This window comes from Clupea harengus, chromosome 6, assembly GCF_900700415.2.
Source record: "Clupea harengus chromosome 6, Ch_v2.0.2, whole genome shotgun sequence".
NCBI lineage: Eukaryota > Metazoa > Chordata > Actinopteri > Clupeiformes > Clupeidae > Clupea > Clupea harengus.
The window spans coordinates 28143220-28284298 of NC_045157.1; the positions used below are offsets into that span (position 1 = coordinate 28143220).

General features: G+C 41.9%; 10 protein-coding genes across 16 annotated transcripts in view; 4 read left to right on the plus strand and 6 right to left on the minus strand.

The window, feature by feature from the left end:
* LOC105889004 (transmembrane 6 superfamily member 1) overlaps positions 1–1124 on the minus strand; it is a 6394-nt gene extending 5270 nt beyond the window's left edge. The window contains exons 1-3 of one of the 3 annotated variants that reach the window (XM_012814762.3): positions 739–1124; positions 293–396; positions 30–127 (exon numbers count right to left, since the gene is read on the minus strand). In XM_012814762.3, coding sequence (XP_012670216.2) covers positions 30–127; positions 293–396; positions 739–749 — 213 coding nt within the window. In that variant the 5' untranslated portion in view covers positions 750–1124. Of the gene's footprint in view, positions 1–29; positions 128–292; positions 397–574 lie in introns of all 3 variants that reach the window. The other 2 variants (XM_031569639.2, XM_031569637.2) reach the window with 2 other exon arrangements.
* A 206-nt stretch (positions 1125–1330) lies between these two features.
* Positions 1331–6283, plus strand: LOC105889080 (BTB/POZ domain-containing protein 1). Of its 2 annotated transcripts, none has more exons than XM_012814838.3 (8): positions 1331–1931; positions 2468–2624; positions 2946–3051; positions 3227–3424; positions 4254–4446; positions 4728–4815; positions 4958–5104; positions 5273–6283. In XM_012814838.3, exons 1-8 carry the CDS (start codon positions 1522–1524, stop codon positions 5429–5431), a joined length of 1458 nt encoding a protein of 485 aa, XP_012670292.1. In that variant the 5' UTR covers positions 1331–1521; the 3' UTR covers positions 5432–6283. The 2 variants fall into 2 exon arrangements, with proteins under 2 accessions (XP_012670292.1, XP_012670293.1); XM_012814839.3 differs by having other exon boundaries at positions 1332–1931; positions 4317–4446.
* A 5961-nt stretch (positions 6284–12244) lies between these two features.
* ramac (RNA guanine-7 methyltransferase activating subunit) lies at positions 12245–15350 on the minus strand. Of its 3 annotated transcripts, none has more exons than XM_031569646.2 (3): positions 15284–15350; positions 13361–13534; positions 12245–13031 (listed from the first exon to the last, which is right to left on the minus strand). In XM_031569646.2, the coding sequence occupies exons 2-3, from the start codon at positions 13531–13533 to the stop codon at positions 12854–12856; spliced, it is 351 nt and encodes a 116-aa protein (XP_031425506.1). In that variant the 5' UTR covers position 13534; positions 15284–15350; the 3' UTR covers positions 12245–12853. The 3 variants fall into 3 exon arrangements, with proteins under 3 accessions (XP_031425506.1, XP_031425505.1, XP_031425504.1); XM_031569645.2 differs by lacking the exon at positions 15284–15350 and adding an exon at positions 13833–14195; XM_031569644.2 differs by lacking the exon at positions 15284–15350 and adding an exon at positions 13838–14189.
* homer2 (homer scaffold protein 2) lies at positions 14347–41842 on the plus strand. 2 transcript variants are annotated; one of them, XM_031569642.2, is made up of 9 exons: positions 14347–14608; positions 24007–24163; positions 33019–33150; positions 33327–33419; positions 34854–34993; positions 35391–35547; positions 35773–35883; positions 37833–37913; positions 39552–41842. In XM_031569642.2, exons 1-9 carry the CDS (start codon positions 14571–14573, stop codon positions 39738–39740), a joined length of 1098 nt encoding a protein of 365 aa, XP_031425502.1. In that variant the 5' UTR covers positions 14347–14570; the 3' UTR covers positions 39741–41842. The 2 variants fall into 2 exon arrangements, with proteins under 2 accessions (XP_031425502.1, XP_031425503.1); XM_031569643.2 differs by lacking the exon at positions 14347–14608 and adding an exon at positions 14659–15346.
* Positions 41843–43685: 1843 nt separating this feature from the next.
* Positions 43686–56857, minus strand: LOC105889079 (WASP homolog associated with actin, golgi membranes and microtubules). Its single transcript, XM_012814837.3, has 10 exons — positions 56199–56857; positions 53390–53563; positions 52135–52285; positions 51461–51630; positions 48636–48801; positions 47569–47753; positions 47183–47269; positions 46872–46967; positions 46074–46518; positions 43686–45371 (listed from the first exon to the last, which is right to left on the minus strand). Exons 1-10 carry the CDS (start codon positions 56760–56762, stop codon positions 45058–45060), a joined length of 2352 nt encoding a protein of 783 aa, XP_012670291.2. The 5' UTR covers positions 56763–56857; the 3' UTR covers positions 43686–45057.
* A 34-nt stretch (positions 56858–56891) lies between these two features.
* LOC105889119 (fibronectin type III and SPRY domain-containing protein 2) lies at positions 56892–63521 on the plus strand. The gene is made up of 13 exons (XM_031569640.2): positions 56892–57216; positions 57413–57901; positions 57981–58076; positions 58170–58403; positions 58498–58520; positions 59076–59197; positions 59776–59934; positions 60256–60390; positions 60494–60647; positions 61029–61162; positions 61748–61880; positions 62275–62451; positions 63039–63521. Exons 2-13 carry the CDS (start codon positions 57440–57442, stop codon positions 63289–63291), a joined length of 2082 nt encoding a protein of 693 aa, XP_031425500.1. The 5' UTR covers positions 56892–57216; positions 57413–57439; the 3' UTR covers positions 63292–63521.
* Positions 63519–69381, minus strand: LOC105889120 (KH homology domain-containing protein 4-like). The gene is made up of 14 exons (XM_031569641.2): positions 69236–69381; positions 67708–67942; positions 67491–67610; positions 67299–67375; positions 67161–67213; positions 66840–67066; positions 66256–66464; positions 66085–66145; positions 65770–65830; positions 65363–65598; positions 64982–65095; positions 64804–64892; positions 64457–64548; positions 63519–64006 (listed from the first exon to the last, which is right to left on the minus strand). Exons 1-14 carry the CDS (start codon positions 69250–69252, stop codon positions 63876–63878), a joined length of 1722 nt encoding a protein of 573 aa, XP_031425501.1. The 5' UTR covers positions 69253–69381; the 3' UTR covers positions 63519–63875.
* A 1179-nt stretch (positions 69382–70560) lies between these two features.
* pde8a (phosphodiesterase 8A) lies at positions 70561–108148 on the minus strand. Its single transcript, XM_012814946.3, has 22 exons — positions 106844–108148; positions 91493–91549; positions 87391–87581; positions 86074–86130; positions 85751–85805; positions 84844–84932; positions 84131–84209; positions 83211–83351; positions 82283–82371; positions 82103–82154; positions 81948–81990; positions 81573–81650; positions 81282–81352; positions 80997–81161; positions 79026–79074; positions 78667–78802; positions 77960–78158; positions 77281–77498; positions 76617–76749; positions 75590–75754; positions 75192–75321; positions 70561–74830 (listed from the first exon to the last, which is right to left on the minus strand). The coding sequence occupies exons 1-22, from the start codon at positions 107000–107002 to the stop codon at positions 74724–74726; spliced, it is 2463 nt and encodes an 820-aa protein (XP_012670400.1). The 5' UTR covers positions 107003–108148; the 3' UTR covers positions 70561–74723.
* Positions 108149–111437: 3289 nt separating this feature from the next.
* gatm (glycine amidinotransferase (L-arginine:glycine amidinotransferase)) lies at positions 111438–115710 on the minus strand. The gene is made up of 9 exons (XM_012814917.3): positions 115437–115710; positions 114627–114851; positions 114315–114510; positions 114024–114214; positions 113614–113751; positions 113340–113504; positions 112949–113012; positions 112586–112702; positions 111438–112473 (listed from the first exon to the last, which is right to left on the minus strand). Exons 1-9 carry the CDS (start codon positions 115503–115505, stop codon positions 112361–112363), a joined length of 1278 nt encoding a protein of 425 aa, XP_012670371.1. The 5' UTR covers positions 115506–115710; the 3' UTR covers positions 111438–112360.
* A 1399-nt stretch (positions 115711–117109) lies between these two features.
* On the plus strand, positions 117110–130845 carry LOC105889131 (very long-chain acyl-CoA synthetase-like). The gene is made up of 10 exons (XM_012814916.3): positions 117110–117921; positions 118388–118597; positions 118827–118985; positions 122248–122372; positions 124533–124727; positions 128486–128576; positions 128659–128857; positions 129344–129441; positions 129522–129652; positions 129805–130845. The coding sequence occupies exons 1-10, from the start codon at positions 117447–117449 to the stop codon at positions 129979–129981; spliced, it is 1860 nt and encodes a 619-aa protein (XP_012670370.2). The 5' UTR covers positions 117110–117446; the 3' UTR covers positions 129982–130845.
* Positions 130846–141079: the final 10234 nt, after the last annotated feature.

Here is a 141079-nt window from a genome sequence, read left to right on the forward strand (position 1 = left end):
AACTGTTGAAATAGCAGTGGTATATTTACCTCTTTCAAGTAAAAGGTCACGAATCCATCTATGATGCCATCCTGCTCAAGACCTATGATGAGGTTCACAACACTCAAAAATGCGTAGGTTGCAAAAACTGAAAGAGATTAAAAAGAAAATTTCTAATTTTTTTTCATGGTATTTGACAAACTTCCAAAAGCACTACTGAACATAGTGAGGACTACATCAGTTAAAGGCTGCTTGGGATGTGTATCCTTTTTTGTGCTGCTTTCCGAAAACAAACAAGAAACCGTTAACATACCGTAGAAGAGTGGATCCCGGGGTGCTTTCTTCTTTAGTACAAGGCGAACTGATATTGCTGTGATTACTAGGGTTGATGCTCCAGCAAAAAGTATGGCTTCAATACTTGAGAGTGGAAAGGGATCAAGAGAGTTTCGTTATAATTTGCAAGAGATTCCGTCTACTCACAGCATGAAGTAGCGCAATCTACACACACCATGTTAATCATAAAGGTTACTTTGTTTTGTACTGCAAAACTAATTTGCTAAATAAATAATTATTTAATAATAATTACTTGGCTCACCTGTTCGAATATAAAAGAAAATTAAATAAATATGAGATGGGTATTGACATCAAGGACAAGACGAACACTCCCGTTCCAGCCGACGCATTCATTGTGAAAAAAACAAAACAAATACTAAGTGCAATCACGGCCACTACACACAATTTTAAACTGTATGATCATACCTGCTACACATAATGGTTATCTTATCCCGTTTGTATCAGTATTCCTTCTGCATATGTGGACTGGGACATTCGGACATACTACAAATAGAAATGGGTGCAGTTCCTACCCTCTGTTGTTCCGTGGTTCTGTCAGGACTGTCAAGCCATAACCTTACTGGAATTTTAGGCTTGCATAGCTTGCAAGGCGGGTGCAATCTATGACACAACGCACCAAACGCCAATCAAATAATAGCAAGAACACTAATCACAGATTCCAGCCTATAATTATATTTTACATTTCACAACAGGAACTTTTAATAAAAAGAAACACAATCAAGCCATCAGATAACGTTTTAGTGCCGTTATCACATGGGTAATTTAGGTATAAAACCGTCATCGTCACCTACTGACTGATAACTAGTAGCCTGTATAATGTTATGAGGTGGCTAATTAACAAGCAGGCTTGAGACAAGTAGATGAGTCTTGACATGGGGCGCTTTGCAGTCTGGACCACCTGGACCATGCCTGATAGACACTGTACCCATGATTTGTCCAGTAGTCTGGTACTGCCCTCTTGCGGTCATAGGTTCATACTTCAGAACATTCAGAACATGACCGGAAAGGGGTGGCGTGCCTTGCCGTGACGCAATCGTCGTCGGATTCGTCGCTATGATGAGCTCGATAGCAAGCAAGTTGTAAACAGCGATGTCAAGCCATGTCTGAGGACACGGAAAGCCACTCGAAAATGTTTCGTTGATACTTCTGTCGCTCGGTGGATAAGCTGACGTAATCCGTAAACATAACATGGCTACGGGGGGCGGCCAAGCGGCACCCAGAGCCGAAGGACAAGCGTTCAATTTCAACCAGTCTGGCGCTAGAAGGAACGCAGCTGTCTCCAATGTTGCGGTCGCCGTAATCCCAGCGCCGTCTCCCCCGCCGTCAGTGGGCATGCACAGAGAGCCTGTCTACAACTGGCAAGCTACAAAGAGCTCTGTCAAAGAACGATTTGCATTCCTCTTCAATAACGAGTTGCTTAGTGATGTAAGGTTTGTTGTGGGTAAGGGCAGACATGCTCAAAGAATACCATCTCACAAATTCGTGTTGGCTGCTGGAAGTGCCGTTTTTGACGCCATGTTCAATGGTGGCATGGCCACAACATCCACTGAAATTGAGCTCCCCGATGTTGAGCCAGCTGCTTTTCTCGCTTTATTAAGGTAAATGGCTTTGCCGTGATTTCGCGTCATGATTATTGCAAGTTCCATGTTGTAAATCATCTTGGCTGTGATGTATTTTACATAAGTATTAGTGTAGTGTTTACAATGTTTTACATACAATCCAAACTTAGCCTTCTGCTTTGTTTTATTTGTGTTTGGGTTTGGAGTCTCGGAAAAGACACGAAAGCATAGAGAGTTTAGGAAAATAAAGAACTTTGCTAGCTAGAGGCGACTGCAATCATAATGACTCAGACATCCAATCGTTCTTGGAACTTCCGGAGCCTACCGGAAGTAAAGCTCTGAAGTTCAAATCAACTGGTGTGGACGGTATTAGTAAACTTCAATCGTTTGTGTTAAAGACTTTCCCCCTGGGCTGCACCCTGATCTGGTACCGACCCACCACATATGTGCCAGATCAAGGCAAATTCCAGCCCACTTCCCCCTACTATTTTGCTTTTCGTGTTCTCTGATGTGTCAGAACTTGTCTCTGCATTCCACATTTGCTAACTTCCAATGATGTAATTTGTGCCTTTAAGGTTTCTGTACTCTGACGAGGTCCACATTGGTCCAGAGACTGTCATGACTACGCTATATACAGCCAAAAAATATGCTGTGCGTGCTTTAGAGACACATTGTGTCGAGTTTCTTACCAAGCACCTCAGGGCTGACAATGCCTTTATGCTTCTCACTCAGGTAAGCATGATGTATCCCCATCAGGTATAGTGTTCAAAAATGATGTTTATTGTCAGTCTCGTGCTATGATCAAAATGCCTTAGGAGAAGCTGACAAGTTTGTCTGCAAATATTGTGGTAGTCCCAGTTACTGTAACATCATATGCATATTTTTTTTATAGTGCATTCATTATGGAGGGAATGTAAAAAGATAGAAATCAATAATTAAAACAAAAAGAACATCAAATCAAATCAAACTTTATTGATGTTCATGCTAAGGTCATGATGACCAACTCCTTGTCTTTCAGGGAAAGCACTCCTGTAACATTTGTTGTCATTCCAGGCCAGATTATTTGACGAGCCTCAACTTGCTAGTATTTGCCTGGATACGATAGATAAAAGCACTGCTGATGCCGTAAACGCAGAGGGGTTCACTGACATCGATTTAGGTGAGTCACCTTTACTTCCTGTGTCACCTTCCACTCAGGTCGCTGTGTGCGTGTTGCTCCATTAATCCAGTTCAGTACAGTGAATGGCTAGTCGCTGCTAGTGGACTGAATAATTGCACTGGGTTCTGTGTGTGTCCCTGCTTTTCATGTGGGCTTATCCCTGCTTGTTGTGCAGACACATTGTGTGCGGTACTGGAGAGAGACACGCTGGGAATCCGGGAGAGCCGGCTGTTTGGTGCCGTGGTCCGCTGGGCCGACGCCGAGTGCCACAGGCAGCAGCTGCCGCTCACCTCGGAGAACAAACAGAAGGTTCTGGGCAAAGCGCTCACCCTCATCCGCTTCCCCCTCATGACTGTGGAGGAGTTTGCGGCCGGTAAGCTCGAGCACTCCGGGTTGTTAGGGGGAAAATCGGGTGTAGATTCTGTTCAAAAGGGAGAGAATTTTCTTCCAGTGCACTGACCTGACTCTGCACTGTCCTTCACTGTCTATATGACACCTGTGTGATGGCAACAGGATGTGTTTTTATTTGTTGCTCTCAAATGATCACCTTCTCATTGACACTGCATAGCTGGTGTAAGTCATGTCCAAAATATTTCTGTGTTGTGAAAACCCTTGTCATACATTTTAGAATAGAAACAATCCTTCCATTTGGCTGAATGTAACTGATAGTAGCAAGTGCTTTTCTGCGTTTCTCTTTTAAGCAAAATCACAAAGGGAATCTTGTGCAGCTCTATTTAAATATTATGAGGGTGTTCATTCATACCCAGATTGAATCCACATATGAAACCCTAGTAATCTTTCCCACCCTCAAACATGTTTATGTCTGTGTGAATTCTGCACCATCTGCTGCTTCATGAAGACCAAACAGAGCCATATGCAGCCTTCAACTCTCTTACAAAGGCTAGGTCATCAGCTCCAGTACATTTGCCTCTAGATCTCATTCAAATTAAAGCTCACGCTGCAGATGGTTGACGATGCTAAATAGCCATAAACATGTTTATCATTGCTGTATCTTCCTCTACTTGATGGATTTTAATCGACCAATTTGGCTTTGCAACAGCATAGTCGGTGAAACCATCATTACTACCATGTACCTAGTAATTCAGCATTGTGATCTCATTATTTCTGCTGTGCCTGTGTGATGTGTTTCCTGAGACAACCAACCATAGAAACCCAGTTTGATATTTTCTCTTGTGCAACAGGGCCTGCCCAGTCTGGGATAATGTGCGATCGGGAGGTGGTAAATGTCTTTTTACACTTTACAGTAAACCCCAAACCCCGCGTCGACTACATCGACAGGCCAAGGTGCTGTCTCAGGGGCAAGGAGTGCAGCATTAATAGGTTCCAGCAGGTTGAGAGTCGATGGGGATACAGTGGAACCAGTGACCGCATCAGGTGGGTTTGATACATGCCTTATGGATTCAATGCAGCTGAGGGTTCTACTCGCTGAGTGTTCTGTCCTTTAGAACTGGATCTTTTACAATTGTGTTGGCTAAGAGTTGGGAGGTAGAGAGGGGCATATGCTTTAATATTTGGTAGGTTACACAGTGGTTCTATGGAATTGTGTATGAATTTGAACACAGGTACATCTAGTGAGAATGAGATGAGTATATTGATCTGACTGTGAGTTTCCTCATGGCGTTCTTAACTTTGGGCTCTGTCTCTTCTCACCACAGGTTTAATGTCAATAGGCGAATATCAGTAGTGGGGTTTGGTTTGTACGGATCAATACATGGATCAACAGATTACCAAGTCAGCATACAGGTGAGAATGGGACGTTTGAGCTGCTATTCTGTCTGTCTGCTTAGATTGCATCTATACATCTTAAATCTTTATTTCAGAAAGATGAGTCATATACAAATGGTACATGTTCACTCACAGTTCTGAATCACTTCCCTCTTAATAGATCATGGAGAGTGACCGGAATCACATGCTTGGACAGAATGACACAGGATTTAGCTGTGATGGATCAGATAGCACATTCAGGGTCATGTTCAAGGAGCCCATTGAAATCTTACCCAATGTTAGCTACACAGCATGTGCTACTCTAAAGGTGAGACATGCAGGTTTGATAATTTTTTTGTGTTTTGTTTTTGCAAAACATAAAGTCTGTTTTGTAGTCTCTGAGCAATTAAGTTGTGATCTCTTACATCAAATGGTATATTTGTATTTACCTTGCTATTACATAATGCTGTATGTTTTTTTTATCTGTGATATCTAGGGGCCTGATTCACATTATGGAACCAAAGGACTTAAGAAAGTGTCACATGATTCAGGAACAGGGACCAAGACGACATTTTTCTTCTGCAGTTCCCCCGGCAATAACAATGGCACCTCCATAGAGGACGGCCAGATCCCTGAAATCATCTTCTACACCTAAACCACCCAACACTAAACATTACCCAACAGTGACGACTGTGTGATCCGAGGCGTCATAAACTGACACGGAGACTCTCCAGGGATTGGGCCTGCGGGTTGGGGCAGATTACGCTGCGCTGGCTTCTTGTGCTACCTGCATCATCACACGTGGAAACATCTCACAAAGCTGACGTATGCTCGTCCCACATGGTCACATCTCGTCTTTAATGACTCGCGCGTCAACGTCTCCCAGGAGGGATGCCAAAGTCCCTTTTCATCTAACACCAGCCGCGATCCTTATTTGCGTTCGTGATTACTAAAGCAATACGAGCTGAGTGTATATCTATACATTGTTATACTGGAGATATGTACAGATTCTAATGTTTGCCAACTTGAGGTGCTGAGATTGTTATTTTCTATAGGTCGCTGGACGTGTCATCTTTAGAGCTGAGAAACAGAAAGAAAACACTGCTTGTTATGTACCTTACAGGGAAGAGGGTATGATTTTAGACATGTCATTAAATAAAATTGATTGCAGTCAGTGATTTTGCACCATTAATGACAGGGAATTTTTTTTACATGGAGTCATGTACTGTTTCAGTGAATACTATTGCATATCGTGCAGTTATGTTAAATCACATCTCAGAATGCTCAAATTGTTTTGTAATATGCACTTCTCTGAAAAACTATAAGAAGAGCAGTAACATGATGTATGTCTGATGTGTTGTGGTTTCACTTGACAGTGTATTGCACTCATATATGTATTGGTCTAAATCATTCACATTGAACATATCTATAGGTCCAAGGGTTTAATCTGTCATGTATTCAATCACATGTAGAATAATAATATATTTGATGTATCACCAAACCAAAATATTGAATGTATTATAGCATGTCTTCAAAAACAACACTGACACAAATGCATCCACAATTTAACATCATTATTTTACACTCGATCGTGGAAATACTTCATCACATGGTCCACGATAGCAAAGGGTCATAAGTGAATCATTCTGAATTCAATAGATCCTTAAAGTCCACCACAGCACTGAAATGTGGCGTTACATGGTCACAGAAAAAGAACAAACAAAACCACTTTAAAACTTTAAACTACTGTACAAAACAGACATCTGCAGAAAATATCAATTTCCTGACAGTGAAGAATTGTATAAAACAATACTCTGGCTCTTCATTGAGGTTGCTTTTTATTCCCTTATATATTGCAGCCCTGGTTTAGGGTTAAGGGCAGTATTATCTTGTCTAGTGGATTTATATGAACACCTAAAAGCAATACATTTCCCCACATAATTATGGGTTCAAGACATACAGCACAGTATCAAAAGAGTTTGGAGTTCCCCCTCCACTACTGCCAAGTTCACCCTCAGCTTGAGCCTAACCTCCACCCACTGCATCATTTGGAGAGAGGCTAAGAAGTAGGCAAGGGGTTGGGATGGGCTGAGGGTTTACTACACTGAGAAACTATGAATATCATGAAAAGTCCCAAATGGTTGACTCTACGTCAGCTTTGACCTCTCAAGGTTCAGTATTATTTTGAACAGTAGATGGCGTATTGAGCCGTTTTCAATCCATGAAATGCAGATTTTAATATTTTTTTTTATTTTATCAATATTAACAGCCGCATTGATGTTCAGTCATAGTTCAGTCATATGATTTAGTTTACAGCAACAAAAAAAAACACATTTAAAGGTGCACTTACACTTTAATTTATACCTGCATTTCCTCGATCCTTGGCTAGGGGGCAGTAGTGGGACACGGACTCCACTGGGCCACTGCCATGTGAACAAGCACCTCCATTATCTGTCTCATTGGTTTCAGGTCCTCATTGATAGGAGTTGACTTCCCCTCCCTGTGTGTTTGCCCATTTCTAAAACTTTAATATTCATCGGTTCATTTCAGGCTGAAGAGACACGGACACAAAATGTGAAATTGTGCAGAAATTGAGCACTGAATGGGGAGTCATCTCATTTTATCTACCAGACGAGTTATTCACTTGTTACAGTGAATTGAAAACTAAATCATTCTTGCCATAAAATAATGTGAGCTCCAACTATCCCTTCCCTATGTAAACAAAAAGTGATAAAGAGATCTTAACCAGTATATTTAGTCAAAATATGTCAGGACAAATGTGTCAATCTAATATTCTCTAAATCCATGCCAGCAACAATGTGTAATTACAAGTCTAGTGCTTGCTTATGAAGTCTCTTTGATATTAGGGACTACACATTGGCATAGCACAATACTGCCGCTTTGTCAATAACATCAGCCAGCAACAAACGAATCTGATGAAAATGACTCAGAAAAATTAATTAAAACACCCCTGTTTCCATGGCAAGATTTTTGGCCATGAAACGATTTTGAAGCTTTTGAATGGAACATTTAATTTGAGCTGGATGTCTAGCCAAAATGAAACAAATCGATGAACAGAGAATTCTCTGATTAAACGAGACACACATTACACATGAGAGATAGCTGTTGAATTCTTGAAACCTTTCAGTGTTCACCTCAAAACAAGTACTTTGTCTCTTATTTTCTGAGTAGGCCTACACTTTAGTTCCCTATGTATTCTGTAGAGATTCTCTCTGGGATATTTAATGTGTTGTTTAAGGGCCAAGTTCATGTGAAGAACACATGACTCACTCAAATGTATAGTTTATGCAGTCGGCCTCAACAGGCCTAAACACTGAAAGATGACTAACCTCATAAGTGTCTGACCTTGTGTCATTATGTAGGGGATTTCAAATTAGCACGCTGCCAATTAAGAGGCACTAGATGATGTCACCATGGACAAAACAGAGAGACAGAGAATCTTACCAAACAGATGTTCAATCAGAGAAGTAGTTGTGGCATTTTGTGGAGTAGACTATTGACTCCTACTCTGTGAACCTGCTTTTCAGGAGCTACTGTGCATGGCTTTGTGCTCAGCTTGCCTTGTCATGTTGATGATGTGAACAGACAGTCTTGTGTTTGCATGGGTAGCCAGAATCATTTTGTCCTTGTTTCCCAGAACAATACAGCACCATCAACATCATTTCCTTAAGAATTATTCATGAATAAGCATTTGGATTTAAGCATGATGGATCCAGCTGATTGAATAGAACTGAATGACACGAACAGTCGTTGATTTAAGAGAATAAAAGATAATATAAATGAACTTAGTGGAGGAACATAGATGCGTTTGCTGAGAAACAGCTTTTTAGTCAGCCTTAATTTCAGATTTTTTTTCCTGAGAAAATAAAAACAAAAAAAATAGCAAAACCCCTTTGCTAATTGTGCAATCAAAAGTGGGCCAGATTCCTGACCAGTGGCTGCCCTGATGAGGCATTGTGTACTGTATCTCCCTGCGCGAGGAGCCGAGCCGAACAAACACAGCCCTGCAGTGGAACTCCAGCCGCGTGTGTTAAGACAACATATGAAAGCCCCTGCCTGCCCACAGATGACTGGCTCAGAGTGGGAAGGCAGGGTTTGTGAGGCTTGTCTCTTCTTCATCTGCCTCCCCGCCCACGTTGGCAGAGAGATGCGCAGCACTCGCTGGCATTGACTCTTTCTTCCAGCTCTGCAGCGACTGCGTGTTACAGCAAACGCCAAGCGTCGAGTGTGCGCGAGTGTGGTTCAAGTCTTATATGAATTCTTATATAAACGAAGTGGCACAGCAGTAAGATTTAATTTGTACTAATTGGCATCACGTGGAAACACTTTTTGCGTAGTAAAGCTAGTAAAGGCAAAATTGTCAGATGTTTTCCTTAACTGTGCCTATGTTTACCGCCTTATGTAATCCCATTTACTTTAGAGTCCCTCATCACGTCTGAAAGTGCTGCCGCTGTCTTACTTACTCATGTGTGTAACAGCCTTCTGCACACACATTTCACCAAGCAGAAACCTCAAGCATTCATGGATGATGGAGTAACACTTTGCACTGGTCTCTCCCTGCTCATCCCCCTCTCTCCATCACCGGCACATACACATACCTGGAACGAAGGACTGCGACTGGGACCACTCTTTTCTTTCCTTCGTTTTTTGCTTTGACCAGCTGGATATGGTTGCATAACCACTGTTTGCATGGTGATGATGCCAGGCTCATGGACGTGCTGGTACTTAGAATGTGAAGATGAACCTCCATGTTGTGCTTTGAATGAAGCAATTTGACCAAGTATACAATGAGTGGGACATATGTCACTCAATCCATATCATTTTTAGTTTGTAGCCCGTAGGACATATAGGCAATTATTCACCCATGAGGAAATAGGCATGAAGTAAGGTTAAGATCAACATCCAAGTACATGGATTGAATATGCACATCAGATTTACAGAATAGTAGGTAATAGTACATAGACTGCTAACACTTGTAACATCAAAAAGAATTGGTAGAAGGCGGTGTAGTATTTGGTTTGGTCCATATTACTTACCTTCAAGCACAGATTCACTACCAATGTCTTCTGAATACTCCTTAACAGTGGAATTTAATATTTATAAATACAAATATAAGCTACATTATGAATGCACATCTTTTCATGAAGTTTCCATTCCTTAATCGCATATTCACAAGCATCCATTTTTTCATGACAAGAGTCATTCTTGCATTTTGTCAGGAATATACTTGACATGCAAACCCTTTGCCTGAGGGAGAAAGTGTTGCTTTGGAGGTTAAAAATAGAATACGATGGAATAAAAGGCAGACACAAACATCACCTTCTCCTCAAAATGACATTGGCACAAAAAAAAAACTGGATGCTCGCTTTGCAGAGATAAAGCAAACTTAAATGAACGCAGCTGTACCTGTCACTGTCTTTGCCCCAGACATAATCAGCGAAATTAGGAAGTTTGCAGATGTGGCACTGAGCATTTACGTAACAGCCACCGTTCACGCGAGGACAGCTACGCTCTCAGGGAGTGACCAAGACGGAGTCAAGGCCATTTCGTGTTTTTTCTTTGATTTGCACGTGGATGTCTCAGGTGAGGATTTGGCCCTGTGGCTTTATGTGGACAGAGCCACGTGTTTTTGAATAAAGGCTTCATTCAGTGGGTTGCTGCCGTCGAGTTGGGCCTGGTCACATGTGTAGCCATCTAATGTGCAGGGCAACATTTTCATGCTCAGCTGCCCCCCAGAAGAGCGCAGCAACCCACCCTCAATCTCTACGCCCACTAACACCAGATGTAGGTCGCTGTGTGCTGCAGGGAACTCTGTGTGTGTGTGTGTGTGTGTGTGCATGTGTGAGTGCACTCATGCTTGTGTGTGTGCCCTTGTGCAGTGGCTGAATGTGGGAGACAGGGCCGCCAGCACGAGTTTCCAGTCCTGTCACATTGCATCCTAACAAACACACAAGCCGAGGCCTGACACATGAATGGCTCTCTCACAGGCACGCGCTCTCCCCGAACTCCCGACCACCACAATCACAGCTCTACCACTCTCTAAAAACTACAAAAAAAAAAATACAGCAAGCACACCTATCACATTTGAAAACTGTTGAGGGAAACATATTAATACATATAAATAAAAAAATCTCATTAAGTGCTTCTTCCTGCTCTCTCAAATGTCCCTGTACTTCAGGCATCAGAGACATATAGAAGTTCAATGAACAGCAAGACCACACCGCTTTAGACCAAATTTCAGCATCTGCATCAGTGAGTTAGTGCTCTCTTTCTGGCTCATGCCTAGTGAGCGACACAAAGGGTTGTGTGTGTGTGTGTGTGTGTGTGTGTGTAGGTCTGTTGGGGGACGCTGATGTCTTGGGCAAAGTTAGCTTAATGTGAACTGATTATTATGATGACAGCAGCATGCCTGCTGTGAGCGCGCCTCACTCCGCCTGGCCTTCCTGCCAGCACAGCTGATTACGTTGCACAAACGCCTGAGCTGGGGGAGCGCTTAACACATTCACCTCCAGGAGGGCCTCTTTACATCCAACCACCGTGCGCAGCCCAGGACAGTCATGTCTGACTCTTTACACAGAAGTTTGAGTTTGGTTTGTGACGCCGACTTACTAAGGTTTTTTTTTTATACATTGGACATTGTGCAGTTCTGGAAGGAAATAATAGAGCTTTAACTACCTTAAACTGTGAGAGTAACGTCAAAACACATTTAGATTTGAGCAAGTTGCCCTGAATGACCTTAATCTGGACAGCATTTGGTTCTGTGAAACTATTCCACAACAGCGCTTATAGTGACACGTGATTAATTAAATTAACGGCTGTGGAAAACAGATGTTGGGCCATGATCCAACTGAGCTGAATGCTTCATTAAAAGGCACTTTCATTTAAGTGGAATACCCATTTTACAGCAACACACCTTCCTTTACCAATGGCTAGCCCCTTTTACTTCAGTAATAATTTTCTGTCTAGATGAAGTATTTTAAAACAGTAAAGTACTGCACTATCTTAGTGATCCTTATAAGAGCTGAAATGACCAGGGTTGCTAACTCTTGAGGTTGATTTTCTTTTGTCATGCAAGTCATACCTCTACAAACAACTTCAGGGTGTTTATGTAATCCTGAGTTTTTCTCTCTTTCTGGCAACACATCTCCCACCAATATATCAAATGATGCGCTCTCTTTCAGACCAAGATAGGCATGAATGATGGCAATCCTGAATGACCTCAGTAACTGTTTCCACAACACAACACAAAAGTGTTTCAAGTCAAAACAGAACCCTCCCCACCAGCAACGCCTTTGAAAACATTCTGTTCGAAAAGAACCATCCAGTCCCTCTTACAGAACAAGGCTAGATTGGGACAAGTTTTTTTCATCTTCAAACAGCCTCAGATTTGTCTTTACTTTCAATTTACTCCCATTTTATACAAAACAGACGTCATGTAATATTGCGATACGGTCAGTATACATGTTTATTCATATCCAAAAAGAATAGGCTCTCTAATAAGCAACAGCTATTTTTCTCTCTGGCAACCACATACCTCTCACAACTCTGCCCTTTTGTATTAACCTTTATTCTCTGTGCTTGGGTAGATATCCAGGCCAGCTGAATGCAGTCGATAACAATTTCTGATTTAACGTGACGATGAGCTCAAATAAATCCCAACTGCATGGGTAAAACTGACATTAGGTCCATTGAAGTCCATGTAACCAACAGTAGATGGGAGAGAAAGAAAGGAAACACAAATGTTTTACAGTAGTATACAGCAAGTCCTCCCAGTGTTGGTTGAAAACATTGTATATTTGTCACAAAACAAGTCCAAAAACAATATATTGTAGTATTTTCAACAGTAGGTTGTCAATGCATACCACACAGTCTATTTGGCCAATTTAACTCAGTTTCAGAGAAAAAGAAACTCCTGTTTAGTTTTTCAGACAATAAAGATGACTAATGGAAACAAAATGCATCTGTTCATGAGATGAAGTTAATACTGCCTTTCAAAGAAACTACGTGATGAAAAATGCATCACCGCAACCTATGCAGAATTTGACACCATCTGATATCAGTAACGCTCATAGCGTCTCTGACTGCTTGAGTTGTAGCCCTGGTTATAGGAGTTATGTTGGCCTTGATACTGTCCACCTGAACCCCAGCGCCGCTCCTGCGGTGGACCCCGCTGATCAGACCCTCCCCAGCCGCGATCTCTGTCCCGGCCCCTGTATGGTCTCTGGTCTTGATAACTGCAAAAGTCAAGTACAAATGTTCACATAATCTATCCATGTGTTCATCATGTATGACAGGCAACATACAGTACAATATGAATGTAGTCTACTAATGCCAAACTGAATTCTTTAAAAGTATGATGTGTAATATTTCCAACCCATTCAGCTAGACTAATTTGTTGGCTATTGATGGCATTATCTAAATACTTCCCAGACGAACTATATTATAATGGATTAACAGGCATTCAAGGCTAACTGTTTATTTTGTACGGACGTGGTGATAATTACACTTTCATATTGAGTCTGTCACTGAACTAATATCGTTGTATGAAACGTTGCTGGCATACCGGTTATCCCTGCCTCGTTGGTAACCCCCTCCACTACGACCTCTCCAATCTTCAACAATAGGTGGTGGATTCACAGGCTGCTGAACATATTTTTGGTACTCCACGTCCTCTGATGTGAACCTACAAGCGAACTGTTCTTCATACCCCTGGAGCGTTTCGGGACTGTCCGTCATTCTAGAGTTGTGTTGCAAATGTAAAAACACTTAATACTCAAACTTTCGAACAAATAATAAACAGGCTGCTGTATATATAGCCTGCATACAGTCAACAGTGAAAAGACAGCAAGATATACTAATGTTATGATGGCTAGGTTAGCTTGCTAGCCTTTTGGCGTCGTTTGTGATAAACCAGTGAATTTAAACGATATCCTGCGCTTCCAATAATGCTAAGCTATTTCAGTTTAATTAACTATAAGTATAGAGTTCCACAAATTAATTAATTTCAACCTATTTCTTAGAAATATTAAACTTACTTCACCTGAATTCAGTTGGTTGATATCATACGGTAACTAACAGCATCACACATGAACTCAAACAAGTGCATCACCGAATCAGTTCCCAGAGTTCGATGAAAAGAGAAAGTAGTTCCGCTTGGCGCGGCGCATGAGTTCGTATACTTGGATGTGTGCATGCCACATCATTGGTAATACGCCAAACTTGAACTATTCAGGTTGCCTTGTTTCAAAGCTTTGGCTGATTATCACAATATTCACAAAGGGTTGTCACCGTGAAATGAAAGAGTTTTCGATGGAAAAACGTTTTCTTCAAAAAACAAGTTTCGTTTAAGCCTGTTAACCCTATAGACAGCATATAGGTCTGGGTTACCTGAGTCAGAGCTACGGCCCCAAGTGGAAAAAAAATACCAGCAATTAATTGAGTCATGGACCTATACCGACAATTTGTAAAATGTTTGCATTATACTTGTGGTGCATATAAATGTGTTTGTCTGCAGGACGACAGTTCTCCCGGTTATTTGGAGTTGTGACTGGTTTGCATCCCTCCACCTGAACTCTTAATCGTAATTGGTGAAGTCACCTGCCAAATCAGCCTAACATATACTATCTCATTTGATGTAGCATGCCTACCAATTGGAATCCACCAATCAGCCCACTCATCACTTCAGGATGCACAGCGCAGTGAGCACAGTTCAAGCGACCAAATATCCAGAATTCTGTAAACCTGGGTTGTTTTGAAGACGCTCCCTGCTTTTAATGGAAGACAAAACAGATTCCGGGCTATCACATGACATGTAAGTTCATAATATAAACCATATCGCTTCAGTTTAAAGTTGAGGCATCTGCGTAGCCTTGCAAGTGGTGTTTATTTGTAATCCAAGAGGTTAGTGGTTTAACATACTGTAGAATTGGTCTTAGTGAGACATATTGTCTTCACACAATCGCTGCCCATTGTCCGGCATTACCTTTTTTCCCTTTTATCTTCCCCTGTGTTTGTCGTGGATATGTATGTAGGTAATGTAAGATAGGAGATAGGATGTTGGAGGCTAATAGGTTTCTCTGAGCAGGTGGAATCCGCTCAGTGTCGCTGCTGTAGCTGTAGGTCTCACTTGTAATTCAAACCCATTGGGGAGCGGACTCAAAGGAAACAATTCCACTAGCAGCGTTAGGTTAGTGTATGCCGCGCTGTAACACTCTATTTATTTACAATATCTCTAAATACCACAGTTACCAAAGGAAAATCACGGAAAGAGCGTTGCCTGAAAACTTCAAATGGAAAGAGAATCAGCTTGGCGAATGCAAGACGTACCGGGGAGATCCGAGCTCTGTTCATGAGAGTAAAGACTATCACATTTCAGTCTGTCAATCGCTTACTTGCTTGAAGTGGGGTCTTCGGTATGGACTTAACACGGAGCTAATGTCAAGTGGACTTTCAAAATAGTTTTATCACATAGAAGACTTCAACCTACCGGGTTGTTTGATACGCATTTTCTTTTCCGTCAAGATCTGTTAGAAAAGTCCGTGGAAATGGGGTAAGTGTGGGTTACAGAATTGCTACTCGCCTTACAAGCGAGACAACTGCCTGCTGTGGCATCTGTAGTGGTAATTAGTTTTAAAGAGTTTCTATGTAGGCTCAATCGAATCCTACATTTTCTGGAATTCTTCGCTAGGGAAACGCGAGCCATCCAATACGTGTTATTAGGCTAAGTGGTAAAACTAACCTCATCATTCTCTGTAAAGCGTCAGCGTATATTTTTGTCTCGATATCTGAACATTGTTGTTATAATGAATATATGCCCAGTATTTTAAAAGGCCGAATATTCGCCGCTCCCAGAATTGATTAAATGGTTGGCTATAGGGTCTTCGTAATGCATAACCCTTGTGCCCTCACTGTCACACGGTTTCTAAAGCATTCTGGTAGGCTACCTAATTTATACACCCAAGTAATGCAATTCACATTAAATATACCAATGTTCTAGATCTATGAACATGTCTGTATTCAATGTTCCCATCATGTAAACTCTGTGAAAATACAGTGGTATCACAAACCGCACTTCGACTATGATTTAGTCTTGTTATTTGAGGCTCAGTTGTCACCAACAGTTTCTTGAGTAATTTTCTTTTGGCGATAGTTTGCCAATTTTACTTGAAATACATCTACAATATTAATGCATGTGTAAGGGTAATTGCGGTATCGGTGCCACCTCTGCTAGGCGTTTTTTTTTTCTTTTAACATGAACCATGAAGAGAACGGCGAGAATGTCAGGGACAGAGTCAACAGAACCCACGCATGAGCAAGCCTTGGCAAACAGTGCGCACAGGGGTTTGGGATGGAGTTCGGATGGACTGGGTCTGTGGAAGAGGTCCTTTCACCCACTCGATTATGGCCCTCTCATTTGAGCTCATGATCAATGTTCTGTCCTTGTTCTTTTATGTTTGCACAAAGGCATGTGTGTATTTCCCTGTATGGCAGAAGGGTTACTGTGAGTGGACTGGCCTGGATCATTGACTAATCACATCTGTGAATGTGGTGTCACATATTCTATCAGCCAATTCGTTCAACTCCAGTTCTGGTTCATCTCAAATGCAGTAAACCCCACTCTAAAGTGGTGTTCATGAGACGCCTGAAGCCATTTACTTTGATTATCTTTGGTCACAGAATGTTAATTAGACTGGAAGCATTTGGCAGTGTACATATGCATGCGAATGTCTACATTTTGGGTGTGTGCAGTGATTTCATAAAAACACTCTTCCTCTCCCTTCTGAACACACGTACACAACTTTGGTGAAAACCTGTCTAACTACCAAAACAGCTCTGACATCCCTGCACCTTCTTGCCTGTCTCCAAGTTGCTTGACCAGTTTGTGTTGCCTCGCGAGAGTGGCCTTGCACAACACTCAGTCATTGAAAGAATTCAAAGATCTCTTTCTTTTACCTTTTTTTTCAGGAGAGTTTCAGGTGTGTGTGTGTGTGTGTGTGTGTGTGTGTAGACCCGAGGGGACTCTGAATGCATTAGAGCTTACCTATGTTAGTAGTGCTCAGACACATAGATGACAACAGTTTGTTATGATTGCTGTATGAGCAATCTATCATGCATCCAAATAATCATAGGATATTTCAACTTATCTAACAATACTCTTAAACATTTACCATTCTGAAACATGTTCAGGAAGTGATTTAAGACACCAGATAATAATCATAATATGTCTCCCTCACAATGGTCATGCCAAAGGCATGGTCACATAGTTTCGCACAATGCAATTTCCTCAACTGTCGAGTATAGTGGAGGTCATTAGCATAAGCATATTGATTGTTGATAGTTCTGTCTGAAGCCAGTTTGGCCTCTGCATGTCAGACCAGGAGATGGTTATAGATTAACCAGCTGGTGCAGCCTGCTGCCTGCTAGGATTCTGTACACACCCAAATAGTGACCCGGAGGCCAAAGCAGCAAAAATTGATTAGCCGCCTTTGGTTGACAGTTCAGATTGTTTTGTGTTAATGAATACCCTATCCACTCTCTGATTAATGATCAGTTGATTCGAACAGCATCACCTATCAAACGTTCTCTTATTCACGTCAGTTATGTAATGATGTTTGGACATAGTGCTGCTGAATGCTGTTCTTCTCAGTATGAATAGATTTTGAACAAGTCTCTCCCCTCTGGTGACACTGACAGCTGCATGAGACATTTGTCATACTGGGACTTGTAGGCATACTAGTCAGACAGGACAACTGTTGCACAGAGAATTGAACTGAGAAAAATGGTGACTGGTGACATTTGTGTGGAGGACAAATCATTTTCTAGTCCAGCAAGGGGTTAATTTTGTACTGCTTTTTCCACTGCTCCCTGATTTGATTGCTTCGACAACTCAGTCTGTGTTTTAAGTAAATCTACTCGAAAGATACCAAATCTGCGACTGTCTGAAACTTTACATTGAAACTAAAACAAAGCTCAGATGTCATTTGAGTCCTAGCCAGGGTCATTTAGAAGCTCTCTGATCTGCCCGTGTCATGAGCTAAAGTAATATAGGGTTGGTGATTATGATGAGAAGCTTGGCCTCTTGGCTGCACATCAATATCAATTTGTCACAACAATCCAAATACAGATCTGTAGCCTAGTGATAATTCTCACATTACATTTTCACGCTCAACATTCAGTCAATTAGTGTAGGATGTCTTGTAGAAAGTGCTAGTAAGTCTCTGTGGCACACCTGCTCAGGAATGTAATGATGGTGCTTAAACCCCAGTGTATTGTTCCGTCATGAGAGGTGAGGGAGGCAGAAGAGCACTTTTAGGGGGGGGGGGGGTGGTTGGCATGAGGGTAGAGATCGCTATTTAAAGTAAGCCTGGGAGAGAAGGCGGCACCCAATGTGGGGACTGATCCTAATCTCTTGTCAAGCACTGTAACCGGCTTAAGTGTCATTGATTTAGCTGCTGAGATGCCGCTCTGATTCCATGGTCTATGTAGCTAAGGTAAAAGGTTCAGGCTACTGAGTGGCATATGCTGCCTGTCCATGGACCCAATCTAAGAATGAAATTGTCAGTGTTATGGCAAACATCATTACTTAAAGGTTGGTAAATAAAAGGGACGGATCGGTGGGGATTGGAGGAGGTTTTTTTTTTACCAGATGGTGGGGGCCATGGCCATCTGTTGTGACTATCCACTAGGCTGCAGACTATGCATTCCCCCCGACTGTGAAAATTATGCAACAAGAGCATAGTAATGGTCTCCCCTTTTTGAGGACCGTGACCCACCATCACAACAAATCATGCAATGTGTCTGTCCTTGTCAAGTACAAAATGTCATGGTATACTGACATCACAGATGTTATCTAATTAATGCTTCAATTTTTGTGTGGTTGTTGGGTAACAGGATCAATAGTGTTGTCCCAACTGTTCCTGGGTCTTCATGCTGTTTGGGCAGCATCTTGTGTTATACACTGTGTGGTGGGGGAAGCAGTGCTCAACTTTACAAACGCTAATTAGGTCATCGTTTTACATAATGTGAAAAAGTTTCAGCGTGCATGTAAGAGTTGAGGTAAAGGAAGAGATCCAAGTGTCTGTTTCAATCTTTGTGACCTATATATGGGGGATCTCCTCCTTTTCTCCCACTGCAAACACGCATACCATCCACTCTCTTCTAGTCCTCTGTTTGCACACTTTGGATTCTTTTCAGTGTGTTAAATATGGCAGGGACACCATAACCTTTCCTTATGTTTTCTTCTACACAATCTGTTTCTCAAATGCTTAAGCAAGCTTACTGGTTCTCTTTATGGCCTGATTCATTCTTAGGCGCACACTTGGTGTAATATTTAGGATAGCATGCTGTAATAGCTTACTCACCATTAACAATGAATAGAGTGTGTCATTTGGGTGGTGATTACAATCTGATTAGTCTTTCAGTTCCTGATTAGAGAAGGTTGTAGAACACAGCCATCATGCTAGATCAGCTGTTTTCCCACACACTGTCATTTTTGTTTTGATCCGTCTTGCCCCTCTCCCTCATTAAATAACTACATAGTTATTTTATGATTTTTTTTTTTTTTCTCCAGTTTCAGTAGTTCAATAACTGCTTTCCTAATGTATATAGCTGCTGTCGGCCAGGAGAGCAAAGATGAGCGGAGCTGCCGTGTACTCAGGTTGTGTGCAATGCACTCGTATTGTGTTTGCCGTGAGTCGCCCACACAGAGTACTCCAATAATAAAGCCTGTTTGTGAGCAAGCTCATCCTAACTGTGTGTGTGTGTGAAACAGACCCTGCTGAAATATAGGGCACAGGTGTACCATCAAATGAAGATTTAGCATTCTGTTGAAAAGGGACATGATGCTGTTGTGTTGTTTTTGCTGTTGTTGTTGTTGTTTCTCCCTTTCAGTCCGTTCACAATTTAAATACCAACCTGTGTCACAGTCTTTCTTTCACATCATGAAATGAAGTATTCATGATTTGTGAAGAGAACCTGAGCCACCTGGTCTGGGTTGCTTGTCAGGGGTGAAATGTAGTTTTGAGCGTAGGAGAACAGGTCCAATGACATTCTTTTTCTTGTTCTTCAAAGGAATTTGGGGAATGTGCCTGATGGTTCGACCTCAGTACAAGCTTTTGACTAGCACAGAGGCTCTTTGCTGTCACTAGACTCTGTGGAGCACATTTATTACTTCACACATTCAATGATTTGGTGAAACAGAGGGAACCTTTCAAAGCATAATGAGAGCATTTCTGGGAAATGGTGTCCTGCTGGCATGTAACCTTGTGTCAACTTACAGCTCTTAGGTAGGATGGGAGACTCAGACTGCAGGTTCTTAAAGGTTATGTATTATTTATGCATGACAATAGTCATGTGATCGCAGTTGTTGAATAGCATTAAGTTCTTTGAATGTTGTCGAGTGGGTGACTTCCTTAAACGTGTTTTTATTACTGAAGAGTTGTAGAAATAAGTAACCTTTAAAACACATTTAAGTTCTGTAAGTAAATCTGAATCCAGATTGAAGTCTTCATGATGGCTGCAGCTATAAACCCAAATCTTATGTCTGAAAGGAGACATAGCGTGTACGTCACACTCGTCTAAACAAAAATACACGAGCTCATATGAGCCATATATTTCCCCTCTGATTCCCTTTCTGGGGCAAGGTGAGTTTTTGGGATCCATTTATGAGCTCTGAATACATGCCCTTCTAGACCCCAGACTTTAATGGTTGATGTTGCCACTCCTGTCCCTCAGACTCCAGTGTTATGTCATCAAGAAAATGCTTTTTAGGCAAACTGGGGAGAGAACTAAGTAAGCCTAAAAAATTTAACACATTCTGGAGATGCCAAGGTCAGTCATGCATCACATAATTCTCATACCGTTCTCCTCAGAGGTAGCAGCCACACCCCTTATCGCCATGCGTGACACTCACTTAGTTCGAGAAGGGGTAGGGGTCAGGAACATTATCCATGCATTTCATGACGCTGTACATGGATGTGTTTATTTGTTGAACAGAAGCCAATCAGAACAAGAGAATTTGAACGGATCAAAGGAGCAAACCTGGTTGGCTGAGGCTCCCCAGTGTGTTATTCTCCCTCGCCAGTGAGCTGAAGGCTCGAGTCCAGCAGAGTACACCCACTCACTGGTGAATTATTCAAATCCAACAGCATCAGTTGTGAGGGGACTGAGAGGGAAGACTGCCAGAAGACAAACTATCAGGAGGGTTATTGTCAGTCATTTTATTGACAGACTGCAGTATTTTTTAAAGAGTGCTCAAGAAGTGAAGGCGCTGTGTTTAAATGCCACCTCAGATGTAGTCGCAGATGGTCACTGTTGAGCTTAGGATGCCTCATGGTAATTACGGTTTGGTTTCGAAGGTAAATGGCAACTATGGCCTTGCATTAGCTGTGAAAGCTTTTGATGTCTTGCCAGTGTTTCACATGGAACAAAGAACACCATGTTTCTCCCTGCAGCTGGATTGGACATTTCAGGCCCGTCTCTAGGACACATTTTTGGCACCATGCGGTACGATTTCTGTGAAGCCTGGGCGTGAACACTTGTGTTGTGTTGGGGAGATTCTGTTGTCATCTGCCTCATAAGAAAACAGGTGACCTTGTATTTTACCATCCCTCAGAGCGCTGAAACATCTGGACCGCATTAGGACAGTTAAACATGCAGTGCCCCATAATCAGAATGACACTGAAAACCCATTTCAAGGCCCAGCATCACTACAGGCAACTCGTATACAGGCCATTATTTCAAGAGCTCGTGAGGACATCCGCTTGAAATTTTTTTCCCAAATGTTACCCATTGAGCATCAATCAGGCAGCCTCCTGATTGCAGGAGAATCAACACCGCATGCGGTAGCTTTGTTGATTGGGTTTGAATGGCGACTCCATGGGGTCTCTGGTGGCTGCTGCATTACTGGAGCCCTGGCCAGGGGAGCGGGGACTACGAGGCCGTCAGGCAGTGAATGAACAGTGGAGTCTTGTCTGGTCGTGGGATTTTTGATTAACTGTCACTGTCATCTGTACCAAGGGTGTTATTGCCAAAGCAGATTATGACATGAGATTAGAGTTCATTCTTTGGGAATAAAATGTACTGGGGAAAGTATTCATTTATTTCAGGCATGGCTCGGTATGATTAGCCTGCTGACTAAATTATTTGGGGGATTTTAAGGCTCTTGTACAATACAATATTTTAGATACCTTAATATTTAGGTCTTTTACATTCTAGTCAAATCCAAACCTAGAAGTAAAAAAATGTATCATCCAAAAGTTTTAAGGGAATATAAAGTTTACTCTGCAAACTATGTAAGACTCACAGGAATATGTGGCTCTTGCTTTCGTTTTCACTGTTTCCTCTAAGCCTTGCGGGGGAGAAGTGAAGATGTTGTCTCTGAGTCTGTGCAACTGGGGCCTTCTTCAATCCTTGTTTCCCAAAGCAGGCACAGTTGACACAAATCTTGTGTGAGGTTTGCTGGCTGGTTTGAGGGGGTGTAGTTATTCCTGCTGACTGGTAAATGAGAAGTTTCTGCAGAGCAGGATGTTGAGGAGGAGCAGCACGTCCACACCAATAGTTTGGGCTGGGATGAGGGAAGTTACGCATTCCCTCTAATGTGGCTCCTTGTCACTGGGATTTGGCTTGAGCTGATCAAAGCCCCCTTCTAAATCAGTAAATGCTCCTTAGCTGCCTGCCTAAAATAATCCAGCTGCTCTTTCCAAACCCAAACATTTTAAGTATGCATGTAGTTATGCATGTATGCATGTATGTGTATATGTATTAGGCATGCACTGAATGTTGAATGTGTGCAAATTGGATGCAACATCAAGTATTAAAGAAAGCCTGTTTGTCTGAATGACAGGACTGAACAGTTGCAATCTTTTAATATTCAGCATAGCAACAGCATGTAGCAGCATGTTTAAATAAAAAAAGTAAAACCTAAAGCAAAGAAAAGCATATTGAAAAAGCAAAAAACAAAAAACATAAGATTGCACAGCTCTCTTGAATCATCAGAATCATGGTGTGAAGCAAAAGTATCCTTGTAAAGCCGGATCTCTGGATCTCTGACCTTGTGTTGCTGCTGTGTTTTGAAGCCCCTCCTCTGCTAGCCCAGGGTGCAGGTTTGTCCCGGGCACATGCGCATGACTCCCCTCGGCCTGAACGCTTGAGCGTTGCGTGTTGAGCCAGTGTTGACTAAGAACAAAGCGTCCATCAGGACCAGAGCTGCGCTGTTGTGCGGAGCTCGCCGGAAATCAAAGGAACAATGCCAGGTGCACTGAAAGCTAGCCAGAGGGTGGTGGGCCCATACGTGCTCAAAGCCAGTGTCACCATAGCAGACAGAGCTCTTTTTTTCACTTCTCCGACTGACCTCTGTTGCATTCCAATTTGCGATAACGTCTGCATTCATCCAAACGATGCAACAATTGTTGAAGGCCATCGCTGCAAATCCGATCAGACAACAAATCCCAGCACAGTTGTTATTTGTTTGGGTTAATTTGCCATATTAAGTAGCATGTGCCATTCGGATCCACAAAAACAATATCAAGACCTCATTACGTTAGCAGGAAGCTTGGCTATTTATGTCCACTGCATTGTGAATCAGGCTTCAACGAACGAGTCCCGCGTGATGCTTTCAGCAGCAGCACAGATGACCTGCCTTTAAGGGCTCATTCATTCCTTGTCAGCAGCAGCAATGTATATTAAGTGTGTTGTCAGCACAAGGGCCGCCGCCTCTGGCCTCCAAAAGATGCCTTATTCCCCCAGAGCCCCACGGCCATCTAGTTCACTCGAAAGACTAGAGAGGGCACATTTGTGTACAATGACGCAGGGTCCCCTATTTAAAAACCAAGCCAGCATCATCTGAGGATGGTTGCTTTTACTGTGTGCCCTGTTGACCAGAGAATAAAAAAAAGGTGCTGATGTGTTAATAGCTTTGGTTTGCCTTTGCGAGGATTAGGAGTAATATTATATTATCACTTGCTTGCAGACTGTGTTCTTTGGGAGGGCCTGACATCTCGCTGAAATAGGTGATGTGAAGAAGGTGTAAAGAAGTTGAGCAGGCTCAGTTTATCAGCACAAGTGTGCATCTTAGTGGGGAGATGTTCTGGAATCCAGGGAGAGAGGGGAAAAAACAGTAATGGTGTTTTTTTTTGTTCTTGCTGTTTGCTATTTTTTGGCATTTAGTTTTTCTGTTCACTCACACCATTCTGTTCTCTTGCTGATCCACAGGGAACAGCCGATCTTCACCACCAGGGCTCATGTCTTCCAGATCGACCCCACCACCAAGAAGAACTGGGTCCCCGCCAGCAAGCAGGCGGTCACTGTGTCGTACTTCTACGACAGCACGCGGAACAGCTACCGCATCATCAGCGTGGACGGTTCAAAGGTGAGCAGGATTAGGACGGAGCAGAATCAGATGGTGTTGTAAACACCCTCGCCACTCACACCTCCATTCACCCAGCCCCCACAGGACGTGAGCCAGCTGCTGGGAAGTGCAGCACTGATTCCCTCAGATATAGTTAGCTGAATCTTGATTAGCATGAAGCAGATTCCCAGGGTTGCCCAACTCTGCCCTTTGCTCTGCAGCTATCATGAGGGAGTCTCATATAATAATTCCCGCAACTGACCACACAGGGAAGGTGGATGGCTGTGTCGTTGTTATGCATTGCACTTGCGTCTGAAAATGGTTGGCCATGCAAAGCTTTCAGACTGCAGGTTCCCAGGTTAGAAGTCGGGCATTAGTGCCTATCAGTCCTCTAAAGCCAAACTACTTTCTCCCAAAGAGCTCAGTGAAGTTGATGATGTGTCAGCTACTATTGTCAAGGAATGCAGGATAAGGCTCTCCGTGTCCCCACCGACTGATTTCAGTGGCGTCACCTACCCACCGTCCCCGGAGAGAGGGCCTTTAAAGGATATGTGGAGCCGGCGCATTGCCGTGACATACAGCCAACAGCTTCACCCCCGCGTGGCTAAAATAAGACCAGTTCACATTTCCTCACCACTGTGTGAATACCAGCAGACAAAACGGGCAGGCTAGCTCTGTAGAGGGCCGGCCATTTAAACATAGGCTCAAATGGGAGCCGGAACCGGTAAGGCTTGATCCATTAAATACAAGCATGGCAAGCAAATAAAAGTGCTATTAGTGCTATTAATTCCCATATTCTTAGAGGTTTGCCCTGATATCACACCCCCTACCCCCTCCACCACCGCCCACTCACAGGCTTTCGCCTATCTCTTCCCCCTCACCACTCGCCAGAGCTTTATGTTGTGCGTTTCCATGGAGATTAGTGGCCTCCTGGCTGCAGGGATGTTTGATTACGCTGAGATCCTCGTGTCACAGTCTGTCGGCATGACTGATAGTGGAGCTCAGAGTTCAGAGCCATCCCAGCAGGCCTGTGTGTCTGTGTGGGACGTTGTCAGGGGGAGATGGAGAGAGGAGAGATGGACACCAAATGCTGTGTCTGCCTAATGCCTTCCCAGCTACTGGTTCTTCTGTGTTCATGTATATTCTTGTCTCTGAGCCAGCACAGATGGGTGACAATTTATTTCCCATTACTATTCATAAAGAAGGATACTGACAAAGATGATGTGTATGACTGGTGAAACTGTGATATCCTACTTGGCCTAAATAGGATGACTCATTTTCACCTGGTTGCAGCCCATGTGGATTTGCATTCCTATCATAATGCACTTGGTGAAAATCAGTAGTCTTCCTGTCCAAAGGTGACTTGGCAGTCAGTTAAAGTCAGCAAGCACATGGAGAGTCAGTGGCTTGAGGTTTTATTATGGCTTTGTGCCTCTGATTGAAGAACTGCTGTGACCCAGAAGCTTTTTAGTTAAGTGCACCTAACATTCAATGTGCTAACCACACAGTCATTACAGCTCAGCACACTCGGACACTTATACAGTCCCGCCCCCCCCCCCCCCCGGGAAGGATTAGTAAAAAGAATTCACCTTTTGGCGAATTAGCTTAATGTCACACTGAAAAATGTAACCTTCAATTGAAACAAATTTATTCTGAGAAATTCATCAAAAATGAAAAAAAGCGAAAATGGATCTTTGGCAACAAACACTCTGTGCTATTGGGACTTTGACTGGAACCGTGTTCTATGGTCAGATGAAGCGAAAATGGGGCTCTTTGGCAACAAACACTAAAGGAGGTGGGTGTTCCTCCAAACGCACTAGGAACCTCATTAGGGTACATGGCATCATGGACTTCATGACATGGTATTTTAAATGAAAATCTGTCAGCCTCTGTGAAGACACAAAAATTGGGTTGGCGTTGGATCTTCCAGTAGGACAATGATCCAAAACACATGTCCAGATCAACACAAAAATGGTTAACTAAATGCAAAATCAAACCTCTGCCATGGCCATCTCAGTCCCCTGACCTAAGCCCTAACCCCCTAGAGAACTTATTGGCAAAGGGAGGTTGTAAAAAGTATTAAATGCAAGGGTGCCAATAATTGTGGTTTTGTTAAACAATTATTGGGGGGGGGGGGGTTTCAGAATAAATTTACATACATTTTCTTTTTTATTACCATTTTTACTCATCGTTACCAGGGGTGCCAATAATTGTGAAGGGGACTGTAGCTCCTGTAGATGCAGAATCACAGATTTTATTGGCCACTTGTTCATCACCCCCAGTTAATCTGTATATTTTGGGTCATGTCATGTAAATATTGATTATTACCAATAAACACTGGTTAAAGTCGATTTTTCTGTAACCGGATTCGGATTAGCACTGTCAATAAGAACGAACCATAGAAGAGCAATGAGGATCTTTTTTCGATCAAACCACAAACATACATTCACTCTTCACACACAATTCATATCAACCCCAGTTCTTAATGTGCCAGCAGTATCTCTGGGCGTCTGCAACGCAACGCATACCCCCAAAACTCAGCGGAAGAGAGTAGGCTAGACCAAATTTTCACAACAGAGAGTCTTAATAATCCACCCCAAAGAGAAAAATATAATCCACTAATGAATCAAGGGATGGAAAAAAAAAAAAAAAAAAAAAAGAAAAAACTACGTCTCCACTCAATGAGTTTTAACCCACGCGTTCCTTTCTCCTGATACATCTGCGTTTTTCATTCAAACCATTCAAACCTTAGCACATCAGCTGAGTGCTTTTACAAACCGCCAACTCAATCACACCAAAACGTAACAAAAAAAAGAAATATTCAAACAACACCACTAACCCTAGGGCTACAGATACCCAGGAAAGAATGTATTAATATTGTATGGATTATAATTAAGGACTGTTTGTTAACCTGTTTCGTCAAGTGAATCCTATATAAACATATGTGGCAGTGCTATGATGTTACCTTAAACTGTTATCCGAGACAATCAAACAAATGTAGGACTACATGAAGCATGAGGGGAGAGTCCTCTTTAGACTGCTGAAAGGAAGCAGTTGTCGGTGTGCTTGTGTTAATTCAGTTTCCATGTCTCGCCCAACGCAGAGCCCATCCTTCTGAGAGAAGGTGGCTAATCGCGTTAAGAGCAGTAAACTGAGACATCTGCATGACATCAGGCATCTTTGAGCTCAGTAGAGAGGTCTGGAAATGGCACTGTAATACGGAGCTGTTTGTGTGTTTCTGTTTCTCTCATATCTTTTGTGACTAACCTGCCCGATACAGAGTATTTAATCATACTGAAGTATTTAATCATTCGCTCATTTTCATGGTTTGTGCTTCCTCAAACAAATTCATCTTTGAAAAACTAGTCAGATTGTTGCCACAGGGATCAGCTGCTTCCTTGAAACCAAGTGTGCTGTGGTGTCGTGCTTTTCGGTATTTTTTTATTTTCTTTCTCATTCATTTTCTATGAATTCTTAATGGTGATAGCTGTGATTTATCAGATTCAGATGATCAGACAAAATTCTTAGTATTCCAAGGAAACTGGGGTAATTATGTTAAACCAAACTAATTTGTTAACCGTTTAAACAAATGAAAAACATAACACGGGCTTTTTAATACTGTTGAATTACAGAGAAGTGTGCCTTTGCCCACATTAAAAGTGGAGTGACAGAGAGTGAGAGAGTGATATCATGGCGTATGTTTTCTGTCAGCCCATGACTTGTCTGTCGGCTCCAGCAGGCTGGCATCTGGCAGGCAAGGAAGAGGGCCTCTCACTGTGCGTGTAATCTTTCACGACTTGGAAGCCAGCCCGCTCTACATAATCCTGCCTCAGATTCGCCACCCCGGCTGTAGACACCGAAACACCTGTTTTTGCTGTACTTCCACTTCAAATTAGCTGGTTTTGTTTGTGCCAAACCAAGGGGACAAGTGTTGTAACATATTATGGACCAGGCAGACAAGTATTTAGACATTTTGTTGGCTTGAAGGAGAAGAAGCTCGCACACAATAGGGTCCCCACTCTCCATCTGGTATCAAATCACACACAGTGCATTGCTCATTCAGCCCAAAAGATTGGGTGTGTGATGTACTCTCTCATGTTCCTTGTCAAAAGGCAATATTTATATATCTAGTGTTTCCAGCCAACCTCTGGCCTTGCAATCAATATTCAGTGGTCAGTTTAGCTCCCTATATTATCAAACCTCTTATTCTGGCACATTGGCTGTGCTCTGGACTCAGGGTCTTGCTAGTTTTGTGTGTGTGTGTGTGTGTGTGTGTGTGTGTGTGTGTGTGTGTGTGTGTGTGTGTGTGTGTGTGTGTGTGTGTGTGTGTGTGTGTGTGTGTGTGTGTGTGTGTGTGTGTGTGTGTGGAGATTCTGTTAGGTGAGCAGCCATTGCTGATTTTCCTGAGTCAGCTGATTGGCCTCTATTGGGAGGATGTCCAGGCCATGGCTCGTGCGTGACCCTGAAGTCTGGGCCATCGGATCCGAGTTCCGTCCCCTTGGGCAGTGGTGTATGCTGCGCTACAGCTGGCCCTGTCAATAACTCACACTGACGCTGGGTAATGCCAGCATTACATTCACACACCACACCCCCAACCCCACCCCCACAGCCCACTCACATGACCGGACATCTGTGTCCAAAGCCCCCACACACACTTTACAAGGTTTATTTAAGTTCTCCACTTAAAGACAAAAGCCCCAACATATTAGCAGTAGGTGAAAATATACTAAGGTGTTAATGCCTTGTATAAAATGGATATCTTTAGTTGATAATTGTCTTATGAGTCTTGTCTTTAAAAAGTCTGGTCTAATAAAAAGAACAAGTGTATAATCTTATCACTCTCAAATCCCGATGGTTTTGTCGATGCGGAGGAAGATTCAGTAATGTGTCTGATGTTGCAGCTTTCAACGCCGCATGTTTCCACGTGGTCATGTGATCATCTCAGCTGCTGTCATGGCGAGGGTGATGAGGCGTTGAGTCATCTGGGCTGAGTGGCGTTTCGCACCGCGCCTGTGAGCTAAAGACATAAGTGCGGCTGCAGTGGGTGGCAGTTTGAAAAGACTTTCTCTAGTGCCCTTGTTTGATGTCACCAGCTAATTCCTGCCTCCACATCATTCAATCCCCACGGGAGGAATATTAGTGGCTTGGATGACATGAGCTGCATTTTGTACATCTCCAAGTGTTTGTATTAATGAATGTACTCTCTTCCAGACCCCCCCCCCCCCTCTTCCCCCATAAGAACATTTCTTATAATTATTGGATATTTTTGTTTGATTATTGGAAGGTTACTGATTTTGGGAGAGAACTTTTTTTTTTTTCTGTTTTGTACTTTCTTCCTCCAGCAATGTCTGCTCACTCAGACACATATGCACACCCTTGCAGCTGCAACCAAGAAGCTTATACAAGCTTATAGTGGAGAGCTGAGTAGAAGTTGGAGTGTGTGGAGAAAGCGGATAAGGATATCAAGGCTTTGGTGCTCGTGCTGGTGCGGAGTGGATTATATCCCAGACTCCGAGTCTGCCCTGTTGATTATCCTATTATACGCCACAGGATGGGAAGAGATGCTGTTGGGATAAACGGACGCATCATTTCCAGTTGCTCTTCCTGTTTGTGCAGTGGTGTGTTTGCATGTTGGTCATCACTGTTGTATACCGAATGATTAGCACATGATTGTGTGGTGATAATCACAGCCGCAGCCACGGCCATTATGATGATATTTGTGTACAGATGCAAGCTAAGCTCTCTAGATGGAAACAAATGCATACCCATGGGCCTTACCCTGCCTGCCTATGGGAATCATCTAAATGTGTACAGAACATCAGCCAACACCTCGCCTCCTCTCTTCATCCAGTCTCTGACAAATGGCCCAGTCAGATGACATCACACACACGTTTTAGGAATAGCGCCAGGGTTTGCTGTTTCATGATCCCTCAACAACAACTTATTTAGAGAGAAAAGAAACCGGATGCTTTTCTGCATTGTTGGATTTCTTACCGTTTTTTTCTTTTTGCCTATCAGGGCCTCCCTCTCTCCTAGTTGTGTAAGGGGTGAATCATCCAGTTCAGTGTGAGGCTGTAGCCATGGCGCACACTGACAGCCTCCCATTTACCAGAGAGGGGAGCGCCGCGCAGAGTTGCACCACTGGAGAGCTGTGGAGGAGCTGGCAGTAATTTGTACCCTCAAATCCTCATTCACATGCAGACTTAATGTTGCCATGAGACAAAGGATGCAGCATAATTAAAACGTCACTTAATTTGCTGCTATTTCGAGGCGGCTCCTTGTGTGTGTGTGTGTGTGTGTGTGTGTGTGTGTGTGTGTGTGTGTGTGTGTGTGTGTGTGTGTGTGTGTGTGTGTGTGTGTGTGTGTGTGTGTGTGTGTGTGTGTGTGTGTGTGTGTGTGTGTGTGTGTGTGTGTGTGTGTGTGTGTGTGTGTGTGTGTGTGTGCGATTGCGATTGCATATAGGTAGCCTGTTCACATGGCTTATGTGTATAGGTGTACCTAGTGTCAATTTCTTTCTATAAGGTTTTCAGTCTACTCCTTCAAGGACCCTCAAACTATTCTCTCCCACGACCTGCTGATTGTTTCAATGAAGGGTGTCTTTGTGATGACGTACGTATGCACAATGAATTTTAATAACAGCCACTTCGAAATGTGAACCAGTTGAATGGTTATCATTTGTATGATTTATTTATTAATTTTTTTCACTTCAGGCCCCCATAGAAACGGTTCCAGATATTATTTAATTTAATTATTTTCTACTTACAAGGGTAAATACTGTTTGTTGGAACTGTGAAGTTCTAAGCTTTGTATTTAATTACCATCTATGGTGACATTGTTGACATTTTGTAGGTATTCTAGAAAATTCTATATTAATAGAATATTATTCTATATAGTAAATGTGGTTCATCTTGTGATAGATGTAGATTTATCACAGTCGCCACGTCGGCTTTCTTTTAATCTAAAAGAATATTTGAGATTATTCAGTAGAAATGTAATTTTAGACTCAAGAAGGAATAAAAAGCTCTGAAGCATAGGCTGGGAGAAGCACTCAAGATTAGTCTGTTTTTTGTAATCATGAGGTTGATGGTCAGAGCCCCTGTCCACTCTTTTGTTTCAGCCTCTCTGCCCTTAAATGGGTAGATAAATAAAATACAGATAGATTAATGCGCACATAACTCAGGCATCTATCTGCCTGTCCTATTATCCCCTATTACATAATGGGGTTCATTATCATTATTAAGAATAATTCATGATACACTACGAAATAAATGGCTGATTAATGTTTATTGGGATTTCTTGTCCCGTTTACTATGATACGAGGTAGTTGGTAGTTACTATTCACTTTGTCATGCGGTCCCATTAAGGAGACCTTTGATGCACACTGTTGTGGGGTCAAGTTTGGGCATTGTTGAAGTACAGGCCTAATGGCAGAGATATCTCAAGATGGAGCCAGCCTTCGGAGCCTGATTCATCATTTCCTGAGAGCAGAGCCATGATTAGGTAGAGGCTGTGGAGTCTGCTGGTTTAAATTACTGAGGAGAAATCGCATTTGACAGACATTAACGGACGGCCTCTTGTCTTGTCTCCAGTTTAGTCATGGGGGGGGGGGGGGGGGGCTTGTTGGCAGGCATAGGTCAGTGTTCAGCTCTGTGCCGCTGGAGCAGACAAACACAGGGTTGTAGGGCACAAAAGCAGATTGTTCGCTTGTCAGATGAATGTGGCCATTCAGCCAAGGACCACAGCTGAGCCAGTCTGGCTGGGCCATCATCACTCCAACATCACACACTTCTGATGCTGATGGAGGATGCTTGTGTGGTCAGACTTGTTAGACTGGCCATACCTCAAAGGCTGTAAAGATACCTGCAGAGAAGTAGGGTGAAACACAGGTTTCTTGAGAACCGGTTGAGTGTCCACTACCTGTCTTGGAATGCAGGGTTGGCCCCACATTGCCTAAATGTTACCACACCCTGTTGGATGGGCTGTCAGAAATGATCCACTGCTGGCCACTGAGAGTTGTTGATCATGATGATTTGTCGCTAGGAAGGGTATAGATTAATGGAAAGGTACTAGTCGGGTTTTGTTTGATGGAGACACCAGCCTTTCACGCAAAATAGTGCACCAGAAAAGTAGAGAGTAATACAGTTTTGTGCACATAAATGACAAATGTGTACATCTCATAGTGTAGCATTTACACCACAACATGATCTGAAGTCTATAGGCACCAGTTAATGAAGGACATTGGGGAAATATAGTTATAGTTATCACCAGTTAATGAAGGACATTGGGGAAAGGCAACCAGAATTGGGAGCAGAGAAGAAATATTTGAGCGTGTTAATTCTTAAAATACTGGAACATTAACCTACACGATGCACGCACAAAGCAATTCTGCTTAGGGCACCCAGATGGCCAGCAGCAGCCCTGAAAAGATCAGGGGAAGCAGAGCAGACTTCATTAAATGCATTAAATGACAGTCATATTTATGGTGACTGTAAATGCAAATGTAAAGTGCAATGTCCTTGTAAAACTTTTTTGTGTTTCCCAAGTTCTCTTCCCCCAGCATTACTATCTTTGTGGTGTATGTGTGTGTGGTAATGCCCATCTAAAACCTCTCAAACCTTTTCGTCTTATGTCTTTTTGGGCTCCGAATCTGGGAAGGTTTTTTAAATATGCAGCTGGTCAATCCTGCACAATGTTTTGGCTTTTGATCATTTCTGATTATATTCTAGCACGTTGAGGTTTTGGTTGATCTTACTCAGTGTTGCCAGTACTTCAGGAGGCTGTGGAGTCATGCACACATTCTGAACAATTAGGATCACAGTGCACCTCCTGCGTGAGAGCTTAGTTAAGCAGTCTCTTTTTCCCTCCCTCCCCAACAGGTGATCATTAATAGCACAATCACACCCAACATGACCTTCACCAAGACCTCACAGAAGTTTGGCCAGTGGGCGGACAGCAGGGCCAACACCGTGTTCGGTCTGGGATTCGCATCAGAACAACAACTCACAAAGGTCAGACAGGCCCAGGACCCTTTTCTAATGCATCTACTGTCAGATTCCTCCCAGGAATTGAAATGTGCCATCTACCAAGCTGATTGTGGCTTTAGCATAAATAGAGGCATGTGGGAATGAGGAACTAATGTGCATTCTTTTTCTTTTCTTTTTTTTTTTTTTTTTTTTTTTTGCAGTTTGCAGAGAAATTTCTTGAGGTAAAAGAGGCTGCAAAACTCGCCAGAGATAAGTCTCAGGAAAAGATGGAGACCTCCAGTAACCATTCCCAGGTAGGTCCCTCCCAGGTGGCCTGATCACCAGGTTTCACCAAGGCCTTCGTTCTCTCACTGGCCTTGATGTGTGGTGTGCGGGGACTCATAGTATCAGGTCTTGCGTAACAGAACCTGCTTCTCCTCATATGTAACAAATTCATGGATTTTTCCAAGTACAGTATCATTCAGTCATTCAGTGTAATTAAAGCATTGATGGACCCTCTAGCTACTTTAAACACACACACGCAATATGTTCTAATTCTATGTCATGCCAGTGACAATTGGCTCAACTTCTCACCATGACATAACAGTTTTGATCTGTTTGTGACCCCAAGCATGAGCAAGGTTAATGATGAGTTTGTAATGAGCACTGCTCAGCTAGCCCAAAGGTTAAGGGTCATTCATCATAGTACAGGAGGTGGTATGCATATTAATCTCCCAGGTCTGAAAACGAATATGTGTAAATAAGACTAATGTGACCAGTGCAGCTTGCCTCTAGGTTAGCGCCTGGTTGACAAGTTGACTTCATGATTGCTATGCTGTAATTAGAAGCCACATTAAGGACATTTTTGTCAGACATTCAGGTAGAAATGATCATAGCTCAGACACTCTGTCTCAGAAGTTAGTCTCCTTTTTGTCTCCGTTTGTAGGCTACGTCTCAGAACAGCTGAAAGGTGTATTTGCCTTTCTTTTTTTGGCAGATGTGTCAAAAGTGGGGATTTGTATTAGATTGCACACGGCTATATTACCACATGAGGCAGGATGTCTCACCTTGGAGACTTCTGACTGCTCTGGGAAATGTACAAAGATATGACATTGATATAAGGCTGTAATAAAACCGTGATTTGAATTGAATGAATGTGAACCTAAAATGTCCACATATAGAGTCTTATATATATACAATGGAATACTTTACATAAGATAAATTACTACTAGTCTACTATGTAAATACTCACATTCCATCCATGCCTTATTGAGCACTGTGATGTTAATAGCTTGCTTATCCAGGAACTTGTACATATTTTAAACCTGTGCAACCTAATATAACAGTGGTGGTCTATTTTGCAGTGAAACTACACCAGTGCTATTTTAGCACTCCAAAAACAACACTGCTGGTGTAACCTACTTCTACCCTTACATTCATCATTCCAAATGATCATGCCAAAAAAAAATAAGTGCCATGGTCGTCACAGTCTTAGACGTTTGAGAAACAGCCTCATTCTTAAGCATTCTCTTTCTGATGATCTCTCTAAAAGCAGCTCTTCTGATGAGGTTTGGAGAGGAGGCATAGTAGAATAGTGGTGCGCCATAATCGTTTCTTTCTCTTTCTCTTTCTCTCTCTCTCTCTCTCTCTCTCTCTTTCTCTTTCTCTTTCTCTCTCTCTCTCTCTCTCTCTGATGCGAGGCGGATATTTTTGCACTCTTGTCACCATCTCTCCTTCTGCTCTGACAGGAGTCTGGCAGGGAGACTCCCTCCTCCACACAGGCTTCCAGTGTCAACGGCACCGACGACGAGAAGATCTCTCACGGGGGCCCAGAGACCGAACAGCTACAGAGCGAGAACGACCGGCTAAAGACGGCCGTGGAGCAAAGGTACACAAAACCCAGCGGTTTGGCCCACAGTCCCTGGTGGTGTCAGACCCATCCGTAACCACACAGTTTTTAGTTTTTTTTCCCTTATGTTCTCCCGTGGCCTTCCCTAGGCTTGCTGTAGCCATCAACACCTTGACAAACACACGTTGTTTTGTGTGGCACCAGAAAGCACCTCCATGGGCAACCCTCTACAGGGAACTCAGCCCTCACTGTTTACCTCCCTGTGTCATGGATGGCTCCTCTTGCCACGGTGTCCTTTGAGGGAAAAAATCATGTTCCCGTGTGTGTGTGCGTGTGGCAGGGATTGGATAGGACCGAATTTTCAGTCAGAGCTAGTAGCATGTCTAGTTACCAGTCCCTGTCCAATATTCATGATGATGTTTGATTTGTCTTTTAGTAATACTAATGCCAAGAAGTGGGAGACCGAACTACAAACCTTGAAGGAGAGCAACGCGCGACTGGTCGATGCACTGCAAGAGTCCAACACTAACGTTGAGACGTGGAAAAAACAGCTGGCCACTTGCAAGGAAGAAAGTGACCAGCTCAGGATTAAGGTAGCGTCTGAGAAGAGGAAAGAACAAGATGAGGAAATGAAAAAATAACTGTGTCTAAGAAATGAAAATGTTAGTCTTTCACATTTAGTGTTGTAGCTGAAAACCTCATGTAAAACACTAAGACAACTAAGAGAGTTACTGTAGAGTTAATTTCTGTATTGAACAATATTAGTTGGGGGTTTTTGACCATGACTAACACGACAATAACTATCTATCTTCCCCCAGATCGCAGAACTGGAAGCCCAGTGTAATGATGCCAACCAGGAAAAAGAGAGGAATGCCCAGCTCACACTGCGAGTACAAGAGCTGGAGGCTGAACTGCAGGACAAAGAACAGGTGTGAGACACACACACACACACACACACACACACACACGTACACACAGCAACACACACACACACACACACACACACACACACACACGTACACACAGCAACACACACAGGCACTCACACAGTGTGATGGATACATAAGTTCACATGCTGGTCAAAAGAAACCTCCAGAGACTGATTTCCTGTTTCTTCGGCTCATTTAAGGGGCCATTCACTCTGTAGGCCAGAGCAGAGATGTCTAACCACAGGCCGCCTCTATTGACACCGCTGTCACCTGGTGACTCATGACAGCTTGCGCTGAGCTGAATTCTGACGTGTGCGGCTGGGTGAAATTACCCCCGGCGTTGGCCAGGTCAGACAGAATGAGAACAGCTGGCTCCTCCTCCTCCTCCTCCTCCTCCTCCCCCTCCCCCTCCCCGCAGCAGCAGTTTCATGCAGGGAGCAGCTCAGGCCAGGGAGGGATGAGGAGCCAGCAGGGAGCGATGAGGAGCCAGCAGGGAGGTGGCATTGGCCCCATATGTCTTCCCAGGGTCCCGCAGGGAGTGTTTATTTGCCCCGAGAAAATGATATGCACTCTTGTTGCCTTTGAACGGAGCATGCTGCAACATCCAAAGATTAGCTGATTTTCTTTGCTGAGCAGGGAAAAAATATACTGACGTTCGCTTTGCTTGGCTTTGAACACTGTGTTTATTTTTCATTATTATAACTTTCTACAAATTGCCCTTGGTAAGCTACTGCGGGCTGTGTTTTCAAAAGTTGATGTGCGAGACATGTTTACTTGGTGGTAGGATCACAGGGATTTTAAAATAATCACAGCCAACTCAGCTTCTTTTGATCATTGTTTTCCTCTAGTTCTGAAACAAAACATGACCACACAAAGAGGGTGTGTGTGAACTGATGAGTTTGCACTGCTGTCAATGGCCCCATACCTATTCCCTGGTCCACTCGCAACATCGCAGACAGACAGACCGGGGACGCAGGGGGATTTTCAGGTCTCGCAGCACTGCAGAGCCCGCTGGCTGTAATTAAGAATGAGAACATTGTGGAAGGGCCAAATCCTGACCTGTGCTTGTAAATGGCTAACCGCTTTATACAAGTATTTCATTAGCATTGACGTTTGCACTGTGCTCTGTTGTCTTTTTTTTTTTCCCATCCCTCTCTGCCGGAGTGTCAGCAAGGGTCCCCTCCGCGGGGGCTGGCAGGCGGCTAATGTGGCATTCAGTGGTGGAGGATCAGATGGAGGCAGCTGTTGCCTGCCACACAGCTTGGTTTCTGTCACACACCCCTCTCCATTGCAATGCCTGGGATTGTACGAGCACAGCCAGTGATGGTGAAAGACGGTGGAGATCGACACCCAAGGCTGTCCTTTGAAACATGTGCTTTCCAGAAGGAACCAAAAAAAAAGATGACATCCATACAAATGCAAAGTCCCCTTTTTTGAAGTTCTTGGAGGACATTTTCTAGAGATGACGGCACGTTTAGCAGCCGACGTTGGCAGCCATGGTGCCCTGGGCTTTGAGTGACGGGTGTCTCTCGGAGTGCGTGTCAGCCGCAGCCGCCACCCCTGGGCTGAGTGACAGCGGGGCGATCACAGTGACTCCCCATGCATTCCCCCATGCGCCCGCCTCATGAAAGTTTAATACAGGCGTGTCACGCAGTCACTGTGAGTGACGCACAGTTTAATGCGCGCAGCCTCCATCCGCTAACATGCTGTGTAAGCAGCGGCCTTCGCTACCCTCTTTGTCATGAGAATATGAAATTTTGATGGTTCATTTTTTATTTGTGCTTGTATTCACCTATGCCCCGCACAGCTCGGCAGCTATTCATTTCATCTCATTTCACCTCCTCAATGTTTAGAAATTCTCCAGGTATGCTCTTGGAGTGCCCGAGGTGGCGCTTGTGTGCTGCCAGACGTCATGTGACTGTTGTTTGTGTTTGTGTGTTGTCTTTCAGGAGTTGGAGAACCTGAGAAAGCAAGCAGAGATTATCCCTCAGCTCATGACTGAGTGTGAGAGCATCACTGGAAAACTACAGGTACACAAATCATCAAGCACCTAGCATGGTCACAATATTGCGCAATGGAGATGACAAATAATGAGAACAATGTCCTTGGAAATTGGTTTCATATAAACAAAGCACATTCCTCTCCAGCAGATACGCCGTGGTGATGTGTTATGGGTGGAAAACTCGCTTCTTTTGTTTTTGGTACATTGCAAACTGGTTCCACAAGCCTGGGGAGTGGAGCTGTACCTGTTCATTCTTGAACCACTTAGTGCTTCGTGGTCCTTGTGTCTGATTCATTCATTCAGCCTGTCTGTCTGAATAGTGCGTCATTCTTTCAGTTTCTATTGTCTACATGAAGTAACATGACCGAAACTTAGTCCACTCGTCTCTAATGTTTTTTTTATATATATATATATATATATATATATATATATATATAGCTTTCTCAGTACACTAAAAATATCCATCTTATCAATGCATACAAGCCAATTAAATCATGAAATGGGAGGTGATGATAGCTAGTGATGGCATACCAGATACCAGCTCTCCTTGCTCCAGCACAGGCTCTGAATGTGATGCCAGAGCTGGTGGGTGATCTGTGTGAAAGCATCAGATGAGTGTTACATTCTGTCATCAGGCTTGTAGAATGGCAAGAGGCTGGCTTGCTGTGCCCCCCCCCCCACCCTTTCACCCAGAGACAGCAACACATGTTTATGCTGCCCTAAGCGCATGCTCATCGTATTCGAATGAGTGCATTTAGAACAACAGACATTGTTATAATTCCATTGGTTTCTTCCATGTTGGCATGTTTTCAACAATTGGACGTAATATAACCAATCTAACTCCTCAACTGAACAACGCATGCCTGTGATTCGGCTGTAGGCAAAAGGCTGGATCCCCGGTGACAATGGAATCACAATTGTACTCACGAACAGTAACAGCTCCACCTAAAAACATCAATAGACTGTTGACATGTATTCAGTTCCACCCACTATATTTAGTTTTTCATTCATTTTCGAACACAAGCCTGGTTGTCAGCAAGGAACTAAATCCAGCTTGGCTCCTGAATTGATAGCAATACAAGCAGCCTGTGGTGCTGCTATACTGAATATCAGCACTCACTCAACTCAACTTAAAAACAAAAAACTTTAGTATATCAATGTTTAAAACGCCAGTGAAACTGAATGCCAGGTGGATCCTCTATTCTGTGTATCCAGTCTGATGAGAACTCCAGTCTGATGAGAACTCCAGTCTGATGAGAGCTCCAGGCTCCAGGCCATGAGCAGCTGCTCTGTCGTTGCTGTTGTGATAAGGGTGTGAAGACGCTCAATCACACCCCAGAGAAGATGGCGTCATGCAGGCACCACACTACGTCCAAGTGAAACACAGCAAACCAAACCACTTTAGATCGAGCCACGCCAACCTATTTAAAGGCGGGGTCCTATGAGCAGGCTCAGGTTTCAGGGGTCAGCTGTGGAGATTCCGCCGGACGCTGGACGAGTTTAGTCCCCCTATTGGTGCCTCCAAGACCAGAATAAATGTCTGCCGTGGCCATCTGACCCCGTTTTTGTGAACTTGAAATTTTGTGAACATTTAAAGTGGTCTGCATTCTGGCACAGCTGGTCAATGGTACTAATGACCGTATTCTTTTTCTGCTCGTCATTTCAGGCTGCTGAAACGGCGAATAAAGAGCTGACTGGGAGAATGGACACCCTGCACAGCGACGTGGAGGAAAGCCACCAAAAGCAAGGGCACATGAAGGGCGAGCTGAAGAAGTTCATGGATGTTTTGGAAGGCAAAATTGATGAACTGCATGAGGTCAGGCAGGGACTGTCCAAACTGGGCCTTGACAACTAGGAGATCCACTTCGTGCAGAGGCCACTGTGAGAAACACCAGAGATGGGTTGTCAAGCATAGATCACCATGGTACCACATCCCAAGAGGATTACACTTGTAATGGAGAAAAATCACAGTAATAAATGAAAAAGTAACAGCTATAAAAAAAAAAAACTGGCCATGAGGAAGAGAGGCCGCCATGACCCAGAATGCTCCTGCTGATAAGTGTGCATTGCATCTTTATTCTGAAATGTGGCCCAGTCCCACAATAAGGCCATGTCTTCTAGGGGTAGATAACATGGAAGGGGTGGAGGGTTCTGTCAGTCTATCTGTCTGTGTCTGTGTCTGTGTGTCTGTCTGCCTGTCTGTCTGCCTGTCTGCCTGTCTGTCTTGCGTGTGCATGTTTACCACAGTCCACACTCATGGAACGGATGTGGAGGGGCGAAGGGTTTCTCAAGGGCTAATGGTGAGGTACAGTATGTACCGCCTAGCTTCAGTCATGGAAGTAATAATAGATCACAAATACGCTGGAGACCTCGAGTAAGCATGAGGGGTGAAACGGTATAGGTCGGTTTCACATATGATCTCAGGTTGTGTTTGGGGGACCGTTTGGTCATTCGGTATGCACATACATGAAACGGCAGTGTCACAAAAGTGCCTCAGCCTTAGAGTTCCTCTAAGCTGGCAAGCCCTCTGGGGCTCACCAAAGCCAGAGTGACTAGGATTATTAAAATGAATAACCACTTTGATATTTCTATGAAAGCAGAATCTAATGGGCTCATGGGGTAGTTTATCCCAAAAACCAGGCTCTTTTTATGGAGGTACTAGCTAGCTTATAGGGCCTCAGTTCGAGAACCAGTGAGACTGGAGAGCAGTTGATAAAAGCTGAGCACATCCTGTGGATGTTGTGGCACGCAGACTTGCAGAAGACCTGCTTTCGGTGAGATCAAACGGTTAGAATTGCAGGGCGCCTGGTCAGCAGATGTGTATGTGCATCATAATAATAATAATAATAATAATAATAATAAAGGGGGATCTTTAACACTCAGTAGGATTGAGAAAAGTACAATACCTACCAGTTACCCCAAAACTATGCTAGGAAACCCATTTGTTTTGAATGCTATGTTCAAAGGATGTTTGCATGTGGTGGTGCCGATTTCGTCCATTTCCAGAAGAAATGTGCGTCTTTCACTTTGTAGTTTATGTTAGTGGATGTGCTTCCCATACTACAAATGTTTCTTTCTCTCTCACTCTCTCTTTCTCTTTCTCTCTCTCTCTCCCTCTCTATCTCTCTCTTTTGTATGATGGTGAGTTTGGGTTGAAGGGATGTGCTATTGCTGCTAGACTTTGGGGATTACAAGGAAAGTGTACTTCTTCAACCAGAGTTGGGTCAGGTCTGTGATACAGTCCAATGCTGCAACTCATTTTCCAAACTTTGTGCTGGTGCCTATAGATTCAGTTGGACTATTTCTAGCAGTGAACTAGCATATGAAAACAACAACCTTATGTTCTGGATGCGTTGATGATATACAAGTGTTTTTTTTTTCTGTTTTTTTTTGGGTGCTGACTTTATATGGAATTGTATGTTTTCAAGGGATGGTGGTGTTGCATATTCTCCATGTATTACCAAACTTAAAATGTGAAATTTGCCTTTCTAACGATCACTTTCTCAGCTTGTATGCTGCGATGGTCGGGAACGGAGTAGACATCTCATAATAGTCACTGTAGGAAAAACTTTGCTGTAAATGTAAGTTGTCAGTCACTGTTGGGGTTCATCTGACATGGTGTTCTCTTCGGCGTGGACTCTCCCATCCCAGACAGGCCCTCACTCTGAAACCCATCTGGCCCAGCTCTGGCCCAGCTCTGGCCCACAGTCCACCGCTCTGTGGGACGCCACACAGAGGAAACCCACACACTGAAAAGTGACCTCCAAAGTGAGGGTATTCTTGCTAAATATAATACTGAGAACACTTGACCTTTTCCTCCTCCTCCTGACTCCTTTTGACACTTTGTGATTTTTCTGAAAGAAGTTGTACCATATAGAGTTGATAACTGTTCAAATATAGTTTAACTAAAAATGGGTCGTTCATGTGTGTTTTCTTAAAAGAATCATTTTGAAATCACTCCTCTCATGTTATCCTTCTGTGTCCATCAAACCACTGAGTCGGTATTGCAGTAACCACACATTGCAGTTGCTCATATTTACTCAAATAACAGCTTTTGTGTAACATTCTGTGTGGCAAAGCATTCTGGGGACTACCCACTGCCAGTGCGAGACTGATGCGAGGCTGTAGGCTGGCACAGGGCTGTAGGCTCAGAGCAGGGAACAGGGTTGCAGGAGAAGTGGGAGTGAACTCAGCACCGGTCTCCCACATCCCTCGGTGGAAACGGCGGCAGCAGCCACACGGGAGGACACGTTGCCTTGGCAACCTGATCCCACCCACTCCTTGTATTGATTCAGCCGTTATTGTGAGGGGGCTACTGTAAATGGCAGGGAGGGAGGGAAAAGTGTGAGTATGTGTGTGTTATTCTAGCATGTGACGCTCAAAAGTGATGTCTTTCCTGGAAGCAGCCACCACCCGGTCCCTGAAATGTGCAATAAAAACAGCACGAAGAGAATGACTAGGAATAATGAGTAATGCTGAACTTCAGATTGACTGCTACATGCGATTGTGTGGGAATACCCACACACAGGTGCTACTACTTCTGCAATAAGAAAAGCTAAGCCATTTCCCCCATGTAAAATGTTCCTGCAGTCTAGACTGTCATTGCAGTGAACAATGAAGAGGGTTTGCAAAATTGTCATCTTGTGTGGTTTTTTTTTTTTTTTGTCACTTGTGCTTTTCGGAGACATCCACCAACTCCTCTGCCTGTCTTCTGTAGTATCTTCGCCCACAGTGTGATAGGCGATGAGTGGGCGAGTTGGGAGAAACATAATTAAGAGTGTTGCTGCGATATAACTGTAGGCTACCACTCTGGAGCCATCCTGTTGCCATAGTAACGGCATTTGCCAGGAATCTGTGTTGCTCTGGCGTTTTTTCCTGGCACCTGCGGTGTGCTCTCCCCAGGTGTCCCCTTCCTGTCACCCCGGGCACGGGGGATGTCACTAGCACACGCTGCTGACATATGAAAGTGTGCCTGAAGGCTAGAGAAAAGACACCCTCAAATAAACAGGTAATAACCTCTTTGCAGGTCACATCTAGACACGCCTTTGCTGGAGCTGAACCATCCCAGAGGATATTTGAGGGTGTCTTTTCTCTAGGTTACAGTGCAGATTTTCCCAACGCCCAGGAGGCCTTAGCCATGTCAACTATGAAGCAGGCGTCTTTGGTTTGTGATGCTCGCGAAGCTTTGGCATCAATCAGAGCTTTGGCTCAAGACATTTCTCAATTTGCTCTTGCCACTTTTTAACGATGTTGAGTTGCTTGTGTGGTGCTGAAAGAAGTCATATGACCTTGGCCATGGTGTTCAGGGACATCTGTGTGAAGACATCTCTCTGAAGACATCCCTCAGTGATGCTGTCTGGACACACAAAGACCCATTGAATAGGACATAAGATCTCTCATGCAGCCATGCAGCTCATCCAGTTTCTATCTGGAGCCTTAAGAATCACTATAGATTTTAGTGCAGAGAGTCAATGCCACAGATAGGAGGGAAGCACTGGAGCAACAGGTCCTCCAGAGGTAGGGAGGGAACTTTAATACGACCACTAGATGGCAGTGCCATTAAATGCACACAGCACATAGTCTCAGAAGTGATGTGTTTAAGAGATTCCAGGTTTTTGCAAAGCTACACATTCATCATATTAAGGTACCTCTCAAACTGAGCTTGGATTATCTCTACAATTTCAGTTCTTCTCCTTGTTGGGCTGTGGACATTGAACTAGTCTTGCTCTTCTGTTCATAGACAAATAACTATACTAGTCTTGAAACATCATCTTGGTAATGAACATCACAATCCTCAAGGCACTTTTGCATATTTAATAATTGTGTTTTTTTGCTTTTTTTTTTTACAAACTGTATTTCCATAAAAACTGATTAATCAAAAAACTGAAAAGAACGGAGAAAGAAAAAGGCAAAGTAAAATATCAGTGCATGACATCACGCCTTCAATTTCTGATACATAGTCAGGTTAAATCAAGTGCATCACAGGGCTGTAAATCAAAAGTACATACTAACATGTTTATGCTTGAGCGATCCTTGCTTTGAGACAAAGGTCAAGGTTTATCGGATTTCTGTGGTTATAGCATATACTGCTCACAAATGAAGTCACCTTTAAAAGTAAACGCGTGTATCCCTCTATTTCATGTCAGCGTGCCTTAAACATTGCTTCTCTGCACTACCAAATATTGCCACATTAAAAAAAAAAAAAAAAAACACAAACAGCAAAATGTATGGTGGCCACATCATGGTGCACCATGTCAACATGCAACACACTATTCCTCAGGAGGAACTCCCACAAACATTTAAAAACAGACATCTTAGAAGGCTACAAGGTCATGTTTATGTGCATTTAAGTGCCGCCAGAATCTGAGCCCGTCAAAGTGCAAAGGCTGCCACTTCTTGCGTATTATTGTTCATGTTTTTTATTGTCTGGATGCTGTGTATACTCTGAACACAGGTTATATAGTTGTATGGTCTGGATGCTGTGTATACTCTGAACACAGGCTATATAGTTGTATTGTCTGGATGCTGTGTATACTCTGAACACAGGCTATATATTTTCTAAGGCCTTACTCTGCATTGAACAGTTGTTTAGTTATGTTACCAAAATCTCTTCACACCCATTCTCATTTTTAACCATTAAAAATGTATTCCAAACCCAAATATTGGAATTTCCCCTCAGTCCTGTTTTATTCCCACTAGACTGTTCCTGTTCAGAGACTATAGATTATAGCAGACTTTATAGTCCAGCAGCAAATATTACTGAACAAGTATAGTGTTGCTATCACATTGGGGTTTGTCTGACCATGGTGCTGCACCATCCAAATCGTGAGGCGGGAATCTGCAATACCCCTTTTTAGCCACTATCTAGCTAGACTGGGACACACTCTGGATCTGGCTCTGTCTAGAACCACTCCATCGTCAATCAACCCTACCAAAATCCTTGCTTCAGGTGACATTCTGCTAGACACCAAAGGAAAGGTGTTTAGGGAGGGCGTAAAGAAATCCACAATGTAGTGTTCTAAACACGAGGCAGCTTTAGTTTTTTCTCTCATTAAACATTATTGATCAGGTTACCGTTCACAGAAAGCTGGCATGTGAATGCATACAATTGGCCTTGCACAATACTTGGGATTTTCCTTGGTTTATGGTACCGAGAGGAACACAGAACACCTTCAGCTGGCCCACTCCTCAGACTGGGTGTCACCGTGGTCGTCCGACTCGTCCTCTTCGTCGTCCGAGTCCGAGGACACCCTCTTCATCCTCTGCATGGCGGCCTTGATGCTGCGCTCCAGCTCCGTGTCTCTGCTCCCCGGGGAGGCTTCTGACCTCTCCACCTTCTTCAGCTTCACCCCCTGCCGGATGGACAACATGATGCTGTCTCTGGCGGTCTCGGCCGGGGTGCCAGTGGGCTTAGAGCTCGGAGGAGGCACCTTCCTCAGCTGGATCTGGCCCCTCTGTAAGGACGCCAGCACCTCGTCCATTGAGCCTGCAGCAATACAACAACAACACAAAACCAGAACTTTAAATATAAATGACCTGCATTGAGTCAAATTCAGGTACAAATGACTTCTTCACAGATACAGCAAACAAATTAATATAATATACACACATCGACGTGGGTAATTTCTCCGAATTCAAACCCATTTTAGCAGAGGAAGAGGACTTTGGCTCAGACCTCTTGGCAGAAGACTTCACCTCAGTTACTGTGCTAAGAGCGGCACAGGATGACCCACCAATGTAAACATATATTAATGTAGCCACCAGCAGCACACCGGAGGGAAGCACAGGGGAGACAGTAAAGCAGTAACATCCTGAAGGAGATCTCAATCCAAAACCCTCCTTCATGATGGACCTGGACCCCAGACACTGAGCTAGTATTCCAGGCAAGAACTGGAGTCACCGTCTCTGCTGCCTGTTTGCTGAGCACAATCTTCTGTAGACAGTCAGAGCTTCACTGTCTAACATGAAACCATACAAAAACAAGATCTGTCTTTTCTGTTTACCAACACGGGCCTGTTTCCCAGAATGCAATTAGGTCTAGTCTGAGCCCAGCCTTGGCTTTCAGTGAAGCATCTTCAAGGAAATGAAACTTAAACAGGCATAATAAGCAAGTGTCCTGGGTCTGAGGGAACCGTCTGCCATGTTTGACTTGAAAGTTGAATGAAACTTAATTTGGTAGGTATCTTACCTATGTTTTGCTTGAGGGTGTTTTTGGCAGGAAAGGGAGGCGCCTCTTTCTCATCGAGGGGCTTTGGGGAGTCCAAGAGCTTCGGCTTGTTTGTGGGGAAGATTGGAAGAAGAGGTGGGGGTGGCGGTGCTAGAAGAAGAGGGGGAGGAGGGGGAGGAGGGGGTGGAGGAGGCGGAGGAGGAGGAGGGTTTTGAGGAGCCTGTTGAGGAGCTGTGGCTCCAGGTCCCGGAGAAACAAAGATCTGGACTGGGATGTCTCTGGGCTTTGGTTGCTTCTTCTTGGGAGAGGCAAGGGAGGAAGAGGAAGAGGAGGGTGCAACAGCACCCCCGTCTAACTGGGGTATACTGATGAAGGACAGCGGCTGGGAGGTGTCCACACATAGATTTGAGGCTCTTGGGACCGCCCTTGTCCGAGGAGTTTTCAAGACAAACTGACCTTGGCGTCTCTGGAAAAATAAACATAATTAGACATAATTGTTTGCTGTAACTCAAATCATATCACTAAATTCACTGTATACTTAACCGTCAGTGCAATCGCCTGTATTAGTATTAATATATTCAGTATTCACGGAAACAGACATTATGAAGACGGAGAAAAATCGGACAAAAGTTCGGAAACCTCAAACTGTGCCAAACATGTTTAGGAGGTGGCTGCAGAGCTCTTACAAAAGCCAAATTCATGCCAAGAAGCTCTGAGCTAGGGTCCCGTCGAGAGAGAGGGAGAACAGAGGACGCTGATTAGCCCACCTGGGGACTCATCATCAAATTTGGCTACGTGTGCTGGTGGGTGGGAGAGTACCTCTCTGAAGGACCGCAGCCTGCTGAGGGTCTTCTCCCGCTCCTGCTCCACAAACTCCTTCCTCTTCTGATCTTCCTCTTTCTGTCTGTCTCTTTTCTGCAATCACAGAACCAGGCTGAAGGCTGAGGATGTGGCACCATTTGAGAGTTGCTTTATTCAAATGAGCAAAACCCCAGAAGGGCTTTGTGCAGGCACTCATACTCGTAATACTTACATACTTACATACTTGTGAGGTAATCAAATTCCTCAAATAACAGACTTTTTAGTGGGCTAGTGAAGTCAGGTAAGGCCTATGGTGGCTACATACTCACCAACTGGACTCCATGGTGCTGAACGAACTGAGTAGTCGTCTCTTGAGCCAGGCGATCCTTCTGTTCATGAGCGACCACACACTGGTCCTAATGAGGACATACAATTTGAAACAGGTCATTCACAAGGACATTCACAAAAACGGATATGTATGGATTTTACAATCAATACCTAGCTTCAGTATTGGTTTGTATGTGGCCTGGAAAACACGTACATAATTACATGATTTAAATTTTTTTTATAAAATACAAGGTCACTTAAGAGGCTTCTCGGGGTACGTTAGGTGGCTGGAGCTTTATTTTCTGGTTCTGTTCCTTAAATGATAGTGCTGAGAATATGTTTCAGTTAGCTGCAGGTGAGAAAGAAGAAGAAGAAAGAGGACGCAGACCTTCTTATTGCGTAGGTAAGACCTTCTGGCACAGATGGCTCCTCTTTTCGTTTCCAGCTGCTGCAACCTTTTACTCAGGTTTCTGACGGGACGAGTGGCGTCATGTTGACTCGAGGTTTGGATGATGCTGTGCAGCTCCTCCGGATCCTCGTATGCGTCGTAATACTCGACATTCTCTTGCAACTCTGTGCAAAGATGACAATCTTTATCATTCACCATTTCATCCATTGGTCTGTGTTGGATAGTGGTGGATATCTAGCCATTCACCCATGTATCCTCTAGCCCAGTCTTTCAAGAGTATTAATCAAGTAAATCAATAATTTATTACCGGTAGGTAGTAAATAAGGTATACATTAATTCGTGTCCAGTCAATATCATTTCAGTTAAGATTTCCAGTCACTCAGTAGATCAAAAGCATAGTAGTACTACAGTATATACCACTGGCTCACTGTCAAGCTGGCTTGCCATCACTCATATCCCTATATAATCCTAGACTGTCAGCTCCTGTCTGGGGTTCACATCCATGCAGTGCATCCCTTTCTTCTGTCATTCATTCACTTCAATGTTCTAGTTTTTCCTTTGCCAGTAGAGGAGATTCACATCACACAACTCGTGGGTGCTCTTCATGTTTTATAAATAAATACAAAGCCAGCAGCGAGCTGGTCCCAAAACTGCAACCAGAAACAAACAAACTATTCCCCTGGAGCTGCAATTAGGGGCCATTTGCATGAATAAATCGTCCCTTGTAAATATGCTTTTGTGGCAACGGTTCAAGCATGGTTTTGTGGAAATAAATATGTGGGCCTGTCTGTTAAGGACTGAGCTTCCGTCTCTCCCTGCTGAAGACCTACTCTCCCCCCCTCTCTCGACGGTGCTCAACCCCGAAGCCCAGGCACACAGAAATGACAACTGTGTGAAAATCAGGCTATTTTGGCAGATTATCCCTGAGCCCTGACTCAGCCAGCAGATGCCTAATGCGGCTCTTTGCATAACATGTCCAGATGTGTACGTACGTGTGTGTGTGTGTGTCAGTGTGTGTCGGTGTGTGTGTTTCTTGGCATTAATACCTTTCATCTGCCGGCGCACTGTGTCAATCTGTGCCACCAGCAGCAGCTCTTCGTTTTTCAGGATCTCAAACTTAATGTCATACAGTTCCAACTGAGCCTCATAGTACTGCAGCTCCAGCTGGTCCACGCTGAGGATGCCTCCCTTCTGATCAGCCAGTCCCCCCATCTGTAGGAAGGCACAGGGGGGGATTAAGTGCAATGTGGTGCGTCTCCGGTATGGAAATGAGGAAGATCGGGATGGGAAAAGTGATGGAGCACTGGGGCTACAACTGGGTGCTTCAATTCTGCCCAGGAAAAGGCCCGGGAACATGACAATTGTGCATGTTACCTTAGCAGTGAGACTGAGATTAGACTGACAATGATAGCGCCTGAATATTACAGATAAGCAGCATGGCAAACAGAAGGAGCTGAAGGTGTAGAACAAACTGTGAGGTGTTCAAAAGATTATGCAAGCATGTCTCAAGGAATTTACTTTGTAGGCGTGTCACGGGGGCAGAAATATGAAGTCGTGCTCGCTTGCCAAGCTTGATGGAGGCTGTTGGAGGCAGAGGGGTGACTCTTGAAATGCTAATAAGCCCAGGTGGTGTGTATATATATATATATATGTGTGTGTGTGTGTGTGTGTATATATATATGTGTGTGTGTGTGTGTGTGTGTGTATATATATATGTGTGTGTGTGTGTGTGTATATATATATATGTGTGTGTGTGTGTGTGCTTTTAATTGTCTACTAGCTACCAACAAGACTTACAAAACAAGAAAACCTTTGCATATATAAAAAAACAGGCATCCCACAGTACTCTACCAACACCTACTGTAGATTCTACAGAGCTGTTGTTACTGTAGGGCTGGGTCCTTTGCACCCCTGCGGTACCAGCTGGGCAGTCATGTCTCCACCAGATACTGCACCATAGCAGAGGACATTGAGCAGTAGGGCTGAACGATTAATTGCATTTGCGATTTAATCGCGATATGATAGAACGCGATTTTCTAACCGCAACGTTCGCGATTAAAAAACGTGGTCACAAAAAAAAAAAAAAAATTCAATAATTTTATTTTTTTTAAGATGGTACATTTTGCACAGTGTTTAAAAAGTGCATGCCTAGTGTTTATACTTAAAATTACTTTTTTTAAATTACTTAAATGCACAGTGGCAAAGCCACCGATTTGTTGTTCTTGTTTCTGTAATGAGCAGTTAAATAAAAATGTAAAATGTGGGAAAGAATATTTTACACTAAATGTATCTAATATTGTGTTGGTCATATTTAAATCATTCATTACGTTTTGTTGGGAAAAAAAGAGGATAAAAAAAAAAATCGCATATCGAATCGCAATCGCAATATTTTGGTAAAAAATCGCAATTAGATTATTTTCCCAAATCGTTCAGCCCTAGTGAGCAGTCATGTCTCCACCAGATACTGCACCATAGCAGAGGACCGTGAGCAAGTGGCTCAGGGTAAACTGGATGAGGGAGTGCACATGGGCTGGTGCCTTTCTAGTGAGCCCAGCATCAAGTTGTTTAATTTAATGTGGATAGCTACAGGGAGCTGAAGGGGAACAATGAAAAGTGCTTCTTTTTCAGTTGATGAAAGAGACAGGGCGTGCCACTGCATTCTGATTCACACCTGTGAGTAGGGCATTGTCTAGACATGAGATGACAAGAGTCTACTAAAAGGCATGTGGAGCATACTCAAACAAGAAGGATTCTTATCTTTTTCTTTTTGTTGTACAGGTTGAATCTTGAAATGATTAGAAATGGCCAGTGAAAGTTAGCTAGTCATCCATCATGATCAATCATCAATAGTCATCAATCCCTCACCCAAGCTAGATGACTGTAGGACTGTCCAGTGGTCTGACAGGAATGACGGATCGAGCAGGTGTCAGCGCTGGTGGATGACTGGACCAAATAGGGTGGTGGATACTGAGAAGAGGAAGGCGGTGAGGACTGGGAGTGACTGGGTACGCTTGTTCTCACCATGCCCTGCTGAAGGATTACCCTCAGCGGTAGATAGGACCCAAGACAGTAAAGAGCTGAGATGCCCGTACGGTAGAGTCAGGACAAGAGGATCAAGAGTCGGCAGGGTTTCCAAAAGTGACAACTGCCTACGCTTGAGACCAGATTAGTTGGGGTCAAGAGTGATCAGGGTAGCATTCCACTGCTGGTGGCTGTAACGCTAGATGTCAAAGATTTAAGAATGGACTGACAAGCAATTGCAGTTAAAAGACCCATCTGACCCACTATGGTGTAATTGGTGATATTTTCTCTCCGCTACCCTGAATGTGACGTGCGGGTGAAGGTGGAGGGGTGCCATGAGCTGGTCTTGAGGACAACACACAGAGACAGAGCATGTCTGGGGGCCCATTTATATCAAGCAATGAGAGAGCACTTGGACGGGGGTAGAGATGAAGGATTGATGGAAAGCCCATTTCTAACAAATTGACTGCTCTCTCACTTTGAACGGTATAGTGTGAGTGTAGGCCCTAGATGTCAATTTGGCTCAAATACCTCATATGTATTCAGAGCTCTGTCTGGCTATGGGTCCAAACATCACATGGTGGGTAGTGTGACAGTCCACCAACAAGCCAACAGAATTCGGCAGCTATTAATTACCACCATCACTGTTTTATTTACTGTTATTATAAAATTGAATGATAATTAATGCTTTATGCCAATGCTTTGAATGTTCATTTAGTTAGTTATAATTATATTATATTAAAATATTCTCTTATACTCTCGGACAGTGTAATAAGTAACTTCAGCTGAGTTATCTTCACATTTAAGTCATGGATATGGTGTGCATGCAGCATAAGTGTGGACCTCTCACCTTTTTCCTGATCTCGGCTTTGTTGCGGTTAAGGCACATCTCCTTGGCCCGCATGTGTTGGAGTGTCTCTTTGGCAAGCAGGAACTTCAGCCTCTCTAGTCGAGGGGAGGCAAAGGTCCAGGAGGCCTGGCCAAACCTCCTCTTATCCTCCTCCATCTGCTTCAGCATCCCTGCGAACACAACTCATGTCACTGCTTGGCCCAGCTGCTCGGAGCCCTCGTGAGGGCCAGACCCACAGACAGACCCAGAGCGGAACTCTTGTTGTTGTTGTTCACTATAACTGATATGAGATGAGAGACGCTGATAGAAAATGGACTTGAAAGCTGAAAATATTTGCTTGTGTGGTTGCAAAGCAGATGATGTTTTCTTCAGCTGAGGTGGCGTGTGACTCAGTGCTTATGGGCTTTTTGACAGCACACGGGCTTTTGGGGGAGCAAACAAAGTAGTCAGCATGATGTCATGATGATCCAGTCAATTTTACACTCGCAATTGAAAGTGCCAGCGAAAATAGCAGCATTTCTGTGAGTCTGAGAGTGCACTGTTCAGCCATTTCTGACAGATCTACACATTAACAATACTAATGCCAATTGTAATTCAGAAAACAGAGCTTATACAAAGTAGCACTCAGAGGGAAAAAAAACAGGAAAACCGTCTTAGAAACAGCAGTGCAGTACCTGCCATAGCTTTTGATGTCTCCACAAAGTAGCTGACGGTGATATCCTGGATGGAGCTCACCGCATCATCTGCCCTTTTCTTCCACTCCTCCGCCTCCTTTTGCAGAGCTGCGATCCTTTTGGGGCCCAACTCTTCATATTCCAAGGATTTCTGTGCAAACAGAGGAAAAAAACAGCACCGATATCACTCTGAAGAACGTTTTGATAAAAAAAAATGTTTTACCACTGTGAAAAAGGTGTTGTGATGTGCACTGGTCAGGATGTCAGGATAACTATTTACTTGCATGATCTTGTATAGAGCCTATTACAGCACACTGAGGGTAAACAGACGCAGTTCCCCTGGCTTGTGTGAATGGACAATGGGGGCTGTGCATGTCAAAGAATAGAGGACTACTATTTTGTTTCAATGTCCAAAATTACACTCTTTGATATCTGCATCAGCACATGAATGGAAACGTTGTAATACTCCCAAATTCCATTAGTTTTGTCTGCGAGTTCTCAGCCATGTTAAAATATAGCTGGGGGTGATGAAAATGGCAGTGGCCTTAAGTAAGTCTAATGGATCTCTTTTGTCAGGGTGACCTGGTATCCACTGAAGCTCATAATTGCATTAGGCAGTCACTGCTATCTTATTTAAGTAAAAAAGGACACGAGTCCTTACTGAAGTTGGGGGGTGGCAGGGGGGCACTGTTCAGTGTGTTGAAATGTCATTAATGAGGGACAACAATACATTCTGAGACCAGGCTAGACGATTACCTATGTGATTTGATAGGTACAATTGAGGGCATCACGCTCAAAGGATCATGATATCCATTATACTCATGATTGTTGATCTATTCCCTACAAGTCTCCCTTCATCATATCCATTGTTCATATTAACCCTTTAAGGTGTTTCTATACATTTGGTGGAAAATTTAGAGGGCCCATACATGTAAACAAATACATAAGAAGGGCTAAAACAAAGTGCGTGAAGGGAATACTAATACTGAAGAACACCTTTTATTTATCATACCCTCAGAGTTGCATAATCATTGTAAATTCAGAGGCATTTTCATTTTTTGACAACAAAAATGACTTACTGCACCTTTAAGAACAAAAAAGATGGTGTAAAAGAAAGCCCCGGGAAAAAAATGATGTCATAGTGTAGTAGTAAAATATAAACAAACCTAAATTGCAAACCTTTATAATTAAATCATTTCACAACAGTAATTTGTCAAAATGCTCATGCTTTGAAACCAAGAAGGGCAAACTGTACCAGAATCTCCATCTTATACAGCATAGCCAGCTCTCTCATATCTCGAAAAGGTTGCAGCAGGTACTGATAGAAGAGCGTTGCCACGGTGACTAATTCCATGTAAGCCTCATCTTCCTCTTCATAAATCTTTAACAGTCGGATCATACTGTCTGCACCTTTGTGCTGTTGGAACATCTGAAAGAAATATGTCAAAGACCTGTTACATCATACAATAATTCAGACCATGACTTGGGGGTGACTTTATTATTCATTTATCTCTGTCTAGGTGATAAATACTCTACGTGAGTTCATAATGAGAAAAAAATCTATACCCTGCACAGTTGACAATTACAAAATAATTGGGTTAAAAGCACACAGTAATAAATAAATAAACCAATGGTATACGAGTACCAGGCTGTTGTCGTGTCATTTCATGTATCCTACAGTGGTCTCACAATCCCACACTAACACCAAAGAGTGTTGTTTGTTGAAAGAATACAACTGAAACAAGAAACTTCTGCCACAGAAGAATTTTCCATGGCATATTTGGACTGGTCACCGATGATCATGGCATATTTGGACTGGTCAACGGTGATTAAGGCATATTTGGACGGGTCACCGGTGATTAAGGCATATTTGGACTGGTCACCGGTGTTTACGGACCAAATGTTCTATGAACCAAAAGTTATACAGCCTAAAAAAATGACAATGACACTGTTGTGTAATCAATCAGCACCATCCTCAACACCACAATCATGCTACCTCCTTTTATAACAGGTAGAAATTCTATTCCATCACACAAGTGTTGTGTAACTCAACACACTGGTTTCTCATTCTTCTTAAGATTATGCGATTGCATACAAGTCTCTGTGGGAACAATGTCATTAAGACAGAGTGGGTATGAGCAACAGCCACACATGCCAACAGAGGTGGCAAAGACGCGGAGCTCCATCTGAGACAGCCTTTGACATCTTGGCCAGGGAAGCACACAATATGTGCATGAGTCTGCATGAGGGGAGTTGTACAGCTGACTCTCTCCACAGTGATCTTTGTTGCCGCCCACTGCTGCCGGTCTGTAACCGACTCAAACCACAGAGAGGGGACCTGGCGGTGAGAACCCACAGTACTCCCACTCACTGTGAAGTCCTAATCCACTTCCACAGCACACCCATCACACCACAGCCATTAAACACACACAGGCACTTTGTGCTCCGCATCCTTAGCTAGACGGGGAGGAATTACTAGAGTGGTGATGGAGCATACCAGAGTTTAAAAAAAAAAATACAAAAAAAACACTCAAGAAAAACAGGTAGGCCTTGCAGTTAGCTGTGACCTTTACCTGTTTTTCTCTCAGGTTTCCTGTAAAGTTCCCTGAAAAGGGTAAGCACCAGTTGGCTTTTTGAAATCCATTTCAAATGGAGCAGATGGCCAATGGGATTACAACAAATCACAATGATGACAGATATAGACAGTCTTCTATATGGCAAGTGTAAAATTAAATATTAAAAATATTTCTTTTCTTACATGTAAATCCTCATTATTATCCTCATCATTAACTATAGGCCTATACGTATCAAAAGTAGTAAAGTAACATCATGGGGGTAAACCATGGCATACCAGTGCCCAATTACAACATTTCCATAAGGCCTAGTCATCAGGTCAGAGATCCTGGAACAGTCCTTTATGCGTCTAGGCAGAGTGTTTATTTTGTAGACTTTTCAGGAACAGGATGTAGACCTGTGCTATAACTAAGCCTATTATTAAAATCTGCCTTTTCAATGCTGCTTTGCAAACTGGATAACAGACAGATTAAGCAAATAGATTAGATAGATTTTAGAGAGGCAAGGGTTGATATTAGGAGTTCTGCAGCAAACGAAAGGCTGTCATGGTGTTCCATGACACAGATGTGGCACGGTAGCCCCACCTGAAACTGAAACATTTGAAAGACCCCTTTTACTACTCTTTTAACCCAAAGTAGCCTGCATGTAGCCATGAAAGCACACACCATAATCTATTTCACTATTCACGCTATTCTGCATCCAGCAGAACATTGAGGTGTCAGTGTGGGGAGACTCGACTACAGGGTCAGAGCTCACTACAGCAAATCTAGAAAGCCTCATTTATGAAGAGTAAACTAGATTGGGGAAACTTGCTTTCATTTCTCAGCATACTTGTTGGCATGCTGTGCATTTTGTTCTTACAGGATGATGTTCACTGTTCACTGTATACTCAATACACAAACAATTATCATCCATATGCTGGTAATAGCATGCTGCTGAACACACATGCAGCACATTATGAAAGTAAGACAAAGGATACATCAATTGATTTAAGTTTTTGCTCATATATGCTAATCATTACAACACAATATGCCGAAATGCATTGACTTCAGACTTCTATCTTACTATGCCAAACATACAACAAGAGTCATCATTTGTTTTCAATGTTTTTACAGAACTAAGTTAAGTAGGAGATTGGTTTAATGAGCAGAAATCCCAATACAGAGATAGACAGTCTTTTATACGTCTTTAATAAACTATGACCCCTGGTCATACTACAGGTTACAACATTCATAATTTGAACCCTAAACCTACTCACTGAAAGCATGTGCCAGGCCATGTACAATGTAGGCCTAAAGGCAAGACCTACTAAGGAAATACCAAGTGAAAGCATCGTATAAAGCTATAGAACATTTATATTCCATCATACCCAGGAACTACAATGCAATAGCTTTTAAATAGTCTTTTAGCATTGCATATATATCCAAGCCATTTACGTTACCGACAATCTGTAGGAAGCCACCTGTCATGTTCACCTAGGCCAAGCTCACCTTTCGCACAAGATCTTTGGCTCTGGCAACTTCATCTTCCATTGTTTTGCTCCTGAACTCTTGAAGATTTTCAAAATATTCTTCCACATCTCGCTCATCGTTGTTAAATAAAGAATCTAAAACAATCTTACGGCCACACACGTCAATCGCTGTGCTGAAGTATTTTTCGAGCTGGCGACAGGGGGTATCAACATCTTTGTCTTCTTGGTTCCCTGTCCGATTAAGAAATATAAGGTCCCATATATTTCCCTCCTCAAAGTCTAACAAATCGGGGAAATATGGAGCCAATACATCACCAACACATGTAAACTGGCGGTGGACATTTTTTAGATCATTAACGGAGAACAATCCGGCCCAGCTTGTTTGTGTATCTCCGACTGCTAGTTCTTTTCGTTTCTGTCGCTGAAGTGTTCTGTTGTGACAAGTGACAGCGAACTTGGATTCGATTACGTTCCACTGAACGATAAACCCCAATTTAAATGTCTCGTTCTCATCAAACAAATTACTTTTAATTGCGACCCACTCATCTAGACTATCCAAGCGATCGAAATCTACACTATTCATTTTCGGTAAACATACACAACTCCAGTTTCACGCTAGCTACTGTGTTTACACCGTCCGCCATATGCATGACGTATTATCCTTTTACCTTCAACTTTGACCTTTTGATCACATGCTCGGGAAATTCCATACCACGTGTCAAATATTATTGCAGGTTATGCTATAGTATTCTTTCAAAACCAGCCATAAATCCTTAACAGCTTTTTAAAAATGTGTTACTCAGTAAGTACAAATTAGTCACATTGTTACAACAGTTTATGTGCGCAAAGTTAAACGCAGAACTGAAAGGAATCACCGAAAGGAATGAGGGTGAAATATGAGCAGCTGTTGACTTCGTCTATATTTGTCACAAGTTGCATGTCGCTTATCCTATTTGGTGTGGTAAACTGAAGCCCAACCTAGGCTAAATGGGACACTGAAATGGACAATATCGCGGAATGAAGTCCTATCAAAATCTGTAAGTGAGGCCAATACAATGTGGAAACTTGCCTGGTTTGCAATATTGAAATAGAGGGCGCTTCAACACTCGTATATCTGCCTATTTGACTGGACATTACACGAGAGTTAACGCTAAACTCGAGAAAATAGTTGAAGTGATATTACATTTTGGTATCGTGTTCTATTCTGTTTAATTATTATTCCTTCGTTTCCAGCCAGTGCAGTATATTACTCTTCTCGATATGGATCTGTTTGGGGGCACACTGGATGTCATTGCAGAGGAGATGACCGTTAGTGATGATGAGGGCCAAGTTGAAGATCGCTCCAAAGCATTTATGGACATGTACAGTATAGAAAACAGAACTCAAATGCAAGGTGCCGAGGTGCAGGCCACACAACAGGTTTCCACTTTCCAGCGGTTTTCTGTGGACACAAATGAATCACTTCACTTTGAACCCTACATACCTGAAGAAGACGAGAGTGGGCATGTACTGGGCGATGATGACGTGTTTCTGACGGGAAATGAAAGTGCATTTGATGAATCAAAGGAATTGATGGAGGGACGTACAGCTCAGACTGAGAGCGACACTCCTGATGCCTACTGCACCGACTGTCAGACTCCCACTTATGCATTTAAAAAGCTTGCTGGGCCTCACAAGAGCCACAGGGTCATCTTAATGAAGAAGGCAGCTCAAGAAATTAAGGTATAAGGCCTGAGTCATATTCAGTAACACTTCCATAAATATAGTGCAGTTTTAATGAAGTCTTACTTTACCTCGACAGAATGACATCAATAAAACAAGAAACAAGTTGGAAGAAAAGATTACTCAAATGGAGAATTTTGCAGGCAACCTTGAAGAGATATTTATCACAGTAGAGGTAATAGGGTTATTCTACTATAGTTGTGCTGTCTCAGTTATGAATAATAGAGTGCCAGATTACAGACAATCACGAAATTTTGCATCTCTGCAGGAGAACTTTGGCCGGCAAGAACAGAACCTGGAGCAGCACTACAATGAAGTTCTCCAGACACTGGCCCACCGATATGATCTGAGGGCATCAGCACTGGAGGATGAGAAGAAAATGAAGCTAGAGTCTCTTTACAATCAGCTGATTGACTGTGGGAGAACGTTGGATACTAACAAAGAGCAGATTGAGGAAGCCCAAGCACTCTACAGAGATGAAAACAAGTATTTGTTCCTTCAGGTCAGTTCTCTTTGCAAAAAAACAAATTGTCATACATTTATATACTTCTTCATTTTGGTTGGTTGCCTTTATGATTTTGAATATCATTTGACAGACAGTAAAGCCCATCATGAAGAAGTAAGTACCAGTGATGGATGTGCTCCTATGGCTGTTTGACACAGGAGGGGGAAATAATGACTGCTACTGTTTTAATCTCGATATATTCTGAAAAAGAAGATTTTCCCTCAGCATGATTTTTCATGTGTTAACAGTGTTTGACCATTGTGCTGATGTTAACCGGAAATGTGCTTGAAAATGCTACATGTGCTGAGTTGGTGTCTACTTGTGTTTTCACTCATTATTCCCCTGCTTGCATCTTCTTAATCAGAAGCATCGTAGACTGAACACGAAGTATTCAATATTACTGTACATGATATTCTTACAATTTGCCGAACCCATAGGGATGATCAACATGGTCCCAATGTTGTTGAATATAGATTTGGAACTGTTGGGCATTTTGGCAGTATTTTGTGCATGGGAGTGTTGTAAGGGGGTTGTTTTGTGACTGGGTGAACATGTGCTCTAACGATGTCCTTTGTGTTTGGTTTGCAGAATTTCTGCATTTTTTGGTAACTGGGATCAATATTTAGTTTACTGTGTGCTTGATGGTTTAATGTGTTTGTTCCAAAACAGCATTGAGAAACTTGCTATAGAGGAGCCAGACCTCAAGATCGCTGCTTCCTTGGAGTTTGACATCCCAGCAGCTGATTTGTCTGACGTCAAACAAATGATGGATTCGATCAATGCTGTCCCAGGTTTTGGTCGTCATGATGGTGTCTTCATGCAAACACAAAGCCACTACAGCTGTCAGGGTGGCCTCATAAAGTCACACCCTTTACGTTTGTGACAAATACCAGACATTCATGTTAGAACATTCCTGTTCACCCTGTAGAAACAGGACCTACGTATAGAGAGCCATCACACATCAGTTACATTCTCTTGTCTAGGTCATTGCAGTGCCACATTAGTCACAAAAAAAGAATGGTAACCAAGAATACCATCCCTTACAAATCCTTTAGTTGTCAATTATTTGTATGATAGGTGTAGAAATTGTAGTATTAATCCTGTGATCAACAGTCTGGTAATATGTTGTTAACAGTTGGTTTGCATGCAGTTCTGACAACCCAAGTGTGGTAGAGAATCCTATTTTAGAAATTTCATGCAAGTTATTTAAATAGAATATAGTCACAGTAAATATGACATGGTGTAGTTTCAAAGTTTACCTCTGGATTGTGTTAACCTCTCCTCTATTGAAGAAAAGTTTCATTCTAACGATATTTAGGGGAACAAGTAAGGTACTTTAATGGTGTTGCTCTCTGAACTTGTGTTGCAGCTCCCTCAGCTCCAGTCATGAACCCACAGATCCCCAACTCTGCCTCCTGCACCTCTCTGCGTGTGTGCTGGAGCCTGTTCTCTGACGACACGGTGGAGTACTATGAGCTCTACAGCAGACCCATCTTTGAGGACATCACTGTGGAATCTGATCTGGAAGGTAACACTATGAAACGGGCAGCCTTCACTCAACACTTTAATCATCCCAGACTTTGGCATTAAGAATTAATATCAGTTGACAGAACAGGGCTATGACACATGGGAGGTACTTGGGGTTCTCTTGATTTCTAATGTGGAGTGACAAGCCTGTTTAATCGGTGTAATTATTCTGGCACCATCCTCGTGTGCATTCCTTCAGTGGTACTCTGTTGATTATTTATAACTCTTCCCTACATTACAGGTAAAATGTCTTTATCAGTCTTGATTGCCCATAGCCTTCCCAGTCTTGTTATGTTTCATTACATGTGTGTTCCCTGTGTAGAGGTGAAGGTGAAGGTGAAGGAGACTCACTATACCGTCGCTGATTTACTGCCCAATGCACAGTACGAATTTTGGGTCACTGCAACCAACACCACAGGCATCAGCCCAGCCAGTGAGAAAGCTGTTTACATGACAGGTAAAAAAATAACATGATTTCTCAGACCTGGTGCAGACACAACTGATCTAATTTCAACCCAGTGTCTGGGCACCAGAGACATCATCATTCGTGTTCTCTACAGTCCCTTCCCCTCCTGTCATCAAGCCACGCGAGTGCACCAGTTGCCCAGATGCTGCCCTCGTCCGCTGGGACTCTGGCAACACCAACCCTGTGGATTCCTACACGCTGGAGCTGCTTGAGATGGGGGCAGAGTCGAGCAAAGCCACTGTGACAGAGTAAGCAAGCACAGCCCGGTATGGCAAACACTTTACATGCACTGCAAGTTGCAACCCCATCTGAGCTTTTTGTGCATTTATAGTCTGGTGGGTATCTCTCCATGCTCTGTGCTTCATTGAAAAATGAGTGGGTGGAAAATGAATGCCTTAATGTGTTTCTTTTAAAGGTTACACGGAACAAATTCTCGTACCTTATGTTTTATCAGCCTCAGGCATTGTTGTGTGCAAGTCAAATACGTGGTTTTCAGTTAGTGCTTGAAATCTTCATAGGGCATAATAACGGAGTTAATGAACCAGCGCCCTAGCTATACTTTGCCAAATCACTGCTTCCTCTTGCTAGTTGAGCTTGAGCTTGATAACATTCTTTTGATATTTGAACAGGTCCATTGTGGCCATTCCTACTTGTGAGAGCTTAATTCAGCTGCAGCCAGGAAAGTGCTACCAGATTTACGTCAGGGCTGTGAATATTGGCGGCCCTAGTGAGAAAAGCGAGTCATTTACTGTGACAACAACAGGTGAGATCCCATATCTGTGCTTATCAATGATCAGGGACTATGGGGAAACACATTTAATAGTCCCAGTTACCAAAGGAAATAAATACAGTGGTATCTTAATACAATCGAATGTTTCAAGTGGAACTTCACTAACTGCATCATTTTGAAAAATGCCCAAAAGTGGGCAAGGGACTGAGGGGGTTAGGTTTGGGTAAGGCAAGGGGGTGTGGTTAAACTCCTGTGAAAGAGCCCCGGTCAGCAGGACTCATTCACAATTTTGTCAATATTAATTTTTCCAATAGTAACACTAGCATTATTATTATTATTATCATTTAGTTTACAGCTAAGAAAACACAAGTGCAGTTACTTTAATGTTTGAACAAGCCAATAAAGGCATTCATTGTTGTTTTACAGAGGAAACGTACTATTAAATTCTAATTTGTGGAAATCAAAATCCACCTAATTACTTTTTATATTATGACTAGCATAATAATTGCATTGGATAGATTATGCCAAGGTTGTTTGATGTTAATGAATTAATCCTTTGACACCTTCCGTGGCACCAAATCCTTGTGGGTTTTATCCAATCACACTTTATATTTTCAGGAACATTCTTTCACCTTCTGGAGGACACCGCACATCCATGCTTGAGTGTGTCAGAGGACGGTTTCACCATGTTCTACACACATGATGAACTGCCTTTGAGTGAAATGGCCTTCAGTGACAATACCTTTGCAAGGTGGGCCTATTTTTGTATTGTTAGATGAAGCAGATGGTCATGCCACATCAATGAAACCATGCAACCGCCATCTAAAGACATCTGATCAATAATATGCACGCCATCTTGTACCAGTTTTAACTGTTAAGATGCTGGTAGTCAATTTTTTTTTAATGTTTATAAACCAGAGAAAACCACTGCGCATTTGCAAAACCGATTACTTGTTGTACTCTCAAAAGGCTTGTTATTCACATTCTGAATCATTATTCAAACCTTTAAGTTCCATTATTCTCCCTTGTACGTCGCTTTGGACAAAAGCATCTGCTAAATGTAAATGTTTAAGCAAGTTGACTGCAGTTAAAAGTTGCACTGTTACAATAGTCTGTACTATGTCTCATTGTCATGATTTGTTCAGATGTGTGGCAGTGCTTGGCGATTTGATCCCAGTGCGAACCAAGCATTATTGGGAAGTAGAGGTGGACCCCCACACTGAATACAGAATCGGAGTGGCATATGAAGACACCCAGAGAAACGCCTACCTCGGAGGGAACAACACTTCCTGGTGCATGAGGCATGTCCTCACCCCATCCCGGTAAGATTCTCAGGGGTAGTTGCATCATCTGCAGTTCCTCACCTTTGGTTGTAGAAGTGGTTCATACATCCACACAGGGCAGGGGTGGCTAGTGAGTGAGGCTTGAAGTCTGGTTATGTAGTGTAGCTGCAATTAGTAGACTACTAATAAGGACAAGAGGAAGTGGCAAAAGCGGTCATTTGCCGTTCAGTCTGGCAACACAAATGACAGCAGCTACATTCATCCACCCAGCAGGCCTACAGAAAACACGACCCGCTTCGACCATTTGAGTCAGCTTAGATGAGCGATCAATACAGAGCTTTGCCATCAAAGGAGAGAGCAAATCTCCTCAGCGCTTTCTTTAGTGCATTTAGCTTTAGAACAGGCAAAGAAATGTAATTGTGAAATGCCCATAGCATTACGGATTTCTGTTGCTATGGAAACACCTTTTTTTCAGCACAAACCAGGGCAGCTCCTGACTTGGGCAAGGCATTTGCCAAGTCTTCATGAGCCACTGCAGCGCATAGCAAAGCACAAGACACCACTGCAGGCAAGCGTGGCTGAGCCTCTAGATGCATCTGTTGTCATTTTTCATTCTTTTCCTATAGGCACAAGTACGAGTTTCTGCACAATGGCTGGACACCAGACATCAGAATAACCAGCCATCCCTTGAGAATTGGTATGGCACTGGACTACGACCAGGGGAAGCTGTCCTTCTTCAATGCAGATTTGGCTCAACACCTCTATACCTTTCGCTGTCAGTTCCTTCACTATGTTCATCCCTGCTTTGCCCTGGACAACCCAGGAGCTCTTACACTTAAAAACGGCACTACACCACCAAACTACATTAGCTTTGTCTAAGAACCTCTCAAATGATAACCATGTGCCAGATATATAGCACAATAAGGGAGGGTTAATCAACTGTAATACATTTTAGTTAAGTTGGACATCACATTGTATAAATGAGCATTCACATATGGCCATTTTGAGTAGTGTTTTAGTCACTAAAGGAAACTAAGTGATGAACTACAAATCAAAGTATGTTTTTCCCATGAGTGTCGACGGGAAAAATAAAAAGTAATTGTAAATTGTTTCAAATACTTTTATTACAGTATTCCATGGGAACAGACTTGCACCATTTTCCAAATAAGAAAAGTGTTTCACTGAAATTTACAGCATACATCAGTTATTGGTGCAGAGCATTTAAGAAACCAGGAAGGGCATCATAGGCATAAGCTTATCTTTTTCCTGTTTTTGTTAAAATTACCCTTCACAAAAAAATGTGTCGTAAATGGCAAAATGTAGCAGTCTTTTTCCTGGTGGACTCTTATGTATGGATGTGTGTGTGTGTGTGAAGATCTGGTAAATTTGTATGAATGTGCTTGAACTTTGGCCAGGCGTTGCTGTGAGCAAGGCCATGTGGGAGCAGGGGGGTTTGAGTAAGTTTAGGAGTTAGCCTTCTTACTGCAGCGAGTCCTCTCCTCTTCCTCGTCAGAGGAGTCTCCTCCATAGGGCACGAGCCCCGAGCTATCCCCCGGCAACTTCAGCTTCTTGGGCACCTCCGCCTCAACTGGACCTGCAAAAGATAGGTCACAACAGAGAGCGAGAGAGGGAACGGGGAAGGGAGAGATAAAGAAAAGAAAAAAAAAAGAGATATGTCGAGCCCCATGTGAGCCGTAGAACATGTCAGATCCACAGAGAGGGAGGAGGGTAGATCGGTCGCCATAACAAGGCAGGCGCCCACACATCCGCAACAGCCACATCCAACGCAACATGTAAAAGAGAAGAGACAAAGGAGAAACAGAGAAAAAGAACATATAAAAGAACAACAAGTTAGTGGTGTCCGGCTTGGGTGGGCCATCCAGGTCTCCTTTACTCTGGGGGAGAAAAAGGATCGCAGGGTTTTTTTGTTGTGTTTTTAATGACTCTGCTGCACAGGGCAGACCAAGGCGAAGTTGGACTGAGCAGAGAGGAGCCATCATGCATTAATGGTTAGGTGGGCAACATTTGAAAGCGTAGCGCCTACCCGCGACGGGACACAGATCCTCCATGGGCGGGCTGTCCCTCTGTCTTTTGCGAGTGCCCGTCAAAGGTGTTGGCGGAGGAGGCATCAGGAACCTGCAAGAGAGCATAGGGTTTTTAGAGACGTCCATCCATGAGGACTCTCCACCATCATCACAGCCTGTGATCCTACTCCTAAATTACCACTGCACTTGGTGCCAATTTCCCCTCTATCAGGGGAGCCGGGCAAATTGGTCAATTACAGCTCCCTAAAGGAGACCTACCGGACAAGAAAGGTATTTTCTACCCTTCAAAAAGTTGGTGTGCTGTGACACTGTAGTTATGGTCGATATAAAAACATCTTACACTCACCTTTCTGTAGTTTTCCCCTCATCTGAGGACACGGGAGGAGGCGGAGGCGACGTTTGTTCTTCCCGTTTCACGTCTGCCCTGGATTCAGACTGCAGACAGGGACACAAAAGGCTCAGGTGTAAACACTCCACCAGGAAACAGTCATGTGTGAGCGAAAGCTACAGTTCAGCTACCGTACCTCGTCCTCATTGGTGGTTTCGGTGTCTTCCTGAAACTGGCGCTTGGGGCTTGCTGGACGCGGAGGACTGGTTGATGGACTGCTAGTGGCACCACTGGAACTGGTTCCCTGGTCCTTGAACAGAGCAGAATGATAGACTACTGCTATCTTGATGTGCATGGCATCAGGACTGCAACCAGACAACTCAAACTCATTTGAAAATGCAGTTTATATTATAACCAAGTCATTTAATACCAAGTACTTTTTCTACACAGATAAAATGTTTTTTGAGAAGGTCCTTTAATTAAATATACCACCATTAAATTACACTAAGATATAAGCCAAGAATCAGGTACATCTCAAAACCCCAGTGAAAAAAGATGCCAAACTGAGAGGACATACCTGTAGTAAGTAGGGAGGGGGTTTCCTAGGACACACTGGATACTGAACCATTGCCTGGGAAGATTGAGGGGTTGTCGACAGGTTAGAATGACTGGGGTGACCATTTGCACTACCCCAGTAACCAGTAGCTCCTGGGTATGCTGAATAGCCGCCCGGGTACCCATTTGCTGGGTAGTTATACCAGGACCCCTGGCTACTGTAATTGCTATTAGCTGGGTATCCATGAGCTGGGTATGCTGAAATGAAAGTATAGAGATAATGTTAAAATCACGGTTAGCCACCACTACTCCCAGGTTGACACTGACCCCAACTCTTGCCACTACAACAAAGACCATGAATCAAAGCTGCTATTTTTTGGGTTACACCTCAACCGGTATTGGGGGGGGGGTGGGGGGGAAAGCACACACCTCCTTGAGTGGACCCCGTCGCAGTGTAAATGGACACCATCCGGTCATGCTCCACTCTGACCTGGAGGAATAGTGAACACAAGAATAGTTTAAAACATTGCAACGTTTATGAAGAACTAAACAAGTCATGGTTTTCAGACCATGCGCATGTAAGTGAGTGATGAACTATTCTGACCTATTTCTGGAGGTCAGGCAGTTCAACTCACTGTTACTCTAGGAGGTGGGTATCGGTGAGTGCCATAAGTCTTACAATAGCGTCACCTTCTTAACCTCCACATTTCTGACAACGGATGACGGGGAAATAAATTAACTCACGGTTTCCAGCAGACTCTCTGTTAGCTTCTTTGCAGCTTCCAGTCCAGTCTGGTTTGGGTGGCTGCAAAGATAGCAGGATCATCAATGCAAGGTGATACATCAGCACATGCATGTACTTGTGAAATAAAAAATCTACAACTTTGTTTGTTGGCATACGGTAAAGTTTCGTACCTGATGTACACGTATAGCGGCTCGAATGACTCTCGTCGTGATGCCTGCTCGATGTACCCGGAGCCTTTCCCTCGCAGGAAGACGCGGGCGCCGGTCTCCGTCTGGATGTGCCCCAGATAGGTGCCCCCCGGGCCCTCCACCTTCTCATTCACATTAAACGAGGGCAGCGCTTGATCCACACCCACAAATATCTTGGTATGGACGAAATTCTGCATAGGAAAAAAACAAAAAATGTTTTACATTTACTCAAGGTTTCAGATCTATCCGCCTGTCCATTAGAGAAAGAGCACATTTGGTTGCCAGGGAAAGCCTGTCAGCAGAAGCAGTAGACCATGGACTCTGTCTGAAGGCCACAGTCTTTCTCTCTGCTAATTTTGCTGTAGGAGGTGGGTATCAGCAGGAGCCACATAGTCTTAATTGGCCCTGCCTTCAAAAACCTCCAGTCATTGCCAAAAGTCAAAAGCAATGGGCTGCATCATTGGAGAAAAGCTCACCAATTTGACAAGAATTTGCTTTATTAATTTGAGGACACATTAGTCAAGACATTAAGAAAAAAAGTTTTTTTTTTTTTTAAAGAAACATACCCCTGAATGTCCACCATGTGAGTTTGTAGACCTTTGGTTGTTATGTGAATTGGGCAGTCGGGTCATACTTGGCATCTGGAGCCTCGGCGGCTGCTGTGGGGTGGCGGGGCGCGGTGGCTGCGGGTACACAGGAAGTGTGGGCATCACAGGCCGCTGCTGTCCTCCGGCAGCTGCGGCTGCCCTCATCACGTCCTCTGAAATTATCGTCTTTATCCGCTGGACAGCCTCTGAAGCAGGAACAGACACTGGGCTTTGGATATTGTTTTTGGAGGAGAGCGAATTGATACAAAACTTCCTAAGACGACATGATTTGCTACTTACTGTTGACCTCCTCCTGACTCCGTCCTTGAACATGGAGATATAAAGGTCTCTCACTACATAAAAAGAGAGTCAATTAGGACAGGCCTTGGACAGCATGGTAGTTATTTTACCAGTACGTGTTATAAGGTGAATACATGCCCTTTCACAGAGGACTTGGCAGTATTGGTCATGTACAGGCCTTTGGTTGAAACCACAGCTCCACTGAACTGACGAATCTGCGAAGAAAAGGCCAACCACCATCACAGGTAAGAATAATCTTCTTTAAAATACGTAGGTATTGTGACAAGACAAATGTTTACAACAGAGGAACAAAATTCAAATGGGAGTTACCTCTTCCTGAGTTTTCCCTTTTGTGAGCAGGTTTCTGCAATTTATGGGCACATCATTGATATCCACTTCAGTAACCACAACTTCATCAGTGGTACTTGAGACGGCTACACACGGTGCAATCTGAGAGCAAAAAGGCTACAAGTCAGTGACTGCATTACATACAAGCACTACTGACTCACATACAGCCATAGATTTAGAATTCAAAAACTTTACAAACCTTACTGGGCAAAGGTTCAAGTGTTTTCATTTTCCCTTTAGCCATAAGCATTGCATTTATTTTAGCCGCCATGGCTGCAGCCATCTCAACACCACCCTGAGGAGCACCTTCTTCTGATGCTGGACCCCCAGATGTCGGAGGCACGTTCGATTGTGGTACAGCTGGTGGAACTTTTGTCATTTGAGATGCTGGAGGAGCACCTTTGGATTTGGGTTGGTCCCATCTACTTAAGCATCTGTGTGAGAATGGAGAGACACTAATTTTTACTTTTGGTGCTTTGTGATGCATTTACAACACCCAGTGCAAACAGCAACTATTGTTTGTAGTAAAAGTAGGCCTTAACCACGCTCTAGGGTTGCGGCCTGTTCAAACTACATATTTTATAGGAGGATAGTATCGGCAGAACTACATGGCTTTGAAAGTCTGCCTTCTTGTCCTCCAGAAGTGGAAATCCAGTCCAAGAGATAATGTTCACTGTAATAAATGCTAGTTTAGTATGCCAACATCACGTTACCACGTTATAAAACACCACAAGCCCCAAATGATGGATAACTATGTTAAAGATAACGCTGATAACATTTGTTTGGGGCAAGGGAAGAGCTCATATACTAACGTTGGCCTACCTCAGGTGTTGATTGGGCAATTAACTTCCGTCAACGTTAAGAAACATGGGATTTCATTTATAAAAATCTGTTTAACAACCAACAACTGGTTACAGTTAACTGGTTTAAATGTTACGCCTAGCGTTGGCGGCCTGCAGTCCAAACCATAAACGAAGGCCCAACATTAACTTGCTTGTTAGCGATATTCACATGCAAGCGAAACGAAAAAAACGCAGCCTAGCTCAGGCTATGGCAGCTACATATCGATAGCTTACTGGGATAGCTAGAGAACGTCTTTGCTAATGAATAACAGCAATTTAATGTATACGTTAGACGTCTATGAGCCACAACACGGCACATTAAATAGTCCAGTTTACCACAGTAGAATTCGTAGTATTGGTTTCTATCTTCAAAACATAGTAATCCACTGAAATGGCTTAATGTTAGTTAACATTAGCCAGATAGCATGTCTAGCTACATACCCACAGGAGGCTAGCCTACAACATAAACCACTGATCAAATGCAACAGTTAGCTAGCTAGCACGCGAATGAACTTGCTAACTAGCCTATATTCTGGCGTGCTATCTACAAACGAGAACACATTTAGGTATGGTGCCGTTTGTGTTATAGTATTAGCTACCCGAGAATATTGTGTATTGATTCGTGAATACCATCCTGGGGTAATCTTGATATACTAGCGAGCAAACAACACGGGCTAACTATTTAGGTGGGAATGTGCGTCTCTGGAATGTAACAGCTGGCTAGCTACTTAGCTAGCCAACGATAGTTAACGTTAAGCACAATCTTGCACAATGTTTAACAAGCAAGCTAGCAATAGCTAGCATGGTTCTCGATTTACTAAATTACGTGGTCTAAGAGAATCATGAGAATCTTAGATGAAATATGTATCTAAAATAAAAACTTACGGTGTACCCGATGCCATTTCAGGTAAAAATATCCACCACGTCAGCTAAACGTTTTGCATGAACTTTCTCATCGAGGGCATACGTCCGAATTTAAACGAAAGGCACAAAAGGCCACTGGTAAAGTGGAACACAGGCGGAAATACGTCACTGTTTTATGCAACACCAGCAATCGTGAACTCGCAGGCAAAATGGGAATCTTAACATTTTAAGACTCAAACATGTGACGAATGCACTCATTTCAGACAACTTTGGTTACTCTTACACTCAACTGCTATTGTATCAGATGTTTTAAATCCGCATGGTTCACTCTTGGCGGAATCTGCTCAGAATCTTTAGAACGACAACATAGCTGAAGTTAAGAAATATTCCGAGCCTAAACCTGATTGGAGTAGGCTTCATAGATTACAAAAATACGACGCTTCCATTTGACGGTAAATTCGGATTGAGTGGAGTGGTGCTTTGGTCCCACTGGAGTTTTACCTCATCTTTGACATCAGTTTAAGAACAGAAAATAACGAAAATGAGCCTTATATTAATAAATAGGCCTAGACTAAAATCCACCTCTTCAAATGACAAACGTCTAAAGGTGTAGGACTAGGCCTAGTATGCCTGTCAGAAAATGAAACTGCCTCAAGATTGAGGATGATAGGATGATATGTAAAGGTGTATTCACTGCAATTCAAGCAACAATGAGCAGGATTTACTGTTCTTTGTAGCTCTGTGTTTGGTTGGTAAACCGTTTTCAGACCACCCTCACTCAGTTACATTTTGATGATAGAACCCTTTGAGAGGAAAAAGACAATACGTCACGTAATTACAACTAGCCGCCCAGAATTAGGCCTACATTTCTGTAGGTCTAGAATAATTTATTTTAAGCTCTTTGGACCAAAATGACAAAATGTAGCCCAACTTGGAGGTTGCCAATATGTTTAGCTGTTGCTGTAATTTTTCAGTTTAATTATACCGTACATTTTGTATTGTGCATCTTGTTTCTAAAAACGTGAAATGTAAAGTTGTGTTGTGTGGGCAGAAAGTACTGTGAGACAGAATCATTTACACAGTAGGGAACTGTGAGAAATATGAAATGTGTGCATGAATTTACTGATTATGATGGAGTTGGCTGTGTAAAACCGACAGATAAAAGGAGAGTTTGTGTCGAATTGTATCAGTACATTTGCTAGTGAGGTGGTTAATATAAGGACCTAATTTTGAGTCAGATAATTCATAGCAGAAAGTAACCATTTTGTCACATTTTATTACATGAAGTTGGTGCCTTGATCATGCAGAAAGCTTTGGAAATGACTGAAGCCTTAGTACCAGAGGTGTTACTTGCAAGAGACCTCCCGATTTTAAGCTTTATTAACAAACTGTGCATTGATTTTTCATGAATTTTACAATTTAGGAGTTGTTTATATCAAGAATCATTAATCACTTAAACGATTTTTGTCTTTAACCCCTACCTAGGAGACCTAGGCTACTTGATCTACACGTGATTGTCAATAGATACTGGCTACCTGACTTGAGCAGAGCATCTAGTGTTGACCACTCACCCAATATACATGTGATTGTCAATAGATACTGGCTACCTGACTTAAGCAGAGCATCTCGTGTTGACCACTCACCCAATATTGTGGCTTTTTATTTTACACAGTTGGATTATACCTAATGAACAAAAACTGAAATGCACACATTTCCAAAACAACCCTCTGCATCTGATCACACTGTTTCACAGTGGACTACTTCCACCAGCATCTGTAATGGCTATATTGTTGTCTCAGGATGGCAGGCTACTGGGCTCTGTAGATACCTCTGTAGATCTGTGGTGGCCTACTGAGAGCTGAGAAGTTACTATATACTTTTTAAAATGTACTATTCTTTGCTGAATACAAAAATAATGAATGTCATCTGTCAACATCTTCATAATGAAATACTATTCTGCTTGCTTCATTATTCACTTTCAAAACGAAGCAGTAGGCTACAATCATGGTCCTTTTATTAACTAAAGGATGTTTGCTTGACTCCATGCACTTGTGGTCCTACAGTGTGATAATTGTATTTGCAGGATGATACAATATTTCGAATGGTTAAGTCAAACACATCTTAAGGATTCATTTATACTGGTGGAAAGTGATAGATACACACAATCCCGGAACACAATTCATTCAAATATATGTCTGCATATAAGCCACAGTCTTTGCAATGACATTCTTTTCACCTAAAGGCTGGTCATGCTCAGCAGGCTACCATTTTAATGACCAGAATGGGGTGGTCTGCTGACTGGAAAGCATTTTACTGATACCCACATCAAACATCAGAATTTAGGCACAAACCTTTTGATGTACACTAATTAGATGGCAGATCATAGACATCATCATCAAATCAAAAGACAAAACCAGATCTTCGACATGGCATCGTGTAGTGTGTTCTGTCTTTGATTCCACTGCACGTGACATTTCCACGCTACATTACCAACCAAGGAGATGGATGTCCTCTGCAAACCATTTCCTTTGAAGCCACAGCCTCTGATATAAAGTAGCAGAACTACCACTGCACTGAAACTATTGGAGTTTACTTATTGGAGGTTAGTGTTTTGCCTGAAACTAAGCAAGTGCCTGTGGAATTTCATGACTTTAGGGTTAATACAGGGTACCTCAGTGGTTGGCTGCTTATTGGCAAATGTGCTGACCTTTTAAGGGCAAGGAATGATCACAATGAGGTCATCTCATCATACTCAAAACTGTGCAGAGGGCAACACGATGAAGAATAGACCTGATCAAAGGCAAGATGATCGCTTTAACACATAAAAACACTGCGCTCCATACAGCAAGTGAGTGAGGGACTGACCTTAACCCATCTCACAGACCTGTGACAGGACATTCCTTTTGTCAGGCAGACTTATCGTCCCCTACATCTCAAGTCAACAAGACTCCAGAAACAAACGTTGCTGTAACAATGTAACATGGATGATGTAAATGTGGGTATAGACCAGGAGACTGAACAATCACCCAAAGATTGTTTCTTTTTATCAAAACAGTAAAACGATACAATGAGCCCAGATGAAACAATCCTGGCCAAACTTTGTGACCTTTTGTCATTTCTGTTGATGTAGTTGAGTAAATCCCCCAAAGAATTAAACAAATATCTAATGGCAGGCTTAAAGTTGGGGTGTAAACCAGTGGGTTTGACACCTGTGCGTAGATGTGGGAGAGGTCTTAAGTGTTGCAGCAGGAAATACTCCCTGTTTACTTGACAAAGGACACAACAGACATGGTACCTGTATTAGATTAGACTATTGGTCTTGAGGGACCTTCTTTCTTGCAAGCAACGTGAACATTTCGGAAACATAATAAAACATTATAATTACTTTATTATCCATTGAACATTTTCTATTTATTTTTTTTTCCATTTTTTTCTGGTGCTGACAGACCTGAAGTTATGGTGAATCAGAATAAGAAAAAAATCTCCTGATTGATATAACATTTCTGTTTTGACAGAGAGAAACAGAGTTTGATCAAAATATCGTATTGACCAGTGTTTGCTTGGTAGTATGGCATTTTTATATATTTTAAGTAGGAAATTCTCTTAATAATGAAAGTTCTTAAACATATATTAGTATACCAATTAGAAGCCCAACAAAGGCTCAAGTATAATCCTGGGTATTTTGTGTAAAGTTGATGGAACTGCCAATATTTCATACCCCTCAAAGTAGGCAAGGAGAGGAGATGGTAACAGTGATTGACCATTCTGTATTCCACAATGCTACCAAACTTCCCAAAGACTTCATCGTTTCCACTCCAAATGTACTGTCATTCTGGTGGGCAAACAGTTTCACAAACGCGAGAGGGCTAATAGCGGTTTCATGTTTGGATGCTCCAGTGTAAAATTCATAGTCTATAAAAATATTGAGATTTACGTGAACATAACTTTCTTACTATGTTATTAAAAACTCCAGAATGTCCTTTGTGGTTACACAGTGGGATGTACTGTATAAATATTGTATAAAATAAGGCAGTCTTTTCAGTAGGATAAACCAGATACAAAAAAATTCTGGGAGAAAAATCATTTCAAGTCCAAAATATTTTTTCTTTTCACAGATTTCTGCTGTTGCCGAGTGCCGTGTGGAGTTACGCATCTCAGGGTGGTGTATCTGCGTGCACACACAACCAAACACCCAAGTGATCAACAACTTAAGAGCTTATTCCCAAATTCAGTATCCCAGCCTTGGACAAATATTAGAGAATATTACATATCCATCATTGTTTACAGTGCAATATAAATGTGTCATTCAAACTAGTATTTGTAATAAGAAAATAAAAATGTCTTTATGTGAATGATTTTTTCTCTACGGATATTAAATATGGACAAGATTTACTGGATTATAATTTCTGTTAATCAGCTTTGGCTTTCTTTGTTTTTTTTAACTTTGTTCTTTCTTCCATTTCATTAGCTAATTAATAATTTCATTTATTTATTTTAGTATAGAAAATAATGAACATCTAAAAAAAACAAAATAAATATACCAATGTCAATCTGTAATAGTGACCTTTGTTCCAGGTGGTTACATTTGTTTTGACTTCAGTAAGCATCCTAAATAAGCTTAATTTATACTTTTCAGGATTGCCTTTGAAGGACTGTGGAGTTTGCCACATATCCTTTTAAGTCAAGGATTAGCATAGTAGACATGTCTTTTAAAGGGAAAATCAAATAACCCAAAAGAAAGAAAAGAAAAACAAACAGCGAGGACCAGTACAGATGGAGTGTGGTTCTACAGTCTTTCTTCTGAAAGGATGAGCATGAGCAGTCCTGTCGTGGTGGCAGAGGTCTGGATGAGCATCATTACCACACACACACACACACACACACACACACACACACACACACACACACACACACTCCCCCTAGTCTTCCACGCTACTTCCCAACCCCTCACCCCCTCTCATAACAGATGCCTCTCCAAAAGTCTCTCAGCATCTTTTGTTTCTGTGTTTGTTTGTTCTTAATCTCCGTCCTTCTGCTAGAGCTGTGCAGTCTAACAAAGATCATCCATGCCTGCATTGGAAGGCTAGACCCCATTTGTACTGCAAGAGGGGTGAGTGGGGCTCGCCCATACAGAGTCACTGAACATCACCAGTCCAGTTGAGCCACATTGGTGCGCAGAAGACAAGTACGTGTTTCTTTTTTCGTTTTCTCCGGTGTCCCCAGTTTCGTGCGCGTCCATCGCTTTGCCTGTCCATTCTCAGTTGTAGCAGGCAATTACCTGCAGTCTGTGTTTTGAGCTAGACTGAAGCTTACAAAGGCAGGTGGGCTGGGACGGGCCGGGCCGGGCGGGGCTGGGCCAGGGCAGCGGTGCTGGCATGCGCTGTGGCAGAGGTGGGGAGAGAGGGGTGCGCAGACTCCGGGGAGAAGCTGCCTGGAGCTCTGCTGAGGAGTGGTTGGACCAGGCGAGGAGCGGTGGGACTGTGGCGAGGGGGGGCCGACGCCGAGTGCTTTACTCTGGCGGAGGGCGCAGGCTGTGAAGCTTTCGCTCGTCGAGGCCTTTCCAATACTTGTAGTTGTTGTCCAGGTCCTGCATTAGATTCGGCAAGTCTGCAAATGCTGGGGAGCACAATCAAAAAAGACGAGACAAATGCATGAGAGCTCCATACAAAACTATGCGAGAGAGCATCAGGAAGACATGGGAGTCAACCCTGAAGCTGTCTGATAGGCAGTGTGAATATTGTGCCATTGTAGCACCTTGTTTAGTATACGGTTTCATTAACATTGATTTATTATTGACAGATTCAAATCATTATTTCATTAAACTTATATTGCCATCCAACATACAAAAATATTTAGCCGATTTAAAAACTATTATTATTACTATGCGTTATCAAGCCTGTGCAATTGCAAGCATTCTTAGGAAAATAACAATTAAAAACCATGATTGTGGCTTTAGGAGACAAAGAGTAGAAATTACCATCCCAGGCATCAAACATATCGTTGATGAAGTAGTCAATGAAGGAGATTTGGGATTTGGGAATGCTACAGGTATTCCTGTCAAATACAGGCATGACCACCGGGAGGCCCTGTCTCTTCTCCTCATCCGTCTGTGCAGACAGTGGAGAGAAGGAGAGAAAGAAACAGAATGAGAGAGACAGACAGACGGACAGACTTCTCTTTCAAAATTATGTGAAAGTGTTCAGGGATGTATTTAAATATGCAGTGCTTCACATGCTTGACAAGGAGGTGATACATGTTTGAGGTAAACCAAATATGTCCAGTTACTGTCAGGAAGCACATAAATCGCAAACATTCAAAATTTGAAGTCAGCTAAATATACACATATATTTGACTGTCCCTATATGTTCCAGTTACCTGTGCAAAATATTCTTCTGAAATGCGCCCAGCCCATTCAATACACAGCTCCAATGGTCGGCAGGGATTTGAGATATCGGCACACTTAATGAGCATGCGTTTGACAAGAATGCGATTCTCAGGAGTCGTCAAAATGCCTTTGACAGATTCCTCATCCCCGCTCCCCTAGAAAAGGTTTGAAGAGTGAGAGTGAGAGAAAAAAGGAGCAACAGAGAATGAGATTTAAAAAAAAAATACAAAATCAACAGAATTAGCGTTTGTGTTGCAACAACATTACAGAGCTTTAATGAGAACAATCTGGCCCGAAAAGCGTTTCGTCTCCACTGGCCTCCCAAAGAAACTCATGTTAGTTTATTCCTCTACAGCAAATCTTTAGAAAATCACTTGGCCTGGACTGGGCTACATTCAATGTCTAAATTGAATTACATTAATTACTCTAAAGGATGAAATCCATTCAGCTCCAGTGCACATAAATGCTTTCACTGTTTGCTGGTTGGCCAGTTTGAGGAGTGGAGACATTTAAGGGAGCAAGGTAGGCAGATCCCACCATTTTCCTTAAAAAGCTCTAGGATCCTTTAAAATGGCTCTGCAGGGCATTCCACACTGGGTTGAGAAAGCTGGTACCAGCCTGTCAAATTTTCACCCTACGCATCTGTCTTTGGCGGCTGTCTCGTGGGCCACAGCTATATCCAGGCAGTGGCTCTCCCTTTAACCCAAATCCCAGTCCCTTGTGGAGGAACACAAAAGTACAGCTTTCAGTCCTTTCCAGAGCACTGTAACAGCTTGAAGGCTTTGGCTAGGTGTTCCCCAGTGCTGGGTGGACAGTGTCTGCTTAACTTGGCAGTAATTCATGTGGTGAAAGTTAACAATAACAGCACTGCAGACATACAGACCCATGGTAGACACAGATATCAAGGATCATTATGAGAAAGACTAACTATTCCAACTATGCGGCGATCCTAAGGATCTGAGCCATTTGGCTACACATACGCATTGTGAATCTGTGTTGATGCATAAACATTCTTACCCCATTCTCTTCCAAGGCTGCCAAGGGTTTATTGATGCTGTTGACAAACTTGTTGACATGCTCAAAGTGCTTGGTCATCTCGGTGGCCAGGACCATGTCGATGATGGCTTGCCGGAGTGTGCGGTACTCGTTTCTGAATAGACCAGAGGGGGGAAAACACAGGATGGGTTCAAATGTGATGAGTCTGTTATGCATTGTGGTCACGGGCCCAATGAATGGGCTGCATTGTTGAGGCTCCCCCTATCAGAGGGGATCGTTGCATTTGAAGGGCACCGGACTGGGACTGAAATCACATTTAGGTAAGACCCCTGTCAAGGACATGCAACAGCAAACAGGCACAGCATGCAGGCATAATCGTTTGGACAATCCCCTATCGAACGCCTTCCTGCTGTTTGGAGTGTTCATGAGGGTTGGTCACTATTATGAAAACAAAGCTGTGCATTTCTGGTTTCTGGCAACAAAGGTTGTCGTGCAGTGATTCAATTCAAGCTAGTTAGTCAATTAAATATCCAAGGTGAAGTTTATACATCTTATCTGTAGTAACACAACAGTGACACAACATATGGACAAAATCAAATTTTTTAAACAAAAATCGTATATCATATATGTCAACATGAAAGGGTGTTTTGACATGCAAGACACAAATGGCAGGCCGGTATCCCACCTCTCCATGTTCTTGAAGATGTTGCACTTGTCGTCCCTGATGGTGATCTGGAAGGCTAGGGCGGCGTGGTGGCTCTCCAGCACGGCCGTGTCGTTGTACAGGATGGCCAGCTCGCTCCCGGCGTTGCACAGGAAGGAGTTTGTGCGGCCCGGGTGGTCTACGTCATGCACTGTGGCGGCGATCAGGGCTGCAACCTCATCTATGGGTTCCAGGCTTTGCTGTTGACAAGGCATAGCAGAGTATGTGGAGGGAATTCTAATGACTGTCCTGTCCCAGCCTGGACAAACATGTGTGGCCCTCACCGCATCGTCTAGTCACAGCCTCATCACCTCAGGGCAAGTTGGACAGTCAAATGACCTTTAAGTGCGCCACTACTGCTTCATTTGTGCCATCAGTGGTCTGTCATGCCTGGCTACTGGTAATTCAATAAAGAGCAATATTTCGGACAAACAGTCCACAAATTCAAGTGAGAGTGCACAGCCTATTTACTGCCATCTATTGGCTAAGCTAATAGCGCAGAGCTGCCACGGGGGTTGAAAATAGAGCATTTCATAATCAGCTTACATTCCACAGCGCACATGCATAACCAGCTAATGAGGCAGAGATACATTTAGGCTAAAAGAAACCTTCCCTCTGATGACGGCAGCGGTGCTCTATGCATTAGAGTGGGCCAGCTCACCTTAACTCTCTCCTTGCAGAGGAAGTAGGCGGTGGCGTGAAGCACGTCGGCCGCGTGGCTGGAGTTGTGGTAGGAGTTGCTGGAGTGGTAGTTGGCCTCGATCACCTGCAGCCATGACCTGAGCGTGGCCTCGGGGCAGGTCAGGAACTCGCAAACGCCGAAGCGCGAGAAAATCTTTAAGCCCAAGTAGGTTAAAGGCCTGCCAAGGGAAGAGTGTCCTGTGTCAATCAGATGACCAGATGGCTCCCAATGATATTACAGAAATATTCCACATTTATGATAAAGGATTTAGGATCAAAAGGATTACTATGGACACTGGATTGTGACCTTCTGGATAAAACAATTACTCAGAAAATACAGAATACATTTTTTTTTTTTCTGGAATGACTTGAAAATATAAAACTTTTACTGGGCGTAATGAGAAACCTTCAAAAAGTGAAATTGTGGAACTGTTTGTCCATTGAACACAAAGGGTAGAAACTGTACAAACTGTACTTGCATGCAGTGATAAGTAGGCCTATGATAAGATTAAGCATGGCTTGATCACTTTCTCAAAAAGTACATCAGTGAACCGCAAATCTGTGGTCTTAAAGCAGAGAAGACAGAAAGCCACAGAAGCCTCTGGCACTTCTATGCTGTGAGCTGGAGCATACTGAAGACATGGCCTACTTCCCCACCCTCCCACCTCCCACCTCCCACCCCCATACCGCTTTATAGTGGCTGCCTCTAGGTTGAAGATGTCAAAGTCCCATGAGTCTTCATTTTCCATGGTCTGGGCCACCCGAGGGGGGATGTCGTTGAGTGAGAGCGGCGTGGTCAGGTGACTGGGGATGTGGTGGGGCTCTGAGGACACAGAGAGGCATGTCAGTTAGCATCAAGAGCACAAGCTTGGGAACAGGCAGCTGGAAATGGATTAGCCTGGAAGCTAAACATGACGCAGGATGGGACAACTGGAAGAGCACAGAGACCCCCCACTGTGATCACGCCGCTACTGAAGGCTGCACCGCAGACATTCTACCTCGTCTTAGAGCACGACATTAAAAACACCAGCTTAGGCTGCACTCACGTTTCGTTGAAAATATGTATTCATTTCCGGATAGTCTTCGTAAGCCATCCTAAAAAAAAGAAAATCACAGTCAGACAAAAGACACTCACTTTAGGAATTATGACATTGAAATATTAAAATAAGGACACAGCGTGGTCTTTGCACTGATGTCAAATGTGCAACTAATATCCTGCATAATGTATGATAAATAGCAGAGCCGTGAATGGTGACAGAATGGAGTGCATAGCATTGCACTGGTGATTGCTGTGTAAACATGTGAAAACGCACAAACAAACTCAAACCCGTCCTCACAGTCTCCCATGGGGCAGCAGGCCTCAGCTCTGCCCCTCGTGCCTCTGTGTGTGTGTGTGTGTGTGTGTGTGTGTGTGTGTGTGTGTGTGTGTGTGTGTGTGTGTCTGAACGACTGGAGTGAATGTTTACCTCAGGAGTGAGAAAGGAAAACGAGCAAGGCTCATCTTTGACCTGCACATTGTCTGATCACGCATCAGCTTCAGTACACACGCATGCTATTTTAAGCCCTTCTCTCTGCAACACGGACTCAGAGGCAACCCAGAAACAGAAAACCTACTTTGAACACGTGTCATGTCTGCCAAGAGCTCAGACAAGAAATACCTACAACAATATTATTTACGAAGCCCACGGAAGAAAAAAAAAAAAAAAAGAGTGACACTGCAACGCCAACATTTAACAAGATACTGATCAAGAATTTGAGCGTAATTTCCTCTGGAGTGTTCTACCGAGAGGGAGGCAAAACACAGGCAGGCCGCTAGCCAGGCTTCTGCTGTGTGGCAGAGAGTAGGCATGTGAGCGCAAGTCATGGCTCTTCATCTAATCCTCCAAGAACAGGATGTTTCCAGGCCACTCGGACTGAGAGGAAAAGTTCATTGGAGAGGGTGTTGTGGAGCCGAGCGAAGCGGCCAGCTTTTCCTCTGCAGCCTACAGGAGCACAAAGGAGGACAATCTAACACTTCCTCTGGGCCACGGCCAAGACTGCCAACTTGGCACTCTCTCTCTCTCCCTCTCTCTCTCTCGATCCCCCTCGCTCTCTCTCTCCCTCTGCCACTCTCCCTCTCTCTCTCCCCATCACTCTCTCTGCTCAACCAGGCTTGACTGCAGTTCACACACATAAACACACACACACACATACATACATGCATACACATACTCACACACACACACACGGACAGTCCTCCAAACATTGCATTCTTGTCTCTCATCAAGATTTGAAACAGCCAATAGAGAAGTGTATAATACAGCTCCTCAGACTATGCTGATTTAGTTTAATAATAAATAAATCAACAATAATGTCCCCTAATAATTTTTTTTAAATTTAAAAAGCACTTGGTAGGGAGACGAGTACCACGACTACTCCAACTTCTCAGAGACTATCACCCCGCATTTAGAACATAATTTCTCCTTTAATGTTCTCTCCTTGGAAGTCACCAGCACGAGTCCAATTCATAGGGGGAATATGACACTACAGCGGGCATGGGGCCGTCTGTTGTAATTCATGAATAATTAAATAAGGCCTGTAATGTTTCAATCATACAGTAATCACATTTCAGAGAAGCATTTAATTAAATCAATCACTGGCTTCCCAGAAATTACTCCATTTCACCAGTGGTCTGACTCGCTGCCACGCAATGGTCTATGAACATCCGTGGTTCCCTTTTAGAGGCGACTTTATAAAGGCTCAGCCGCCTCCATGCTGTCCCTCTCGGTGTTCAAAGGCAATACTAAACATACAACATCAAAGACTGGGATAGGACAATTCTATAAATAACTTTTGTATTCATTATATTCCATTCTGTGCCCCATCCAATGCTAAAAGTTCTGTGATCAAATGAAATGACAAATCTGTGCAGGAAAAGAACTCCCCTACACACACACGCCTCTATATATCTGGTGCATATAACAGCTAATATACTGGGCTTTAACTCTTGGGCCTGTGGCTGAGCTTTGGACACCAACCGTCATCAAGCCCCCGACAAGGTCGTTGGTGTGGGGGTCCTCCTCCTTGGTGCCCAGCTGCGGGGAGTAGAGCTCGGTGGTTCTCAGGATCTCGAGCACACGGTCCAGGGCCTCTGCCACAGGCATGGGACTGCTCTCTTGCGCTGCGTTGATGATGTTTATCACCTGGGTGTGAACAGACACACAGGAGACCACCTCAGCACTGGGGAGCGAGCACCACGGCAGACAGCGGGACAATGGGATGGGGGGTGGGGATGGAGAGTGGGGGAGCAGGCGCTACAGTACCTTCGTTATTGGCGCTTCTATGGTCATGGAGTGGATCCTGGCCATAGAGGAGTGCCTTCTCTGCGAGCTTCCTGTGACAGATAAAACAAACACGCACGTTGGGCTTGAGTCGCTCCCTGAGATGGGTCGGCTCAGATTCCCTGAGGTTCAAGGAGAGCCTGTGTGTGCGTGTGTGTGTGTGTGCGCGTCTCTGTGCGTGTGTGTGCGCGTCTGTGTGCGTGTGTGTGCGCGTCTGTGTGCGCGTCTCTGTGTGTGTGTGCGCGTCTGTGTGCGTGTGTGTGTGCGTCTCACCGTCGCTTCCTCGTGATGTAGTGGAGCGGACATCCAGGGAGCCTTTCCTCCTGTCCTTGTGTTTGCAGGACTGGATATCTGAGAAAAAGACAACACCACTGAGCCCCACACACATCCACTATGTAGGTCACTTCAGCAGAGGGCTCTGGGGATATATATACATTATGGATGGGGCTTAACTCCTTTTCAAATGTCAACTGTCCTTTTGTGGACTTTTTTTGTTCAAACTTTCCTTTAGTAGCCATACATTTTGAATATTTGAATACTTTCTGCTCAATAGCTCCACAGTAATAGTTACCACTCGAGTGGGGATGTAAAAAAATCCGTATCTGCTCTATTGTACTGTTTTGAAAAAAAAATGACAGCTTGTCTTACCTGTCTGAGATTCAGCTTGTACACGATCACTGGACTTCTCAGTCTTAAAAGGCAAATGGGAAACATTAACAAAACTCTCAAATGAAACATAAAATAGTCCAGGCCTTTGCATGTGAATCATTCTGCTTTTTGTGCATCTATGAATAGCTCCTTACCTTATTATTATCATTTAAAGGCCTGTTAATAGACACATAGTGTCGAATTTTTCTGAAAAGTGAAGAGAGACATCATGAAAATGTGAGACCTAAAGAGAATCTGCCTTAATCCCTAAAGAGAGACAGGCCAGGTAATTGAGTTTAAAAAGGGAATGAAATTAATGAAAACTGCACACTCACCCTCCCTGTCCAATAACAGGTGTAATTTTCACATTTTGTTGGACACTGTCTCCATTCTTTTTTTTGGCATAATAAATCCCTTGCCACTCCTGAAAGATAAATATAACATAACATAAAAAAAACATATAGGCATACTGCCTATATTCAGTGATTTCATCCAACAGAAACAAACACAAGCCATTTTACAGAGCTCTTATTTTACAGCATGACATGAACTATTATAAGACAAGAAGCCAAATCTGCATAAGCAATAAACTGAATCTGCAATCAGGTTCTGGCATAGAACATACACACACATTTTCTGCTTTTGCACTTTGAAGCACTGGACCAATAAAAGAAGAAAACTCAAATGAAATGATTGTAAGAAAAAGAATGCATTTGTGAAATATATCAAAGCGGTCAGCAACCCCCCCCCCCCCCCCAAAAAAGGGGGGGGGGGGGCAGAGCCAGAGCTGTGTCCAGTCGAGTCCTTTCATGTCTGCCGCCCCTCGTCTGCTCAGCCTGGTTCAAAAGCACCTTCCCACTGGTACCCTGAGTGTGGATGACCTTCGTCCCCTCTGAAGTAAGCGTTCGCCGCATAGCCAGCCCCTACTGATCTGGCCCTTTCAAAAATAAATAAATAAATAAATACGGGCCCTTTGTGTCTGATGCCTTGGGGCGCCGTGAGTGACGGGCAGGTATTCAGGCTGGTGCCTCAGCACCGAGGGAGGCTCAGGCTCTTCAGGTCTACGACCAGGAGCCTTCCCTGCAGTCTGCGAGGTGCTGAGCGTCCTAATCTTAACTGGGGCAGAGGTGCCTCATATAGACACACATCATTATGAACACCTCCTCTCAGCACATCCTGGGATTTCAATTGCACTTGGATGACCTGACACAGTACTTGATCTGATGTTCGGAAAAAAAATACGTATAGATATGCTGTACTCACCTTTCCTTTCCGTATGCAAGAATTTATCGTTTCAAGGAGATCAGGCTTATTCTTCTCGCTTTTAGGCACTTCTATGATTTCCTTCCCTATGAGTTCGCCTTTCTGGTATCCCATGATCGACTCATATGCAGGGTTTACATACTGTAGAAAGACAGGAAGGGATGGTATCAATGTTCACAAAATGAAGGCCTCAAAGAACCTAGGAAATTCCATACCACAAACACCAACACAATCCTAAAATAGCTCAACAGAATACATTATTGTATACACATAGGAGCCTGCATATCTCTTAAAGAGATATGCTTAAAGAACTGAGATGGTGACATAAGTGATCCAATTGTTTAAACCGGGCGTGGCAACTGGGTTTCAGAAATAACAACAGCAAAAACAACAACAACATCTACAATGGCACATAATATCAACAGCATCAGGTGATGTATTGATAACACAGAACAGAGTGTGGTCCTTGATTTCAGCAAGGCCCTAGAGCTTTGCCAAAACAATGCGTTTTCAGTACCGTTAGCAAATTCGTCACTCATCCCAGCCCTCCGTGGCCAACACAAATGCTCCTTTTATATGAAAAAAGAACATGATAAAAATACATCAACCGCCCCGTGACAAAAGAAGCCATTCAACCAAGGGAGAAGACAGATATCATCGTTGATATCATCAGTCACAAGACTTTCTAAGCAAGCCTCTAAATAAGGGGTGAAGACTATCACACACTATCACACTATCCTATGGGTAAGCAGAGAGACACACACACACACACACACACACACACACACACACACTACAGGAGAGCTCTGTTGAGCGCCTTCACTTAAATGGCCGCACTACGGAATGCCAAGATAATGACCAGTCCTTTTGGTGTGACTGAGTTCCATTGAGGAAAAGAGCAGGATTCTCTCCAAACGAACCTGAATCACTTGATCTTCACTTGTGATCTCAATGGCCTCTTGACTCTGCTCCAGTGCAGTGAAAATAGCATTGCAGGCTCTGGGAAAGGGAAACATGGACATTGACACAAATAAATATATGGGTGATTTCGATGTAAGATGGTGTGAAGTGTTAAGTTACAGAGAGCATTTAGCTCTTGTTTTCAGGCCTAAAAACAAATGTATCAATTTATCTTCCTGACTTTCCTTACTGTTGACCCAATTAGAGAGGCAGAAATTATTAGCAGTAATGCAGTGTGTACAACATTATTAAAATTACATCTTAGATTTGTACACTGTAGATAAAACTACAGTTTGTTACAGTATTCTCCATTACTATGTACTTGTACTACAGATGAAAAGATGTTTATGTTAAAAAAGAGAAAAGAACCCCTTTTCAGGAAGAACCAAATCAAGCCGGAACACACCCGCATACACAACCACGCTCCTTAGGCCACAGAACCAGTTTAGCACCTGCAGTCCACAGGTAGAGCATCTGGCTAGCTCCATTCACTTCTTTTAAAACACCAGGCCGCATAAAATCACAGGTGAAACCTCCCTCTAACAACAGTTATAGTTGAAACTCCAACCGTTTATGAACAAATTAGCTTTTTCTGTGAGTGTGTTGTTTGGGGGAACTTGTGTGCCTTGGTGAGGCTCTTTAAGAGGCCAGTGAGTGCTAACGGAGAGCTCACCTTAGCTTGAACTGGGCCCGCACTTCTCCATGCTCCAGCTGGATAAGCTCATTGTAGCAGGCCATCATGTTGGCATTCTCCACATACCGCTAATGGGAATGAACACACACACACACACACACACACACACACACACACACACACACACACACACACACACACACACACACACACACACACACACACACACACACACACACACACACACACACACACACACACACACACACAAAATGTGGTCCAACACAAACATTAACAATTGTAATTGCTTGACAATCTGGCATTTTCACTACATGCCAAACAAGTGTTTTAGTGTTATATAGTAATGTCGCAAATATGTCTACGTCAATCAAGGGTTAAGTACTGACGCAAGCGACGGGCACGTAAACGTGATTTATGCATTTTTTCCCTTCGCCGGTGAATAGCTCAAACAAAGGATTACATCAGGTTTATATTGCACAATTGGTCAGGTTTGTCGAGTGCATGCCGCAGTTCAGCAACAGCCAATATGTTAAGCACTTGTGAAAAGACTCGGTTTAGAGGTGGCGTTATACTATAACTATAATCCATGTAGATGCAATGGAAATTATGAATCTAGTTCTAAATTAATCCAAAAAGTAGGATGGCAGAGATTTGTGTTAATGTCCTATTAATCTGCTGATATGACACAAAGGAAAGGGGCCATGAGGGAACACTTTACAATTAGAGCTTTTGCAACGATTATTCAACTCTGTGACGTAATCATGATGTGAGTGCAGGCAAACGAAACAGTCAAGTTGACACACCACAGTCGTGACAAATACGGCAAAATACTGCATGTTTCAAAACTCTCACAAATATCTTTGTTTAAAATGTAGCTCTATGGATTCTGAATATCATTGTAGTGACAGATCAAAGCCTTACTCACTCTGTTAAATCCTGCCGCTATCAGAGACATCACAGTGGCTTCTTCACGGTCCGGCCTTTAAATGACAGTTAAGAAAAGCCATCAGGAAAGAAAGAACCAGCCAGTCTCACACAAAACTCTCCGCAGTTGGCTAAACTGGCATAACAGTGAGTGTGAATCGTGCAGCTAGGTTAAGACACACACACTGCTCTTAATTAGTCAGCTGTAATGACTATCATACAGTCTTAAAGTCATGGAATTACAAAAACTGTTTGCAGATTAACAAGTGAAGACAAATGCACCTCTTCAGCACGACAGATTAAAATACACAACCGTATACTTACCTTTTCACAACAGCAACAATCACAGTGTTTTCTGATGAGTTCACCGCTCTAATTGACCTGTATTTAAACAGAGAGAGCTATTTAGCATGTGCTCCACTGGTCAGCGTGGTGGCATCAAATCAATGTTGGTTTAGTTATTCATGGTCCGATTCTCAGAGGCAGATCCCAGTTGTGCAGCTCACTGTAAATAAATACGCTTTTGAAAGAATGCACTGTACATGGGCAGTCATCAGCTAGCAGTTAGCTCAAGCCTTTCACCATAAAGCCTCTTTGGTTCTTTCTCGGGCAGCACTGCGTGTACACTGAGAGTATAGATTGGCCAAAATGAATAGGGTTAACATACAGGGAAGGCAAGCTAAATGAATGTTTATAAAGGTGTTTTGGTTTAGGCCTGAGCTAAAGATAGCATGGAGGGGGGTGTGCATTTCTCATTTGAACGGGACATGACTTCACCAGCACCTGACAGAATTTAAGCTGGAGAAATCCCGGGTTTGCCTATGCAGGGAAATCCAGAAGGCGAGACTTCTGTTGGTTGTATCTCCCGAGATGTTTCTTACTGAACAAAACAGTAACGATTCTCTCTCTTCATTACATATTTACTGCAACTGAAACTGCTGGGCTACTCAGACTCATGGGTGAAAAGAAAACTTTAAATCTTATACTGACGTTGAATTGCATAATGACCCTTACAAAAGAATATATATATATTTCACAGTAGTTAAGGTCAGTCCTTGTACTGAGAAGGCAAGATAAAAAAAAAAAACATATTGGAAATAAATCAATGTAGTGTACTTGCACATATCGCACATTTTGTAGACCAATGGTTTTAGCCATGTGAAAGTTTTTGTCATGTTCAGAGAATTGTTCTTATTCTTTTAAAATTAATTCACCTAATTATTTTTAATGGATTTCCAACCATCCATTTGACTGGGTCAGTATTACAATTCACTGGTCAGGAGAAAGTGATGACCAGTGAATTGTAATACTGACCCAGTCAAATGGATGGTTGAAAATCATTAAAAATAATTAGGTGAATTAATTTAAAAAGAATAAGAACAATTCTCTCAACAAACAACCCTTTTGAGACTTGCTCTCTTCACCTGAAATTACAAACCTCAAAACATGGTGTAATGAGTAATCCTGACCAGTGGCTTCTAATACGGAGAATTATATTGTTTACTAATGATACAAATACAATATAAGAAATGTGACATTTCAATGACACTGAGATAACAGCTTGAAATCTGGGTCATGTAATACGAAACATAATTCAAAATCACAAGGACAAAACAAGAATCTTCAAAAGAGGGGACCTACCGACATAGTGCTTCTGCATCAAAGTATCTGGAATGTCTGTGATCGATGATAATGAGGTCATGATGCTTTTCTCGGAAGCACTCGAGTGCAGATTCAGGAGTTCGGGCTATGCTGCACTTGAAGTTGGCTTTCTCACAGGCCCAACAGAAGCCATTGCTCTGGCTGTCTTCTTTGGCAAACACTAAAAGTACCTATTGAGAAAAGCAGACAAAAAAAAAAAGTCACCTTTTTCACACAGCAACCACCGCTTTTTGAAGATCATTCGATTCAACTAAAATGAACTAACATACTACACTTCTTATGGTTATGAAACAATGTTAATTCTGAAAGAAGGACTGCATAGCTCACAAGGACAACAGTTAAGTAAACAGGGCATGATCAGTAGGGCTGGGTGGTATATAGAAAATATCTATATATTTTATATAGGAAATTACCATATTGGTTATATCGAATATGAGTAATATAGGCTAAGCAGGTTACCCCCTGCGTGCGTTTTAAACTGACTGCATTTTAACAGGGACAGTAAAGACAACAGCAATCTGACAAATTATAGTCACTAAAATTATAGTGTGTTAAGTTATAGTAAACGTCAGATTGTGGTGATTCAAGATGACAACTTACATTTTAAAAAGCAAATTGGCTCACTAATTTAGCTAGCAAACAACTGCTAGTTAGCTAGCATAGCAAGCTAGCTGCCATCACTAACGTCTAGTCTGTGTGTAAATATCTGCTCATACACTTCAGTCAGATAGCTTAATGCATCATCAATTTTACAAGGTGAGCAGAAGCTTACAAAAGACGGTCTGATAACTACATTTATTACTCAACAACCCGTTTGCTTAGGGTTTTTACTGGCGTTGTGTTCTGAAACATTACAAAAAGGGGTTTCCTGAAAGATTGTTGGAGAAAATTCATCACTCATTCATCTAACTTCTGGACTACACTACCAACAACAACCATATACTGGAACACCTGTAGCCCAACATACAAGACATTGTCGCTACAGGATGGTAGTCCTTTGGGGGATCGTAGTCCCTCACATTGCGCATGCTCAGACACAAACGGTTTACGGCATAAGGCTCAACATCAACATATCTGGCTTGTCTTAACGCATAATGTAGGTTTATTTAACGTAATATTTAATAATGTTGTAAACGGTTTAAACGTCAACATATGGGGCTTGTCTTAACGCATAATGTGGGTATATTTAATGTTATATTTAATTATGTTGTAAACGGCTAACAGCATAAGGCTCTACGTCAACATATGAAACGAAACTGGGGAGAGACTTTTTGATCCTCCACCTCATCTGTTTTGTCCACTGTGACATCTTCTTTTTTTTTTTTTTAATAAATGGTCATGTTTTCAAAAAACTGGCTTTCGTTGCTTTTCTCCATGATTGAAAACGGATCTGTCGTTGTGACGCATGCGCGCGCGGCTTCGCTGTCGACAGCGGGGGGGGGGGGGGGGGGGGGGGCGTTGGAGTGGGGCGGGTCGTAACTGTGAATGAGGAGTCTCGATCAACAAATGATCATGAGACTGACTCACACTCATTGGCGGAGAGGTCCCAAAAGATATAGAGATATAGAAAGATATAGAGAGGTCCCAAAAGATCGACTCTATGCAGCATTGGCCTAGATGGCATGTGGAGCCATTTCCAACCCATGAAAGGCAGATTCTTAAAAACGAATCAATATTAGCACCAGCATGGATGTGTTTCATCACAATACAGTCATATCATTTAGTTTACAGCCCAAATACACCTTTAAGTGTACAGTCCCTCTCCCTGATGCTGTATGCGCAATTTGTTTAAATTTTCTATTTCAGCTGACAGCAACTATTTAGATATAGGACAGTATGATGTGTTAACTTATTTGATATTGCAAATAAATACAGATACTTAAACATTATACTACGTCAAGTTTTTCAATTATATCGTATATCATCATTTATCCTCAGCATATGGAGATATGCGTGTTTTTTAGCCATATCGCCCAGCCTTAACGAGCAGTCACGGAACCATCAGTCACACCGCATGTCTGGAGATTGACTGTGGCTGCTTTTCTGCCGCGCGTCACGTCTCGTGCGTCAGTCGCTCTTTAGTCCGGCACTGTGATTTACACTGTTGGTCACACTGGCATCAGCTTCCCTCCACTGAACCACCGAGGCTGGGCAACAAGGTGCTGCAGCCCCAGGCCAAATCAGCCATTTAGAGCACAGGGCCTGCCAAAGGCATTTTAATGTAACTCCTGTGCTTGCGTAAATAAGAGCCAAGCACTGAGGCCCCCCTCTAGAATTTGCAACACTAAGACCAAATCCATGAGTCATTCATACTCTCACAGATGTCATCTTGAATCGGGGCAACAGCGCAGACAGTGAACATTAAGAATGAGCAGTTTGTTCAGTAGAATATAGTTGTTTTCCTCTCCGTCTTTTTTTCCACGTGCAATACAACAGCCAGAAAAGGTACAAAAGAAAAGCTGTGTTCGGAACAACCCCTACAGACAGACCCTCTGGGGTTAAGTTTTGTGGGGGGATAATTATGGTTTGAATTCTCCTGAAAGTGTCAGCCCTTCTTTTTTCCCGAAAGCATTACCTCATCGACCGATCACAGCCCAGTAAAGGCATCTGGACTTCTGCGGGCTAACAGAAACCATGAACCTAAAGCTCTCGGAGATACTGATAGGACTAGCACACAGTAGAAATACACAAGTCACTCACACAAGTATGTGCAGTGCTAGTTCAGAATTATGTCAGAATTCCACATTGACATGCTGTTGAAGTCCACATTCTTGCTGACCGTGAACATCCCAGTAACATTGAGCCAAGAAGTATGTTCCATTTTCACTGGAGTTGAGACCCAGATTGTCTCATATATACGCACAACATAAGGGACTAAAGTATCCATGGAAAATGAAGTAAGGACTGAGAGTTGAATGAAAACACCAGAAATTACTAAAAAGAGCTTGGGAAACATAAGCAGGAGGAGAGGACACTTTGCAGTTTGATGAGGTAATTTTACACAAGAGGATTACTTTGGCAGTTTGAAACTGAATGTCTAGAAAACATCATTGTTAAAAACATTCAGCCAAGTCCCGTGAGCAAGGAAGGAATGGCAGGATCAGCTGTGAGTCCAAAGTGACAAAAACAGGAAAGGGAAATCTCTCTGTTTCATTTTCCTACTGTGATTAAACTGAAAAGCATCAATGCAAAACTGACAGGTATTGTTAAATATTATACCTCAAGCAAGAGCCTTCACTTCTTACTTGGGATGGGAGCTTATGAAATAAAAGAGTCAAAAGTCATGAAAGCGCCAGTGAAGTGGGTGATTCAGTCGCAAGCAAGCAACATAACACTATATGAACGTAATCAAATCTTTAGATCTTTTGATAAAGATCTTTATCAAAATGATCAAAGCCTAAAGATCAGTTATATTCCTGATTTGTACTGGTGCAGCAACATGTAATAACATGAACCAAACATAACCCATTTTCTGCACAGAACTAAAACAAACCACCCCATGAATGAGAACATCACTTCCTTGCACACTGTCAATCCTTTAGCACACGTAACAAAGGAAAAAAGGCCAAGTGCTGCTCTGCCTTCTTATAATGAACCATTCAATGTCTGAGACTGCCAGTGGATCCAAGGGCTTTCTGTGTCCCCCTCGTATGAGATGGATTGTCTCTTATGGTATGCTCATTGTTGCAAACGGGCAACACCGTTGCCATGGTAACCTAAGGGTATGGCGTTCACAATCCTCCCATTAACACATCGCTCTTTTGGGCACTGAATGAAGAATTGTTGCCTATTGTCTTCAAGCTATCGGAGTGATAGTCTGCTCAATGAGGTCGCATCCAGATGTGTACGCGCTGAAGTGACACTGCAAATAATCCATAAAGGCAGCTCTTGTTTTACACACAGTAGACACAAACTGTATTTTGGCAAGAACATTCCGGTTCTCTAAGAATGACCTCAACCCATTGCTCCACTGCAGAAAAACAAATGCTTAGTTGTTGCACTTAGGAGGAAGATGCCCTTTGGGGTACTTATTTGTTCATTACGTTTTAAAAGCAGAGAGAATGCTTGACATTAGGCCTACCTGAAGCTGATCTTCGTATAACTTCATTGGTCCAAACTGCACCTCTGTTAATGTGGTCTGAAAGAGAAATTGAACAAAACAATCAGAACAATGTACAATCATTTCCTTCATTTGAAGTTAATAAAGATAAAGATGACATGCACTGTATAAAGACAACAATTCACCATACCATTCAAAAACTTTATAACAATGGGATATCACATAGATTGATGACGAAATATTTGATCTGCTTCAGATACAGTTAGTGTGTGTAGGGGGACACCTTAGATCCAAGCTGAATGGATAATCTTGACATACACTGATAAGAAAACACGTTTGCTTCTGTGAAGAATGGAACTCTGAACAAAGCAAATTCAAACTTTCTTCCAAACGAGAGGAGAGTTCTCTCTGCAAATAATTTAGCTTCCTTCCTCCTAATGGAGCTCCACACAGGGGTTAGTATCTATGGCAACCAAGCCCTCTACGGACAGCCACCCCTCCAGAATTCCTCTTCTCAGTAAACAATCTGTGCACGTGAGACGCGCACCAAGTGGAATTTGAAATTAAAGGCCGATTTGAAATCACTTCTTGCAAAAAAAAAAAGAAAAAGTAAGCCCTTTTAACAAGCTGCTTAGCCCAATTGTAATCCTGCCATGCCATGTCAACAGGCCCAGCTACTGTGGAAGGGTAATAAAGAGGCGATTTTGTTGTGCTTAGAGAAGTTGGGTCATCCACAAAGCCATCCTTCAGAAACAGTTTTAGCCGCCAAACTGCTGTAGTGGGACTGTATTGTGATTGTACCTCATTGCTTACAAAATAATAAATCATAAAGTTGCCAAATAATAGATGATCAAGTATGATGATTGAGAGTCAGTTGCATGAATGTGTGAAATGGACATGTGATGTATTGTATACTCATTGAAAGCTAACTATACATGCAATAATGTCATTTGAAATATACCAAAGAAAATGAAATACTTCGCTTTTTCTGTATCAAGGCTAGCAACATTTTGGATTGTATGTGTGGGCTTATTTTGGTGTGTGTCGCTTCGTTTATTTATGAATCCAGCATTGCTGCTATGGTCAAAAATGTGATGTATTGAATTTTGCCGCAGGCCAAGCCAAGCAGAACGGGGTGCTCTGGTTGAGTGGAGTGATTTTTCCTGCTTAATTGATGCTGACAGAGGCAGTGAAACTTGGAAGTTATGTTGCATAACAGACACAGCCTACCATGCTAATGCCATACCAGCACTACACCAAACTGGGCACAGATCACAAAACATACGTCAGCCTCCAAATGCCAATGGTTGTGCCACACAGAACAGAGCCCAGGGTCCATGACTATGCTCACGCAGCCTTTCCTTTCCTCATATACAGTGCAGAGTCAGTCACTCTTTCATGGGCACACACACACACACCCACACACACACACACACACACACACACACACACACACGCGCTCATGTAAACGGACACAGGCAGCAACATCTTGACCTAATTTACAACGGTCTCGCGATGAGCTAACAGTAACTGACGGGACCGCTGCTGTTAGTGTTAACCCTAGACAGGCCTTTTCAATGGAAAATATACAGTACGCAGGGTCTTCATGTTGCATTCTTACCGTGCAGTACTGTAACACAGGCCCCCACTGCAATTTGAAGTCACTGAGTCCAGCGCCAGCCATCTGTGCAACACTCGATCGAATGATGACAGAATTACGAGGAGACATCCAAAGGTTGCATGTTTGGATCAAATCTAGACCAAATGTACACTTGCGTGCATTCAATCATCTGGAGTCGTCGTGCAGCAGCAGCAAGAGGGCAAAACCATCAGAGAACCTACCAGGCCTACAAATCAACACGAGGCAATGGCTCACAATGTAACATTTTCACACTGTATGTTCCTGTTTGGCCCACATCTCATCCAGTGACATGTGTATGTACATGGCTGTGTCCATAAAGTAAGCACTCAGTCCAGAACACATAAACAAAAGGAGAAATGTTCAGAGTGCTGGCAACACTTCCAGCAGCCCTGACTGCTAACAGCACGCTGCTCACCTAACTCTCCCAAACGCTTTTCCACGACTGTGTGACGTGCCAGCCCTGCTCATTCTGGTGACAAATGGGGGACTTGCATGCAGTGTGGTTGGATGCAGATGGCAGAGTTCAGCTCCATACACCTACTGTATTTACTTAGTAATGCTGCCTTTAACCCTGCATCCTGTCTACTGGGTGCATCCGGTCCTATGGATCTCCTCGCCACAAAAGCCCTTCATATAAACTGGGAGAGTGGCTTTCCACCAAAGTGAAAAACAGGAAATTGGATGACATTGTTCAGTGAGCAGACGTCAGCAGAGACAGATATAAAAGGGTAAACAGTTTCCTCGTCGTGGCAGAGGGAGCGGCACGTTTGGAATCTTGGGACGTCTGCCGCTGCTCTCTCCTGCGCGGGGCCGCGTGGACTAACCCCTGTTGGGTGGAGGGGACATGCATGGCTGGGCGCAAAATGCCAATCACCTGCAGGCTGGCTGGCACACTGCTCTTGTGTATTGACGTATGCTGGTATGTGTTAGAAAGGGAGGAGCGCCCCGCATTGGCCCCGTTTAAGGCAGCCAGCAAATTATTCTCGGATTTTTTATTGTTCAGTGGTTTTTGTGAAATTCTGGCGTGCAGTTCCACAGCCCAGAGTAATTTAGCTTTAAATGAGATGCATCTATGGGCAAATTGAACAGCCTCAGCTGGACAAAGCATACGCACTGGATGTGAACGGACATGAATCAGTATTCAGCTGTTTGTTTTTCCTTGTTGGGAGAAGCACAAGGGGAAAGTCACATGTATGTAATGAGGACACAGCTAATGAATAAATGGACAGTTTTGACTTTGCCACCAATGTTGACCAATATCAAGTTCCAAATAAGGGCAACAACTATCAGGACACAAAAGATCTTTGATGTGAACAGAGCGGTTTATTTGAAGAAATGAATGAAATCTAGTATTTGCATGACTAAGGCATACGAGCACCTCTTGCCCTAAAGAAGCACTGTAGATAACGCCATTCTGATCACATTAGCTCAGAGACTAAGGCGAGGCAGTCCTGATTGCCAGCTCACACACTAAGGCTTCCGGAGTGCCCTGGAAGGATCAAACGTCACAGAACCCAATGCCCTACCTAAAACCCCCAACATGCACACTCAACAGAAGAGCGGGCTAGACAATACCCTGTAATCCTTACAGAACTGCAATCACACTAGTCAGTCTAGTATGCACTAGTGCAGATCATGAAACCCCAACCAACACTGACATGTTTCAGCTGACCATCTGAGAGCTACAAATAACAGTACACTGCAGCAGCAATATGGCATGAAATCATTGGGTGATGTACGTGCCCTACGTCTAGATGCATTATGTACACTGACCAAGTATGTCGCCATTGGAGCAGAAGACTTTAGGTGAGTCACTGCTTTCGTAAGTAGGCCACCATGGATTGGTGTCCTAAATACTGCAGAAAATGTCAACCCGACAACTGCTATACAGTCAACATTAAGCAGTGAGGGCATTATAAAGGGAAAGGGCAGCAAAGTAAATGTTTCTGCCATGCCTTCTCACTCAAACCAACGTCCTTTGCTAATATAACAGAGTTTAGGTCATGTGATATGACTCAATAAAAGAGACTATTGTATGCTAAAGAATGGTTTTATGGGAGCATAAACGGCATTGGCTAAACAAAGATTCATAAGTGAAGAACTGCTGTAATAATTGACTGTTGACACATTTACACAAAGCATGGATTAGCTGTAGCACAGAGTTGTAGACTTTCTATTGAGAACACAGTCTGGTCCAGGATGACCTAATCCTTATCCAGGATAACACCCTAACGCATTCTTACAAAAGCACTTTCATCATTCCCTTGCATGCAAGACTCACCAGCACCTGGCTTCTTAATAAACTATGCAGAAAAAGAAATGCAGGGGCAGTAAATGTGTTTACACTATATTATGTAAAGAAAAAGTCTTCATTCACACAGATTCACTCCTCGCATTTCGAGTTCTCATTTTCAGTTCCCAGAGCCATTTCCAGATATGGAGGATTGTTTTAAAATGGCAGAAGCGCTGGCTTTTGTTTTATCATGTGCTCAGTTACAGTACGCTAAGCTCACAGCAAGAACACTCTGACCCCAAATCTGTCTGACAGTTTATCTTTCACTTCACAAGATAAAGCATTGGCCTACGCAAACATATTGTGTTGATGCTCATTACACAGTCAGCAGACACTACATCATTCCAAGACATGGGCTCAAAATGTCTACGGAGTTGTGATTTGTGTTTGAACCTATACCGATACCTATAAAACAGCCTCATTACGTGATGCAAAGATGTTCATAAACAAGTGAGCCTTAGCCACCAGAGAAGATTGCTAAAATGGCACTTAGCCACTAAATGATTATACTGTGTCCCCCAGAAGAATCTTTCTTGGATGCGTGTCCTACTAACACATGAAGAGCTACATAGTGGAATACTTGTTATGGTAAATCTCATCCTTTCAACTTATTTTAAATAAGAGCCACTCCCCATCATTTCACTGCTTCTGGACAAAACGAAAGTTTTTACTTAGTACCGTCCATTTTCTATAGGCATTTTCATTATATGAGCCCTGAATTCTACAACATGACATTCAAAATTAGATACCTAGTTTCTAAAAGCTTTAGGAAGCATTGCATTCGCAAAACAAATTTAGACTTTTTACAAATGACAACATTTGTCAGACATATAACTTAATTCACACATCAAGCCAACCAAATAGAATAGATGGTTCCCGACACTGTCATTGACAGTGTGACACTCAACTCACACTGCTGAAAATGAATGACATAATAGCGTGAGGGGTAAGCCACCTTAAGGAACACTGGGTCAGGTGACTGGGATTACACAACACTCTCTCCAACAAGCCTGCTTCAGCTAAGGGGGTAAACTACACAGACATAACACTGTCACAAAGCCAGCTAAACTCAGACCACAACATGAGCCAGCTCTCTCTGATGCTGTGGCCACTTCATCACAGCCTGTGTCTTCAACCCTTATGTCCATCTGCAGTTTCAAGGAATATAACTGTAGAGGTAGAATGAAGTGTAACTAACAGTTAAAACAAATAGATTGTATGGCAAATTATATAAGAAAGTGGGAATGGTATAAGGTTATGTGTGAACTACAAATTACCATCAGTCGCTACTAGTATTTGTTAGGATGTACAGATGGATTAACAGTAAAACAACTTTAAACATATTTTTGCTATTTATGCGGCATCATGCATATCAACTACCACAAGACCAACACACTTAAATTCATTACATTATTTGGAAACAAATCCTTTGGATGCCCCACTCGTTCTTTCGTGGTCTTCTTCAAGGTATTTTTGGCCTTATCCAGATTATGCATCAATCCGCCCTAATACCAGGCCAAGCCTAAGCTTCCCCGCACAGAGTTCAGGGAAAACCGTGCACTCCAAGCACCACCACTTTCAAAGAAGAGTTGGCTTGCGTGCACAAACAGGGCTACACATGAGTATGCCTGCGACTATGCCTACACAAAGACTGCTACACCACCCAAAGCAGACCAAGATGAGGGGGAAAACAGGCCATTAAAACCGAATGTGCCTATGGAGTCATATGGGGAATGACACATCAGAGGGATGGTGGTCAACTTGTAAAGACAAACTCTGCAAAATATAGTTTCATTTCATGTGGGTTTGTAATGACCAATAACAATGTTTGTAATTAATAACAATGGGTAAGCAAAGACAGCCTCTAATGGTTGCGTACAAGCCAACTCAACCAGTGAAGGACCTGAATAATAAGATCTATATAAGACCTATACATGAGATGTATTCATTCTAAATGACCACATGCTTCCTGGAATTTTCAAACATGATACCACAGACTCACTACCCTTCACTTGGACTAGAGACATATCAACCAGCTAACTAGCGTGCCATGCTAACATCTAAAAGCTACCCAGAAGCTAGCAGAGGAATTCAGCTTGCATTGATCAACATAACGATAAGAAGCATTGTATAGCTAGCCAACTGCTGCTCCATGTAATCAATCTATACACTGTGATAATAAGCAACCAATAGCAGACATGAAACACCAGCACTAGTTTTTACTACCAGTCAACTTAATTACCATAAGGACATGGAAATACAAATGACTAAATGGGGAAATTAATACATACAAAAAAGTTAAGAATGCATAAATAAGAGGGGTGGAGGGGTGGGGATAACTGTCCTGTTTCTGTTTTGTGTATGTTTTTGTATTGATCTAAAATGTAAAACCTGTACTTTTTTTGTATCTCTACCTTTATATTATCAATAAAGATTTGATAAAAAAAAAAAAAAAAGAATGCATAAATAAATACACCCAAAAGTAACTAGAGAGATATATTAGAGGGAAATGTAAATATGTACTAAAACATGCATGTGGATTTTATATATAACAATGGTGTATCGTTTTTATCAATGCAAGTATGCGGGCTATAATGTTTTGTTTGTGTATATATTTAGGTCTTGATTGATCAATTCATTATTTTATTTATGGTGTAAGGCGCATTTTTTTTTTTTTATAAGAATAAGTGACAAATCACTTGGCAAAATGGGTTATTTATTGTTCAACTTCATGCTAAATGAGCAAGACAATTACTTTCATCAGTCAAAATCAAATTCATAATTGTAATTCTAAAGCTAATATTGTGCTTAAACTTTAAGGCTAATCTGATGAGGTTACATCACTTGAGAAATACATGTGTTTACGATTTTAAAAAAGGTTCTCTTTGACATCAATGGATTGGTATAAGCATTATGTTCGGAGAAACTTACGGAGAAAAATAAACTTTAGAAATTTAGATAAGTCGTATATAATAAAAACCTGCCAAACCTGGTACTCCCTTCTTAACACTGCTTTGGATTAAAAAGAAATGACACATTTTAATACATGCATCTCATTCATATTGATGCCATGCCAGTTTGGGTCCAACTGAAACCACAACCCACACATTTAAACTTGCACTGCTAGTGTACGGCCCCAACTAACAGCAATTATTTAGGTTTAAATAAATGTCTGGAATGGATCATCCATTTTCCAGACTGCATCACTCTCTCATCTCCTTTTCCCTCCCTGACCAGATGTGGTAAATATGCTTTGCTATGACTGCTTGAGTCTCCTTGGGATTATGGCTGTGCCTTCTCAAGGGACAATCAATTAATAGGTAGAAATTCAGAAAATAGCAATACAATAACATGGCATGGAAAATGGTGATAAAATGGCTGGAATATGTTTCAAAACTGATGTCATACTTTAAAAGACAGCATGCTGCAGCTGTGTAATTACAGTTCCACCTTCCAACCTAGAACTGCTTGCATGCCAAACATTCAAATATAGGCATTTGAACACTAACACTTAAAACTAATACTGGGATTACAGCATACCATTTTTCTATTAACTGTAACTTCTCAAATGGCATAACATTTCAAACTGGTGCATTAAATACATCACAAATGACCGTATGACCTGCTGTTACAGTGAGATTAATATGCTTATGTTAGGTCAAAAACACATTCCTGCCCGCTTCTGAAAAAGAACACAGGCTGGGCTGGAGAGTAAACACTTATGGTGCCTTGCTTTGGAATAATACTGGTTTCGACAATCTAAAGAAGCAATCACATGCCATCCCATGATTCAAACCTTCAAACCTTCAGGGAGAACTCAGTGAATACAGCCTTATTTCAGATGACTAGCTCTACTACAATGGGAAGGTCTGTTCCTTGACTGCACTCACCTTAACTGACTCTAGTAAGTGAACCAATATGTTAAAAGGCAAAAGGTACGCATGCAATGTTTTGAGACATGAAGGCAAGGGATGTTGAATCGATCTGCTGATCTTTAACTGCTTAAAGCAAATGTGGAGAGATGGGTCTGGACATTTCACAGTATCCTACACATTAATGAAGGATGTATATTCACATCCTCTTCTGTTCTGGTATTCTCTGCATTTTGGTTGAAGATCAAAATCAACACACTTTCGCCCTGATGTGTTGCATCAGATTAAATAAGTGTGATACCCCTCTCTATTACCCATGATGTTTACAATTTAAGTTCAAATGTTACTTTTCCTATTAGCACGCTAGGTATTTTGCAGTTGTAAAATGCTTTATCCAATGACAGTAAACCATAATAAAATCATTGAAATGCTAACTAAATTTGGTAGCGTGAAGGAAAAAGAGATTTGACAGAAGAATCCACACTCAACTGACATCTGTATGTGCCAACATCACTATGTAAGACATCCTTTCATTTGATGACATTTAGGTCCATTCATTTTCAATTCACTCAACAGCTACCCAGCAAACCCCAGTGTTCAATAAGGCACTGTGTTCTATGACGTAGCACTATTGAAACTTGGCCAGGGTAACTGGAATAGCATCTAAGTGAATCTCTGAACCAGGGACAGCCAGGGCCTCACAGTCTCGGCAAGAGCCAAACAAGTGGAATTGCAAATACACTCAGTGGTACACAGACACATAGAATCCAACTGAAAGGCAATGGAGACAGAGGTACTGAGGCACATTCGCAGGAGAATGCAGACAGCATAGTTTAAAGAATGTTGTAGTTTCTACAATTTTAGCTCCTTCCTAGTTCACAGGATACCAGTCCTGATCCCTACACTCAAGATATTAGATATTAGGCTTAATTCTGTAGTGGACTTTGTGAGATTCAAATATTTCATATGAATAGCTTTCTAATAAAATATGATCATATTCAGATGAAGCTGCCGTATTAGGGGACATTCACTAAAGCTGTTAAAGTAAAATTTAACTTTTCTACAGGTTTGCGTCCTAAACAGTATAACTGGATCGAGACAAGGTATGAGAGCTCCTGGAGTGCAAAACAAACACACTGACACTTCAGAAATCATTCGAACAAAGCAAGCACTTTGTTCAAATGACCATTTGTATTTGTCAAGAGATAGCTGAAAAAAAAAACATAAAACTCGAGCAAAGTCAAATGACATTGTACTGCTTGATGGAACTCCACAATCTCAATGATTTTAATAGCAATGTCCACATTCTTTTATATTAAAATGTGTACTATTGTACATTTGCTCTGAATGTAGTGCTGGGTAAAATAGCAATTTCAAGAGAACCATAACAGACCATATCAAGATGGGAACTAAAGTCACAGCAATTTGCAGAACAATACAAACAAGTCTAAAAAAAAAATAAGATGAGCAACAATGGCAAAGCCGCCTTGCCCAATTAAACTTAAATGCCCTGTTCATTCATAGCACTGACATCCACTGTAGCAGATGAACACCAATGGCTACTTATGAGGTTCAGCAGCAAATGTGCCTGACCAAATTCCCCTGCATGGGGAACTTTGCGTTTTGCATCCTGTCCAAAGTTCTCTCAGACATTACCACATATGCTCTATAACGTCTAAATACACCATACTACATACATACATACTAAATAGTACATTCTGCAACAAGTTATCCTACGGTCCCCCACCCCAACGCCACCCTTTCATTTATGCTTGGATTAACTTTCATACAACATAGAGCTTAAACCATTTGAACACCGCACACACAATTGACTTAGGTCTGGTAGGGTCACTGAGCCACACTTCTTTCGGCTCTGCCACAAAGTTTCCTTTCCTCACGTCCTTCGACCTCGCTGCCAGCAAAGATAAAACTTTGAGAATGACATGGCAAAACTGCCCCACACTCCCCCCCCCCCTCACAGGGGGCCTCGAGTCTTCACACAGGCAGCTCATGTGAAGTATAGAAGTAAGGCAGACATCATTTAAAATGCCTTGAAATGCTATGGAGGTAAATATAATCCTTGCATTGTTTTTTTTACTGTGAAGAGCACAGAGAGTTATTTATAAAACAACTGAAAGGTTTTCTTTCTCTCAGAATACACTGTGGGTATGAAAAGGTTGGTCAGCCTTTATTAAATGACATTTCAGCAGGCAGATTATCAAGAACAGTGAGTTAGAATATAAGCAGAAGGGTGTTCCATAAATTGGTTCCAATACCTTACTTGCCACTATATTCCCAATATGTGATATCGTCCTGGGTTTTTCAAAATACAGAGGTACACCTATGATTTGTTGACTAAAGAGCAGTTGAGAACAAAGATATGGGATAATCAATCGTACAATCAATACGGTTTATACATTAAAAAGGAATAAGGGGACCCAGTTTTGGATTCAGAGTTAATGTTCATCAACTAATGTGCCATGAGCACACATTACAGATGACAAATGGCAAATAATACGCTGGTAGCTGATCCAGAGGCCATATAACATACACTTGGCAAACAAACCACTTTTTTAGCTCAACTGCACTATGTCCAAGAAGACAGTCACAGCAAAACCATTCCAAAAACATGCAAAGACATGGTAACTTCATGTCAAAACACAGTCAAAATACAGTCAACCCCACTTATTGGCCAACAGCTGGAAAACAATTCCTTCGTTATGGCTACTATTACAACAGCAGACAGATGGGAAGAGAGTCACAGTGAGAGAGAGAGAGAGGGAGAAAGAGATAGAGGGAACACTGGGAGTGAGAGTGAGAGAGGGAGTGAGAGAGAAAGTGGTGGGGTTGGGTGGCCTCTCCTCTTCCTTTCCTTTAGCTCCAAGAGCAGCAACACAGTGGATTAATTCATCAACCAACTAAGACTTTGCCCTACTCTGGAATAAATTATCCAATGAGTCTCAACTTAGACTTTCACAAAGGCATTCATCACAGTGTTCGGCTCGACTGGGCAGCGCACGAGGGCCCACAAGAGCAAAGACCAGGAATTAATGTGAAGGAGCTCCCCACTGCCCTGGCATGGTCTGTCAATTGAATTACAGTGTAAAGCTCAGAGCAGCACACAGACATCTTCTGAAAATCAATCTCATGCATCAATCGCTGGGTTCAGGGGTACAAAGGTAAACTCCGATACTCTTGGCATGATCCCCCCCAAACTTTGCTGGATCTCTAAAATAACCCAAGAGATAAGGGTTAGAGGACAGTCAAAGGGGAACAGCCATGAGGAATACTGGACATCAAGGCTAGATAAACTCTCGTCTGTTTAGAGGAAGCGACGGTCCATCCCCACACAAAGTTCTGCCCATTGGCAGGAATGCACTCAGACAGACTAAGAAAACCCATCGCCAGACCTTGTACTTGACTCTTATCACTGTCCAATGGTGCTTTGCCCTTGACACAGACTTGTAGCTGCTCAGACTTCACTGATTTCAGGCATTTAGGCAAGCAAACGTAGACCTGTGACCAGAGAGAGCCCAGCATTCAACTGAAATAACTGCCCGTGCAAACCAACTGTCAAAACAAAGGCTATTGCCCTGGCCAAAACACACACCACCCAAGACTGATAAGAGCAATCCTGACACATACTGCACAGAGAACCACGTGAGGAAGCAGCCAGACCCTTACACCCCCAAGACTATCAGATGGGGAAAATGAACACTCTATTTAAGAACAATATGTTGTATTTAACGCGTGGTGGTGGTCACACCGCACTGCCGATGGCAGAGGAAGCCTACAGTTGTGGGGCTAAACTGAGCCTTGACAGCAGCATTTGAAATGTCATATGCTCTAAAGGGAGCCCAGACCGGCTTGCTCACACAGTGTGGTCCTTGCTTCATGGTAGTGGGAACTTTAACCCAATAACACGTTTGCATCCACACCACACAGACCATCACTAAATCAGTAAATACTAGAGTAGGAAGAAAACACTTTGAATCTTTACTAAGCTATTTTCCCCTAATCATTACTGAGGTGCATTTCCAAGGCAGTGAGCAGGATTTAATCAACCATAAAATTCGTATTGATTACATGAGCATTATTGGAATATGCAGTCCTTGAAAAAAAAAACCCGCAAAAGGCTTGGTTTGTTCCAAATCTAGGACTAGGAGAGACACATAGCCCCAACAACTGAAACCTGAGGCCCCTTCTCAGTTCAATTTAATTGCTACACAATTAGCCATCGGTACAGACAATCAAAGCAATACAGTCTATTCTATTCAAAAGTTGTGTGTTCTTAGTGACGTATGTACATTGATGGGAAGTGTTAATCCACTGAAAACCAAATGTATGGGCCCAATCATTGCTTAGCTTAGGATGAGCAAAATTCTGCTCTTTCATCAGCCTCACAAGAAATACCACAACTGAATTAGTGTTTGCACAGTCGTAGGTTAGGTGGGCTAACTTACAATTAACTTAATGTATTTCCTTGGCTGCACAAAAGTGCACATTATGGAATATCCTTTAGGTATCCTTTAAGTTCGTCACTGCCACCCACCATTATATGCTAGGACCATGCCTGTTCATGGGTTTATGGTGTCGGTGTTCCCTGCTGAGGTTAACATAACATGGGACATGCTTCCAAAACTAGCAGGCCTTTAATCTGTATGCTAAAATGCCACCTTAAATGTTCATGTAGCCAAAAGTACAAAATGTTGCAGCAGGTATAAATGCCTTCAATCTTAAAACAATCTGGAAAAGTCTGGAAAACCCCTAAAATACATCATTCTTGCATAATATACAGTGCAGATGTGAAAGATAGTGTGCTGATTAAATATCCTAGATGAAGATTTGAACCAAAAAATCTGAGACAATCAGTGTACTAGTACTATGTACGCCATCAAACCAAGCTCACTTGCAATAGTGAAATATATTCATATTTTCTATTACCTGCTGCCTTAGGTGAAATATATTTTTGATATTTTTCCAGCATCTGCTTAGGTAGTCACTTCATTGTTTTACCAGGATGTGATTCAATAGTCACTCTAAAAATAAATACAAAAGCCTTCCCTGTTCATTTTTTATTCTATCATTTAAGCAGCACTGAATAATCAAAGACATTCGGCAAAAGACACATGGTATCAACTGGTCCAACTGAGCTCCAGACAGTAACATTGCAGAGATGTGACTCAGACACTCACACAACCCTGTTCTTGCAGACAAACAAAAAATACAGTAGAGCACCATGAGCTTCTCGACAGAATTTTGAGCTTTTTAAATAGAGAGGGATTACAAATCTATTTAAAAATTCTGTAAATGGCCTGTACAGTATATGGGCAAACACATATTTGAGCAAAAGTGCAAAAGTCCTATATAGCGCTTGTATGGATACATATGTTCACTTCACAAACTAAATATATCCTCAACCTAATTTCTGAACTGACAATCAAACCAATCTGAGGGTAGGAATTCCCTAATCTATACAAGACAATTGTGCTCAACACTAACAACCACTATTCGGTTGAACAAATCCCCAGTAAGTATATCATTTCCATGAGTAACTAACATTTGAGGTCTGTGGGCCATAAAAATTATGCCAAAATATAAAATGTCTAAATGTCCAAATAATTAACAAAGCAGGATATTACATAATATTAGATTTATGGATGCGCTCATTATGGAAGACATGGAAAGATATGTAAAATAGCATTTATTTACACAGCCTACGCCATGCTATGCCATCAGCCATGAGATTTCAAAAAGCATAACGGAATGATTATGATCTCAGTGTTTACGATTGTGAACTGTAAGGTGAAGTCAAAATGATGGTTTCCTTTGATTGTTTACACAGTGACAGTTGGCTATATTCCAAGACCACATCAATTAGAGGCCTGCTCATCAGAATGCGAATGCACACCTCACTGATTTTTCAAAGTACCTTCAGGGCGTACAAAGATGTAAAAAAAATTTTTTTTAAGTTCATATGAAGAAATGTGCTGTTGTGAGACGTTAAAGCGTTAAAACTGTAGCACTATAGCCATTCATTCCTTTCAGCATGTCTTGTAATCAAACAACTTAAATTCATAGATGACTTTAGAGGCATCAGTGAACTGATCTCACATACATACATCTAACAGTCCAGAGGAAAAATTCCCCTTAGAATATGCAAGGCCTTGACCGTGTTGGAATGTATGCCCTGAACAAAAATACAAATAAATCTCTCCCCTAACACATACAAATTGACATGGTCATCTGATACTGTTTGTTACTGCCCCCTCTTAGCACTCACGGCAATGTCTAACCTAAGACCACCATGTCACAAGGTCTCTCACAGTACAGGAGCTCAGCCCACAGTTTATGCCAAAAGGCCGGTCACAAACGGTTCAACTGTGCCTAGATTTGTGCTGTTTTTTCTCAGCTCATATGTCGCTCTAAAGATCATTTGTGCAATATGTTTACTGTGCATAGCAACATGTAGAGGAAATATCCAAAAGCCGTCACATCCGTGACGTCAGAATAGCATTATTCCTCAATGAACATCAGTGGACTGGGGCCTGTACAAGCCTACACCTACCATACATGTCTGACGGTGAGTATACTGTAAGCTTGTGCATATGTATTTCTGAAAGTAGGCTATGCACCACCCGAAAGGCAATTAAATAAGCTAAAGCATGGCAACAAAATCTGAATTTACATTACAGTGTTTTCAATGGAAAAAAAAACATTTCGGTGTATATATCCAAGACGGCACTGATGTGCTGTCAGAGATGAGCAAGTAGACCTACACTGCAGTGCATGTCTTTTTTGGCTAGGTCCAGTACATTTTAATACACAACAAATATGATGTGATGATATGCTATTGTTGGAAATTTAAATTTAAAGAATTAAAACCCCCCAGAATGTAAAGATGGTATTCAAAGCAACGTCTACAGCAAGGTTACTGATACAGAGTAAAACGGTAATATGATTGCATTACAGTCCTCCCTTTTCTTTACCCTAACGACATTTAGGGTAAAGTCACCGGTTCTCAATAGATGAAACAATCAATAAGAAGGTGGAGTTATGTATGAATTTAATTTCATAAAACGTTGACCTCTTCGAGATTGACCTAAAATTATCTTCAAAGACACAAGGCTGCGTAGTTTCAGATAAATGTACACAGATTGAAACGAACAACACTCACACGAAACTGAAAGGGATGCTTAATGATGATGTCAAGATCCTGTGGACCAACTCGGCTGTGAACTATTTGATAGGTGGAGACGAACCATGCGTCACAGTGTCGCCAAACTAAGGAGGATTTTGCAAACAATTACCAAACCCATGTGGGGAGGGGTGTATTAGAATGGTTCATAATTTGGATATCTTATAGTCAGAGCTCGGTAGGTCACAGTGGGCTATAATAAGATCGACAAATTCCAAGGGATTCGGATATTTGGATAGGCTACAAAGTAAGGCTGATGATGGTCGATGACAAAAGGATATTTGCTGTGTGCACATGTTAAAGATGAGAGAAAAAGAAAGGGATTTACACCCCCTTCACCAGTAGAAGCAGCATGTATTTGTCTCACCTTGAAATTTGAGGGTTTAATTGGTAATCCTTGGGCTGGATTTCCTTGCTGCTGAGATTGCTGAGTGGTATTGGTCTGCTGGGGCGAGTGGGACTCCTCGGACTCTTTTCCACTATAGACCACCCTATCAGAGATATGAATGCTTGAAGCACAGCCCATGCTTCAACGCCACTTTAAACTATTTCTCTTGCTTAAGTGCTCTGCTTCTGCTCTCCAATTATTCGGTTTCTCCTTGACGTCTTCTTTTTTCCTTTTTAATCTTAATGCAAAATTCTCTCCACCGCTTCCCTCACTGAAACCATGAATAATATATCTTCCTTCCCCCCACCCCCCAACCAGGAAACAGATTTCCTCTCTGCCTTTTACATGAAGTAAATTATAGACAGTATATTTTGTTTCAAAGTGGCGATTTTTTCCTCGCGAACATGAATCCCGTTACACTTCAGTTCGACAACTCAATCCCATATGCTATTTATCTATTACACTCGCAGCACTCCTCTTCGTACCACATCATTAACACATTCTTAACTTTGCTCTTTACTAGTGAACGCCAGTCCTCCTCGATTTATGTAATAGTTTTATCCATTTTCGTCCGTGCGTTTTGGGTTTTGTCGCCTTCTCCACCCAAAAACATCCAATTTAGTGGGATGTCCTCCTTTCCTTTCACAATCTGGTTACCCACCTCAATTCAAGACATTAGGCACAAACCGGTTCTCACGACAGTTTGCTCCACTTCTGTGCCATTCATCATCAACAGGCTCAAATATTCACTAAGCATAGTATTCCTCCGGCATTCGCTCCGACTTGAAGGCTCCCCCGTGCAACAAAATGCGTGTAGTCCAATAAAACGTTCCATTTATCTGCCAAAAAAATAACTATTACGAAAAATATAATTCATTGCGTAAAACCCCATTCAAGCAACCATTGTCAACGTAGAAAGAAAAAATCCTCAATAGGATGAAGCATTAAAAATGGGCAGCAGTGAATCAAAGGCCCACAATTTTCCTCTTTTAGAAAAAAAAAAGATGTAGAGGCTGTCAAATTATCTCTGGTACCACCTCTGCCTAATGCAATCGCACAAAAACAGAAAATGATATACGGCGTTAAGTTTCAGGTTCCCCAAAAGGAAATCTTATGTTGGTCATTTTTAGACGTAAAGGTAGAAATCAACCACATAATTGTGTTTTCTGTTAGTCTTTCTCTGCCTTACTCGCGTTTGCCCTTCCAATTCTTCAGCACTGCTTGACAGCAGCAGATCCAATAAAAGCACCCGCAAGGATTGACCTCCAGCCTTTACTGACGTTAATGCAAATGAGCTGAACAGAGCTAATCAGCGACAGCTAGCCCACAGCTGGGAGGTACCCACTTTCCGAGGGAACTTTGAAAATGTGCTGCAATTGCTAACGTTTGAGGTACTGTCTCTGCGTTTATTCGACACACATCATTTCGCCACGACTGTTTTTCTTTCCATCGGGATTTAATGGATACGTCGAGCACAGGTTTGAGTTAAATCACATAGTGTTCTCATGTGTGTGAGCAAATATGGCGTGGATCGCCTGTTTTCACGTGACTTTCTTTTCACCTTTACTTGTCCAGTAACCATACGGACTATCCTTTAGACGTCAAAACATTTTTTTTTATCGACCATAGGTCTACAGCTGTGCCTCCAAATACATTGTAGACCTACACACTAGCCTACAATACATTATAGCCCATGTTTGACGCTCAAGTACCGAATAGGGGAGAAAGGGTTCTTCATGAAACCAAATAAAAAAACATCAAATGGGGATACACTCAAAGCAGATTATGCCTATTATGAACCAGGCAACATGGTAAACATGCGCATGAGAAACACCCAATAAAAATTCAAACAGAAGAACCCCAACCCTCCCCCTACACTGATACATCACCAACATCACACATTTTTAATTATTCAGGATCTGGGTCCACGTAAAGTGTTCCTCACATTGCTGAAAATAGAAATTATTTTTTTAATTTATATTTAGGTCATGGTATGAAATCATTCAGTCAAATGCCATCAGATTTAACATCCCCCTTTATATACCCACTTGGTTGATTACATTCAGGCTGACATTTAGACTGTATATGTAGACATGCACAAGACCCACAGCACAAGGCCAGCCCAAGGGTTTAAGGATATGTATGCTTCCCATGGTTAATGCAATTCTATCTGACTGGCATCCCCCTCATATCGCAAAAAACGAATCACTCCTGTGAGATCACTAGGGGGGGTAGAGGGGACTTTTCATCTGCCTCAGCTCCTTTATAAATTTACACTCAAGTGTAAGACAGGCCAGAAATGTTTTCTAATAGATCTCTGAGACCAGACTGCAAATGTCTAAAAGCCGAACTGACCGGAAACCCCAGATAGGCCTATCAGGAGTGCAATCCCTCTCTTGTCTGTTAGGGCCATCATATATTGGACATGGCATACTGGAAATTTCCAACTGTGACAGCCATCCTTGGAGTACACATTTTTAGATTGTGGTACATAAACATGTGACAGTCTTCAAAGATTAATTTGGTATGGTATCAGTGTGATAAAGTGTTGCTGCTTATTTACCCGTTGTTCATTAATCATCTTCTGATTTATTGGCATAAGCTGTCAGTGCTTGTTCCTCTTTCTCTCACACATGCCATGGTGTGTTTTAGTCACCAGTAGATGGGAGTGGTGTGCCAAATGGACCAACTATGGTACACTCTAACTATTAGAGAGCTATTTTCTTTGTATCTTGTTGTGTCCCTGTGTGTAAACAGATCATTAGAGAAGGCAGCCGTCACGTGTCACACACGAGCTGTAGAAGCCTGCTAAATGTATATGCATCAAAATTATTCCGTTGCTTAATTTGAACTTCACGCGTATAATTTTATTTCTGTTGGCATTGATTTAGTACTACAAACTGTATAGAACTGAAAATAGTGTGTTGATAAAGATACTGAAGCACAGTTCATAACATATTAACATGTACAAAACATGTTAAAAAGGTTAGAAAGGGTTCAACTAAGCTGCTGATGTGAAGAGCAATAGAATATTACCTAATAGTTTCTTGATTTCATGATGTTCCTTTGCTTTAACAGTTTCTTAAATTCCTTAAACTGAAAATAGGTTATATTTGAACTTTTAGGGGTTATCTGCATATGTTCAAGAAATGTCCTTGGTTAAGTTGTCTTGTATGTTGTCATTTTTATCCTATGCTCTTGTTTTAGATCACATGGAGAGCGTCATACCCATGATTTTCCAAACAGAAATGAACATTTGTTCCTTTTTAATACTAGATTGAACTTGGTGACCTCGTGCTAAAATTTTACAAGTCTTTGTAGGTGATGTTGATAACATTACCTATGCAATGCAAATATATTAGTCAGCACATGGTGGTTTGGCCACGTCATATTTGTGAATGATTAACAGACTTTTGCAGCTATCTAAAACCTGTTACCTGATGAGGAGAATGTACAACAAACATTAGATTAAGTGATCTATTCTGTAGAGTCATTCTATTTCTTTTTGCATTGGCTGTAGAGCCATTCTATTCATTCTTTTGTAAGATTAGGAACTGACTTTACATTTTGAACCTCAGAACTGAGCAAGTAATCTAAAAACTGGATTACTGCATGTATATTTTCATATTAGATTAGATTCATCACAAATGCCTCTGATGAAGGTGAAACTGCTGGTGCCACTGAAGGCTCACTATAGGGACAAGTGCTCCTAACTCGGGCCTGAGTAATGGCCGTCTTCCTAGTCAAAGTACACCACCATAAAGCAAAGTACTGATACAGCCAGTGTTCTTGCAAATTGACAATGTGTGGTAGACCGTAGTTACTTTTGAGTTCAGCACAGTGACATCAGATGACCCTGTGAAATGTCCCAGTTATAAAATTCAGTGATAAAGAATGGTGTGTGGGAGCTTGAAATGTGATAGCAGATTGCTAATCCTTCTGAGTTCTTTGACTAGAGTTCAACAAAATTGTAGAAACTGGGTATGAGAGCCACTCTCTCAAATCTAGAATTATCCCTAACAACGCATAGAATGTGGTCATCTCTAATGAGTCTGTAAAGAATACAGTTTTATCTTATGTTGTGCAACATATTTGACACAGAAACACAATAAATACTGGAGCTTTAGAAAGCCTGCAAAGCAGGAGACACTGATTGGCTGGAGCATCCTTTCCAGCATCAATCAGCATATTTGATTTGCTAAGCCACAACTATGTAGTTACAGTCCAATATGTAGTGCAAAATAGACTTACTTCACCCTTTCTACTATTGACGTTGGAAAGGATATTAAAGAAGTGAATACAATATAAGCCAGATCCTGCCAAAGGGCACGGAGTGGTTTCTTCATGGTTTTCCATCCTAGTTTCCCAAAGTAATCAGTCCTGAGAATTCCCTTAGACAATTTCGAATGATTCTGCTGAGGGCCCCCAGATCCATAGAATCGGCACTGACTAGTTGCAAAAATGATTAAATGGTGATGCATACTCAGTTGAATGTTCTAGAAATCTCTTGTTCCTTTAAGATGTGTGGAGACCATTTATTGTCCTCATGGAAACAAAACCACATAATACTGACTGTTTGACTAATTTGTTTTTATTTGGATGTTTATTGAAATTTTAAGCTTAAAAAACATCAGAAAACAATCTAAAAGCAATCGTGATTCCACATCCTTTCCTTTGACACAATCTCTACTGACAACCACGATGTGACCCTCTGAATGAATGAATGAATGAATGAATGAATGAATGGTAGAATGAAATCACAACATTATCTCAGATGCAAGGAGGAAATCTACTACATTAAAGGAAATATTCCTAATAAGCACATGCAGATCTAGCTATTCCCTATGCACACTAATGCAGCAAAGCACATGGTCAGACTGACCATACCTGGCTCAGACTTGTTTTTGCAGATGACCAATGAGGCAAAAGGTATATTTGATATGGACCAGTTTTTGATGCAAATGTATAAAAAATCATTTTGGGGTTATATGCCAATAACAGAGTATAAAATATTTACATTAGTGTTGTCTTCTTTTTCAAATACCTAAAATTACAGTGAAAATTGTTATGACCTGCTATGACAACATTAAATAATACTTTATAAAACAGATACAAAATTAAAAAAGGTTAAGACATTTAGTAATATCTTTGCTGGATTCTGCAAAGGAGGTAGAAAACAACCCCCATTTTAGTTTGTCCTGATAGTCATACCAAAAATGTACCCTGCCCAATTTGCTAATGACAGAAGTCACGCTTACAATACATGTTAAACCATAGCTGGCCAGAAATGCAGTAATTATTGAGATGATAATGCTATTGTTGTTGTTGTCTTATTGTTGCTGTTTATGTTACGTCAATACTTGCGAAAGCTTCAACACACACAACTTTGTTAAATCAACATAGTTCATAGCCTTTTAGTTTAAGCAAAAAAATTGTCATTGATTGTTTTGAAGATAACATTTAAAGCTCAATAAGAACTGCTGATTTCTGGCATGGCTAATGGAAGTATGACTGCAGGGTACCACGGCGACGAACATCAGTTGTCCAGCAATGGAAGCCACCTCCAAGGGAATTGGCATGACGGATGTTCACCTTGACTGTTTCAATGCCTATTGGAGGAGAAGTGCATTTCAAATCTTTTCGTTCCACAATACCAGATGTTGTTCAAGGTCTTACATCTACGCTAGAATTCTGCCACAGAGAGAAGTGCTTTAAACTTACCAAGACTCTCAAACATCTTATGGATGCTGGCCTCATTGGCATCAACCATCACTCGTTTCTCATCCAGCATCAGGACATTCATGGACAGCCACTTTGAGGACATCCACAAAGGATGGTCTACCATGGGAGGAACAATACGCATTAAAACAAAAAATAAGGACATATACAGGATATCATAGAAATCCCCACTACTATTTCACTCATTGTTGAATTCTAGAGGAATTACGCCGTAAATGATAACTTTGGATTATTTATAATCACATTACATAGCCAGCTGAATGAAGGATGGCATGGTCATGGCATTCATATAACTATAATAGACTGCTGTAAATGTTGTATGAAATGTTATGTAAGCAAACCCACCATCTGGAATCAGAGGTGTTGGGGGTTTCACCACTGTCCAGCCTGCCTTCTCAAACATCTCAATCTGAAAGAAAGAAATTTGTCAGGTTCCATTGCAACATCTCACGTTACTCCACAAGAGGGCAGTATATTTGCAGCCGAGCTCTGGTGTGTTAGATAAACAAGACATATGGAAGATCTTGTCTTGCCATATGATTCTAGGAGCACTACCCCACAGTATGGGAAAGACTGGATGGTCATGTATAGCACCCAGACTTTGTCATGAATGTCACCCAACATGTCTTCTAGCGAAGCCCAGAGATTCAAGCCCAATCTAAATGGATATAATCCAGAGATTCATGCCCAATCTGAATGGATTTAATCCTGGTACATGTCTTCCACTCGTACCCACCTGGCGACATGGGCGATCCGGGTTGGAGAGCACCAGGCCAGGCCCAATGATGTTGAAGGTGGCATCAATGTGCATGGGATTGGGGTCCTTGAAGGAAATGATGTGCACCTTGTACGTGGGAGCAAGGTGTCGTCTCATCCATTCAATACCCATGTAATTTGTAACCTGTAGGGAACAAAATAGCCATATCAGTTCATCTGATTTAACTGTGGGCAAATCTGCAGTATGGTTACCCTCTACTCAAAATTCTAGGAATAATGTAAACATGACAAACCTGACTCCTCTGTACAAAGATATCTGTCCCAGCCCTTATGAAATCAGCAGCATCGAAGCAGGGCTCATGCTCCGTGGTCACAAACTTGCCCTGGGCAGCCAGCTTGTGCCTGTCCTCCACAGTACGGATAGGGTAGTCCTAATTACACAAAGAGTGGTACCATTTCTGTGGTGGGCCCAACACTGAATGCTTTTTTATTTGTACTTGTTCATGTATACCAGTTTCCTAACATATTCACAATTATAAATTCTGGATAAACAAAATGTACAAATAGAAGAATGTTTATAAAACTACCGCATCTTTCAATGACAATCCAAAAAGGTTAACTTGTTTACATTTCTTTCATCATATATGAAAGCTTTGTATTCTATTTTAGACCAGGGTCGCTTTGCATTGAAACTTAAACATACTTGATCATACAGCTCATCAGACATGGTAGGTTTTGGAGCTGTAGTCCACTTTGCCCCTCTCCTGAAGTAGTCCTTGATGAGAGGCCTATATGCTCTGTACTCAAAGAACCGGGACCTCCATGCCATGGGAGCCTCAATAATCTCATTCCCAATGACGACGAGAATATCTCTGGGCATGGCAGCATACATTCCTGGAGGGAATTGAGTAGTCAGCACATTTTGTAACATGCTACATTGATGATGTTTTGAACAAATGTTAACTCGTGAGCATAGGGAAAGCTGGAACTTTACCAGTAGATGAAAAATCTGGGGTTGTGTACTCAAAAGACCAGTCCATGGGTTCTGGCCTTTTCACAGTAACACCCTCATGGCGGAGAATATTGCACATTTCCTCAATTTCAGCAACAGCTTTCTTCAAGTGGTCCTCGGGAAAAGTATGACCCCCATATTTTTGGTAGAAGGGCCACCACTTCTCATAGGTGTTGGCCTGTCAAAATATGACTGAAATGTTAGAGGTCCATCTGAAGAGATAAATTACAAAAGTTGCTTGCCATGTGCAGGGTCTGGGGCATCTTGTATGCAGCCCAAACTTGCATAATATACCTTGACCTCCACAGTGAATGGAGGGACTCGTGCATTCTCGGCGCGTCCAACAATGACTTCCTCCAACGGGTCCCATTCATTGTAGGCGCACACCGGGCTCTCTTGAGGTGCGAGATCAGTAACAGGTTCCTCCACTGCAATACTGGGCTGAGCAGCAGCAACGGCAGCTGAGCTGGAAGTGCTCTGGAAAGCCCTCTGCACCCAACCGGATACGTTGCGGCCAATCTAGTGGACAGAATAGAAGAACGGCGTCGCTATGCGTTTTTATCACTCTTCCAGCCATTAACGTACGTATTTTGGTTTTGTTCAAGTTTGAAACGTATAGCTATAGGTTTAGGTAGCAAAGGGTGTTAACGACGCGTATAGCATTGAAGTGAAAAACGTGGAGTAGTCTTCTAACTTGTGACGAATTAAAATGTATGAACGGAACAGTATGGTGGTGAAACATTTTTTGTTTAACGGTAATATGCCCGTTATCATTCCATGCGAGATTCCCTGATAGCTCACATCCGTGTAAAAAGGCAGCTGCTTCTGCCAGCTGTTCACAGTCACAGTGGATTGGTAACGGGAGGTGACGCTGATTCAACCACTTTAATTAAGCAAAATATTGTTTGTCAGAAAACGTCGTGAACAATTGAACTACCAGATGAAATAATCAGTGAGAGCTATATCTCTACATTAGAGCTATATCTGATTGATTGAATGTGTCTTCAGCGATGTCAATTCCAACCACTGCTTTATTAAGTTCCTCTAAAAATGTTGAACTAATTCTATCAAAAATGTAAAGTTGCTACTACTCTATATACTAACCATGCCTCCAATAAGATGGGCTGCTTCAGCCCCTCTGCTACCTCCTCTGAGACATCTGACTCGCAGCATTTTCCACGGACCTGATTTTAGCAAATATAGGCTACTGCAAATTACTAACGGCCTGTCTTCTCTGGTTCTGGGAATGGATTGCAAGTTGCGTGGATGCGCTTTTATATCCTCTTGGCTTCTGGTTATTGGTGGATATAACGAGTTCCGTGCGCAACGTGACTTGAGGGGAAAATGCACGATGCAAGACGACACCTTGGGGCAGCACATTCTTATCAGTTACCCCCCCCCCCTATGCTCAGGATTCAACTGGAGTGACGTGACGCAACTGAAGCATGTGTGCGACTACTGTTGACCTCTGTGAGAGGAATTCAGCATTATTTTCCGTTCAAAAACATTTTATTTTGCGTGTGTTTCATCATAAAAGATTACTAATCAGCATTAATCCCACATGTCCTGTATACAACGTTGCTCACCCTGCTTCCTCCAGTGTCAAAACTACCTATGGGGGGCCACAGGCCTCAAATGCCTTTGATCAGTGCCTTTGATTAAAGCTTTTATGATGGTTTGCAATGATGCATCATGACCTGATTTGTGGTTGAGAGCATGGTGCTTTCACACAGTGCTATCCATTAGTAGATTATATTATGTATAAATGTGGCAGTCTGATTGTCTTTTGTACCAAGAGCTTCTGTGGATCCAGGCCCACTTGAGCCACATTCTGCTTTCAGACAGTCCCAATCATGTTACTACATTGTCAGCCACATAGATATCTGTGGCTTCATAAGGCTCTATTAGACTGAGTGAGTGAGTTGATTGACTAAATAAACTTCAACTTCACCAGAAGCCAACTTAATCATTCCCTTTAAAAAGAGCTTGGAGACACCCTTGGAGACATCCAGTTTCTTGTGGTTTAACAGGTGTGATCTGGTCTATTCTGAGTGGTCTTTATAACATATACTGGTACCATGTTAGGAATCTTCTCCCAATTATTGTATTGCTAATATGATGTAAAATTAGTGTGCCAATTTCTCTTCATATCCACTGGCAGACCTGACATATTTAGACTTGATCATTAATTGCTTATTTGTTGGGAATGCAGTTAAATGTTGGTATGGTTCAAAGGTATTATATGAAGTGTAATTTGAAGAAATGATTGCAATTTTTATGAGTGCACTGGAAAAGTAGTTTATCACAGACTCACTGACCTGATGAATCACATGAACCTCTGCCAGGACCAAAATTGCGATATTGCAAAACAGTGAACCTGCTAACCTTAAAGTCAGAGCTCCCTAATAAAACCTGTTTAATCAAGAAAAGGTGGTGTTTTTTTATGGAATATAAAGTAAGAATCCTTATCAAGTGTATGTAGCACTGTTAACAGTGTAAATGCAAACTAATAGGTGGATTTTTGCATTTTTTATTTTAGCCTGTAGCTGCACATATCAAATCAATGAACCTGACATAATATGATGAAAGTATAGACAGTGAACATATGCCTAATAATCCATAAATTACTATTTATAGTCACATAATTCGACATGTGTGAAGTTATGCCAAATTCACACAGGTCAGCCTGGGGCCATGTTGGACCGGGCAAAGATTAGGTCATGGTGATAATGAATGGTACACTAGCATAATGGAATTAATCTTTAGCCACATCATTATATAATGCGTTTGATTTTAATGGGTTGGTTTAAAGTTGATTCCGCGTGGCACAGTAGCCAAAAGGCCTACAACAGTTCAGTCAGGGAAAGGAGAAGTGTTATCAACATGAGGCAGCTGCCTCTGTATTTTGTAGCCTAATTTAGGTGTAGGGCTGAGAGTTGAACCATGTCCTCCCTCTTCACTGTTCGAGGGCGATTAAATCCCAATTGCCCCGCCCTCAGTTGAAAAACTTCGATTTTCAAAACACTTTCTAAGGGAAATCACTGCAAAAGAAGGGATAATTCGTCAAAGTCTTTATGTCGCAGAAGAAAATACTGAAAACAACAATTTGAAGGAATGTACATTGTAACTGTGACTTTGGCCACTTTGGTCATCATCCCAGTGTTGCTGAAAATATTTTTCCCCTACTTCTGGGAAGATGTTGTCTACCTCAAGGATTTGGTTCGGATTTTACTCACGTTTGTTTCACGCAGAAAGAGAAGACCTTTATTTTTAGCTGTGGATCGATTTATAGAGCAGTCAGCCCTACATCCTAATAGGACTTTCGTCTTATTTGAAAACAAATCATATTCTTATCAAGATGCGGACAGAGAAAGCAACAAAATTGCGAATGCTTTACGGGCGTATTCTCGCCTTCAAGCGGGGGAAGCTGCGGCGCTCTTCATGGGGAACGAACCTACGTTTATGTTTACCTGGCTTGCACTGGCAAAGCTAGGATGCCCGGTAGCTTTTCTCAATCACAACATCAGATCGAAGTCTTTGCTTCATTGTTTTAGCTGCTGTGATGCTAAAGTCCTCATTGCCGCTGTAGGTAAGATGTAAGGCAATAATAACACTGGGAAGGAAGGAAGGCATTCAGGAACAATGTAGGCTCAAAACACAAACGTAGCCGCCACGAAGGTATTTTGTGGTGGAACAGGCCTGTATGTGCAGGTATCTGTGTTTTCTCTTAAGGAAGTCATCACAGTTTCTAGCCAGTACCGTTTCTAGATGGCCTGCGGAGCCTAGAGTAAGGTCGTAATGCTATAGCCTACCACCTCTCTCAAAAACAGATATTTCTTTCTTTTACTAGAAGAAATACCTCTAAACCACTTGTTAGCCATTAGTCCTATCTTGTAAACAGCACACTTATACATTATAGTAATGATACTTAAACATCTTTTTTTGTCTGTTCTCATGTACTTAAGTCAGGAAACGGAATGTATTGGAATAATGCTTAGTAATGTCTAATATTCATGAGCAGAGCACCGAGTTTGATATGTGATATCTTTTGGCAGAACTTGAGGATGCTCTGAAAGAAATCCAGCCAGCGCTTAAGGAGAAGGGTGTTTGTGTGTTCATTATGACCAAAGAGTGCAGCATCTCCGAGTTTACAAGCTTCACAGACAAAGTTGAATTTGCCTCTGATTCCCCCATATCCCGTTCACACCGCTCACAAATAACCTTCAAAAGCCCTGCTGTGTATATTTATACATCAGGCACCACAGGTAGGTTAAAATAAAGAATTATCTGACCTCGATGATATCAAATTCCAGCTTGCATATCATTACAATCCTTCACATTTTATTCTCGTTCAAATGCACCTCTAATCCATACATACATCCATACACACTTTTCTTTTAGCATGAGATGTCCTTGCAATTTTACATCCAGTTATCTGTGAACTGTGTAGTCATGTTCTCAATATGTGGCTCTCATGTTTTTGTCTGCCCCTAGGCCTTCCTAAAGCAGCCACTGTTAGCCAGACCCGTCTACTGGCTGCACTTGCTGTGTTAGCTTCCAATGGTGTCACTGCAGGGGATGTCATCTACCTCAACCTACCTATGTACCATACGGCAGGTTTCCTCATTGGGTTTATAGGAAGCATTGAAACAGGTAATCCCTGACAGGCTGTTTTGTTTTAGGCTGTGTATGTTTGATAACCCTTCTGATTTTTATCTGAATTATAAGCATAGACTTTTAAGGATGTTGAGAGGTTCAGACTTGCATGGCTGTTCTATGTACAAGCTTATGGCCCTGGGCTTTGAAACTGGTGCAATTACAAGTTTCCCTCTGGGATGGCAATGAAAGAGCCCTTTGTGTACCTCAGCTGTTACATTTAAGTAATCACATGAAAGCCGTTCCAAGGAAAAGAAAGAAAAGAACCTTAGTAGGTCTCACCTCAGGTCAGTTTTGACCAAGTGGGTTAAAGTTCAAAGCACTTCATTGTAATTCACAAGCCTCCTGTGATTCAGAGTACAGTTATCTGAATCTTGCTTTAGACAGAGTACACAGTGCTGTTTTTGTTGATTAGAGTGTGTTACGTAGGTTTGCTAATTCCCTAAATGTCTTTTTAAGAAGGTACGGTTGGAATTCTGTGTGCTTTTCCCACAATTACCAGCTGTGTCAGAACATATGTAAAATGTTAGTATCAGCATAAAAGTTGGCTCACAGCCCTACAATAAGTAGAGATGTTTGAAAAGCAGAGAGTTCGTTCAGTGAAAGCATATGTTGTGAATCAACCAAAATGACAAATGAACCATCTCCTCGCCAAAGATGCATGTCAAGGTGATTTATGCTGATACCACCTGTGACTGTATCGTGTGATATTCATGGTGCTATATCCTCCAATAAGATTCAGTGTGACTGTGTCATGTGATATTCGTGATGATATATCCTCCAATAAGATTCAATGTGACTGTGTCATGTGATATTCATGGTAATACATCCTTTAATAAGATTCAATGTGACTGTGTCATGTGATATTCATGGTAATATATCCTCCAATAAGATTCAGAGTGAAAATCAAGTGTTATCCTATTAGGCCCCAAATATTGTTTGTATTCTTTGGATAATTTAGAGCCATCATAAATCCTATATGAGTACCCTGTAACCAGAACCATAGTTAGAACCATAGAACCATCGGGTGGCTATTAATGGCACTATAGGGCTGGGCGATATGGACAAAAAATCATAGCTCTGTATTTTTAGGCTGAATGGCAGTACACAGTATATATCTTGGTATATTCTATGAAGTGGGCTAAATGTTCAGTTGGAAGTCAAAGCCACATGTGAGATGTCAAAAGCACTTTTCTTAAAACAGGCCGCGATCAAAATAAAATGAGACATAGTATGTTTGATTTAGTGCTGCAAAACATGTAAATGAAATATAATAGAAAATATATAGCCTTTATTAAATAAAAATAGGCCAATTTCTGAGAATGCTCCTTTAGTTGTTTTCAACAACAATAACAGACTGATTAAAATAGAGAACAAAAACAGGTTTTCCTCTACCTACAGACCCACGTCAGCATCGCTGGTGATTTCTGGGAACTTTTTAGAAAAACAAAGGGAATATTGAAATGTTTAAATGAATTAAGAATGTTTCAGATTGAGCTAAAATGTAAAGATTAAAAGATAAGAATCGGACATTTATTAATGTAGTGACATTGTTTTGAAGCACATGATTAAACTGCATGAATAGTGCATGTAGGTTTTGATTTCACTTTTTAAAATAATGGACCTATTTTATTTACATTATATGTATAATATGATTAAAAATCTACATATATTTATTTGCTGAAGTGTCAGGAGCAAGCCCAGACTGTAAGCGTGCTCACGAGAGAGCAAAGAAAATGTCCTCTTCACAGTGATCTGCCATCAAACACATCAAACCTTTATTCACCTAACCACTGAGAACTTGCAACAAGCCAAATGTAAGGACAGCACTTCAATTGCCAGATTGTTTTCCGTTTTGTCCACAGACATTATGCTAGAACTAAACGGATTGCCAACCATAAACCATTGCAACCTTAGACTAAACCAGAGATTTATTTCACAATCACAAAGATAACCTAGCTGGTAGGGTAATAGTCTTGTGTCTTCTGGAGAAGTACGTTCATTTAGAAAGATCTAGAGCTAACTTACTCTGTCCGACATCAAAGGGCGACTGTTGTGTCATCTCTCGTCGCCTGTGGCTGGGCCAAAACATGGCACTTGAACATACCACAGAGACTACAGCCAATGGCCATAGTATACCACAGAGACTACAGCCAATGGCCAAAGTATATTTATTTACAGCTGTGTTTCAGTGCAAATGCGAGTTACTTCTCTCCTTGGATACACAGGAGTGTGATAGACTTTGAGCATCTGCATTTGCAAATGGGAACACCATGAAGACTCTAAACTGACACAGCACAGCTACATACATATATTTACTGTCTACACACTTGAATTGACAAGGGTCTAAATGAGCCTTTAGGTGAATAAATACTAGTCCTGAATACAACTCCTGTTCACCGCTTAACATGCAGAAACACATTGGTGTTGGAACACATTTTCTTTTCTAAGGTTACATTGTGCTGTTGACTTACAGAATACGCTTAAGTAAAAGCCATCTTAGTGATATCTCTTTTCTGTTGTCTTAATTTGCACATTTGGCATTGAGGTAATCCAAAAGTAACGGAAAGTAATCAAGTTGCATTACTTTAATATTGTGATATTTGGATTAGGTCACTGAATACAACAGGTAATCAGTAATTGTATCGGAATACATTTTTAAAGTAACCCTCCCAACCCTGCTAACAGGTTAGCTGACCAATTCTAACCTTAGCTAACTGGATATCTGTGTAGACGTTAGCAGTGTTGGTCTTGCCTGTAAATGCTTCATTAAATTTGACGTGGAGTCCTTGGAAAACAACAGTATATTCACCGCAGGGGGAGGGGGCATAATGTGCACTGCACTGTTATGTTCTTCCCACTTTCAGTTTTTAGGACAAAATAGTGTCGACATTTCCAGCCAGGGAAAGCATTTTTTGAACTCAAGGTCATCATATGGACTTTTCTCTGTTGTCTTCTCCTGACATATTGTAAAGTGCGCATATGGATGATAGTATAATGTTCTGCATTTTAGAATCTATTTTAAATGTGTAATCCTGTTAATAATCTCAATTATTAAGAGGTATCTGTAATCTAACCTCTAATCAAAAGTAATTTTTTTTCTGTAACTGTACCGGAATACAGTTACCTTTTTTTGTATCCTAATTACGTAACACCATTCCATGTATTCCGTTACTCCCCCAGCCTGGGTACTACACATTGTACAAGAAGACAAAAAAGATCTGATCAATTTCTGGTGCTCCTGTCCCCCATTTTTAAGGTGCCACTATTGTTTTACGAAGAAAGTTTTCAGCTTCACAGTTCTGGGATGAATGCAGAAAGTACAACATCACAGTTATCCAGTATATAGGAGAGGTTTTACGCTATCTTTGCAACACGCCAAAGGTGAGACTTCGCTTCACAATTTCTCTAAAACCAATATGATAGTAAAAGGATAATACATAACTCAGTGGTTCCCAAAGTGTGAGGCGGGACCCCCAAGGGGAACTTGGAGTTACAGCAGGGGAGGGGGGGGGGGGGGGGGGTTAAGGGTGAACGGTGAATGGAACGAGAAACCTAAACAACCAATTAAAGGTAAAAATGTGTATGGTAGTACTCTTATAGCATAGTAGCTTATTACTTACCTATTTGGTGATGAGTTTATCGCCCACTTTGTCGCCCACTTTATCGCCCACCTTATATAATGTGGTCAGGGCCTGTCGTTTGGCCTGTATAAAGGGATAAAGCTCTGGTCAAATAAAATTAAAAAATGTTTGAGTGTTCAAATGTAGAAACGGTGTATAAGAAAAGCTATTTTTTATTCAATTTGTTTTCATTGTCAAAGGGGACCTCCCATGAAAAGTTTGGGAACCACTGACATAACTACATGAAACCATGTGTTCTATTTAATTTACCTTACTGAATTGCAATAGGAAGTTCTAGTGTTTAATTGCATGTTCATGGTAAATGTGGCTCCATATACAGTACCAGCTGAATGCATCAGACTAAATACCTTTACCCCAGTACAACCAGTCCTGTCTGGTTTTATGGACTTTCAGAGGGGGGTCGTGAGCAAGAGTGAGACCACCCCAACGGTGTGTCTCCAGCAGCTAGACTGCGCAGTAAACTGTGTCTCCTCTTAAGGACAGCATGTAGCTCCTCCTATATGTGTCCATTCCCATTCACATAGAGCACAGCTGGTGGACAGAAATAGAAGTAACCACGAGAATGTGATATTTTTCAGAAAACATTGCAGAATGTCCATTGCAGATTGGCCTCTCACATTTCTGTGTAACATTTTATAATTTGTGTGAAAATATATTGTTGTTAAACCAGCTGTTAAATCTTACTTTTGATTATTTTAGTTAGTCTTTTGCGTTTAAAATCATATTTTATAGTCTCTTAAATTTATGGGAGGTTATATGTTGGTGCCACATGGGTGTGGTTTGGAGCAATATATACATTCTTTCTTTGGCCATTGAAACAGTATCTAGCAGCAGCATGGAGGCTCAGATCACAGATGATCATGTGCCTACTTCCTTAGCCTAAGAATGTTGAGCTTAAAGACCCAGGCCTCCACTAGGAATAGCTGTTGGCCTTTACTTGCAGATACCAGGTTGAGGAGTTATGAAATGGAATATCTTGAATGCAGTATGGAGTGGTTTGAGTTGGTTGAGTTCAGATGGCCATGTTTAGTATTTCTAAATGTCAAGTAAAATTTTTAATTGGAAATGAAACACTCCACTGTATGTTCCCTGCATGGAAAAAAAATCTACATTGATCTACATGTTGACATGTTGACATCTTGATAAGGTTCAGTGCCAAGAATATACATTGAATTATTTTTCACCATGTTATAGTATATTATAGTAATATAAGCACTACTATACTATATATGTCATAGGCTTAACAGAATATTCAAATGATAAGTCAACACTGCAGCCTCAACAGTTTTATTACAGTACAGTACAGTGTGACTGAAATCCAGGACAAATGACATTTGTGAGAGTAGTCCACTCATCCTAGAGCTGAATTACGATATCAAATTCAGTGGGGTGGGTGCATGCACTGGAGGACATTTTCACTTGGCTGCTCCTCAGTCGTTGCAAAAATAGACTTCACTCTTATTTTTGCTCCTCACTTGACGTCACTGGCCTATCATGTCTTTTGGGCTTTCAGTCACTGCAAAGAGAGAGCTTTCATCACGTCACACACAACAAACCTGTTCAAACTGCATGTGTTCCGGACATTATGTTGAAAAACCATAGGAAAAAATAGTAAAAGAACACAGTTCATTTATGTGTAATGGATTTGTCCATATGATTTTCTGATGACATGCATTTCAAAAATCTAATAGTTTAACAAATATGTAGCCAGTCTCAAGCACAACCCACAAATCCAGTAATGTTTTAATCAAATAATTCACAAGAACTCAAGAAAACATTCTTCACTGGGGCTACAACTGGTGTATTGATGTGATTTTGCCTTCACACTTTTTGCTTATCTTCTGCTTTCAATGGCATGTATAAAAACAGTATATACTAATACCTCTGTTTTTTTCTCTAGAAAGAGAATGATCAACTTCATAAAGTGAGACTTGCCATTGGAAATGGCCTACGTGCAGAGATATGGAGAGAGTTCCTGAATCGTTTTGGCAACATTCAAGTTAGAGAGTTTTATGCATCCACTGAGGGAAATGTGGGATTTGTCAACTACATTGGCAAAATTGGTGCAATTGGCCGGGTCAACCCTTTTCATAAAGTAAGTAAGATCTGCTTTCAAAATATTATAACTAGGGATGGGTATCGTTTGGTTTTTATCCGATACCGGTACATAACCGATACTTTTAAAACGAGACCGGTGCCTAAACGGTGCCGGAACCGATACTTTTATAATAAATAAAAAAAATTACGATTGACGACATTTAAGAAAGGCTTTTTTCATTGCCAAATATTTGAACTGTTTAAAGTAGATTATATATATAAAAAAATACAAAACACTTTTTAACTTAAAACTTAAATAATATATGAACTGTGAACAAAAGTTTAGACTATACTTAAATAAATACAAATAAATACAAAACACACACACACTCTGTACACACACTACAGCTTCAATACTTCAGCAATTCTTTTGTAGAAATATCAGCATATTTGCCTTCTCCGGCAAAATCCGACACCTTTCCTGACTAATCACAAGACCTGCAGAGGAGAAAACCCTCTCCGATGCTGTCGATGAGGCCTGTACACACAGATATGTATCTGAAAGTACACAATTAGGGATGGGTATCGTTTGGGTTTTTTCCGATACTGGTGCTAAACCGGTACTTTTAAAACGATACCGGTGCCTAAACGGTGCCTGAACCGCTCCTTTTTTTTTTTTAAGCACAAAGCGACGATTGACGACATTAAAGAAAGGCTTTTTTTATTGCCAAGGCAATTTTTTTTCTTCAAATTGAACAATGTATGAACTGTTTAAAGTATATTATAAATATAAATACATACAAAACACTTGGCTTCCAACTACAGCTTCAAACTTTTTAACTTCAAACTATGAACATTATATTAACTGTAAACAACAGTTTATAGTATACTTAAATAAATATAAATAAATACAAAAAACAGCTTCAAACTTCTTTTGCAAAAATATGAGCATATTGGCCTTTGGAGTCAAAAATGTATTATTTTGTTTGCATTTATTTAATGAAATTTCACCATTTTATGATTTGTTTATACTAGGGCTGTCAGCTTTAACGCGTTAATCTATGCGATTAATGCGGACGCGATTAACGCGATAAAATATTTTAACGCAATTAACGCAACTAGAAAAAAAAAGGCAATTTTTAATGCCTTTATTTGGATAGTTATGAAGTTATGACAGGAAGCGATGCGGAGAAGAGGTGGGGAGAGGATTGGGAAATTACATCAGGCCAGACTTGAACCTGTGTCCCCTCGGGCAAATTAAGTAGGGGGCTTGGCCTACCAAAAGCCCCCTTTGTTCAAAGTGGGGAATGAGAAAAAGTTTGAGAACCACTGCGGTAGTTGAAGATGGAGAGAGCTGAGGGATTGTTGGGCGGAAAGTTTCTGTTTAATAGGCAAAATTACGGAACAATCGACAAAACTAAAGTTGTATGTAGCATTTGTCAAATTGAATTTAGCTATCACAGAAGCAGCTCATCTTTAAGTTATCACCTTAATGCAAAGCACCCGACAGAAAGCAGTCCCAGGTTAGATGGTCGCCAACCCACACTCTACGACTTCTCTAGTAAAATAACTAGACCAGTCCGTGAAAAGGTTACCAAGGCTTTAGCAGTTTGGGTTGCCGGTGACTGTCGGACCATCAACATAGTTAAGGACATTGGGCTGACTGAGGTGATTCGAATTGCTTCAGTAGACAACTCTTACGATTTACCGTCGAGGGGCACTGTCATGGCAAAAAGTGACCGGGTGCCAAAAAGAGCCCGGGTGATGTAATATTGGCTTTCGAACGACTTTTGAGTGACAGTTGCTATACCAACGCTTGCATTACGTAACCCGGACACTAATTTGCTAACATCTTAAATAATATACGGTGCTTGTTCATCTACCTTTTTAGCAGGCCAGCCAGTTAATTTGCTCACATCTTAAATAATATACGGTACGGTGCTTGTTCATATACCTTTTAAGCAAGCTAGCCAGTTAATTTAATAACATCTTAAATAATATATGGTGCTTGTTCATCTACCTTTTAAGCAAGCCAGCAAGTTAATTTGCTAACATCTTAAATACTATACGGTGCTTGTTCATCTACCTTTTTAGCAAGCCAGCCAGTTAATTTGCTAACATCTTAAATAATATACGGTGCTTGTTCATCTACCTTTTTAGCAAGCCAGCCAGTTAATTTGCTAACATCTTAAATAATTTAAGATCTACCATTATTTGTTGATATAGGCCTATTTAGAAAGACTTGGGAGAGTTCATACTAGCTTGCTAGCTAAACACTAAGCAAAATAATGTGTCCCAGCTAACGGAGTAATCGCTAACGAGATGCTAGCGGCGAAACCGGTTGAAATGTACTTACTTTGACACTATAACAAAGTTGTAAGTCAACAACTTTCCTAACACAGTCAAACATCAAGCACATGGTTGTTTTGCTTGGTTTATTGCAGGTAAAATACAGGCAAGCTGGTCTCAGGTAGCGAAGTATAATGCGAGATTCTCTGGGGTAAATTGCGTTATTGAGGTTGTCTGACTTCCAAAAAGAGCCCGGGTGACGTAATGCTAACGTTGGTATGGCAACTGTCACTCAAGAGTCGTTCGAAAGCCAATATTACATCACCCGGGCTCTTTTTGGCACCCGGTCACTTTTTGCCATGACAGCACCATTGTGTCTCGCATACATTCCTTTTATGACGGCGAGAGAACGCGAAAAATTCAGCTCCTCGAGCAAGCTGCCACCGTCACCCTTACTGGTGACCACTGGACATCAGTCATCAATGACAATTACCTGGGTGTCACAGCTCATTTGATTGACAGTGTATGGAAATTGAGATATTTTTCATTGGAAGTTAAAAAAAAAAAAAACAGACAAACAAACTTTTAATCGCGATTAATCTAGATTAATGAATTTCAAAATGTGAGATTAATTAGTATTTTTTTTTTAATCTATTGACAGCCCTAGTTTATACCTATCTTTTCTATCTTGTTACTCTTGTTCTCTTGTTACTTGAACACACTGAGTACTAGAAAATGTGTACTGCCCCTTTAAGAGACTACCGTTGGTAGTTTAGCTGTCATCTCCGTATATTTTTCAGTCTTCGGTTGCTGATTTGCCGTTGACTCTTGCCTTCTCTCCCCTCTTTTCACGCAATTATTTTGTTGCATTTGCTGCACGTCGCGATGTTTGAATCTTTTTCTGCGAAATACAGCCACATACAGACCGTTTTTCTCTGTTAAAAAGTTGATGGCTAGTTTTGTTTGTGCTTGCCTGCTCTTCACTGTCATATCAGAACCGGTTCCAATACAACCGGTACCTACCCGGACCGAAATGCAACGCAGATTTCGGTGCTTCATTTCGGCATTTATCAGATAAGACTGTTGCTATGAAAACACCAATGAGCGTGAGCGACACAGGACAAAGTTTACATTGGGAGCTGGGGCAGTTTTACATGTGCCCCACAGAATCTGCCTAGCGACCGTGTTCAATTGGCTCAGGCACCGAAATGAAGCACCGAAATCTGAGTTGCATTTCGGTCCGGGTAGGTACCGGTTGTATTGGAACCGGTTCTCGGTACCCAACCCTAATTATACCAGTGTTGTTATGTCACTTTCTAGCATTGCCAGCTGTCACACGGATCATATTGCCAAAAGTAGATCTCATATGATACGCTATCTCGTACCAGAACATTTTTCATGACCTTAATTCTTAATACTGTACCAGTGACTTGATCAGATACATTCTTCTTCATAATTATTTTCCTCTTTAGATTGCTGATTCATCAACAAGACTATACTCATATTTTCAGCTTTTGTTTCTTACAGAAATTTTTCCCTTATGCTTTGATAAAATATGATACTGAGGGAGACGAGCCAGTGAGGAACTCCAAGGGTCTCTGTATTGAAGCTTCAAAGGGTGAGTACATCATTGTCATGAAGTCTAGCCATTGTGTTGATGACGTGATTATGATCGGCCCTCATCCATTTGTGTATTCCAGGAGAGACCGGCCTGCTGGTTTCAAAGATAACAGACATTGCTCCTTTTGTGGGATACGCTAATAACCAACAACAGACAGAGAAGAAGAAGCTTCGAAATGTGTTTAAAAAGGGGGACCTGTACTTCAACAGTGGAGATCTTCTGAGAATCGATTGGGAAAACTTCATCTATTTCCAGGATCGTGTTGGAGACACTTTTAGGTTCAAGACCTTACTCCCTGAATATGCCAAAGCTCTGTGCATAGACCGATATTGATTCACTTGTTTGCCCCTTTGTATTATGCTGACTGTGTCTTTTCAGCCTGAAATGAAATCTACACTGATACAATAGGCTCAATTTCTTGCTTAAAACTAGGTCACAGTTATCTTCTATTTCCTTGCATCATACTCCTAAAGCAAGACATGTATGTGTATGCAAATGAGTAGGAATTAGGCATAGTCTGCTTGCTTGCTCATCACTGCCCTGGTTTAGAAATGACAAACAATACGGGCTAGCCGGCCACAGACAGGGGTTGCAACTCAGTGGACGTCTCTGTTGATGTGTGTCAAATCAGCTCAAATGTCATGTACTCAATCTAGCAAACCTGCTTGAAAATGTTTCCTCACTGAACTGTACTCTGCAAATCAAGTTAAATGAAACCATAGTCAATTACAAAGAACTTTATTTTTCTGCATTTTCTTTAAAAGATGGAAAGGAGAGAATGTGGCAACAACTGAAGTCTCAGACATTGTCACAATGATTGACTTTGTTGAGGAGGCCAATGTGTACGGAGTTCAAGTTCCAGGTATTAATTTAAACTTTTTTGTGTGGCTTCTGTGTAGTGGTTTATTTTGTGTATAAAGACTGTTGTCTTGTTTTCTGAAGGCCATGAAGGGAGGATTGGGATGGCGGCTGTAACAATAACAAAAGGAAAAGCGTTGGACAGTAAGAAAATGTTCAGCCATGTTGCTAGTTATCTCCCTGCATATGCTCAACCACGTTTCATCAGAATTCAGGTAACCATTTTAACCTTTTGTTCTGAATTTCATATGATGCGTGCCATTAATCATTGTATATCAATCTTTCCTAGTGTAATAAGCCACAGCATGGGTTGTAAGAAAATGCACTGATTCTTGATAACCGCTAACCTGTATGACATCCTTCCAAGAATTCTGTTGAGGTGACGGGGACATTCAAGCAAATGAAGAAGACGCTGGTGGAAGAAGGCTTCAACCCCACCTTGATAACGGATCCCCTCTTTTTCCTGGATGACAAAGAGAAGAGTTATATACCAATGACCAAGGACATTTATAAGGCAGTTGTGTCAGGAAATAGCAAGCTGTGATCGGATGTGGCCTGCACCTTTCCCTTGCATCAGATCCATGGAAGCAATCCCCCTCTGGATCTGTATGTATTTTGATCATGAGTATTGATCATGAGTATTGATCATGAGTATTAGTAAGTATAACAAATATTTTCTGTTCATCACTTGTATTTCTCTGAATGATTGCTTTTCACCTCAGGGATTATGCCTATGTTTTCCCCATGACCAAACATGTGTTGGCGGCTAGAGGACTGGAATGGCAGGAAAGAATCTTTTTGAATCTTACTTTTCAATAGAAAATTATGCTCATGTCTATCCTCTGCTGGCAAATGTGCTCAAATATCCATATAGCAAGTTAGTGACCGCCATTGGATTACCCTTTCACACTCAAGGACAATTCCAATTTCCTGATAGTGTATCTTAGAACTTTGCCGATAAAGAGGTTAAACATTGATATACTGAAAGGAACCTCCAATACTTATGTTAGCGTTACTGCGGTAAGAGTGGTGTGTGCCTGCCCAATATGTGATTCAGCAGTACATGATGTGTAATTTGGCACTTGGCATCATGGTCCCACAGAAAACAGACTTCATTAATATGGCTCCACGCAATTTAGGAACTCAGACCTAGTCCCTCTTCTTCTAATGCTATATTGCTACCCGTTAGGTAGGCTGACCTAGGGTCATTTCTTTGGATGCCTACAATCTGTTTTGACGAATACCTCTCTTACTTTTTAATAACTAGTTTCTTCTAGGAATAGTGCCACTCAGTATATTGTTACAGCCGTTTTCTATATTTTGGCATATTCCACGGACACAGCTTGTTACTAGTTCTGGAGAATAGCTCAGAGGCTACAGTGCTGCTATGGGGCTTACCAGCATGCTAGACCGATGTCAGCATAACCATTTGGTCCAGTGCAGAGGCTGGACGGCAATCCATTGCTGTATAATGCAATGTAACAGTTCTGCTGCAGCATGTTCAACCCAGGTGATTAGCCAGGTATCTCAAGACTTACATCACTGCTTTATTGGTTTGAAACTAATCCTAATATAAAACTAATCCTAGCCAGTCATTGCAGAAACACCTTTACCTAGTAATACTTCTCTTGCTAAAAATTTCTTGCGAGGCCAATAGTGGATCGGAGCATCATAATTAATTTGTCAGGTACAAGTTACTTATTCAGTTACACATACAAACTAGGTCAAAGTGAATAATATAAAGTTACAAATACATAACTGATTACATTACAGATAGGGGTCACACATTCACACAGATAAATGGAGGGGTTTGTCACCTCCAGAGGGGGGTTACCTGCAACCCACAGAGAGCAGAATTATCATGATTCTGAGATCTATGTTCAAAATAATCTATTCAGCTGCAGGACTGAGACCACTGTGCCACTCAGACTGAGACCATTCAAATGAACCCAAACATTACAAAGAAATAATCTAATAATCTAAATACCACATTTAGTTCCCTAGTAGTCCAGTAGTAGTCCTGCTCAACTGACCCACACCTAATGAGTAATTGTAACTAGAATGTAATCTGTGTTTTACAATCCAAAGATTCTCGGCCTGCAATTTTGAGCCTTACATCTCTGCAGTATTATAGCAATTTAAGACAAGTGCTGTTTCTTTGCACATAGATTTGCACACACCTTTGTCCTATTCACCAAACACTCCAGTCAGTGGACATATTACATTACCCTAGTTTCACAACCTCTCTTTTGAGCTATTGTGCCTGCAATTGTACCTGTAAATGTACAAATAAATGTTCACAGAGACGTAATGCTGTGGAAGGGACGGGTGATTATCAAACCTTGATGGTGGCATGTTCATGTGTGTAAGAAATTTGCAATAAATTTGAATATACTGTTACTTCCTGTTGTTTATGTTACACTATCCAAATCCCTCTGTCGTAGTGCCATTTGAACTATATCAACTGCTTAGGCAAAGGTTACAGACTTGATCACTCCCTTAATTTATATTAATATTTAGGGCCAGAGCAGGCACTTCTCTGACCATGCCCACCCTCTCAACCCACTTTCAGAGACATCATCCAGGCCTGTTCATTTTTTCCCCAGACTCCCTTGCTCCTGCTTCCCTTTAGCGGTTATCCTACTTCCAGCCACAAGGTGGTCACAGAGCCCAATAATTGCTCCTAGTGCCTTTTGCTATGCGATATGTCACCATGTAAAAAGTCACTGGGTAAAAAAATCATTGGCTCTGCAGCTCAGTAAATGATTTCAAACTTCTGTTGTGATTTAATGGAGTTGGTGCTACTCGATCATTTTTTGTATCTTAACTGTTTTGGAGAAGTTCATCGGAATAGTCCCCTATTTTTAACATGTCAACTTTGATCTTTATTTGGTCTGGGGTGGTTTTGTTTTTTATTTGTCTTCAGGTCCAATTTCCTTACTTTATACACGACTGCGTGCACATTTTGAAACTTTGAAAAGTGAGGTCAAAAAGGACAGAGTTCAGAGAGAAAAAGCCTTTCTACACCATCCTGGATTGTTTTTTGGACGCAGTTAGAAGACAACCAGACAAGTCATTCATGGCTTATGAGGGTCTTGTGTACCCCTATGAGGACATTGACAAGCAGAGCAATAGAGTGGAGTGGGCTCTGAGGTCCCATGCCAGAATCCGAGAGGGGGATACTGTAGCTCTGTTCGTGGCTAATGAGCCTTGCTTTGTATGGCTGTGGCTGGGCTTGTGCGAGCTTGGATGTGCCGCCTCACTGTTGAATTGCAATATCAGATCAAGATCTCTGCTGCTCTGTTTCTCCTGCTGCAGTACAAGTGTTCTCATCGCTACAGCGGGTACGAGATCAGCCTCTAGCTTCTTATCTTATCTTATCAGCAGCTTGATTTTTCAGTGACTCTGTCTAACTGATTTCAGTGACTCTGATGTGTAATTGCTTTCCTAGTGAGAAAAAATGCATTTGCTATTAAGGGCCAGTTTGAAAAATAAAAATAGCACTCCAACTCCTGGACTACGCATTCCAGTATTGTACTCTACTGTCTAGGCTTCTTTGACTTATCATTCTGTAATTGTCTTCTCCAGAACTGAAAGACGCTGTTGTGGAAGTGCTTCCAACGCTGAGAGAGCAACATGTCTCAGTGTTCCTCCTCAGTAAGGAGTGTGACACAGAGGGGATAGAAGCCCTCACAGATAGCATCGAGAAGGCCTCCGAGGAGCCTGTATCACCAGCACTGAGGTCAAATGTCACCATGGGATGCCCTGCATTGTACATTTACACATCCGGCACCACAGGTGTTTTGGCCTTTGCATTGTGTCTACCTCATGATGAACACAGTGACCCCAACGTTTTATTTATTCCCAACCTCATGTGTCTGTGTTTTCTATGCATATATACATGTGTATAATTCAAATTGATTAAAGTTTGTATATGTTCAGTGCTGAGTGGAGTTTACCATGCAGTACAATAAATGGACATCAAGTTAATTATCATTAACAATAGATGTCATTGGCACCCGATCTCTGTAGGTCTCTACTAATGTCCCTGATGTCTCATGATAAACTCTGGGGCCCTGCGTTCCTTCTCTGCATGGCCGGAGTCCCCTCAAACGATGTGATCTACACTCCTCTCCCACGCTACCATGCTCCAGGCCTCCTCATAGGGCTGGGTGGTAAAACACCACACATTAAACACAGGGCAACAGAATGGTTTGCATATACCCCAGACCATCACAATACACTACACACAGAACAACCACACCGCTGTTCCCAACACAAACACAAGTCAATCTTTAGATCAGCAGATTTGCTGAGCAAATGCTTTCTTTAGTTCATAATTGAAAAGTGTAATTTGGTTGATTCCAGTGCAAGGTCCAGCTCAGGCACATTGTGTGCAACATGCACTCTGAACCCATTCAAGGTTCAGGAGAAGTGCTAACTCCAGTTAATCATTCACTCACAATGTGAACAGAGAATAGATTCATTTTATATGAAGCAACCCAATCTCTTTTTCTCTAAAATTGTATTAGAAATTGGGACACTGAGCCCAAAAATGTAAACAATTGCAATAATCTCTGCAGTAATCCATGTCTATATATCCCAAAAGAGCAGCTGTATCCGAACGAGTTCAGATAGGTGCTAACAGAGGGGATAGAAGCCCTCACAGATAGCATCGAGAAGGCCTCAGAGGAGCCTGTATCACCAGCACTGAGGTCAAATGTCACCATGGGACCATGGCACCGTAGGTGTTTTGGCCTTTGCATTATGTCTACCTCATGATGAACACACTGACCCCAACGATTTATTTATTGCTAACAGCATCAATATCATGGATTCAGTGAAGTCTTGTGCGTACAGAGCATAGAGCAACCCCAGGCATCAGGGGTTAATCAGAATGATAATGTCCACTCTATGCTTCTGATTTCCATGTGCTCTGTGCACCTCAGCAGATCTGTTTTTCATCCAATCAAACCCCATTTGTAAATTAGTCACAGCCACAGTCCACCAGTACCTTCTTGGCTCAGTCATAGTAAAGTAAGTAAGTCACAAGTAAACCTCTGAGTACTTGAAAAAGGAGTGCCCAGGTATAACAGGTGTCCTGAGACGAAAGTTCTCTGCCTCACAGTTTTGGGATGACTGCGGAAACAACAATGTGACTGTCATCCAGTACATTGGTGAAACATTACGCTACCTTTGCAACTCACCAAAGGTATCATCATCACCATCCTCAGATGCTGAAAGTTTGGCTTTGAATGATAATAATAAAAAAAATAGACCTTTTGCAATGGGTTTATTCATGAAGAGTGTTATGTTGTTACACACACACTTTTAGTAATTCTGTTTCAAATATTTACCATTTATCTGAAAGAGAGTGACCGGGAGCACAGAGTCAGGCTCGCTATAGGACATGGACTCCGAGCTGACATCTGGAGCAACTTCAGGGGTCGTTTTCGTGAAGTGGACATCAAGGAGTTCTATGGGTCCTCAGACGGCAGCATGAGTTTCACTGGAAAGATTGGTGCAGTAGGCCGAGTCAATTTCTACCAGAAGGTAAATCGTTAAATGTGTTCTTTCACATTTTTAACATTGAGCACTGAATGTTGTCTTTGGTTTTGTTTTTGGTCTAATAAAGTTTGATACAGAGCGAGAAGAACCAGAAAGAGACTCCAGTGGCTTGTGCATAGCCACACCTCAAGGTCAGTATTAATGTCATCACTTATCAAGCCAGAAATGTTGCTTTACAGTACAGTACGTGTCAGGTAGTCATTTCACAATGCCTTTAATCTTGCACAATTTTCAGATCTCAAAAATTATAGTGGATTGTTCTACAAGTAAATGTTTTCTGAATGTCCACTCTAAATACTACATTTTATAATGTGTTCATTTTATCTCTATCATATGAATAGCCCCATTTCAAATCTTTTATTTTGTATTTTTTTTCATTCTGTTGTTTGTTTGATTAAAACCAGTGTTACCAAATTTTGCTTGTAGGTGAAGCTGGCCTCTTTGTATCAAAAATTACCAGAATAGCTCCTTTCACGAGATATGCAGGAAATCTTGAACAAACAGAGAAAAAAAGCTTAATGATGTCTTTCAAAAGGGAGATCTATACCTAAACAGTGGAGATCTGCTGAGGATCGATCAGGATAACTTCATTTACTTTCAGGATCGTATTGGGGAGACCTTCAGGTATTGTTTATTATCTGGTCAGGTATCTTTCTGAATCATCTGAATATCACTGTGCAAGGCATTACCATCATAGTATGGCAGTGGGGGTTTCAAGGATAAATAACATGAGCAAGCTGTAACATCATATACATTTGGAATAGAGAAAACCTGACGTAGAAGTTGTCCCTAGAAGAGGTAAGAGCTGGATTCATTAGAGAGGCAATGAAGGAAGTCATGTCATGAACCACACATCCCGTGTCTACAAGTCTTTGTTTGAGTTAATGACTTTGTAGGCCTTCTGATACTGTTCATATATGCTAATATCCTGAAACAAATATTTTTTTATTTTTATTTTTTTATTTATTTATTGAAGGAATTGCACAATACAGGTTCTCTCAAGCAGTATCTCAAGCATTTTTCCTCCATGTTTTCATTTTTTTAAACACGAACAAGATTACCCTCTCCCACCCTCCCCATACACCTCTTGACAGTTAGTATGTTCATAAAAACAAAAAACATTTCTCAGTCATGAATGTACATTTTCACAGCTATGCATCAATATTCTTACAAAACATAGGCCCTCATATGTCCATAACACATTAAGTGGCTCAAATATAGTAAATATTTACAATGTGTCAACCATTCTGTGAGGCGATCTAATATCAATAGGGAAAAAAGGAGATAAATAAATAGGCAATGAATAGAAAGAAGAATAAATAAATAAACGGCTAGGAAAGGATAGAGAGGGGGGAGGGTCTCAGTTACAGTTAGGGACACTCACCCAGTGGGCAACTCTTTCAGACTCTCAAAATACGACAAAAACGGTCCCCACATGAAATAGAACCTTTCCACAGACCCTCTGAGTGTAAATTTGATCTTCTCCAGCTTTAGAAAAAACATTCCGACTGGTTTGCATTTAAACCCAGAGTTTCATCAGCCACACCAAATATTGCTATAAGTGGACAGGGTTCCAGCATCACTCCAAGAGCCTCGCTTAGCGTTTTAAAAACTATTGCCCAGTAACCTGAAAGTTGGGGACAAGACCAGAAAGAATGCACTAGATTGGCTGGAGAAAAAGAACATTTATCGCAGCTAGCGTCCGTCCCAGGGTATATGCTGGCAAGCCTTGCCTTGCTTAAATGAACTCTATGCAAAACCTTAAATTGTATAAGCCCCAGTCTGGCACATGACGATGAAGAATTGACTCTTTTCAATGCCTTTGCCCAATATTCCTCCGGCAGGTCTATACCAAGCTCATCCTCCCACCTACTTTTAAATTTGTTTAGGCTTTGATCTCCAAGAGACATCAACTGAGAATAAAGTAGAGAGATTAGACCTTTATTCACAAAGGTGAGAGTAAGTTTGTCCAACACTGTGACGACTGGGAGATCGGGAAAATGAACAAATTTACTCTTAACAAAGTGGCGAATCTGCAGATACTTAAAAAAAGAACTGCGAGGAAGGTTATATCGTTTACACACATTTTCAAAACTGTCAAATATGTTATCTGTATATAGGTCTTTGATGTATATGAGACCATTCAAACTCCATTGTTTAAATGTTGAATCAAGTGTAGAGGGAGGGAAAAGATGGTTCTTATAAATCGGGCCCAGAACCGATGCTGATGTTAGCTTATAGTGACAGCGAAATTGATTGAAAATTTTTAGAGTGGACAATACAACAGGATTGGATATAAATCTAGAGAGCTGCACTGGCAAGGAGGAGTACACTAAAGCTTGGAGAGATGTGGAGCGACAAAACTGAGCCTCAAGTAGACACCAGTTTGTATCTGATCGATGGAGCCAAAATAATATCTTTTGTATGTTGGATGCCCAATAATAATGGATAAAGCTTGGAAGGCCCAATCCCCCCACCTCGCGATCTCTTTGGAGAATGGTCTTCTTAACCCTAGGAATCTTATTCCCCCAAATAAATGATGTTATGGATTGGTTGACTGATTTAAAAAATGACTTGGGTATAAAGACTGGCAGGCATTGGAATAAATAAAGAAATCTGGGAAGTATTGTCATCTTCACAGATTGTATTTTCCCTGCCATGGTAAGTGGTAAACTGCGCCATCTTTCAAAGTCGGCCTTCATTTGATTGACTTGGGGGCCATAGTTAGCTTCAGACAGAGAGGAGAAGGAGCGAGTAAAGTGTATACCTAGATACTTGAAACCATCTTGAGATATGGGAAAGAGAAATGATCCTGGCTGAATATGTAGAGCTGAGTTGTTAACAGGAAAGCATATGCTTTTTTGAAAATTTAATTTATAACCAGAAAAAGCTCCAAACTGATTTAAAAGTGACACAATTCTGGGACCACTAGCCATAGGATCATTAATATAGAGCAGGAGGTCATCCGCATATAAAGATACACGGTGTTCCATGTCCCCCCTCTTAATGCCCTGAAATAGAGATGTTGATTTAAGTGCAATAGAGAGTGGCTCAATTGCAATGGCGAAAAGCAGGGGGGACAATGGGCAACCCTGGCGGGTGCCACGAGTTAGTGGAAAATAGTCAGATCTAGAGTAGTTTGTTTGTATGCTTGCTAAAGGTGAATGGTATAAGAGCTTAACCCACTGCACAAATATGTTACCAAATCCAAATCTCTTCAAAACATTAAATAAATAAGACCACTCCACTCGATCAAATGCCTTCTCTGCGTCCAGAGAAAGAACTACCTCTGGACACGGAGAAGCACTGGGTGAATAAACTATAGCAGCCAGCCGTCGAATATTGGAGAAGGAATGGCGGTTTTTAATAAAACCTGTTTGGTCATCTGAAATTATTTTAGGGAGGAGGCGCTCTAAACGGCATGCTAACACTTTAGCCAATATTTTAACATCTACATTCAAAAGAGAGATGGGGCGGTAAGATCCGCACTGGGTTGGATCCTTGTCTTTTTTAAGAAGAAGGGAGATGGACGCCTGTGAAAGGGTGGGGGGTAGAGAACCATTTTTCAAGGATTCCTGAAACATTTTCATAAGGATTGGTGTGAGCTCCTCTTTGAATTTCTTGTAAAAATTAGTTGGGTAGCCATCGGGCCCTGGGGATTTATTGCTCTGCATTGCCATGATGGCACTATTAAGCTCATCTTGTGTGAGAGCTTGATCTACATTTTTTGTTGCCTCAGAGTTTAGAGTTGGTATTTCCAAACTATCTAAGAAGTGCTCCATATCTGTTGTATCAGAGGGAAATTCAGAGGTGTAAAGAGAGTAGTAAAAGTCTTTAAAAATATCATTAATTTCTTTTGGCTTGTTTGTGGTGTTTTGGTGGGTATCTTTGATCAGGGGTATAAGTCGAGATGCGGCTTGACGTTTCAATTGATGAGCCATTAACCGGCTTGATTTGTCACCATATTCATAGTAGATACCACGTGTCTTAAGAATGAGTTGTTCTGATTGTTTGGTAGTGAGATAATTAAATTTCGTCTGCAAATCAGCCCGCTCCTTATATAATTTAGCAGAGGGAGTCTCTGAATATTTCCTGTCCAGTTCTAAAATGGACTGTGCTAGAGCTTGCATTTCCTTCTTACGTTCCCTACTGGCATACGAACTATAGGAGATTATAAGACCTCGTAAGTAAGCTTTCAAGGTTTCCCACAGCACAGAATATGAAACAGAATCAGTTTCATTAATCGTCAAGAATGTATTTATGTTAGTTGAGATAAAACTACAAAATTCCTCACTTGAAAGCAGAAGTGGGTCAAATCTCCATGGAGGTCGCTCTCTAATGTTTAAGGGGAAGCTCAGATCCAACAACACAGGTGAGTGATCCGATATAACTATAGCGGTATATTCAATCCGTTTAATCAATGAAATAAAGGAATTATCTATAAAGAAATAGTCTAGACGGGAAAAGGAACGATGGACATGGGAGAAAAAAGAGAATTGTTTACTGAGTGGGTTCAAAATTCTCCAAGGATCCACAAAACCACTCTGTTGCATGAAAAGTGAAAAGGATTTGGCCATACCAGAAGATATTTGCTTGGGATTGGACCTATCCAACAATGGGTCAATAGCACAGTTCAAGTCTCCTGAGAAAATTAGCTGGTGAGTATTTAGATTGGGTATTAGTGACAATATCTTGTTTGCAAAGTGAACATCATCCCAGTTAGGGGCATAAACATTCACAAGTACAACAGGCTTCTGAAAAAGGGAACCTGAAACTATGAGAAAACGGCCATTGGGGTCACTGATTACATTAGAGGGAGAAAATTGAGTACTTTTGGCAACCAATATAGCCACACCCCTGGACCTGCTAGTAAATTTGGAATGAAAGATCTGACTAATCCAATTTCTACGGAGTCTATTATGATCCTCTAATCTGAGATGTGTTTCTTGTAAAAATAATATATCTGGTTTTAATTGTTTTAAATGAGAAAAAACTTTAGCTCTTTTAACAGGACCATTAAGCCCCTTGACATTCCAAGATATAAACCTCACAGGATGGCCTTCATCAGGGTCATCTATGTTGACAACATTAACAGACATATAGGGCAATAAATTATATACAATGAAAGCATACGCTGTATTTTAGAACACATACTGAGAAAAACAAAGCAAAAACGACCATCTAAGGTAAGCTGCCATGGTGATTCCCCAGAACACCCCTTAATAACATATACCCCCCCAAACCTAGATCTACTTCCCCAATTGAAGACGATCGCAGGCATTACAAAATTAGAAACTTCCAAAATCATTGTCTACAAAACTAAAACTAACGTTTTGATCGAGGGTGGCTCCCTTTCTAGAACATTAGCACCACCTTCAAAGCACAGCCCGCTTAGCTACAGAAAACATCAGTCTAGCATGTAAAATAAAAAAAACATTGCTCATCTGCTGATTGAAAGGATACTCATAGTTAGTATATCACAGTCTTATTTAAGTCTGTAAAGTAGCCTAAATTAAATGGGATGCAGCGATCAAAGAAAAAAAATCAGCAGGTAATCTTGATAAATTAGGCTAAACTAACATCAACAGCGCCAGCAGTGGGCTACGTGAAAGTAGCCTGTTATCTGTAGTCATTCAACTTCTTGTTGTTTTCCCCAGTGTGAATCGTAAAACTCTTTGGCTGCCTCTGATGAGTCAAAATAGTGTCTTTTACCTTCATGGGTGACCTGGAGCCGGGCAGGGTATAATAAGCCAAACCTGATCCCTTTCTCGTAGAGCAGAGATTTAACATCCCTGAACGTTGCTCGTTTTCTCCCCAGCTCCGCACTGAAATCTTCATGGAAAAACACACGACTTCCACGGAAGACTAGCTCCTGCCTCTGTCTGCTGACGCGATGTTTGTCCTGAAAGTAATGAAAGTGGACCAGGAATACTCTTGGTCTCGATCGCCGGCCTTCATCGGTTGGTTTAGCTCCAATTCGGTGTGCACGGGAAAGCAGGAGAGGCCCAGAGAAGAAATCTGCCCCCAGTACCTCATGAAAAAAGTTGCCCATGAACTTAACAGGGTCTGAACCT

Excerpts from the sequence above, each read along its gene's own strand:
- LOC105889131 (XM_012814916.3), top strand. The coding sequence starts at position 117,447 with ATGTACATTGTAACTGTGACTTTGGCCACTTTGGTCATCATCCCAGTG. Across the intron at positions 122,373-124,532 it reads ATCTTTGCAACACGCCAAAG|AAAGAGAATGATCAACTTCA; the intron begins GTGAGACTTCGC and ends TTTTTTCTCTAG. Across the intron at positions 128,577-128,658 it reads CTGTATTGAAGCTTCAAAGG|GAGAGACCGGCCTGCTGGTT; the intron begins GTGAGTACATCA and ends TGTGTATTCCAG.
- LOC105889080 (XM_012814838.3), top strand. The coding sequence starts at position 1,522 with ATGGCTACGGGGGGCGGCCAAGCGGCACCCAGAGCCGAAGGACAAGCG. Across the intron at positions 1,932-2,467 it reads GCTTTTCTCGCTTTATTAAG|GTTTCTGTACTCTGACGAGG; the intron begins GTAAATGGCTTT and ends TGTGCCTTTAAG. Across the intron at positions 3,425-4,253 it reads TGTGGAGGAGTTTGCGGCCG|GGCCTGCCCAGTCTGGGATA; the intron begins GTAAGCTCGAGC and ends CTTGTGCAACAG.
- LOC105889120 (XM_031569641.2), bottom strand. Across the intron at positions 67,214-67,298 it reads GCCAAGTCCTCTGTGAAAGG|TGAGAGACCTTTATATCTCC; the intron begins GCATGTATTCAC and ends CTTTTTATGTAG. Across the intron at positions 65,831-66,084 it reads CAGAGAGTCTGCTGGAAACC|GTCAGAGTGGAGCATGACCG; the intron begins GTGAGTTAATTT and ends CTATTCCTCCAG.
- gatm (XM_012814917.3), bottom strand. The coding sequence starts at position 115,505 with ATGCTGCGAGTCAGATGTCTCAGAGGAGGTAGCAGAGGGGCTGAAGCA. Across the intron at positions 114,852-115,436 it reads CCCATCTTATTGGAGGCATG|ATTGGCCGCAACGTATCCGG; the intron begins GTTAGTATATAG and ends TCTGTCCACTAG. Across the intron at positions 114,511-114,626 it reads CATTCACTGTGGAGGTCAAG|GCCAACACCTATGAGAAGTG; the intron begins GTATATTATGCA and ends ATATTTTGACAG.
- LOC105889079 (XM_012814837.3), bottom strand. The coding sequence starts at position 56,762 with ATGAATAGTGTAGATTTCGATCGCTTGGATAGTCTAGATGAGTGGGTC. Across the intron at positions 52,286-53,389 it reads TGTATAAGATGGAGATTCTG|AAATCCTTGGAATATGAAGA; the intron begins GTACAGTTTGCC and ends CTGTTTGCACAG. Across the intron at positions 48,802-51,460 it reads AAGCCGAGATCAGGAAAAAG|ATGGGGGGACTGGCTGATCA; the intron begins GTGAGAGGTCCA and ends GCCTTCCTACAG.
- homer2 (XM_031569642.2), top strand. The coding sequence starts at position 14,571 with ATGGAAGACAAAACAGATTCCGGGCTATCACATGACAT. Across the intron at positions 34,994-35,390 it reads AAGACGGCCGTGGAGCAAAG|TAATACTAATGCCAAGAAGT; the intron begins GTACACAAAACC and ends TTTGTCTTTTAG. Across the intron at positions 35,548-35,772 it reads GTGACCAGCTCAGGATTAAG|ATCGCAGAACTGGAAGCCCA; the intron begins GTAGCGTCTGAG and ends ATCTTCCCCCAG.
- ramac (XM_031569646.2), bottom strand. The coding sequence starts at position 13,533 with ATGACGGACAGTCCCGAAACGCTCCAGGGGTATGAAGAACAGTTCGCT. Across the intron at positions 13,032-13,360 it reads CAACGAGGCAGGGATAACCG|TTATCAAGACCAGAGACCAT; the intron begins GTATGCCAGCAA and ends TGACTTTTGCAG.
- pde8a (XM_012814946.3), bottom strand. The coding sequence starts at position 107,002 with ATGGGCTGTGCTTCAAGCATTCATATCTCTGATAGGGTGGTCTATAGT. Across the intron at positions 84,933-85,750 it reads TAGCGGCAGGATTTAACAGA|CGGTATGTGGAGAATGCCAA; the intron begins GTGAGTAAGGCT and ends CATTCCCATTAG. Across the intron at positions 81,353-81,572 it reads TACATCACGAGGAAGCGACG|GAAGCTCGCAGAGAAGGCAC; the intron begins GTGAGACGCACA and ends TATCTGTCACAG.
- LOC105889119 (XM_031569640.2), top strand. The coding sequence starts at position 57,440 with ATGGATCTGTTTGGGGGCACACTGGATGTCATTGCAGAGGAGATGACC. Across the intron at positions 57,902-57,980 it reads AGGCAGCTCAAGAAATTAAG|AATGACATCAATAAAACAAG; the intron begins GTATAAGGCCTG and ends TTACCTCGACAG. Across the intron at positions 58,077-58,169 it reads AGATATTTATCACAGTAGAG|GAGAACTTTGGCCGGCAAGA; the intron begins GTAATAGGGTTA and ends GCATCTCTGCAG.